The 121,896-nt window shown below is 41.2% G+C and overlaps 1 protein-coding gene, 1 long non-coding RNA gene and 1 other non-coding gene across 7 annotated transcripts; 2 read left to right on the forward strand and 1 right to left on the reverse strand.

The window, feature by feature from the left end:
• Positions 1–39,818: 39,818 nt before the first annotated feature.
• LOC143670746 (uncharacterized) lies at positions 39,819–44,330 on the reverse strand. 3 transcript variants are annotated; one of them, XR_013169447.1, is made up of 3 exons: positions 44,274–44,330; positions 42,109–42,244; positions 39,819–40,229 (listed from the first exon to the last, which is right to left on the reverse strand). It is a non-coding gene; the product is annotated as an uncharacterized LOC143670746 (long non-coding RNA). The 3 variants fall into 3 exon arrangements; XR_013169446.1 differs by lacking the exon at positions 44,274–44,330 and adding an exon at positions 43,274–43,440; XR_013169448.1 differs by lacking the exons at positions 39,819–40,229; positions 44,274–44,330 and adding exons at positions 41,214–41,420; positions 43,274–43,440.
• TRNAD-GUC (transfer RNA aspartic acid (anticodon GUC)) lies at positions 41,710–41,780 on the forward strand. The gene has a single exon. It is a non-coding gene; the product is annotated as a tRNA-Asp (tRNA).
• On the forward strand, positions 44,245–116,356 carry SEPTIN6 (septin 6). 3 transcript variants are annotated; one of them, XM_077145697.1, is made up of 11 exons: positions 44,245–44,681; positions 60,230–60,344; positions 67,904–68,099; positions 83,309–83,495; positions 87,100–87,261; positions 93,831–93,927; positions 98,862–99,030; positions 101,976–102,108; positions 107,274–107,464; positions 109,625–109,669; positions 113,144–115,276. In XM_077145697.1, exons 1-10 carry the CDS (start codon positions 44,652–44,654, stop codon positions 109,626–109,628), a joined length of 1,284 nt encoding a protein of 427 aa, XP_077001812.1. In that variant the 5' UTR covers positions 44,245–44,651; the 3' UTR covers positions 109,629–109,669; positions 113,144–115,276. The 3 variants fall into 3 exon arrangements, with proteins under 3 accessions (XP_077001812.1, XP_077001810.1, XP_077001809.1); XM_077145695.1 differs by lacking the exons at positions 109,625–109,669; positions 113,144–115,276 and adding an exon at positions 115,326–116,356; XM_077145694.1 differs by lacking the exon at positions 109,625–109,669 and having other exon boundaries at positions 113,144–115,275.
• Positions 116,357–121,896: the final 5,540 nt, after the last annotated feature.

A 121,896-nucleotide genomic window follows, 5' to 3' on the forward strand; every position in this document is an offset into this window, starting at 1 on the left:
TATGGAATTGCAGGTCTTTGTTCCCAAATCTAGTCTCCACGTGTTTAGGTTGTTTAACTGAACTCACAGGACAGGTTAAATGAGACTTTATGCTATAGAAAATTTAACTTATGAACAAAAATAAACTTCCCTTCCTTTGGTCTCATACAGTAGGTGAAGTTCTAAAATTAGGCAATGTCTTCCTTTATCTTGTATTCTGGTTTACCTTAGTCCCAAGCAGATTGGCTTCATTTTTATCTCTGATTGAAGGCTGATCTCTTTTTCGGCTTCTTTAATAGTTGGTGTTTGTAGGAATGCCTACTTTCAGAGCTGCAGATCTTCAACTCTGAGTCTTAGGTGTCACACAGGTACCCAAAGTTTCAGGTAAATACCAAGTTTATATAGTCGGGCTTTTTTTTTTATTATATCAATTACTGTATGTTGCAGTTCCAAAATTTCTGTTTAGTTCCTTTCTATAATTTCCATCTCTTTTGTTCAGACAATGTTTTCCTTTAGTTTTTTGTATGTAGATTCCTTTAGTTCATTGAACATTGGCAGACTGAATTTAAAGTCTTTGACTAATACTTTCAATGTATGAAATTTCTCAGGGATAGTTTCTGGCAAATTCTTTTTCCTGTGAATGGTCTGCATGTTCCTGTTTCTTTTTGTGTTTTATAATATTTTGTTGAGAACTAGACATTCTGAGAATTGTGTTGCTATAATTCTGGGAATCTAGTTCCCTTACTCCTCTGGCATAGCTAAGGTTTTTGGTGTGTGTGTGGTTTTTTTTTTTTAGTTTTTTTGAGGGTTGGGGTCATCAATTGGTGACTTTTCAAAACTATCTTTGCCCCGTGTTAGTTCACAAGCTGCTGGAATGCAGTATATCAGAAATGGAAGGACTTTTAAAAAGGAAAATTTATTAAGTTAAAAGTTTACAGTTCTAAGGTTGTGAAAATGTCCAAATTAAGGCATCCAGGAAAGACACCTTGGTTCAAGAATGCTGATAATGTTCAGGATTTCTCTCTCAGCTGGAAAGGCACATGCTGACATCTGCTAGCTTTGTCCTCTCATTTCATAAGGCTTCCCTGGGTGTGTTTCCTTCTTCATTGTCAAAGTTCTCCAGCTCTGTGGGCTCTGTTGGTTCTCATGGCTCTAAAGCTTTTTCCAAAATGTTTCTTTCTTAAAAGACTCCAGTAAGCAACCCCAACTTGAACGGGTGGAGACACATCTCCATGGAAACCATTTAATCAAAAGTTACCACCCACAATTGGGTGGGTCATATCTCTATGGAAACAATGAAAAAGATACCACTCAGCAATATTGAATGAGGATTAAAGGACATGGCTTTTCTGGGGTACATAATAGCTTCAAAGCAACACTGCCACCAAATGGGGAATGGAAAGACAAAAGAAGGAAAATGAGGTACTGCCTCTCTAAGACCCCTCTGCTGATTTTGCCTAACGGGAGGTGGCACAATGACGTCCATCAGAGCTCATCTCCAAGTGATCTGAAGTAGCTCAGAAAAATCAGTCATCACAAGCAAATTCACTGCCCTTTCCCTCTCTACTTGGGACACGACTCCCAGGGGTGTAAACCTTCCTGGCGATGTGGGACAGAAATCCTAGAATGAGGGGGATTCAGCATCAAGGGATTGAGAAAACCTTCTTGACCAAAAGGGGGAAGAGCAAAATCAGACAAAATAAAGTGTCAATGTCTGAGAGATTTCAAACACAGTCGAGAGGTTATCCTGGAGGTTATTCTTATGCATTATACAGATATCACCTTTTTAGTTAAGGTGTAATGGAGAGGCTGGAGGGAACTGCCTGAAAATGTAGAGCTGTGTTCCAGTAGCCATGTTTCTTGAAGACGATTGTATAATGATAGAGCTTTCGCAATGTGACTTGTGATTGTGAAAACCTTGTGTCTGATGCTCCTTTAATTTACCTTATGGATGGATGAGTAAAACATATGGATTAAAAATAAATAAATAATAGGGGGAACAAATGTTAAAATAAATTTAGTAGATTGAAATGCTAGTGATCGATGAAAGGGAGGGGCAAGGGGTATGGTATATATGGGTTTTTTCCTTTTTATTTCTTTTTCTGAATTGATGCAAATGTTCTAAGAAATTATCATGATAATGATATACAACTATATGATGATATTGTGAGTTATTGATTATATACCAAGAATAGAATGAGCATATGGTAAGAATGTTCACGTTTGTATGTTGGTATGTTTAAAAAATTTTTTTTAATTAAAAAAAATCGGTTATCAGTGATCAGAGAACACTCCCCATATTTTGGAGAATTAGGTTCTTACAACACACCCTGGCACCAGCAAGCTACACCTGGAATCCAGGCTGTAGTCCCAATTACTGCCTGCCACATGGTTGGGATATGCAGGATGGTAGCTGCTGTACAGAAAGTGAAATTCGTTTGTATTTACTACAATTTACCAACCTTTTCTTCCAGCTCTTCCCTGGATGCTGTGTAGTGTTCTACTTGACTCCAGTGTTTCAACATAGTTGATTTAGACAGTTCCTGCCAGTTTAATAATTGTTTTGGTGGAGGAACTGATTCCTGGAGCTTCCTACTCCGCCATATTCCCATAAGTTCCTATCTGAAACATTTTTGAATGTGGCCCTCAGAGTACATTTTTCATTATGGCCCACTACACACACATAAAACATTATAATAAAAGCATCAAAATGCTATTCATCTTTACTTCTTATAATATTCTCTGATATCTCCTATTCTACTTTTTTCTATTTTGTTAAAAAGAAAATGCTTTCTTTCAAAAACCACTAATGGGTTACAACTTACAGTTTGCCGAACACTGAACTGGGACTCTATGGTTGCAGGTAAAAGAAACAGAAGTTAGTTTAAGTAAAAAGTGTGTTTTTATGTATGAGGGTTGTTTTGGTTTGCTAAATTTGCCAAAATGCAATATACCAGAAATGGGTTAGCGTTTATAATGGGGATTTATTAACTAACAAGCTTACAGTTCTGTGGCCATTAAAATATTCAAATCGAGGTAACAACAGGAAATGTTTTCTCCCTGAAAACCTGCTACCAGTGATCCTCTGTTACATGGCACAACACATGGTGATATCTGTTGGTCTCTGTCTTCTTTCCTGAGTTTTTTGCTTCCAGCTTCTGACTTCTGTGGTTTCCTTTCTGTTTCTGTGAGTTCTCTGTTTTCTTTCTCCTTCTCTCTCAGATTCTCTGGCTTTTCTTTCTAAGTTTTTCTTATAAAGGACTCCAGTAAGAGGATTAAGAGCCACCTGAATGAAGTGGATTGCATCTTAACTTAAACTAAGATCCTACTCACCAAAAGATCCTAGTTAAAATAAGATCACCCACAGGAATGGATTAAATTTAAGAACATGATCTTTTCTGGGGTACAAACAACTTCAAAGAATTGCAGTGATAGATAGGTCATAATAGTGGTTACCTTTGTGGGAGATTGACAGGAAGGGGAAAGGTAATTTTCCCATATTAATTAATTATGGTGATTAAATGTAGAAATATGAGAATGATTTTGCGTGAGAGACTACAAATGAATGTCAACATTGCAAGGTGTTGAAAATGGAGTTTAACAGCCTTCCAGGGTGCTAAAAATGTCCTACCTCATGAATTGAGTAAATATATATATAATTGGATATAAAAAAGATGTAAAGTTGTATATGGAAGCTTCACTGAGATACATATATATGATGCATATTTTGAAAAATGCTATTGGAATGTCCCATGGAATTCAAGGGCAGGAATTTATTTGGACTTCAGAATGTAACTAGAACCAGTTGGGTGAGAGTAAGTCATACACAAACAAGGATGGTCCAGGGTAATGGGAACAAACAATCTTGGGGTGGATACTTGGGGCAGTAGGTGTGTCAGGCTGTTTAAAAGGCAGGTTATTCAGGGCAGGCAGTTTATCATTACAGTGGAGACAATATATCAGGCTATCATTGCTTGCTGTCTTTCAACATTAAAGCCCTTTGCTCTGGTTCCATGATCACTAAGCAACCTTCTGATTAAAATGTGGCCCCCCACATAGATCTACCTACAGGGAGATAAATGACTGGCTAGCCAGCATGAGTAATCCTTCTCTCTCGTCCTTTGTTTCTCACTGTAATGAGAGTTTAGAAATGAAATCTCTTTTATTATGTTTTCTCATTATAAATGTAACATATGTTAATTACAGAAACTTCAGACAAGCAAAATGTGATCGTTACAAGTACCCATAATCCTACAACTCAGAACAACTGCTTTCATGATTATTTCAGATCCTTTATATATATATCAATAACAATACTCATATCCTCACAAACGCATATTTACTTTTTTATTCTTTCTTTTTTATTTAAAACTTCTTCAATTACCTAAGTGATACATGAATGCATTTTCAAAAATTTTCAAAATCATTATATAATTATGTATACTAAAAATGTGAAAGACCCTAGAAGCAACTCAGAGTAGATAGCTTCATACTTACCCTTACAATTTTTTGTGTATTTTAGATGTATATATATTGCATACTACTAAAATAGAAAACCTAGGATCTTACCATCATAGATTTTAGTGAGTGCCTTTTATTAAAGATTCTATTATGAATGTTATCATGTCTACAGAAACAACTTACAATAATCAATAAAATCAATGGACTCCTAGCTAGGCTGACAAAAAAAAAGAGAGAAAGGATGCAAATAAATAAATTCAAAAATATAAGAGAGGACATAAACATTTACCCCTCAGAAATAAAGGAGATAATGAGAGGATACTATGAGTAACCATATGTTAATAAACTAGACAATCTAGATGAAATAGACAGCTACCTAGAAAGGCATGAACAGTCCACATTAACTGGAGAAGAAATAGACGACCTCACAAACCAATCACAAGTAAAGAAATTGAATCAGTCATCAAGAAACACCCCAAAAAGAAAAGTCCAGGACCAGATGGATGCACATGTGAATTCTACCAAGTATTCAAGAAATAATTAGTACCAATCTTGTTCAAACTCTTCAAAAAAAATTGGAGAGGAGGGAAAGTTACCCATCTTATTCTATGAAGCCAACATCAACTTAATAACAAAGCCAGACAAAACATACTACAAGAAAAGAAAGTTACAGACCAATTTCTTTAATGAATATACATGCAAAGATCCTCAACAAAATACTTGCAAATTGAATCCAGCAGCAGATTAAAAGAATTTATGCATTATGACTGAGTGGGATTTATTTCAGATATTCAAGGCTGGTACAACACAAGAAAATCAATTAATGTAATACACCGTATCAATAAGTCAAAGCAGAAAAACCACATGATCAAATGTAGAAAAGGTATTTGACAAAATTCAACATCCTTTCTTGATGAAAACACTTCAAAGGGTAGGAATAGAAGGGAACTTCCTCAACATGATAAAGGGACTATATGAAAAAAGCCATAGTTAACATCGTCCTCAATGGGGAAAGATGGAAAGCTTTCCCTTTAAGATGAGGAACAAAACAAAGATGCCTTCTGTCACCATTTTTATTCAACATTGTGCATGAAGTTCTAGCTAGAGTAATTAGGCAAGAAAAAGAAATAAAAAGCTTCCAAATTAGAAAGGAAGAAGTAAAACTTTCATTGTTTGCAGATGGCATGATACCATGTGATGAAAATCCCCAAAATTCTACAGTAAAGCTACTAGAGCTAATAAATGAGTACAGCAAAGTGGCAGGATACAAGATCAACAGCCAAAAATCAGTAGTTTTATCTTTTATCTGAGGAGGAAATTAAGAAAAAAATTCCATTTACAATAGCAATGAAAAGAATAAAATATTTAGGAATAAATTCAACCTAGGCCATAAAAGACCTATACACAGAAAACTACAAGAAATTGCTAAAAGAAATCATGGAAGACCTAAATAGATGGAAGGGCATACTGTGACCATGGATCAGAAGACTAAATATAGTTAAGATGTTAATTCTACCCAAATTGATTTATAGATTCAATGCAATACAATTAAAATTCCAACAACTTAATTTGCAGAAATAGAAAAACCAATAACCAAATTTATTTGGAAGGGTAGGTGCCCTGAATAGGTAAAAATATCTTGAGAAAGAAAAACAAAGTGGGAGGTCTCACACTACTTGACTTTAAAGCATATTACAAAGCTACAGTGGTCAAAACAGCATGGTATGGCATGCAGATAGATGTACTGACAATGGAATTGAATTGAGTGTTCAGAAATAGACCCTCTCATCTATGGACAATTGATCTTTGATGAGGTGTTCAAACCAACCCAATGGGGACAGAGCAGCCACTACAATATATAGTGTTTGGGGAACTAGATATCCATATGAAAAAAGATGAAAGAAGATCCATATCTCACACCCTATACAAAAATTAACTGAAAATGGATCAACAACTTAAACATTAGCGTTAAGACCATCAAACTTCTAGAAGAAAATGTAGGTAAATATCTTATAAATCTGGTAGTAAGAGGTGGTTTCCTAGACCTTACACCCAAAGTGTGAGCAATGAAAAAGAAGTAGAAAAATGGGATCTCCTCAAAATTAAACACTTTTGTGCATGAAATAACCATCAAAAAAGTAGAAAGGCAGCCTACTCAATGGGAGACAATATGTGGAAATCACATGTCAGATAAGTATTTAATATCCAGAATATATAAAGAGATTCTACAACTCAACAACAAAAAGACAAACAACTCAATTTAAAAAATGGGCAAAAGACATGAGTGGACACTTTTGAGAAGAGGAAATAGAAATGACTAAAAGGCACAGGAAAAGATGCTCAATTTCACTGGCTATTAGGGAAATGCAAATCAAAACTACCACAAGATATCATCTCACACCCACTAGAATGGCCATTATCAAAAATACAGAAAACAACAAGTACTGGAAAGGATGTGGAGAAAGAGATACACTTACCCTCTATTGGTGGGAATGTAAAATGGTGCAATTGCTCTTGAAGACATTTTGGTGGTTCCACAGGAAGTTAAGTATAGAATTGCCATATGATCCAGTAATCTCATTAATAGGTATATATTCAGAGGAACTGAAGGCAAGGACACAAACAGACATTTGCATATTGATGTTTGTAGCAGCATTACTTATGATTGCCAAGAGATGGAAATAGCCCAAATATCCATCAACAGAGGAGTGGCTAAACAAACTGTGGTATATATAAATGATGGAATATTATACAGCTGTAAGACAGAATAAGATCATGAAATATGTAACAACATAGATGAAACTTGAGGGCATTATGCAGAGTGAAATTAGCTAGAAACAAAAGGATTAACACAGTGTGGTCTTCCTAATATGAAAAAAACTTTACTAAATCAGTTTTTGTTTTTTTTTTTTGGCATGGGTGAACTAACTTTAATGAGTGATATTTGAGGGTTAAAGTTAAGAACACAGGTTATCAAGAGATAGAGAGAGCAGAGATCGGGCATTTGGTTCTGAAGGAGATTGTGCAACAGGACTGATTGTAAGGACTCAGAAATGGATAACACAATATTACCTAAAATGGTAGCACAATATTATAAGTACACTGAATGAAGCTGAATGTGAGTATGGTTGGGGGAGAAGGACTGGGGGCAAGTATGAAACCAGAAGAAAAGATAGACGATTAAGACTGAGATGGTGTAATTTAGGAATGCCTAGAGTGGACATCGATGGTGATTAAATGTAGAAATATGAGAATGACTTTGCATGAGAGACTACAAATGAATGTCAACATCACAAGGTGTTGAAAATGGGATGGTATACAGAAAAAAGTACAATCAATGCAAGCTAGCATCTATAGTAAACAATAACACTGTAATGTGATTCCACAGAATGTAACAAAGGCATTATGACAAAACTAAATGTCAACAAGCAGGGGATATGGGGAAGGGGAATTGATTCTTTGTGGAAGAAAAGGAAATGTCTTCATATAGATTATGGTGGTGAAGGCATGGCAATTTACTTAGGTTGAACTGTATGATGTGTGAATAAAATTGTTTAAAAATGAATAAAGAAGGAAGTGTTAGAGAAAAGGCAGAGAAAGAGATGTACCTATTCACTGTTGGTGGGGAAGCTGAGAGAGGCAGCCCCTTTGATGGTATTCTAGTTTGCTAGCTGCTGGAATGCAACACACCAGAAACAGATTGGCTTTTAATAAAAGAGAATTTATTTTGTTAAAAACGGTGTAGTTATTTAGAGGAAAGGCAGCTAATTTTCAACTGAGGTTCTTTCTTATGTGGGAGGGCACAGGGTGATCTCTGCTGGCCTTCTCTCCAGGCCTCTGGGTTCCAACAACTTTCCCCAGGGTGATTCCTTTCTGCATTTCCAAAGGCCTGGGCTGAGCTGCGAGTGCTGAGATGAGGTATGCCAAGCTGCTTGGCCTGTGCTACATTGTACTTTCTCATTAAACACCAGCCGATTAAGTCAAACATCATTCATTGCAGCAGGCATGCCTCCTAACCTACTGCAGATGTAATGAGCAACAGATGAGGTTCACATACCGTTGGCTCAAGTCCACAGGCAACAGAACTAGGTGCCTTCACCTGGCCCAGTTGACAACTGATTCTAACTACCAGAGATGGTCAATGTGGTGATTCCACAAGAAGCTAGGGGTGGGGTTTCAGGATCATATGCCATATACTAGGTATATACCTGGAGGAACTGAGTGTGGGGGCATGAATGGACATTTGCACACTGGTGTTTCTGGTGGCAGTGTTCGCAGTCCACAATGGTTGGAGGTAGCTTAACAGTACACCGACTGAAGAATGGAAGCGGGAACTGTGATATTTACATACAATGGACTACTGAGTGGCTGCAAAAGAGAATGAAGTTGTGAAGCTTGCAACTACCTGAATGAAACTTGAGGACAGTAAATGGAATGAAATGTCGAAAACAAAAAGACAAATATCATCATGCTTTACTCATATGGACTAACTATAATATCCAGACTCAGATAATTGAAGTCAAGAACATGGGTTATCAGGTTGGGGCCTATTGTAAAGGTTTTTAGATTGTAAATTATTATAGCAGTGACATCTATTCAGGAGCTGTAGCTGTTATTTCTAAGTTCTGAGATACAGAGCTATTTGTGTATAACTGGTTCATTCCTTGAAACCTCTGGTATTTATGTTTATGTGACACCTAAGACTCAGAGTTAGAGCTCTGAAGCTATGAAAGTCAGCATTACCCCATTCAGCAACTATTAAAAACGTCGAAAAAGTGATCAGACTTTGACTAGTTATATGAATGAAGGTGATCTGGATAGGACTAAGATAAATCAGGTTACAGGATAAAGGATGATATATCCATATTTAAAAACTTCAACTTCTGTGTGAGATCAAAGGGAGAGATGTTTATTTGGTGGAAAATTTATATTTTGGGTAGCACATTGTCTAATTTAACTTGTATGGTCAGTTTATTCAAACACCATAATTTCATGAAATCATGAGTGGGATGTGAGATCTTGTTGGATGGTACAGGTTAGAGTATCTCCCCGATAAATCCTGGAGTAATTCAGGCAGAGAATAAAAAAGTATTGCAGGTCCCCTTGGGGGACTGGGGAGGAAGGAGGAAATATTCTGCTTCCCCATCTGGGGAATTCCTGATATTCTCACAAGCAGTGGAGACAACCAATTCAATCTGCTGGGCCCTCATTCTTGGGGTTCACCCCTGTGAAGCTATTCCTGCAAAGGATAAGCTAAGCCTACTTATAATTATGCCTAAGAGTCACCCCCAGAGACCCTCTTTTGTTGCTCAGATGTGGCTTCTCTCTCTAAGTCAACTCAGCAGGTGAACTCACTGTCCTCCCTCCTATGTGGGACATGACTCTCAGGGGTGTAAATCTCCCTGGCAATGTGGGACAGAAGACCTGGGATGAGTTGGGACCTTACATCAAGGGATTGAGAAAACATTCTTGACCAAAAGGGTGAAGAGAGAAGTGAGAAAAAATAAAGTTGCAGTGGCTGAGAGATTTCAAACAGAGTTGAGAGGTTATCCTGGGGGTTATTCTTATGCATTATATAGATATCCCTTTTTAGTATATGGTATATTGGAGTGGCTGGAGGGATGTACCTGAATCTGTTGAACTGTGTTCTGGTAGCCTTGATTCTTGAAGATGATTGTATAATGATATAGCTTTCACGGTGTGACCATGTGATTGTGAAAAAAAAACAACCTACATTATGATTTTTAAAGACATCCCTATATTCCGTTGTATGAAAACACCATCATTTATTTGACTAATATCCTATTTTTTGGTATTTTAGTTTGTCCCCAACCTTCTCTTATTACAGACAATGCTTCAATAAACATCTTCCTATGTATACCTTTATGCACATGAATGATCATTTCCTTGGAATACATTTTCATGGGTAGAATTGTGGGGTCAAATAGTGTAACATTTTCAGAGCCAATAGCCTCCACAAAGATGTGTCAATCTAAACCCCCACCACTCAAAGTATGAGGGTCCTCATTTTCCCCAACCTTTGCCCATGCTGGGTATTTTCAATCTTTTAAATCTTTTCCAATCTGATGAGCATAATAGGATAGAGGTTTGTTCCTTTCATTAGCATATAAAATTGTTCCTGAAATTTATTCATTTATTTAACAAATATAATTCAGGACCTACTATGTGCCAAACACTGTATTAGACACCAGAGATTCAATGGGGAACAAAAACAGCCACAGTCTTTGATCTTATGGGGTTTACAGTCTAATGGAAGAGTCAGCCATTAATCAAATGATCACACAGATTAATCAAATGATCACACAAATAAAGGCAAAATTCAACTGTGATCAGGGTGATAAAGAAGTACAAAGAGGTGAATAAAATAAGGGTACTTGGAATATCAAGGAAGGTTTCTCTGAGGAAGTGATGATCAAGGTGATAACTGAAAGAGCTAGAGTTAACAGGTGAAGTGAGGAAGGAAACAATTCGCAGAAGAAAGAGCATTTACATGGCCCTGTGGTAAGAGGGAGCATTGTGATGCACGTGAAAGCAGTCCAGTGTACTCAGCGAACAGAGAAAGAGGGAGACTGGAGAGGTAGGCAGGGGCCAAACAGTAGGGACTGGTGTAGTGGGTTAAAGTGTTTGGGTCTTTATCCTAAGAGCAAAGGGAAATCATTGAAGAGTATAAGTCAGCAGTATGGCACGATCGGATATGTAGTGTAAAAGATCACTATGGCTCCAGTGTGAGTAGATTGGAAAGGAGCATGAGTGGATGCAGCCAGACCATCCAAGAAGGTAGCAGTTGAGATGTGGGATGATGGTGGCTTGGATCAGTGTGGCAATGTTGTAAATGGAGAGCAATGCACAGGTTGTATCAAGACAGATACTATGGAACCAGGAATCAAGTAACCAATGAGTTGTCACTAAGTCTTGAGCTGTCTCCATCCAGAATCTCTCTTGAATCTATTTCATAAACCCTGTTCCAACTCAGGTCTCATCCTCTAATGCCTGAACCGTGCATCAATCACTTCTGTGTTCTCCTTGCCTCCGGTCTCACTACTTCCAGATTGTTTTCAACATCCGTTACCACAGAGATTTTTTCAAATAAAATCTTTATTAAGATATAACTTATATTTACCATATAATTCATCCATTTAAAGAGTATAATTCAATGTTTTTCAGTATATTTATAGAGCTGTGCAATCATCACCACTGTTAAATTTTAGAACATTTTTATCACCTCAAAAAGAGAATCCAAATGAGACACTTCAGGGTTCTTCCTCCAACAGAAGCTTTGAACAACTATCAAGAATGGGCATCCCCCCTATGTGGGACATGACTCCCAGGGGTATAAATCTCCCTGGCAATGTAGTACATGACTCCCACCCGGGGATGAGCTGGGACCCAGCATCATGCGAATGAGAAAGCCTTCTTGACCAAAAGGTGGAAGACAAAAATGAGATAACATGAAGTTTCAATGGCTGAGAGATTTCAAGCAGAGTGAAGAGTTATCCTGGAGGTTATTTTTATGCATTATACAGATATCCTTTTTTAGTTTATGGTGTATTGGAGTGGCTGGAGGGAAGTACCTGAAACTGTTGAGCTGTGTTCCAGTAGCCTTGATTCTTTTTTTCTTGTTACTTTTTAAAATTTTTCATTTATTAAACATACCAACATACAAACACAAACATTCTTACCATATGAGCATTCCATTCTAGATATATAATCAGTAATTCACAATATCATCATACAGTTATATATTTATTATTGCGATCATTTATTAGAACATTTACATCAATTCAGAAAAAGAAAACAGAAAAAAATTCATACATACCGTACCACTTACCCCTCCTTTTCATTGATCACTAGCATTTCAATTTACTCAGTTTATTTTAACATTTGTTCCCCTTATTATTTATTTATTTTTAATCCATATGTTTTACTTGCCTGTCAATAAGGTATGGACAGATGAGTTTAAAATATATATGGATAATAAATAAATAAATAAAGGGGGAGTATAAGGGGTAAAATAAATTGGGTAGATGGAAATACTGGCTGTCAATGAGAAGCAGGAGAAAGAGGTATGGTATGTATGAGGGGTTTTTTTTTATCTTTTTATTTATTTTTCTGGAGTGATGCAAATGTTCTAAAAAAACATCATGTTGATGAATACACAACTATGTGTATTGTGAGCCCCTGCTTGTATATCAGGTATGGAATGTTCGTATGATAAGATTTATCAATAAAATTTTTTTTTTAAAAGAATGGGCCAAAACATCTTTCTAAAAGCTTGAGAAAATGATTAAAGATTACAGTACCAGGGTGAGTGCTGAATCTAGAAAAAGTCCACTTAAAAGAGGTAGAGTCTTGGGCAGGCCATGGTGGCTCAGCAGGCAGAGTTCTTGCCTGCTGTGCCAGAGACCCGGTTCAACTCCCGGTGCCTGCCTGTGCAAAAAAAAAAAAAAAGAGGTAGCATCTCAATAATACTTGGGTGATACAGGAACACTGCATTTTCTACGTGATTTTTTTCCCCATAAACCTACAACTTCTGCAATAAAAATAATTTTAAAGAAAGTGGTAAATTCTCATGGTGCTCTGGCTGGCTCCTTCCCTATTCCCTTATATGTTTGTTTGCAAGCTGCCAAAATGTGATATACCAGAACAGAAATGGCTTTTTAAAGGGGGAATTTAATACATTACAAGTTTACAGTTCTTAGGAAGTGAAAATGTCCAGATTAAGGCACCAACAAGAGGGCACCTTCACTCAAGAAAGGCCCATGGGTAAGGAACACCTCTGTCACGGTAGTCACATGGCTGGCATCTGTTGGTCCCTTGCTCCTGGGCTCCATTGCTTCCAGCCTCAGTTCCTGTGGGGGTTCCTCACTTTACTTCTCTGGGGCTGGCTTTCATCTCTTGGTTTCCCGTGGCTCTCTCCAGGTTCTGGCTTGCTTAGCATCTCATGGCGACATCTGCTGGGCTCCAAGCATCTTTGTCAGCTCTCTCTCTTTCTGTTGGCAATGTCATTTCTGTAGGGTCTGTTTTGAAGTTTCTGTTGGCTCTCTGTCAGTTCTCAGGCTTCTGTCATTTCTGACTCTCTCCAAAATGTTTCTTCTTTTAAGGGACTCCAGTAAACTAATCGAGACCCACCTGGAATGGGTGAAGTCACATCTCCATCTAATCAAAAGGTCACACCCACAATTGGGCTCACCACATCTCCATGGAGATAGTCCAATCAAAAGTGTCCAACCTACAGTATTGAATCAGGATTAAAGGAAACAGCTGCTCCCACAAGACTGGATCAGGATTAAAACATGGCTTTTCTAGGGTACATAACAGAGTCAAATCAGCACATCTTACCAGCTTAGCAGGAAGCTGGCCTATGTTCCCAGTGTATGTCCCAGATCCTGGTTCTGGAGGGAGCAGAGTAACCTTCATGCACATACTGGGAGCATTTATATCTGGCCCAATCTGTCTGGTGGTAGCCAAAGGAGCTCACCATCCTGGAAATTTCCCTGCATATAGAAAGAGCATGGGAAAGCTGTCAAATTCTGTTGCCTAGGTCAAGGGATTGCTGGGTATAGGACATATAGTGCAGTGCCCAGGATCTTGTGGAAACTATTTCCTGGGGAAGAGAGGACTTTCACATTCTTGTAAATGTGGAATTCCCAGGGCTACACACCCATGTCCAAGGCAAGGGGCAGGTGCACAAAGGATCTGGGAGGCCGCTTCACCTTGGCCTAGAGCTATTCTCCAAACTCATTGTATGGATAATTCTTGAAGGGGAGGCCTTGCACAAGTCAATCTGCAAAGACCGGGAAAGGAGTTTCTTTTTTGGTTTGTTTTTGTTTTTTGTTTCTTTTTGCTAGCTCCTGGCCTTCAAGGAGAGCTGGCCTTCAAGGAAAACACTAGTTGGATGCAAGCATAAAGAATAAGAGACCTCAAAGTCTCAATTCCAATAATAACACACTAAAATATCAAAATATCCAGGTTTCAACAAAAGATTACAAAACAGGAAATAATGGCCCAGGCAAGGGAGAAGATGAAAACATTAGAAATCATCAATGAGGAAGATCAGACATGGGGCATTCCAGAAAAAGACTTTTTTAAAAAAATGATCCTAACTATGCTCAAAGAACCAAAGAAAAACATTGCCAAAGAATTAAAGAAAATCAGAATGAGAGATGAAAACAAAGAGACTAACAATAGAGAGTTAGAAATTATGAAAAGGTACTGAATAAACAGAGCTGAAGACCACAGCAATAGAATTCTAAAATTCCCTCGAGAGATTTAACAACAGATTGGAGCTTGCAGATTAAAGAATCAGTGAACTTGAAGACAATTGAAATCATCCACCCTGAGGAGCAGAAAGAGGAAAAAGTGAACAGAACCTGAGAAACCTCTGGGACACCACCAAATGCACCAATATATACATTGTGGGAGACCCAGAAGGAGAAAAATGAGAGAAATTCAAAGAGAATTTCAAAGAAATATTGTTGAAATCTTCCCAAATTGAAAAAAAAAATACACATCTGAGATGCTCAATGAACTTCAAGCAAGATAAATCCAAATAGACCCATACTGTGCCATGTTTACAAACTATCAAACGTCAAATATAAAAAGTGAATTCTGAAAGCTGCAAGAGAGAAGCAACATGTCACAAACAAGGGATCCTCAATAAGATTAAGTGCTGATTTCTCCTCAGAAGCCACATAGGCCAGAAAACAGTTGGAAAACATATTTAAAGTGCTGAAAGCAAATTTTTCCACCCAAGAATTCTGCATCCGACAAAACAGTCTTTCAAAAAGGAATTAAGACTTTCTCAGATAAACAAAAACTGAGGGACTTTGTCACAGACCCTATATGAAATGCTAAAGGGGGTTCTGCAGGTTGAAAGGAAAAGACACTAGACAATTGACTGAAGCCAATAAAGAAATAAAGATCTCCAGTAATGATGCAGGTAAATATAAATACCAGGACCATTGTAGTTTTGGTTTGTAACTCCACTTTTTACTTCGTACAGGATCTAAAAGGCAAATGCATAAAGTATAATAAATCAGTGGTTTGGGACTCATAATGGAAAATATGTGATTTGTGACAAGAACTACATAAAGATGGGGAACAGAGGGATATAGGTATGCTACTGAAGTTGTTAATTGATATCAAAGCACATAAAATTGTTACAAATTTAAGATATTCAATTTAAGATCCAAAGTAACCACAAAGAAAATATCAGAGAATATGCAAATTCACAGCGACAGAAATTAGAGTACAGGTTGCCAGGGTTGGGGGATAGGGGTAATGAAAAATTAATGGAAAAAATATATAGGGTTTCTGTTTGGCATGAAGAGAAAGTTATATTAAAGGATGGTGGAGAGGGTACTGCAACATTGTAAATGTGATTAATCCCACTGAATGGTATGTTCGTGAGGGGTTGCGATGGAAAGCTTTATGCTGTATATTCGTTTCCACGATTTAAAAAGAGAAAGAGGACCTGAAGAGACAATGACAATTAAATGCAATATATGATACTGGATGGGATCTAAGAATAGAGGAGAAAAGTCTCCAAAGAGCATTACTGGGATGTAAGAACAAATTGAAATATGAAATGTAAGCTTTATACCAATGTGAAATTCCTTGAGCTTGATAATTGCACTTAAGATGATTACATAAGTGAATATCCTTATTTGTAGAGAATGTACATGGACGTATTATGTGTTTAGGGAGTACGATGAGTGCAACCTGCTCTCAAATGTTCAGAAAATAAGTAAAGAGATACATGATAGTCAGAATGATAAGGCAAAGGTGACAAAATGTTAAAATTGGTGAGGCTAGATACCTGGGGAGGGGAAGGGGTATGTTGAAGTTCTCGGTGTGAAGTTTCTTTTACTTTTGCAATTGTCCTGTAAGTTTAAAATTATTTCAAAATAAAGTAAAAACAAATCCCCATACTTATTAGCAGTCACTCTCCATTTCTTTCTACCCTACCCACCACGCCTGCTCTAGGCAACTGCTAATATACTTTCTGTTTCTATAGATTTCGTTATTCTGGAGAATTCATATAAATGAAATCATACAATAAGTGATGTTTTGTTACAGACTTCCTTCACTTAGCATCATAATTTTCAAGATTTATTCATGTTATAGCATATACATTCTCTTTTATGGCCTAATAATATTCCATTATATGGATATATTACATTTTATTTACAGTCATTGGCTGATGGATATTTGGGTTGCTTCCACTTTTTGGCTGAATAATGCTGCTGTGAGCATTGGTGTACAAATATCTGTCCGAATCTGTGCTTTCAATTGTTTTGAGTATATACCTAGAAGTGGGATTGTCAAATCATATGGTAACTCGGTGTTTAACTTTTTGAGTAATTGCCAAGTTGTTTCCCAAAGCGGCTATACAGTTTTACATTCCCACCACCAATGTATGAAGGTTCCAATTTTCCACATTCTTGCCATGACTTATCTGTCTTTTTTATTATAACCATCCTAGTAGGTGTGAAGTGGTATCTCATTTTTATTTTTATTTACATTTTCCTGGTGGCTAATAGTATTATGGTTTTGATTTGCATTTTCCTGATGGCGAATAATATTGAGCATCTTTTCATAAGCTTATTGGCCATTTGTATATCTTCTTTGGAGAAATGTCCTTCAAGATCCTTTGCTCTATTTTAAAAAAGTATTTTATTTTGGTAGCATACATACATCGTAACATTTCCCATTTTTCTTTGCCTAATTTTAGTTGAGTTATCTGTCATTTTAGTAACGATTTGTAAGAGTTTTAAATATATTTTAGGTATGAGCCATATATATATGGTTTGCAAGTACTTTCTCCCATTCTTTTTAAGTCTGCTTACTTTCTCTAAGAGGTGGGACACCAGTTGAAAATCAGGATGGGGATGTGGAGTGGGGAGGAGATCATGAGTTTGTTCTTGGATATGTTGAGTTTGATTTTCTTTTGAAATATCCAAGTGGAGATGCCAGACAGTTGTATACATAAGGCGAGGGTTCTGAGAAGGGGTTTGGGCTGGTGATGTAGATATGTACTATATTGAATATTGGTCTCAACAGCAATTTTGAACAGCTAATGCAGAAATGCATTTCAGGTGGCCTTCACTGTAGTAAGTTTTTCTTTTTTCTTTTTGCATGGGCAGGCACCAGGAATCGAACCCGGGTCTCTAGCATGGCAAGCGAGAACTCTGCCAGTTGAGCCATCATGGCCTGCCCTGTAGTGAGTTTTGAGAAATAAAATTGAAGGCATAGTATTAGAAGTAAAACTCCATGAAGATGATTCTGCAAGGGTGGCCAAATATACAGGTTCTCAGTTTAACTTGATTGCAGACTAGAACCTAAAGCCTCAGTGAGTGAATAGACTGGATATCCCTTATCCGAGGTGTATAACATTAAGCCTGCAGACCCAATGCTGCCTGCTTGACTTGGGAAAGGGGGACAGGTTGTTTATGCCTGCTTGAGATTTTTGGAAAAATAACTAACTTAATTTACTAAATACCTAATATTTGCAGCACTCATTATATGCCAGTAGTGTTCTAAGTATTTTGCAAATGTTGACATATTTAATCTTAATAACAAATCTACAACATAGGCAATATTATTTTCCTTATCTGGATTCTACAGGAAAAGAAACGAGGCACAAAGGTGAGGTATTTTGCCTAGACTCACATAGCTGACAGGAAGAATAGATGAGATTTAAACCCAGGAGGGCTGGCTCCAGAGTCCATGATTTTTTAAGAAAGTATTTTTATTGACAAAACAAAACAATGTACAAATATGAACATTTATGACATATGAACATTCCATACTTGGTGTACAATCAATGGCTCACAATATCATCACATAGTAGTATATTCATCACCATGATTATTTCTTAGAACATTTGCATCAGTCCAGAAAAAGAAATAAAAAAAAAAACAGAAAAACTCATCTACACCATACCCCTTACCCCTCCCTCTCATTGACCACTAGTATTTCCATCTACCCAACATATTTTAATCTTTGCTCCCCCTATTTTTTTTCCTATACCCCTTACTACTCCCTCTCATTAATCACTAGTATTTCAATCTACTCAACTTATTTTAACATTTGTTCCACCATTATTTATTTATTTTTTATCCATATTTTCTATTCATCTGTCCATACAGTAGATAAAAGGAGCATCAGCACAAGGTTGTTTTTTTTATTTTTATTTTTATTGACAAAACAAAACAACATACAAACATGAACATTCATAACATATGAACATTCAATACTTGGAGGCACAAGGTTTTCACAATCACACAATGAAAGCTATATCATTATACAATCATCTTCAAGCAACATGACTACTGGAACATAGCTCTACAGTTTCAGGCACTCACTTTCCTCAAGTCACTCTAACACACCTTAAACGAAAAAAGGGATATCTATATAATGCATGAAAATAACCTGGATAACCTCTCAACTCTGAAATCTATCAGCTACTGACACTTTATTTTGTCTCATTTCCTTCTTGCCTCATTTGGTCGAGAAGGTTTTCTCAATCCCTTGATGCTGAGTCCAAGCTCATTCTAGGATTTCTGTCCCACGTTGCCAGGGAGATTTACACCCTTGGAATTCATAGCCCATGTAGAGAAGGGGAGGCAGTGAGTTTGCTTGCCTTGTTGGCTGAGAGAGAGAGAGAGACCACATCTGAGCAACAAAAGAGGTTCTCTGGGGTGACTCTTAGGCTTAATAAATAGACTTAGCTTATCCTTTGTGGGGATAAGTTGCATATGAACAAACCCCAAGATTGAGGGTTCGGCCTATTGATTTGGTTGTCCCCACTGCTTTTGAGAATATCAGGAATTCTTCAAATGGGGAAGTTGAATTTTCCTCCTTTCTTGCCATTTCCCCAAGGAGACTTTGCAAATACTTCTTTATTCACTGTTCAAATCAGAATCCAAGATTTTTGACAACAACTTCCATGAATTAGTGGGTTGTAAGCAGCTAATAGTAGGACTTTGAAAGTTCTAAACATGAAAAAGTTCACTTGCTACACATGGGACATCTGCATTGAAAGGCAAACAAGTTTTCAACAATGTGTTAAGCCAAGGGAAATTTGGTGGGTCCTAATGCCTCAGGAGACTCTATGCCATGAAATTTACAAATCAGGTTCCTCACATGATGTGATGGAGATATCAATGAAAATTATGATTTTTTTCTGTGCTCATGCCTTTAACCATGACCAGCTTATGAGCTATTTGGAAGAAATTGATGCCAAGAATGGTGATTGAGCTGCCATCTCTAATCAAGGATGTTTTAGAATAAAAGAATCCCAAAATCTAATTTGTTAGATCTCAGTGATTGACAAGATTGTATTTTTTCATGAATGTGACAAGACATCTGAACACATTGAACTGGAAACTGCAAGGGACAAACAAAAGCTCTGCTGATTTGTTTGAGGCAATGCAGATCCCAAGTGAACATATGGATTGGGCAGAGGTGACTGGAAACCATTCCTTTTCCACTACTGGGATGTCCTGAGTTCAATGCATTTATAGATTTTGAAGAATGCTGGACTATATTTGGTGGAAAATACATCAAAATTGTGTGAAAGTTCCCTTCCCTAGGTGTGGCAGCAGGGGTGCAGATAAGAATTTGAACCACTGGTTCTTGACAGCCCAGGAGTAGAGAGGGAATCTCTCATCTGAGGCTGGACATGCAAGGCCAGGAATCTGCAAGCCAAAAATATCACAGCAATAACAGTGGGGCAGGGGTACTTCTTGGCTGACTGTCCTGCCTTTCATGTAGCAGGCTCGGTATGGTGCAGAGGCCCCAGCTGAGTTTAAGGCACAGTGATTTGATGGTTAGAGGAGGTTTATAGATTTTTTAAATATATATAATATTAAAATATTAGTCACATACCACACAATTCACCTGCTTCATAAGTTTTAATGAATGTGAATAGTGGTTTATTGCCATAAAAAAAACAAACTACAAAAAGACATTTTCATGATTGTCTTGGGTGTACAGAGCATAGGTTGCCATTTGTTTATTTATACTGTCTGTACTAAATTATCAAACACTACCAAAGTGCGTCCACATTCAACTCAGTGAACTGTGTATCCCAAGAAGCACATCATTGCTAGAATTTTGCAGGTGAACACTATCCCAACCTCTTAGGCTGGATGGCCAAGCTCTAGATAAGGTTAGGGTCTTCCTGATGCAGCTGAAAGTGTGTTCTTTTTATTAAAACTGCCAAATGGAAGTTCACATCAGAAGTCTATCCCTTGAGTCAGCGAGACAAGCCCAGACTGAACAGCATCTGATGCCCCGGCTAATTTTGCTACATATAGTGCTCTATTCTTATTATTGAAGCTATCAAAATTGATCAATGGCCAACAATTGGTCTGTAAACAGTGCATTTGAGTAAGTTGATTCAATTTTTTGGATGCTGTTCTAGTTTGATAACTGCTGGAATGCAATATACCAGAAACTCAATGGCTTTCAAAAAGGGAAATTTAGTGAGTTGCAAGCTTACAGTTCTAAGGTCAACAAAATGTCCCAATTAAAGCAAGGCTATAGAAATGTCCAATCTAAGGCATCCATGGAAATACCTTGATTAAAGAAGTCCGATGAAGTTCAGGGTTTCTCTCTCAAGTGGAAAGGCACATGGCAAACAAGGTCAAGGTTTCTCTCCCGGCTGGAAGGGCACATGGCGAACATGGCATCATCTGCTACCTTCTCCTCCAGCTCCCTGGGAGGCATTTTCATTCTTCATCTCCAAAGTCGCTGTCTGGTGGACTCTCTGCTTCGTGGTTCTATGGCATTCTCTGTTGTGGCTTTCTCGTGGTTCTGTTGCTTTTCTCTGCTCTCTCTGAATCTCTCTTTTTATAGGATTCCAGTAAAGTAATCAAGACCTACTTAGAATGGGTGGAGACACATCTCCACCTAATCCAGTTTAACAACCACTCTTGCTTAAAATCATCCAGAGAGATAATCTAATTAAAGTTTTAAACGTACAGTATTGAATAGGGATTAGAAGAAACGGCTGCCTTTACAAAATGGGATTAGGATTAAAACATGGCTTTCTTGGTACATACATCCTTTCACACCAGCACAGATGCTTTTATATTACTGTTCCCACAATCCATATTTGTTGAGTAGCCCACAAGCCATATTTCAGCATTATTTCAATTTATACATTCTACACATATCTGAAGACTTAGTAGTGTAACCTACAATAGAAAAAATGTAGGCACACTGCCTGAAACAAACTTTTCTAAAATTTCAGTTCTCTTGGCTAGATTTGTGGCCAGAACTACATGGAAGACCATTTAAAACTATAATCTCTGACAAGGGCTGAGAAAGCATTCTTAGAGACCATTTTATACTCATTGGTTACTGAAGACCAATTCATTTATTCTGGAAACTAACAGGAAAGGTGGCTGGTAGATATCTTATTATGATGGTTGAGTCATCTGAGTAAGACCTCTGAATAAGACCTCTTACGGAGGTGAGTCATGAAGCTACTTGCGGTAAAGCCCAGATCTTCCTCAGGAAGCAGCTTCAGCTTTGTCAACATGTCAAAAAGAGCTCCATTGAGTACCCAAGTTCCACAATGTGGAGCATGGTCATAGAAAAACCTCAATATTATTCCAGCACTGCAAAAAACGACATAGGACTCCTTCAAGGAATTGGGGTAGGGAAAACCAAGTGAAAGCAAGCTTAGATGAAGGGTGTTTGTCTTGTCTGGTAAACTCCTATCTGCATTTGAGGCAAGGGCGTTTCTGCCTGCCTTCCTTTAGAGGTCTCTTCAAAGTCCCCATGCCCCAAATCTCTTCCTGGAGAAGGAGCTAAGGTTCTTAGTTCTGGAACTTATCCCCACCTATATATCCATGTTCACCCTCAGTTTTTGACTCAAGATTAAGCTAAATGGACTTACACCATAGGAATCCATCCCTGCCCCTTTGAAAAGCCACTGATATTTCTCTACACATTTCTGGTCATTAGTATTTTACTCTTAGATTTCAAATTGATAATTTCTTTTATCTATTTCACCAAGTCAACTCCTACTGCCATTTAGACCTCAGTTTAGCTATTGTCACATTTGGAAGGCCTAACTTGATTACCTGAGTCTGAATTAGGTACTCATACTCGAGGCTTCCAGAACATTCCATTCTTATTTTTGTCACTCTAGTCTGTATGTCTTTCTCTCCCCCTCACCCAGATTGTAAGTTCCATAACAGCACTTGTTCACAGCTGTATCCTCAAAGTCATGTATTGTGGCCAATGCATAGAAGGTGCTCCATTAACCTTTAGTGAATAAATGAAAAAGTGAATTCATTCTACCAGCTTGACCTGCCCCTTTAAACTGTGACTGTATCCTTGACTTTGTCCCTCAGCTGGGACCAACTCTATGGAAAGTATGATTTTAAGCAACACGAATTCCCCATGAGTCTGTTTGGTTGAAATAGCTGTAAGTCAATATGCCCCAAGGTAACTAAACCTATTTTATAAAGTAAATTAATATTGACCAGTTAAATTATAGAAAATGCAATATACCAGAAACTCAATGGCTTTCAAAAAGGGAAATTTAGTGAGTTGCAAGCTTACAGTTCTAAGGTCAACAAAATGTCCCAATTAAAGCAAGGCTATAGAAATGTCCAATCTAAGGCATCCATGGAAATACCTTGATTAAAGAAGTCAATGGTTACAATTTTATCTTAATTAAAGTGGAATCTTTACTTCTAGTAGGAACAAAATTATCTTTGGCTGTGCTTCTTGGCAGGTGATAATAAAACCATGTCACCAGCATACTGAAGGTTCCTGAATGCCTATTTGTCATAGCAGGGAGAACATTTTTCCAAGTGATTGAAAAACAGATTCAAATCATTGAAGCAAAACTGTAAGAGGAAGAAGACAGGCTCTTTGCAAGTGCTTTTGTTCTATTATGATATCTGAAATAATTAGGTGAAAAGATGAGGTTAGGGGTCATACTTGGCCTCCACACAACTTCATAGGACAGTAGTACCTTGATGAATTTACTAAGAAATTTACTAAGGAAGGCCCTTAGTATGTTCTTCACCTTTGCAATTTAAAATACTTCAGCCTCATAGAAGCTAATCCATGCTAGCTGGATTCACATTAATCAAAAAAGAATGCCAATTTAATAATTTGTGATGAAAAAGCAGAGCACAAAGGGTAAAAACCATAATGGAAATATTGATATATTTGACTTTATAAATATTTTAAACTTCTATACACAAAAATCCACCATAGGAAGTGAGGCAAGGTGGAAGCAGAGTGAAGAGTGGAAATTAGTAGGTAGGGTTTAACAAATGAATATGATTGCTGAATCATTATATTGATATTTCTTTTAGTCTCCACTATCTTATAGCAGCTAGAAATAAAAACCTAAAATTGTGGAATTGTAACCCTTACCAAACTCTGAAATATGTTCTACAACTAATTGTTGCAATGTCCTTTGAAATTGCTCTTTTCTATATATGTTATTTTTCATAAAAAAGAAAAAAAAAACTCTTCTAGCTTCCAGTGTTTGGGAGCAACAAGAAGGGAAAATGTGAAATAGTGGAATGCTAACCCAAAACAAACTCTGAAATCTGTTCTCTAACTACTTGTTGAAGTGTACTTTGAAAATCACTGCTTTTTCTTTCTTTTCTTTGTGTACATATTACATTTAACAATAAAAATGTTTAAAAATGTTAACAGATTGTACTGGCAAAGTCCCATGAGGGATAGGGAAAAAATTATGAAACTATTAAACTTTACCACTGGGGGAACCCTGGATACTGTGCCAAACATTGAAGACACTAAAATCAATAGGCCAAGCCCTTGATCTTGAGACTTGCTCTTGTGAAGCCTATGTATGTAGCAGAGAAGCTTAGCCTACCTATAGATAAACCTGAGAATCACCTCCAGAGGACCTATATTGTTGCTGAGATGTGGCCTTTCTCTCTCTAAGTACAACTCTGCAAGTGAAACCGTTACCCTCCCACCTACATGGGGCATGATATCCAGGGATGAAAGTCTCCCTGGCAGTGTGGAAGATGACTCCAAGGACTGAGTCTGGCCCTGGCATAGTGAGATCAACAGTGCCATCCTGACCAAAAGTGGGGAAAGAAGTGTAACAAATAAGGTATCAGTGGCTGAGAGAGTTCAAATAGAGCCGAGAGGCTACTCTGGAGGTCACTCTTATACGTGCTTCAGTTAGACATTGCTACCTAACATAACTTGCTAATCCCCAGTCAAAACCATTCCTGCCAATCCTAAAGAATACGTAGGGCATTATATAAGATTCTACAAATGTTCCACTCACTAAGATAACTTTCGAGAAACCTGCAACCTCCAGATGAGTCCCTGGGCCAGATAAGTCCTGAAATGCAGAGGGGCTAGCCTCTCCAGAACATCAACTAATTCCATCCCCCTATTCCATATTATTGACAGCCCCTTCCAACATGAAAAAGTTAGAATGGGCATAGCCCAAATACACCTAAACACTCATACTCTCATACTCAATTATTAAACATGATCTTCTCTGTATAACTCCACCATCACCTTTGATCTTTCTCCCACTGTTTAGGGGTATTTGGGTTATGCCCATTCTAACTTTTTCATGTTGGAAGGGGCTGTCAATAATATGGAATAGGGGGATGGCACAGTATCCGGGGTTCCCCCAGTGGTAAAGTTCATGTTGGAAGGGGCTGTCAGTAATATGGGATAGGGAGATGGAACTAGCTGATGTTTTGGAGAGCCAGAGCCCTCTAGGTTTCAGGGCTTATCTGGTCCAGGGACCCAACTGGACGTTGTAGGTTTCTGAAAAGTCAAACAATGCACTCGTTTTTAAAAAAATTTATTTATTTATTAATTTAAAAATTTAACAAACGAACTAAAACATTAACATGTGATCATTCTGTTCTACATATATAATCAGTAATTCACAATATCATCACTTAGTTGCATATTCATCATTTCTTAGAACATATGCATCAATTCAGAAAAAGAAATTAAAAAGACAACAGAAAAAGAAATAAAACGAAAACAGAAAAGAAGAATATACATACCATACCCCTTACCCCTCACTTTCATTGATCACTAGCATTTCAAACTAAATGTATTTTAACATTTGTTCCCCCTATTATTTATTTTTATTCCATATGTTCTACTCATCTGTTGACAAGGTAGATAAAAGGAGCATCAGACACAAGGTTTTCGCAATCACACAGTCACATTGTGAAAGCTATTCATTATTCAATCATCCTCAAGAAACATGGCTTCTGGAACACAGTTCTACACTTTCAGGCAGTTCCCTCCAGCCTCTCCATTACATCTTGAATAAGAAGGTGATATCTACTTAATGCATAAGAATAACCTCCAGGATAACCTCTCGACTCTGTTTGGAATCTCTCAGCCATTAACACTTTGTCTCATTTCATTCTTCCTCCTTTTGGTCGAGAACATTTTCTCAATCCCTTGATGCTGAGTCTCAGCTCATTCTAGGGTTTTTCTCAATCCCTTGATGCTAGGATTCTAGGATTTCTGTCCCACGTGGCCAGGAAGGTCCACACCCCTGGGAGTCATGTCCCACGTAGACAGGGGGAGGGTGGTGAGTTTGCTTGTTGTGTTGGCTGGAGAGAGAGGCCACATCTGAGCAACAAAAGAGGCTCTCTTGGGGGTGAATCTTAGGCCTAAATTTTTTAATCTTTATTTATTAATTAAAAAAATTAACAACAAACAAAAACACCAACATATCATTCCATTCTACATATATAATCAGTAATTCTTAATATCATCACATACCTGCATATTCATCATTTCTTAGAACATTTGCATCGAGTAGGCCTAAATTTTAAGTAAACTCGATCTATCCTTTGTGGGGTTAAGTTTCATATGAACAAACCCCAAGACTGGGGGCTCTGCCTATAGCTTTGGTTGTCCACACTGTTTGTGAGAATATCAAGAATTCAACTTGGGGAACCTGAATTTCTCCCCATTCTCACCATTCCCTGAAGGGGACTTTGCATATACTTTTCCACTCACTGATCAAATCACACTGGGATTCATTGGGGCATTACTCTGGACAAACCAACAAAATCTCATGTCCTACCTGAGATTCCAAGTACTTATGGTGTTCAATCAAGCTATCTACATAAGTTATATTAAGAAATGCACTAGTCAAGATATAAATTTTTAAACAATACACTCTTAAGTAATCAGTGGGTCAAAGAAGAAATTGCTAGAGAAATAAGTAAATATCTGGAGACAAATGAATATGAAAATACAATGTATCAGAATTTATGGGATGCAGCAAAGGCAGTTCCGAGAGGAAAATTTATTGCCTTAAATGTCTATATTAAAAAAAAAAAGAAAGAAAGAGTGAAAATCGAGGACTTAACCACTCACCTGAGGGGGCTAGAGAAAGAAAAGCAAACCAACCCTAAAGCACAAACAAGACAAGAAATAACAAAGATTAAAGCAGAAATAAACAAACTGGAGAACAAAAAACAATAGAAAGTACCCACAAAACCAGAAGTTAGTTCTTGAGAAACTCAATAAAATTGATGGACTCCTAGATAGACTGGCAAAGAAAAAAAGAAAGAGAATGCAAATAAACCAAATAAGAAATTAGAGAGGAGTTGTTATCATGGATCCTAAAGAAATTTAAAATATCATAAGAGGATGCACGGGTGGTTCAGTAGTGGAATGCTTGCCTTCTATGCAGGAGACATGGGTTTGATTCCCAGACCATGCACCCCCCAATATATATATATATATATCATAAGAAGATACTATGAACAACTCTAAGCCAAAAAACTAGACAATGTGGATGAAGTGAATAATTCCTAGAAACACACAAAGTACCTACACTGACTTGAGAGGAAATAGAAGATCTCTACAAACCAATTACAAGTAAAGAGATTTAACCAGTCATCAAAAATCTTCCTACAAAGAAAAGCCCAGAGCCAAATGGCTTCACAGTGGAATTTTATCAAACATTCCAAAAAGAAGTAATACAAATTTAGCTCAAAGTCTTCCAAAAAATTGGTGAAAGAGGAATACTACAGAACTCATTTTATGAAACTAACATCACTCTAATATCAAATTGGATAAAGATGCTACAAGAAAGGAAATACCAAATTGGATAAAGACGCTACAAGAAAGGAAATACCAAATTGGATAAAGACGCTACAAGAAAGAAAAGCTATCGACCAAATTCCCTAATGAACATAGAGGCAAAAATTCTCAAGAAAATACTAGCAAATCAAATCCAATGATACAGTAAAAGAATTATACATAACAACCAAGTGAGGTTTATACCAGGAATGCAAGGGTGGTTCAATATGAGAAAATCAATCAATGTAATACAGCACATCAATAAATCAAAAGAAAAATCCCATGACCATATCAACTGATGCTGAAAAAGCATTCAACAAAATTCAGCACGCTTTTCTGATAAAGCCACTTCAAAAGGTAGGAATCAAAGGAAACTTCCTCGATATCATAAAAGGCATATATGAAAAACCCGTAGTCAGCATCAAACTCAATGGTGAGAGTCTGAAGTTTTTCCTCCAGAGCAGCTAGTAAATAGCCAGAAACAGTACAGAATAACTGCTAGGGGAACATCAGTGACCACACACCAGGCTGGACCAGGTGGAATGGCTGAGATCCTACACAGAACTCTAAGTCCCCCAAGTTGTGGAAACCAGTGCCCGTCCCCCATGGGCACAGCACGCTGGTTCCCTGAGGGGAAAAGAAACACTTTATTAGCAGAAAGGGCTTAGCTAAATCAAACTCCAATCGCGGAATTAATGAAGAAATTCTTAACTGTTCACCCATCTCTAGCTTCTATGTATCTCTAAGTCCCCTACATTGTGTATTATAAGCCTCCAATTTTACCTTTACTATGTTCATAAAAGTGGAGTCATACAGTATCTATTCTTTTGTGTCTGGCTTATTTCACTCAGCATTATGTCCTCAAGTAATTCACTTGTCTGTTGATGGACATTTGGATTGTTTACATCTTTTGGCAATTGTGAAAAATGCTGCTATGAACATTGGTGTGCAAATTGTCTGTTTGTGTCACTGCTTTCAGCTCTTCTGGGTTTATACTGAGTAGTGGTATTGCAAAGTCATAGGGCAACTCAATATTTAGTTTTCTGATGAACTGCCAAACTGTCTTCCATAGTGGCTGTACCATTGTACATTGCCACCATCAGTGCATAAGTGTCCCAATTTCTCCACATCTGCTCCAATATTTGTAGTTTCCTGTTTGTTTAATAGCAGTCATTCTTATAGGTGTAAAGTGGTATCTCATTGTAGTCTTGATCTGCATTTTCCTTACAGCTAATGAAAATAAGCATTTCTTCATGTGCTTTTTAGCCATCTGTATTTGCTTTTCAGAAAAATACCTATTCATATCTTTAGCCCATTTTATAACTGAGTTGTTCTTTTGTTGGTGAGTTGTATGATTTCTCTATGTATACAGGAAATCAAACCTTTATCTGATGTGTGATTTCCAAATATTTTCTCCCAATGAGTTGGCTGCCTCTTCACCTTTTTTGACAAAGTCTTTTGAGACACAAAAGCATTTAATTTTGAGGAGTTTCCATTTACCTATTGTGGTAGGTTGATTCAGGTGTCGACTTGGCCAGATGAAGGTGCCAAATGACAGAATAGATTCAGTCTATTGCTGTGGACATGAGCCAATGGCATGTGAACCTCATCTGTTGCTGATTACATCTGCAGTCAGCTAGGAGGCGTGCCTGCTGCAATGAATGATGTTTGATTTAATTGCCTGGTGCTTAAATGAGAGCACAATGTAGCACAGCCCAAGCAGCTCAGCATACCTCATCTCAGCACTCGCAGCTCAGCGCAGGCCTTTGGAGATGCGGAAAAGAATCACCCTGGGGAAAGTTGTTGGAACCCAGAGGATTGGAGCGAGGGCCAGCAGAGATCACCCTGTGCCTTCCCACATAAGAAAGAACCTCAGTTGAAAGTTAGCTGCCTTTCCTCTGAAGAACTATACATTAACTAAATAAATCCCCTTTTATTAAAAGCCAATCCATCTCTGGTGTGTTGCATTCCAGCAGCTAGCAAACTAGAACACCTTTTTCTTTTGTTGCTTGTGCTTTAGATGTAAAGTTTAGGAAGCTACCTCTTATTACTGGGTCTTGAAGATGTTTCCCTACATTTTCTTCTAGCAGCCTTATGATAATGGTTCTTATATTTAGGTGTTTGATCCACTTTGAGTTAATTTTTGTATAGGGTATAAGGTAAGGGTCCTCTTTCATTCTTTTGGCTATTGATATCCAGTACTCCCATACCCATTTATTGAAAAGATTATTTTGTCCCAGTTCAGCAGATTTGGGACCTTGTTGAAGATGACTTGACCATAGATTTGGTGGTCTATTTCTATGCTCTTTATTTGATTCTATTGGACAATACTTCTATCTTTGTACCAGTACCATGCTGTTTTGACCACTGTGGCTTTATAATAAGTTTTAAATCAGGGAGTGTTAATCCTGCCACTTCATTCTTCTTTTTTAGGATGCTTTTAGCTATTTGGGGTCTCTTTCCCTTCCAGATAAATTTGGTAACTAGCTTTTCCAAGTCTTCAACATAGGTTGTTGGAATTTTTATTGGTACTACATTGAATCTGTAGCTCAGTTTGGGTAGAATTGACATCTTAGCTAAATTTAATCTTCCTATCCATGAGCAGGGAGTGTCTTTCCACCTATTTAGCTCTTTGATTTCTGTTAGCAATGTTATGCAGTTTTCTGTGTACAAGTTCTTTACATCCTTAGTTAAGTTCATTCCTAGATACCTGATGCTTTTAGTTGCTATTTTGAATGGAATTTTTTTCCTTAATCGACTCCTCAGTTAGGTCATTGCTTGCGTATAGAAACATTACTGATTTTTGCACATTAATTTTATATCCTGCCATCTTGCTGAATTTATTAGCTCAAGTAACTTTTTTTGTAGATTTCTCAGGATTTTCCAAGTATGGTATCATAGCATCTTCAAATAATGAAAGTTTTACTTCTTCCTTTCCAATTTGGTGCCTTTTATTTCTTTTTCCTGACTGATTGGTCTAGCTAGAACTTCTAATAGTGGTGATAGAGGGCATATGGGCTGGTTTGAAAGGATGTATGTACCCTAGAAAAGCCGTGTTTTAATCCTAATCCCACTTTGGAAAGGAATAATAATTTCCCCATTTGCAGATGATAGTAACCAATATATAGAAAATGCTGAAAATCAGCTACAATGCTACAAAATGAATACAGCAAAGTGGAGGGCTACAAATCAACAGCAAAAATAAGAAATGTCTCCATACCCCAGTGTGCTGGTTTGAATCTGTTGTGGACCCCAGAAGAGCCATGTCCTTTTTGTTGTTTAAAATTTTTTATTATTGTAGGCTTACAGAAAAATCATGCATAAATACAGAGTTCTCATATACCACCTATTATTTTATTATAAACACCTTGCATTGATGTTGTACATTTGTTACAATTGATGAAAGAACATTTTTATAATTGCACTATTAACTAGTCTGTGGTTTACATTAAGGGCCACTGTATTGTAAAGCTCTGTGATTTTTTTTTAGCAATCATTTTGTTTTTTTATTTTTTAAACTTTTTTATTGTATAGTGTAACATATATACAAAGCAAAGAAAGAAAAAAGCAATAGTTTTCAAAGCACTCTCCAAAAAGTGATTACAGGGTTTGTGCATAAGAAACTTAACCCTGCAAAGGATAGACTAAGCCTAATTTTAAGTAGCCTAATTTAATTACCTAAAATTAGGCCTAACAGTCACCCCCAAGAGAACCTCTTCTGTTGCCCAGATGTGGCCTCTCTCTCCAGCCAACACAACAAGCAAACTCACTGCCCTCCCCCTCTCTATGTGGGACATGACTCCCAGGGTCTGGATCTTCCTGGCAACGTGGGACAGAGATCCTGGAATGAGCTGAGACTCAGCATCAAGGGATTGAGAAAACCTTCTTGACCAAAAGGGGGAAGAGCAAAATGAGACCAAATAAAGTGTCAATGTCTGAGAGATTCCAAACAGAGTTGAGAGGTTATCCTGGAGGTTATTCTTAGGCATTATACTATTATCACCTTTTTAGCTAAGTTATAATAGAGAGGCTGGAGGGAAGTGCCTGAAAATGTAGAGCTGTGCTCCAGTAGCCATGTTTCTGAAAGATGATTGTATAATGATATAGCTGTTGCAATGTGACTGTGTGATTGTGAAAACCTTGTGTCTGATGCTCCTTTAATCTACCTTATGGACAGATGAGTAAAACATATGGATTAAAAATAAATAAATAATAGGGGGAACAAATGTTAAAATAAATTTAGTAGATTGAAATGCTAGTGATCAATGAAAGGGTGGGGTAAGGGATATGGTATGTATTAATTTATTTCTGTTTTCTTTTTATTTCTTTTTCTGAATTGATGCAAATGTTCTAAGAAATGTTCATGATGATGAATATACAACTATGTGATGATATTGTGAGTTATTGATTATATAACAAGAATGGAATGATAATATGGTAAGAATGTTTGTGTCTGTATGTGGTTATGTTTCATAAATTAAAAAAAGTGAAGTGCTAAAATAGTTTAACATATTACCTAAAAAAGTGTTTAAGAAATATTACAATAAAAATAAAACAAACATACAAACAAAAAAGTAGTTACAAGATGGATCCCAGAGTTTGTCATGGGCTACCATACAATCCTCTCATATTTTTCCTTCTAGTTACTCCAAAATGTAGGAGGCTAAAGGGCTTAAATACGTTTTTATCATCACAATAGACTTTCTTTTTCCTTCTTTTTTTTTGTGAGCAATAACATATATATATAAAATATATATATATAAAAAGCTATAAGTTTCCAAGCATAGCACCACAATTAGTTGTAGAACATATTTCAGACTTTGACATGGGTTACAATTTCATAATTTTAAGATTTTATTTCTAGTTGCTCTAAAATACTGGAGACTAAAAGAGATATCATGCAGGCTATGGTGACTCAGCAAGCAGAGTTTTCACCTACCATGCCAGAGACCTGTGTTTGATTCCCAGTGCCTGCCCATGTTAAAAAAAAAAAAAAAGTAAATAAGAAAGATATCAATTAAATGATTCAGCATTCATATTCATTTGTTAAGTCCTACCTTCTATGTATAATTCCACCATCACCTTTGATCTTTCCATACCTCTCATTGGGCTATGTTTGTTTGGGCTATGGCAATTCTCAATTTTTGATATTGGAAGGGTCTGTCACTAATATGGGGTAGGGAGATGGAACTATCTGATGTTCTGGAGAGCTTGGGCTAAGTTTCAGGACTTATCCGGACCAGGGACCCATCTGGAGGTTGTAGGTTTCTGGAAAATTACTCTAGTGCCTGGAACCCTGTGGAATCTTATATATTGCCCTAGGTGTTCTTTAGGATTGGCTGGAATGTTCCTGATTGGGTGTTGGCAGGTTATGATAGGTAGCAAGGTCTACCTGAAGCTTGTGTAAGAGCAACCTGCAGAGTAGCCTGTCAACTTTATTTGAACTCATTCTGCCACTGATACTTTATTAATTATACTTCTTTTCCCCCATTTGGTCAGCATGTAATTGTTGATCCCACAGTGCCAGGTCTGGATTTATCCCTGGGAGTCCTCTTCCACATTGCCAGGGAGATTTTCACCCCTGGATGTCATGTCCCACGTAGTGGGGAGGAAAGACATGTCCTTTAATACTCATTCAAATTTGCTGGCTGGGAGCTTTTTTTAAATTTTTTTATTAATAAAACCAATCAACATACAAAATGAACATTTTTTCACCACATAGTTGTATATTCATTATCATGATCATTCCTTAGAACATTTGCATCAGTTCAGAAAAAGAAATAAAAAGAAAACAAACAAAATTCATACATACCATACCTCTTACCCCTCCCATTCATTGATCACTAGCATTTCAATCTACTAAATTTATTTTGACATTTGTTCCCCCATTATTTATTTATTGTTAATCCATATGTTTTACTCATCTGTTCATAAGGTAGATAAAAGAAGCATCAGACACAAGGTTTTCACAATCACACAGTCACGTTGCAAAAGCTATATCATTATATAATCATCTTCAAGAAACATAGCTACTGGAACACAGCTCTACATTTTCAGGCAGTTCCCTCCAGCCTCTCTGTTATGCCTTAACTAAAAGGGTGATATCTATTTAATGTGTAAGAATAACCTCCAGGATAACCTCTCGACTCTAAGGGAGCTTTTTGATTGTTCCCATGGAGATATGACTCACCCGATTGTGGGTATAAATTAACTTTTGATTAGAAGATGTGACTCCACCCATTCCAGGTGGGTCTTGATTGGCTTACTGGAATCTTTTAAAAGAAGAAACAATTTGGAGAGAATCCTTTTTAGAGTCATGAGAACTGCAGAGTCCACCAACCAGAGACCTTTAGAGATGCAGAAGGAAAATGCCCCTGGGGGTGTTTTCATGAAACAAGTAGCTTGGAGAGAAAGCTAGCAGACGTTGCCACATTCACCACATGTCTTTCCAGTTGAGAGAGAAATCTTGAATGTCATTGGCCTTCTTGAACCAAGATATCTTTCCCTGGATGCCTTAGATTGTACATTTCTATAGCCTTGCTTTAATTTGGACATTTTCACAGCCTTAGAACATGTAAACTTGCAATTTAATAAATTCCCCTTTTTAAAAGCCATTCTGTTTCTGGTACATTGCATTCCAGTAGCATGCAAACTAGAACAGATTTTGGTACTGGAGAAGTGGGGTGCTGCTGCGGTTTGCAAATACCAAACATGATGGAACAGCTTTTTAAATGGATAAGGGGAAGATTTTGGAACCCACTGCCTTCCTCCACTATGTGGGAAATGACTCCCAAGGATGTGAATGAGAAAGACTTCTTGACCAAAAGGCGGAAGAGAGAAATGAGACAAAATAAAGTTTCAGTGGCTGAGAGATTTCAAATAGAGTCGGGGAGGGGGTGGCATATTTTAATTCATTATATAGAATACCCTTGTTAGTTTATGGTGTATTGGAGTGGCTAGAGGAAAGTACCTGAAACTGTTGAACTGTTCCAGTAGCCTTGATTCTTTCAAAGTGTGACTGTGTGATTGTGAAAACCTTGTGTTTGATGCTTTTATCCAGGGTATGGACAGATGAGTTTTTTTTAAAAAGGGTAAAACTTAAATAAATAATAGGGGAAGATAAAGAGCAAAAATTGGGTAGATTGAAATGCTGTGAGTCAATGAGAGGGAGGGGTAAGGGGTATGGGATGTACGAGTTTTTTTTCCTTTTTATTTGTTTTTCTGGAGTGATGCAAATGTTCTAAAAATGATCATGGTGAAGAACACACAATTATGTGATGATATTGTGAACTGTTGATTATATAGTATGGTTGGACAGCTTGTGTGTGGATATTTCTCAATATTTTTTAAAATATGCTTATTTTAAAAAATAAGCAAAGGTTTTTCCTTTTCATTTCTTTTTCTGGAGTGGTGCAAATGTTCTAAAAAATGATCATGGTAATGAATATGCAACTAGGTGATTATATTGTGAAGCATCATTAGTACACCATGTATAGAATGTATGTGTGTGAAGATTTCACAATTTAAAGAAAAGTAGGCAAAGGACATGTACAGTAAATTCACAAAAGAGAAAATACAGTTGGCCCATAAATGTGAAAATCTCAATCCTTCTTTATTTTTTCGGTGGTATGCTTGCTTGCAAGGATTGAGAATTCACATCAATAGTTTTTAATCAGCCATGATGAGAGTATTTACACCACAAGAATCAGCAAATATTGCATATCAGGGTTGTTATATTTTTCTTGGAGAGGTAGTGGTTAAACATTTACCAGGACAACATTGTGCATATTCAATAGCTACTTCTCACCTCTGTCCTTTCCAACTACATTTAAACATTCTCAAGTATCTCATCCTTAAAGAACATGCAACCCCTACATCCGTCTCCAGCTACTTTACCATTTCTGTCTTTTCCTTCACAAACTTTTAAAAATTGAGAATACTTTCTGGATCCAATCCATTTACTCATTTCAAAATCATTCTTCAGTACACTTCAGCTGTTTTCTGCCACCACCACTCTGCTGAAACAGCTCTTGCTAAGTTCAATGACATCCAGAACCCTAAATTCTATGGAAGGTTTACACTTACCTTCCCCCAACCTCTTGGCAGTATTCAGTTGGCCATTACTTTCTTCTTGAAATCCTCTTGTCCTTGGGTTTCGGTGACACACGATTCTGTTTTTATCTCCAACCTTCCTAGTTGTTCCTTTTCAGTTCACTTTTCAGGTTCTTCCTCCCATTTTTCATCTCCAAATGTTGGTGTTTTTGAGGAATCATCCTCTCTTCTCTTCCTTTCTCTTTCCTTCGATAACTTTCCCTTCCCTCCCCTCCTCCTAGGTAATTTCATCCATTCCCATGGGTTTAATACCTCTTTTACACTAATGACTTCTAGATTTATATTTCCAGCCTTGGCCTCTCATCTGAGCTCCAACTACCTACTTGACAGCTTCACCTTTAATGTATCAGAAGCATCTCAAGCTCAATATATCACAAACTGGAGCCAAGGGCTTTCTCCCTCTTTCTCAAATTGGAGGTTCTCCAGGGTTCCCCACCTCATTAAAATGCACCACCACATCAGCCAGAAACCTAGGCACCATCTTGACACCTCTGTCTTTCTCATCCCCACATCACCCTGTCTGGGTTCTCTTTACCTTTTAAATATCTCCAAAATAATTTCTCTTCCCAACACCCTAATACAAACCTCTATGATGTCTCACCTGGACCAATGCAATATCCTCCTAATTGGTCTTCCTGCCTCCACTCTTTCTTCCTGTCAGTCTGCTCTTCACACCAAAGCCAAGTGAACCTTCTGAAATATGAATCTGATTACGTCACACTGATTTAAGACACTGCTATCTTAAAACCCTCAGTGGCTCCCCATTGCTCTTAGGATAAAACAACACACTCCTACAATAGCCTAGGGTCCTGCATGATCTTGCTTTGCCCACTCCTGCAGCCTCATTTCATGCCATTTCTGCTCCCCCTATACTTCAGCCTTTTTTCTTTTTCTCGGAGACTTCATGCATAGTCTTCCCTTGCCCATTCTTCCTTTACCTTGCTGACTCCTACTTAATCTTCAAATCTCAATTGAAGTATCACTTCTTTCATGAAGCCTCCTATACTAACAGGCTAAACTAAGTCAGGTCTGCTGTCACTTTCATTAAAGGCTCTCAGAGCACTGTAAATACCTGCTTCATTGTTTTGTTTAAAGCAAGTTTACTGAGATAAATTGCATCACTGCTTTCATTACAGTGGTGTTTTTACATTTATGTGTGTGATTATTCGATTGTTATCTGTCATCTCTACTCGACTGTAAGCTCCACGAAGGCAGGAACCAAGTTTGTTTTTGCTCACCATTAATCTTCAGCACCTAGTTCAAGGCTTGATACACAGTAGGTACTCAATCAATGTTAGTTAGATTAATGAATCACTGAGTGACCTCTGTTTATAGGAGATACATAAAATTACGCCAGCTAGTACTTTTCCTTTTGTCACGGCTTCCAGAAAGCTAAAAATTATATTTAAAGCTTAATCACACCAATTAGATCAACCCAACAGAAATAGCATATTTGAATTCTCTTTTTCTTTGATCCTGATGTTCTATTGCTAGCTTGTTAATCCATAACGTCTGTTTTGGAATGAGATGGATGTGTGCATGTGTGCGTGTGTGTGTGCAGAAAGATAAATTGATAAATGCAAAGTGTTGAGAGATTAATTCAAAACAGAGACCTCATCTTAGTCAATCAATGACTAATGATGGTGATGGTGAAGCCAGCGTCTCAGTAAAGTGCCATTACCATCTTTTTCCATTCTTTGTGTCTTCTTGTTTCAATCTTCTCACAGTCTTTGTGATGTGTCTGTGGAGGATTGCAAGACCACTGGGTAGAGATCTTATTTTTCTAGATTCTACACCATGTTTATGGGCTGTTGATGAATCCCACACAACCCACAGAACTCAATGCCCCTTTTAAACCTTTTTTCTTGTGAAAAAAAAGAGAAAGCATGAAGATACATTAAAATCAACATATTTAAATCAAACACTCACGTAATCATCATCAAAAATAGAACATTGGCATTTGTTGTGTATGCCACATGTTGGATACTGCCTTATGGTATATTTGGTATTTGCCTTTTGACTTTTAGTGTATATATATATCTAGTCTCCCCAGTCAGACAATAAGTTAAGAATGGAAACTGTATCTTATATTTCTTTATTCCTCTCACAGTGCCTAGTGTAGTGCACCTAGTAGGAGCACAACACATTTATAGGAATGCACATTTTAGATGAACTCTATGACCCTGGGGGGGGACTGCCGAAGATGAATTTTGGCAAGTAAAAGTTATTAAGGGAAATACAAAATTGTATTATTTGTCTAAATCAGTGTGTACAAACCAGGGTTTAAAAATGACTAGTGGGCGGGCCACGGTGGCTCAGCAGACAAGAATGCTCACCTGCCATGCCAGAGGACCCAGGTTCGATTCCCGGTGCCTGCCCATGTAAAAATAAATAACTAAATAAAATAAAATAAAAATGACTAGTATATTATGACGTGGATGGTAAGCTCAGCCTTGCTTTGAATTTTGGCTTTCTCCCAATGTGTAAAGCCAGCCTAGGAGTAGCCTGACTAGTCTTCTTGTCTCTAATCTTGTTCACATTCAATTAGTTCTTCATGTGCCTCAGAATCACTTGGAGAGCATGTGTGCCAGTTTGAATCTGTGGTGGACCCCAGAAAAGCCATGTCCCTTAATCTTCATTCAATATTGCTGGGTTGGAGCTTTTTGATTATCCATGGAGATGTGACCCACCCAGCTGTGGGTGGTAATTTTGAATAGATGGTTTCCATGGAGCTATGTCTCCACCTATTCAAGATGGGGTTGTTTACTGGAGCTCTTTAAGAGGGAACCGTTTTGGAAAGAGCCACGAGAGCCCAAACAGCCAGAGACCTTTGGAGATGAAAAAGGAAAACGACCCCGAGGGTGCTTCATGAAGCAAGAAGCCTGGAGAGAAAGCTAGCAGATGTCACCATGTTCGACATGTGCCTTTCCAGTTGAGAGAGAAAAACTCTGAACGTCATCGGCCTTCTTGAATCAAGGTATCTTTTCCCAGATGCCTTAGATTGGACATTTCTATAGCCTTGCTTTAATTTGGACATTTTCACAGCCTTAGACCCGTATACTTGCAACACAATAAATTTGTTTCTGATATATTGCATTCCAGCAGCTTACAAACTAGAACAGCATGTTACACACTCCTATTTCTTTTCCCATATAGTGATGCTGATGTGGCAGGTCAGAGATGGGGTCTACGCCTCTGCATCTGTAAGAAGCACTAGAGAGATTCGGAGGCAGCTGATTCAGGTACCACCCACTAAGAAATATGGCTTCAAAGGCTCTTTACTCCCTACAGGTTGGAACTTTAGCATCCTTAGCATGGCACACAAGGCCCTTAATGTGGCGGCCCCTTTTAATGCTGATTCTATTTCTTCTGTGCCATTCCACTCCCATGTAACTGTCACCATAATTTCTTGCCTGAATTTCTACAACAGTGTCCTAACTCTTTAAAGTCTTAATTGCTTTAATCTTCCTCTGATCCAGTCCCTTCTCCAAGCTGGAGCCAGGGTGACCTTTCTAAATTGCAAATATGTTCATGTCACTCCCCAAGCTCAAAGCCCTTCAGCAGCTCTTCACAATTGGAGGGACAGTTTCTCCAACTGGTTCAGGCTACACAGCAGCTGGATGTCATGGTGTGCATTCTAGAATGACATGAAGTAATTGATATATTAAACCACACCATATGAAATAAAAGCAGAACACTTTTGCTAGCAGAAAATATGGCTACATTATGGGTGTGCAATATAAAATCATAGCTGCAAGCACAGATGTCCATGAAAAAATAAACTGTTGAATTAAGCATGCACAGTCCTGGGACTGTCTACTTAATATTCATTTGCTCTACTTGTTTATTTATTTTGTTGCTTGCTATCAGATAAGCAGGGGCATCTGTCAAATATTTAGGAAAGATTTATGATTTAAAAACTTAAAATAGAGAAATTGTTACATATTAACTGATTTTGTTTAAAATGGGAAAATACTGTGGTTTTTCCATTTTAGAAGCAGAACTCATCTGTCCACCTCAAGGGACATCACCAGACAGGATGTTCCATAAGGACAGGCACCGTGCCGGGCACAGTTCCAGGCACTAAGTAGGCACTGTCCCTGAAACACAGATTGAGATCTTCTACGTTGGGGCATAAAGTCTAAGCTCCTTGGCATGGCCAAGGCAACCCTTCCATATCTCACCCCATCTTATCTCCTAGCCTCATTTGCAGCTACTGTTTGTTATCCCTATCACTTGCTCCAGCCATGCTGAGGACTTTGAATTGTCTGTGCTTTTACACATGCGGTTCTCGCTACTGCCCCCACCCCCAATGACTGATTTACAGATAAAAGACTACACATTCTTCAAGACCAAATTCAAATGACCCTTCTTTGAGGTGTCTTCCCTATCCCTCTGAGTTTCAACCTCTCCAAGGCCTTGCTCCTTTTGAGTAGGAGCAACATTACTGATTGTGGAATGGTCTGGCTGGTGGTCTGGGAGCTTCCTGCAATTGCAGTTGGAGTTCTTGTCATCCATTCTCTCTTGGGTCTCTGGAACTTAGCACAGGAGGTGACCTGCAACAGAAGCTGAGTGAATGTTTGTGGAATGAATAAGTGAAATTGCGAAGGAAGCAAAGCTTATATTTAGAAAACTTCAGACTCCCTACTGGAGTCCTCTTTACTCCTTTTTTGGTACCCTTTCCCCAACTGTAGACACTCCATACCCTTACACTGCCCATCATAGAAATTCACCAGGTTCTGCCATTAATGGCAATAGGCCAGGCTTCAAACTTTTCCTTCCCTATCCTAGCACACCTTACCCATCCTGTGTCCTATGCCACCCGATCTAGAATTTCAGATGAACCTGTGGTTCTCAAACTTTAGTCTGCATCAGAATTCCCTGGAGGTTTGTTAAAACAGCTTGCTGGGGCCCGAGAATTTGCATTGCTAATAACTTCCCAGGTGATGCTGCTGGACAAAAGACCATGTTTTGAGGACCACTGTAATAAACTAATGTAAAACCAGGAGCAGCAGGTAATATGCATAAAGGAATCACTAGTTCATTGTGACTCAGCCCCTTAACCCAGCCTCTGATGCTGTCAGCACGGTCTGGATTTGGTTGATTCCAGATCATCTTTCCTCTGCTTCAGTTTTTCCTCCTCCTCCAACTTTCTGGTCTTACTTTTCATATTGTTCTCCATCTTAGACCAACTCTACTGTCCTCTTTCTCCTTTCATAAAGCCACCGTTTCCAGACAAAGCCATTTCCTGAGTTCTTAGCCCCATTTCATTACCCTCTTCCCCTCCTTGCCCCACCCCCTCTCTGCCCTCTCCTTCCAGTCTTCCTCCTTCTCCTCTCTCCCTCCGCCCCCACAGCAGATTGACCTTTCAAAAGCCTGGCTCCAATTAGGGTTCACTCCTATCTAGCAGAAATAGCCATTTCCCCTCCCTGTGGAGTCTGGTTCCACAAACAACACATTGGCATGCTAATGACAGTCACCTGCTGGCCCAGGAAGTTGCTGCTTACTCCAGCTTCCTTAAGGACAATGAAAATGCCATACTTACATGCTCACATTCATTTATTCACTCAGCAAACATTGATTGACAACTGCCACACACTGTGCTGTGCTCAAGAAGCCCCATGGAAGACAGAACATATGCGTTCATGACAGTGCCCGAGAGTCCACAATGCCTCTTCATGGCGGGAATCTTTTGGTCCCACTCATCGATGGGGACAGAGCCACAAAGAAGAAATCCTCTTTCCTGTCTTGAAATGAACGTGATAATTCACACCTCTCAGTTATTGGCCCATTGCTTTGAGTGAGTTGAAGTATGTAAAGCCTGGAGCCCAGAGAGCTAAAGCCTACCTACGCACTACATACATGGGTACACATCTATGAAAGCACACACATGCTGGCACACACATTGACATGTGCTGAAATATACACACTGGTGCACACACCAACACACAATACTGGAACACACACCTTTACATATATACTATTACGCATACAGTACGAACATACACCAAAAATACACACTGAGGTGGCTGGGGCGCAAGGGTAGTTCAGTAGTAGAATTCTCGCCTGTCATGCAGGAGACCTGGGTTCGATTCCCAGTCCCTGCACTTCCCAAAAAGCAAACAAACAAGTAAAAATACACACGGACACACACATTGATAGGTACAAACATAGACACACACTCTACAAACACCAACACACACACACTGGTAGACAGACACACACTGACAAATAAAAATACATACCAGTAATCACATACCATACCCACACTGACACATACGAATGCACAGGCACTCATTCAACTCCGATCCACACACTGACTCATTAACCCACTAAACCCCGAGACCTGGGAGGCCCAGGCGCCAGGAGGGTTTGTAGCCACAGGCTGTAGGTCTTGGAGGGACCAAAGGACTGCAGGAGATTTGAAGTACTCACTTGGTGCCAGGCTGTGATGTCCAGCGTGCGGGTGGAAAAGGCCTCCCCGAGGTCTTGGGGTGTGCTGGGGGCTAACTGGCCGAGTGGGGGGCACACTGGCCAGGCATCAAGGATTACATGCTGAGGTGTCCTGGTCCTGGGGCCAGAATGTAAGAAGCTTTGGTCACTGGGGAGCACGAAGGCGGGAGGGGAAGTACTGCCCTCCTGGTTCCGCCTCGGCCCTCCCCCCAGCTTTGGGTCGCAGCTCTCAGCTCAACCTTCCAAATGAACCGCCCAAACCCGGTGTCTAGATTGAGCTAGTGTACACCACGTACACTACACCCCAGCCTTTGCCCACCGTGCAAGAGGCCAGCTACCCCTCACTCCCTGCCCCCATCCGGTCGGGACCCAAGTCTTCCAGAGGTTCTTCAAACACAGTTCTGCTCCCCAAGTGTTGCTGTCACCTCATTCAAGAACCCACGCCACCCCCAGGCCCTGCCCCAGAGCCCCCTTTGGGCCTGGCAGGTTCCAGCCATTCCTCTTCCCTCACGTCGCCATTTGCCCTGAGGGCCTGCACTGTCTGTCACACAGAATTCTTCTGCACTGGTTCCTGAGTGTGCCAGCGCTTCTCTTTGGGCCCCTCCTGAGTCTCCAGCCTGATGATGGATATCCATTGGACATTACTGTCACTACTGCTACTTCCCTTACTGTCTCTTCTCTTTTCTGTCCTCCTCCCTCCCACCCCCACATCTGAATTCTCTTCCCTCCTGTTCAATTCTATTCAAGAAACACTCGTTATTGGGTGCCTCCTGGATGCCAGGCCCAGAGCCGAATACTGGGGATGCATTTTGCAGAGTCCTTGTTCTCCAGGCAGACACTGTATAAAAGGAACTCCCTGACAGAGTGTGAGAAGCACTGGCTTGGTAGGTGGAATCAAATGCCAGGAAAGAGCTTCTCATTGACACCCCATTTCGTTGCCTCCCTTCCTTCTCCAGAGGCCCCGGCCCTTTTCTCTTCCTGGTTTCAGCTTTTCTTTCCTCCCTTCCACCTCCCCGTAGGCCTGCTCGAGCCTTGGACCATGAGGGTCACCTCCCGCTCCCTATCTGACTCCCACCCACCCAGCGGACACGGATTCCCATCACAGGCACGGATCCTCCCAAGACCAGGGAATCTGCCCCCCCCTTACCCCGCCTGCCCTCCCTTTTGAGGATCTGAGTGGTGTCCCGCCTGCTCTGGCCTCGGGCGCGCCAAATTTGCCAGGGTTCGCCAGTCACAGGGAGCCAGCAAGGGGCCACTCCCGGGAGAGAAGGCAGGGCGCCAGGGCTGGAGAAGTGTGGAGGGCAAGAGAGAGGATCGGCGGTTGTCCAGGAGGAAAAGGATAGCAGGCAGGCACCGTGCCAGCTTTTCAGAGTTTCTCCTCTCCCTGCACGGCCCGCCGCCTTGTACCGGGCTGACCGACGGTTAAGGGGAAATCAGGGGGCGGGATAAAGAGACTTGGAGGCCCCTTTGGTTAACCTGTTCCCCCGCCCCCCAATCTCGCTTGCTGGAGCAGGGGTCTTTCATCCCCTGCCCCTCCTTTGAGACCCCTGCCGCCGACCCGGCACTAGGTAGGATAGGTCCCGGGAGCCTCCACTGCCTACGCTGAACGTCCAGGGCTTGGTGGGGGAGAGAAGGCGTTGGGTCAGTCAGTATTAAGGACCCAACGGTAGTGAGAGCCCGGTTTCTCGAAATTACCGCCCACAGCACCCAAGGCTCGGAATCCCCAAGGCTGAAGAGGTGTCTCAGGACTCCTGGCCTCAGACTCCGCCTGTCACAGTTCAGCTGCGCGGCAGCAGTGCGGCTTCCCCTAACGGTCCCCTTTCTAAGCTCTGCTGTGGAAACGGCAGGTGCCGCAGCCCCCCACCCCCTCGGGCCTCGTTCGCGCTCTGGGGCCCTGGAGAGGCGGGAGAAAGCAGCGGGACTCCAGAGGTGGGAGCTGGTATCCAAACACCCCGAGATCTCGGTGGGGGGGGGCGCGGGGGGCGGGGAGGAGGGAGAGGAAGATTGCAGAGCTCGGCCGCCGCGCTGAGCGCGGGAGGGGGGAGGGGCGGGGCGGGGCGGGGGCTCCCTCCTAGCTCCCGGGGTCTGGGGGGACTCGGGGATGTAAGGCGAGAGCTGGGGTCAATTGGGCTGAGGACGGGACGTACCACGGAGCCCAGTGGCGGGGGGTGGGGGCAAGGGACGTGGTCACCGAGGGGAGCCCCCGCCCCCCTTCTCAAAGGCCTATGGCTGGGGCTGCAGGGAGAACTGGGGCTAGGCTTGCCCTAGGGGGAGGAGGCGCGTTAAATCCGCCCCCTCCCCATAACCCTCCTTCTGAGGGGGTAGATGATAGAGGGGAGGTTGGGGTTGGAGCAGCAGTCAGGGGGCCCCTCCCTCTCTCTCTCTCTCTCACACACACACCCCCACTGGACTTGGTCGCGCCCGAAGTGTAACACTTTCTCTTTGTCGGAGGAGCACCCGCTGTTTCCTGTGCTGTAGCTCGGGTTGCTGCGGCGGCCGTGGCAGCCCTGGCGGACGCAGGAGCGATGGCAGCGACCGATATAGCTCGCCAGGTGGTGAGTGCTGGGCTTGGGTGCCAGCGCCCAGTCTGGGGGTCTGGGCAAGGCGGAGGGGACCCGGCTACCGCCAACGCCGCTGGGGGGAGGGCAGTGGGCAGCATCCAGGAGCCGAGGCACAGCGAGACTTTTGTTCCTAGGGTCAGCGGCTCGGTCCCCCAGCCTGTCCCTGAGAACGGCGGTGGTAGGCGGGTGGGGAAGGCGGCGGCGGGACGGGGATGGGGGTGGGGGAGTTGGCAAAGGTTGCGAGCCAGCGACTGGACTTGCGTTGCCCTAATAGCTGCAGTAGGCGCCACCCGCCTCTAGCTGCAGCTGCCGCCCGGCTTCTGGGGCGTTGCGGAATGAATGGCCGCACGGACCGCCAAGCCCTCCGGGTCCATGGCACCTTGGCCTTGTTTCCTCAGACCGTCCCGCCACTCCTCTGAGCAAGGCTGCCCGCCCGGACCCAGGCCTCCTCAGGGAGGGGGACACTCGGCTGGGGTTAGCTTGGGCCAGGAGGGGTGAGTGGTGTGGGGGGCGGGGAAGTGACTGGCTGGGGTAGGATTTCTCCATATGCATTACATATGTGACTGCGTCTGTGTGCTTGTATCTGTGTGTGCACGCGCGCGCTCTCGCGCGTTCCCGGGCGGGCGGTGGTGCCTGGGTTCTGTCTGTGACCCTAGACGAGTCTGCCTGTTTCTCTGAGTGTGCATATGTGTGTTCACCTCCAGGGTGTGTGTCCGTGTGTCCGGACGCCTCTCTTTGTGCTGGTGCTGTGTGCCTCTGGGTCCTGTTTGTGCATCTCTGTGAGGTGCAGTTTGCTGGCCTGTAGGTGACTGACTGCGTATTTTGGCATGTTTCTGAGCACCCGACCCAGGTTTTGCGGGCCTTCTGGGGGCCTGTCTCCAGTGCGTGTTAAGTGTATCTGGGCTTGTGTGCCAAAACCTGTGGAGCTGGCTTCCTTCCATGGGGACGCAGGAAAATAACTGCGAGACGTGCAAAAGCGGTTCCGACTGTTTTTGTTAGCAATCGACTCTGGGAAAAAGACGTCTTCATTTATAGAACTGAAGTTTTCCAAGCCGGAATGTGAAGAGAAGTCATTGAAGTAACTGAGGCTCCATGGTTGTTTTTTTAGACCAGAAGTTTGGTTGCAAAGGAAAGGGATGATTGCATTTGGGAGAAGAGGTTCCAATTCATCCACGTTGCCTGGGATTTTAAGAATTAAAACAATTAATCCAGAATTACCAGCACACTGAGGTGAGGGAGGAGAGTGAGACAGAGATAAGTCAAATTCTATGACACCAGATACTACCTGATGAAAATCTTTGAACCACAAAATTTTTTTAAAACCTTGTGGCTGGCTTATGTAGGGAAATAGTCCATGCAATACACTTCTGGCATACATAAATATATATTTCCACAGCCTCTAGGTAATTGCAGTCATTGAAATTGATTTGTTTTCAAAACGTGAATCCAAAATTGGGTAGTATTTTCTCTATAGGATATGTATGAATTTATTCCACCCTCTTACCCTGGTTTAGAAGGGCAGGATTATTTCTTTAGAACCTCCCCATCCCAGGGAACCCTCAGCTCAGAGCTCTTTATTCAGTCCTGATGTGGAAGGTCCAGGAGTAGATAGGAGACAATGCTCTTTTTTTTTTTAAATACGATTTTACAGAGATATATTCCCATACCAAACAAACCATCCAAAGTACACAATCACTGGCTCAATAGTATTATCACATAGTTTTGCATACATCCCATGATCAATATTAGAACATTTTCATTACTCCAGAAAATAAATAAAAATAGAAAATAAAACCCCAATCCTCCCACTCTTCTTATCCCCGCCCATTATTGACTCATAATCTTGGTATGGAACATTTGTTTTTGTTGATGAAAGGATATTAAAATATTACTGTTAACCATAGTCCATAGTTGGCACTAGGTACATTTCCCCCTACTATTAACTCAGTGTAATAGTGTAGTACATTTGTTCTAGTTCATGAAACAACTTCTTTTCTATTTGTACAGTTAATTACACACATTGTCCACCACAGGATTCACTGCGTTACACATTCCGAAGACATAATGCTCTTTAATAATGGAATTTGAGAGAATTTTCCCCCCTTCCTTCCAAGGTTGGCACTGAAATATTTGTATGTAGTACTTTAGTGTTTTAAGGCATCCAAGAGTGCTTTTTCTGCTCCTAGTTACCTGCATTTTAGAGATGGCATAGCTTAAGCAGAGGAATTAGTCTCTTAGATCACATTTGCTCCATCCTTAGTGACCAAAATTGACACGAATGATTTTTCTTGTCCACGAATGAATTTGCATCGACCAGTCTGTACTCTCTCGCCAGGTCCTCTTCCTTGGAGTGAATTGTAGGGCAGATATTGCATAGGGGAACATTCCAGAAGGCTGTGTTTCACCTTAGGTACAACTCAGGCAATCTGGATATCCCCTTTGTTCTGCAGATTTGGGGAGTGGGGATTAGGGCCATATGGTTTGCTTTTCATGGTTCCAGGCTGGTCTGGCTGGACTTGCCTTATTGTATGATAAAGTATATAATTGTATGCCAGATTTTGAAGATGAAAAAGCAGCCCAAGCACTTGAGACCTTGTTATTGTGATAAGTGGGTTTCTGGGAAAACTGACGTCACTCTCCATGCCTTCCTCCTTCAGCCAGTGAAGCTCTTGTTTATGTGTCATTTGTCTCTGCTTTCCTCTGTTTCTGCAAGAAGTTGTAATTCAGCAGGGAAAGATGGAATTGTCTCAAGAAACCTTGGATGGCTGTTTCCTGCTTGATTCTTTCAAGGAACACGTATCTAGGGTTGGAGAAGAGAAGACCAGAGTATAAACCTAAATGTGCCCAGTTTTGGAGTCCTTTTTAATGAATTCTGAAACGTACTGCCATGCAGCCAAGTAGTGCCCTGGGTTGGCCTGGGGCAATAGCCCTGGTGTAAGGTGTAACTGCTTACCAGCTGGAAGAGGAGTGCTGCTGCATTCTCATCTTGCTATTAGATGGCAGTTATCCTTTGACTCCCCTAGAAGCTCCCTACCACCTCACACACTAAAAGTAATATTATTCTCCAAAGCAAGGAAAACAAGACATTTTTTTCAAAATAAAAAGTCGGGGGAAATTACAGTGCCTCCCAAGTACACATGGAGTTTGCAGTGTAGTGGTAGAGGCAGACACAAATCACCATGTAATTATAATTGTGATAAGTCCTACAAAAGAGAATTACTGCCTGCTATGAGAACTCATTACAAGGGGACCTAATCCAGCAGTGGATGGGGCGCGCTGGGTGTCAGGAAAGGCTTCCTGAGGACTTCTAATAGGAAAGGGATACGTATGAATGTGGGTGGGACCTCACTTCTACTACTGGGCTGGGAACATTTCATTTGCTAATTCACCACTTTTATTTTCATTCATTCCTTCAACATATATTTACTGGGCACTGACTCTGCCAGGCCCTGTGCCAGGTGTTGGGGATATGGCGGTGGCCAAGGCATACAGGAACTCTGTCCTCTCAGAGCTTCCAGATGAGAGGCAGGAATGAGCCCTATTTCCTCTTCCCATCCTAAATCCTGATAATGTGATTCCTAGCAGTGTTCTTATTACTGAATCTGCATTACAGAGGAACAGTTTTATCTGTGTAGTATAATGAGATTTTGATCTGCAGTCTTGTGCATAGCATTTACTTTGTGAAGCTCTGCTGTACATTTTCTATTAATTGCTGGCTTTGTTACCCAGTGTGGCCCCTCCCTTTGCATGGTATCAGGGAGCAAACTCGTTGCATTAACCTGAGCAAAACTAAATAGGAAGATAAACCCCCTGGAAAGAGGCGTTCCAAAACGAAATAGGACTGATTTCTGGACTTTCCTGGGTTTCCAGAGTCTCAGAGCTATAGTTCAATATTAGCATGAACAATTGAGAGGGGCTTTCAGTTGCATGTACATTAAAACCACAGAGAAAGAGAGAGACCGTGGATAAATGTAACGTGTTTCTTTGAACTATCTCAAAATGCTTCCAACTGTATGATTTCATTTCCCCCAGCAGCTTCCTGGACAAGTATTATTTTTCTCCTCATTTTATGGGTGCAGGGAGACCAAGTGACTTAGTCCAAAATGTTATTGCTGGTCAGTGGATGAAATAATGAAATGCCTACCAGATAACACAGATTCATTATTTAAAACAAAAACAACTCTGACCTTTTCATGGTGTATTTCTAAGAAATAAAAATCCTGCCATGCTCTCTCTTCCCCCTCTTCTCACTGCACTCCCCCATCCCAGCACACTCATAGGGGTCAGAGAAGAGTTAACTTGGGTGCTTTGGGACTCTCTGATGTTAAAAAGATTCTCAGTTTAGAGCCTCGGGAGAAGATGGCGGCTTAGTAAGACGCGCGGGTCTTAGATCCTCCTCCAGAAAAGCAACTAAAGAAACAGAAACAATACGAAACAGCTCCCGGAGTCACGACAGAGACCAAAAAAGACAGCGTACCCCATTCTGGAACGGCTGAACGGGTAGGGAGAATCCACTGCTGTGAGATACCCGAGGGGTGCACGTTTTCCCGGCTGGGGTGGCTGGCGTCTGGGGTCCCCTCCACGCACGTGGCTCCCCGGTCTGACTGGGAACATTGGATAGCGGGGCCCTCCCGTCACGCTTGGCGTCTCGGGCCAGCTGGGCAATTTGGACCAGCACCCCCCAAGCCACGGCCAGCGACCCCCGCCTCCACGCGCGGTTTCCCGGGCCGACTGCCCCGCAGACAAACGACTGCCACGAGCGCCACCTACTGGGCAGGAAAAGAAAAACAGAGCCCAGAGATTCCACAGAAAAACCTTTCAACCAGCTGGGTCCCACACCCAGGGAGATCTGATCAAATGCCCAGACACCAGCAGAAAATAATGGATGACGCTCGGAAAATTGAAGATATGGCCCAATCAAAGGAACAAACCAATAGTTCAAATGAGATACAGGAGCTGAGACAACTAATGCTGAATATACGAACAGAAATGGAAAAACTCTTCAAAAACCAAATCAATAAATTGAGGGAGGACATGAAGAAGATATGGGCTGAACAAAAAGAAGAAATAGAAAATCTGAAAAAACAAATCACAGAACTTGTGGGAGTGAAGGACAAAGAAGAAAAAATGGAAAAAACAATGGATACCTACAATGGTAGATCTAAAGAGACAGAAGCTACAATTAGTGAACTGGAGGATGGAACAACTGAATTCCAAAAAGAAACAGAAACTATAGGGAAAAGAATGGAAAAACTTGAGCAGGGAATCAGGGAACTGAATGACAATATGAAGCGCACAAATATACGTGTTGTGGGTGTCCCAGAAGGAGAAGAGAAGGGAAAAGGAGGAGAAAAACTAATGGAAGAAATTATCACTGAAAATTTCCCAACTCTTATGAAAGACCTAAATATACAGATCCAAGAAGTGCAGCGCACCCCAAAGAGAATAGACCCAAATAGGCGTTCTCCAAGACATTTACTAGTTAGAATGTCAGAGGTCAAAGAGAAAGAGAGGATCTTGAAAGCAGCAAGAGAAAAACAATCTGTCACATACAAGGGAAACCCAATAAGACTATGTGTAGATTTCTCAGCAGAAACCATGGAAGCTAGAAGACAGTGGGATGATATATTTAAATCACTAAAAGAGAAAAACTGCCAACCAAGACTCCTATATCCAGCAAAATTGTCCTTCAAAAATGAAGGAGAAATTAAAACATTTATAGACAAAAAGTCACTGAGAGAATTTGTGACCAAGAGACCAGCTCTGCAAGAAATACTAAAGGGAGCACTAGAGTCAGATACGAAAAGACAGAAGAGAGAGGTATGGAGTAAAGTGTAGAAAGAAGGAAAATCAGATATGATATATATAATACAAAAGCCAAAATGGTAGAGGAAAATATTATCCAAACAGTAATAACACTAAAAGTTAATGGACTGAATTTCCCAATCAAAAGACATAGAATGGCAGAATGGATTACGACCCAGCAATACCACTGCTAGGTATCTACTCAAAGGACTTAAGGGCAAAGACACAGACGGACATTTGCACACCAGTGTTTATAGCAGCATTATCTACAACTTCAAAGAGATGGAAATAGCCAAAATGCCCATCAACAGACGAGTGGCTAAACAAACTGTGGCGTATACCTACGATGGAATATTATGCAGCTTTAAGACAGACTAAACTTATGAAGCATGTAATAACATAGATGGACCTAGAGAACATTATGCTGAGTGAGTCTAGCCAAAAACTAAAGGACAAATACTGTATGGTCCCACTGATGTGAACCGACATTCGAGAATCAGCTTGGACTATATCATTGGTAACAGAGACCAGCAGGAGTTAGAAACAGGGTAAGATAATGGGTAATTGGAGCTGAAGGGATACAGACTGTGCAACAGGACTAGATACAAAAACTCAAAAATGGACAGCACAATAATACCTAAGTGTAATGTAACTAGGTTGGAACACTGAATGAAGCTGCACCTGAAATATGGTTTTTTGTTTGTTTGTTTGTGTGTTTGTATCTTTTGTTTTTGTTTTTTTCTTTTTCCTTTTTATATATATATATATTATTAGTATTATTATTTTAATTCTCTTCTCTATATTAACATTCTATATCTTTTTCTGCTGTTTTGCTAGTTCTTTTCCTAAATCGATGCAAATGTACTAAGAAATGATGATCATACATCTATGTGATGATACTAAGAATTACTGAGTGCATGTGTAGAATGGAATGATTTCTAAATGTTGTGTTAATTTCTTTTCTTTTTTTGATTAATAAAAAAATTAAAAAAAAAAAAAAAAAAAAAACTTAGCCTCAAAAAAAAAAAAAAAAAAAAAAAAAAAAAAAAAAAAAAAAAAAAAAAAAAGATTCTCAGTTTAAATTCAAGATAGCATAGTCATGGGTTGTGTGGGTTTTCTTTTTTTTCCCCCATATTGCTTTAAATAAAAATCTTGGAGCCACCAGCCATGTAATGATGGATTATTTTAAGTAACAACTGGAGTGGGGGTGCAGAATAAATTAGAAACACAGACCCTTCCTCCTCAGATTGGCAGGAGGAGGGTTCTACTGTCAGGATTTGAAACTGTGGGTTTCTCTGTCACCTGCGCAGAGGAAGGAGGCCACATGCTCAGGAGGGTGAGAAATAATGTTATAATATTGTTTAGTGTCTTCTCATTAGAGCCAGCCATCTACTGAATAATGCAGCGTGCTCTCAGCCGGCCCTGGAGTTGGGTCGTCCGTTCTGCTCACTTAACGGGAACTGGGGGAAAGATTTGCAGGCCCGCTCAGGGACAGGACTCCAGGCTCAGGTTTCTCCTGCCCGGGCCCTTTCTGACCCTTAAGGACGGCCCTTGGGTAACAAGAGCAGAACTCTGCTTTCACAGTCCTGATGAGGTGTGAGGTGGTGTTCAGTTTCCTTCCATAGCTGAGGCCCCCAGCTCTGAACACTGACCCTGAGGCAGGAGCTGTTTTTTTTCAGATCCCCGTTAAACAGGACCAGATGGAAACAGAGGTAAATTCGGGCTCCCCAGAGGGCAGTTGGGCATTCACCCAGAGGCCTCTGGGTAAATTTCCTTTTTCTTTTTTTTTTTTTTTTTAACAGACTGGAGATAACAATGACCAGAACACCTAGGATACTCTGTTTAAATAGCCTGGATTGAGGGGAATATATTTTGCTTTCCGGGAAAGTTAACTCACTCTGATCAGGGATCATCCTTAACGGAGGTGGAGATGATTTACATAGAATCTGGCTTGTTGGGTAAGGAGGGGCTTGTTAGCCCTGGTGCTCTTGAGCAGAGCCAAGATCTCTGGCTCAGGCTGAGGCTTGGGGCAGAGTCAGAAAAGGGGGAATAATAGGAGGGAAAAGTGGGAGAGTGAATGGAGAGAAGGCACAGGAGACCCTCATAACATTCATTGTCTCCCATGAGCGAGAGCTACCTTGGCGAGGTAGTATTCCTTGATGCTTCTCCCTTCAACTCGAGTCAAGGCAAGCTTAATGTGCCAGAATTTTAGCAGCGTAAAGAAATATATCTGCCACTTGAATCAGCTTTTCCATTGGAGAATGGAAGTCTGCTTGCCAGGGGCCTGGGTACCACTCTCTGCCACTAAATTACTGTGTGACATGGGACCAGTCACTTGCTCTCTCTGAGTCTCTGTGTTTCCCCTATTATAAGATGAGTGGGTTGCATTCGGTGATCCTTAAGGGCATTTCCAGCTCTAACATTGTACTGTTCTTATGTTTCCTTGTTCTTCAGTCTAATTTCTTTTAAGTCCTTTCCTGCTTCCGCTTCCGAGTGAGGTGGCAGCACTTAACTCCACCCCTTCCTTGTTTACACTGCGTGAGAACAGAGTTGTACAGAAGGCAAGTCTATGCTTTTAGCTCAGCGGGGTGTCTGTAAGTGGAATAGAAACAATCCTTCATATATTGCCTGTCCATGTAGGTATGAATAGCCAGTGGGTTCCTGTAAAGGTACCTGACAGCTGAATTTTTGTCTACCCTTTTAAATGCACTAAGACAGTTGGCTACTTAATGGAACCCTGCTGTGAAATCTTTTACAGAATGAAAGGACACTCTGGAATTTTATCTTGTGTATCAAAATCCAGACTTTCATCTGTTGAATCGGGCCTACTAAAAATGGGCCTACTCCCTATACGGTAAAGATGGTTTCCTTTGTGCTTTCTTACAGTTCCCTGAGCTGCTCCCCCACTGAAGCCCATTTTTGAGGGCCCTTGTGAGGTGGCATCAGCTTTTACAGGCTTTGCTTCTCCTTGGAAAGGACCCCTGATTTCTCTCTCAGTATAGGACACTGCAACTAGTCTCAGTTCCTTCTCAGCCTGGCTTAAGCAGCATGAGGAAAATTCTGATATTTGCTGTGCTTGGCTCATTGGAGGGTTTTTCTTCTTAAACGTTTTTTATTGTGAAATATAACATATATACAAAAAAGCAAAAATTTCAAAGTATATGTTAACAAATAGTTGTAGAATAAATTTCAAAGTTTCATAAGGGTTACAGTTCCACAATTTCAGGTATTTCCTTCTAGCTGGTCTAAGACACTGGAGACTAAAAGAAATATCAGTATAGTGATTAAACAATCATATTCGTTTGTTATATCCTAACTTCTCTGTATATAACTCCTCCTTCCCCTTTGATGCTTCTCCCAATATTTAGGGGTATTTGAGGTATGCCCATTCTAACTTTTTCATGTCGGAAAGGGGTGTCAATAATATGGGATAGGGGGATAGAACTAGTTGATGTTCTTGGAGAAATGGGAGGGATTTTCTTTTTAACCTTTGAGAACTTATCAGTGCTTTTGTGGTTCTTATGACTGATATAATAACAGCAGCATCCACTCCCTTTACAACATTGAAGGCAGTAGATGAGCCTATTAGCCACCTCATTGTTTCATTAAGACTTTTTGCTACATGTGTTAGGACATACAATTTGACTTCTGGTTCATATGACTCTGTATAATAATGTCATACTATAATAGGGTTTTATTGTGTTCTTGGTAAAATAGATGTTTTCTATACAATGAAACCAAATACTTGAAAGCTGAATACTCTGATTAACCGAATTTTCTGGTTATTTGTGTGTAAAAGCCCTTTTTTTGTTGTTGCAGTTGAAGATTTTTTCCAAAATAGCTGAGGCTACTTTACTGTTTAGGAAAGAATCATCATAGAATCTTAAAAAAAAAATAGCATTCTTTTTTGGTAATAAAAGTAATATGTTGTTGTTGGTGTGCTTTGAAATTCATTGCCTTTTGTTTATATGTTGTTTTTCACAATAAAAAAGTAATATATGCCTATTGTAGAAAAAGTGAGAAACACAGAAAAGCAACGTCATCTTCAACCCCCAAAGTAACCACTGTCATCATTCTGATGCATTTTCTTTCAATCTTTTCAAAATACATATATACTTTTTCCCGATCATTGGGATGATCCTGTATATACAGGTTTGTTTTCCCTTGACTAACAGTATTTGGTGAGCATTTTCCCATGCATGCATATTCTTAGAAAACATTTTTATCAGCTGCTTAATATTTCATTGTACATCATGGAACCAATTAATTGATTTCGATAGCCCTGAAAGTTTGCAGAGTTTATCTAGAGCTCAGTCTTCGGGGCTTGGAAGGGAGATGAGGAGAGGGAAGGTATGAGAGATTGGACCCACCGGTTGGTGACTGATGAGGCTGCTGAGAAGAATCCTATTTGAGTGCGGCTGTCCTTCCTAGCATTTGGCTGCAAAAGGCCAGGGGAGGAAGTTTGGCATAAGGTCAGTCATGGGTACTGAGTTCCATACATTTTGCTTGGGTGCTGTCCTTCAGAGTAACAGCTACCAACTTAACCACCCTAGTTTTAGACAGAGGTGGGAAATTTGCAATTGATAAATGTCCCCTCAGTTCCCCAGAGGCTTCAAATACCGCTTGCTTACTAAATTACGAAGATTGGAAGAGGGGCGGGGGATGGAGGGGGAATGGGGGGGAACAGGGGTTGCTTACTTGGGTGCATGTGGAACTCTTTATTTTTGGAATAACAGCAATGGGAGAAAGATGCGCAGCTGGACCCGCCATAACTTGTTCTTCATAACGTGAACCTTACGAATATTCAATTAAAAAATGAAATTGTTGTGTCCTCAGAGGAGGAGGCGGAAGAGAAAGAGAGCAGTGTTTCTGCCTGTGGTATGAAATGTGGTATAACGTATTTCAAAACCACAGGTGACTGCAGATGAGGAGAAAACAGGAAATGTAATTGGGGAGGGGAGTGGTGGCTCTCCCAATTCTCAGGAACACTCTTCATTTTGCCTTCCTTTTAGCCCCTCTCAGACTCTCTGCATCCTAATTACCCTGCTGCAAAGCCAAGTGAGAACTCTTCTTATATTAAAAATGTTTTGAAATTACACAGGTAATATGTGTATACATTCATGCTGCAAAAGAATCAAATAATATAGAAACATACTGACTACCCTCTGACTAAGCCTCTATTTTCATTCCCTTATCCTGAGGCAGCCACATTTCTTGGTTTGACGATGTCTTTTCAGTTCCCTTTCTATGCTCTCATATACATTTATGTGCAAATGCATATATATAGGTGTTTTTTGTATATGTGTGCTTATGGTGTGCATACTCATTGTGCTGGTTTGAAAGGAAGTATGCCCCCTAGAAGAGCCATGTTTTAATCAAAATATCGTTTCATAAAGGTAGAATAATCTCTATTCAATACTATTTGTTTGAAACTGTAATCAGATCATCTCCCTGGATGATGTGATTTAGTCATGAGTGGTTGTTAAACTGGATTAAGGGACAACATGTATCCACCCATTTGGGTGGGTCTTGATTGGTTTATTGGAGTCCTATAAAAGAGGAAATATTTTGGAGAATGGGAGATTCAGAGAGAGCAGAGCAGAATGACATAGTCATGAGAAGCTGAAGTCCATCAGCCAGCGACCTTTGGAGATGAAAAAAGAAAATGCCTCCCGGGGAACTTCATGAAACAGGAAGCCAGGAGACAAAGCTAGCAGATGATGCCATGTTCGCCAGGTGCCCTTCCAGCTGAGAGAGAAGCCCTGACTGTGTTTGCCGTGTGCCTTCTCACTTGAGGGAGAAACCCTGAACTTCATTGGCCTTCTTGAACCAAGGTATCTTACCCTGGATGGATCCCTTTGATCGGACATTTCTATAGACTTGTTTTTAATTGGGACATTTTCTTGGCCTTAGAACTGTGAACTAGTAACTCATTAAATTCCCCTTGTTAAAAGCCATTCCGTCTCTGGTATATTGCATTCTGGCAGCTAGCAAACTAGAACACTCATGTATAACTTCATTTTTCTACAATATAGTTTGTCTTGGAGATATTCACATCAGTACCTATAGACCTACTGCGTTCTTCTTACTTGCTACAGAATATTCCAGAATATGCATGTACCATAATTTAGTTAAATATTTTCCTGTTACTGGATATTTAGGTTGTTTCTAGTTTTTTAAGATTGTAAACAATGCTGTAATGACTTTCCTTGTACATAACTCTTCATACAGGAATGTAAGTTTCTGTAGAATAGATTCCTAGAGAAGGTGCAGTTCAAAATTTTGGTAGGTGTGTCCTTTCTAGCATTTCAGTTCAAGGCTTGAACACCACTTGGCACTCAAAATGGCACCTTGAAGTTTTAGTGTTAGACATGCTGGGCCAGGTTGTCAATTCCATCTCCTCTTATGCCCATTGTAGCCCAGGGAACATCCAATTAACTATAATCAAGGTAATCAGGATCTCCCTCAGGCCACTTTAAGGAGAAAGTAGAAGATAATATACCGGAGCGAGGGAGGAGGAAAAAAACTTCCATGGGCTGTCCTGGCCTTAGTGTACATTCAGCCCAATGTCCTGTCCTTTTTACCTTTACGTCTTTAGCTCTGAACAATGGGGACTGATAATACATAATGATGACCTTGACATCTTATAAGATTCATCAAAGCAAGAATGAGTGGTGCCTCGCTAGACAGGATTACGTAAAGCAAGAACCATACAAAGACATTTTTGAAGTTTCTCAGCTACCAGGGTAGAGATAACAAGTTTGCTGCTTAAATCTTGGTTAGCAAGTAAAGCCCATTTACCAGAACCTATGTCTCCCAGGCCCCAAATACTTCAGTGACTTTAAGTGTATTGGACACCAGTCTGAGAGGAGCTAAAAGGAAGCTGGTATCAGGTAACAGATACCAAAGAAATAGGGATTCTAGAAGTCACCAATGACCTTCACTAAATCCAAATCGACAGCTGTTTCTCTGTAATTCTTCTCCACTCCTCCCTTGGCCTTGGCGAGAGAAGACTATTGGTCTTCTCCTACTTTTTTTTTTTTTTTATCATGTTGCCCTCTTCACAGAATCCACTTCATCTTGCCATTCCTTACTTATGGGCATTTCCTATAGTCAGTTTCTTTTTTTTTGGTGGTGGGGGGGCGTGGTCAAGTAATCAAACCCGGGTGTCCTGCATGGAAGGTAAGCATTCTACCACTGAACCACCCGTGCACCATTATACTCAGTCTTTAGTTCTTCTCTCCTTGTACTGTCTCTTGGAGAATGCATCCAGTTTCATACCTTTCACTTCTAAATTTTTATCTCAGTATTGAATTTTCTCTGTGCCCACAACCCCATATTGCTAACTACTTCCTGGATAGCTTCTACTCTTGGGTATCTTACCATAAATTCGAAGCTACCTTATTTTCCTCAATATACAAAATGCTTTTAAAAATCCAGAAGAAAAAGACAAACACCCATTTATAGAAATGGGCAAAGACATGAATAGGTAACTCACAAATACACAAGGCACATATATAGTTGAACAATGAAAAACAACTTTGATAGCAGTATACTTAATTACTCAAGAAAACATCCACATTCTACTAAGTGTAAATTCAGATTATAAGAAGGAATATAGGGCCGGCAACGGTTGCTTATTGGCAGAGTTCTCATCTGCCATGCCAGAGACCTGGGTTTGATTCCTGCAGCCTGCCCACGTAAAAAGAAAAAAAAAAAGAGCCCAATGGACATTCTTACACAGTAGGCATCAGAAATTGGGATGGACTCAGAGTTGAGTTTTTCTGAGTCATATTTTGTCACCCTCGGCTGCTTCTTCCTTTCTCCAAATTCAGCACCATGAAACTTCCAGTGCCCCAAAGCCTGTGGTACAAGTGCCAAAAAGGAGAGGAAAGGGGATTTTCAAACTAAAGACAGGGAGGGCAGTGGGGAGGGCACCACATCTTATTCTTAAAATTTACTTCATGGTCAAAAACATACAACGTCAAGTGCCTCTCAGGTGGAAAATAATATTCCTCAATATGCTTTCATAAAAAGGAGGGGAAACAGGGGCAAGGGAGTGGGAGGGGACAGAGCAAAGCCCTGTATGACCTGAGCCACTCGTGAAGTTCAACTGTCTTCAGGTGCCCCAGAGGGGCACAGAGTAGTCCAACCCTGACTGAATGATGACCTATCGGTCTTCTCTGAGGAATGCTCCGCTGGGAGGATGTGGGGTGAGAGGTATGAGGGTAATGAACTTGCCAGATGGCAGTCATCGGCCCTAGGCCTGTCATTCCTGGAGGATCTAGTGATGCCAGTGGGAGTGGGATCTCAAACTGGGTGAAGGGGCTATTTTGGAACCAGTTCTGATAATGTTGGCTGCTGAGGTGCTCCCTTGCCATCCCGGCCCCAGCCCTTTCAGCTTCACAGTATACCCCTGCTTTGGACCTAGTCTAAACGCAGGTCTAGCACAGCATAATGATTGCCTATTACCACAGCCTGGGATCTTGGCGCAGACCTCCTGGCACTAACCAGGCCCTTCTCGGATTGACCTTGGCACCTTTCTGGTAACGGAAATCTTGATACTGCCCCACCCAACAGAAACTCTGACTCCTTACATAGCCCACCTTTCTTGTCTAGCTCCTCTCTTTCCAGCTTCCCTTCTCCTCTCTCCTCTCCCCTCCCCTGTGATGGTTGACAGTTGGCATATTTCTGGAGTACATGCAGGCCCCTTTTGTCCTTGCCCCTGACTCCCTGGAAGCCTGCCCTAGTTTGAAGCTCTCTCTGTTATGTAAAACCATTAATGAACAAAGCTCTTTGCTTTCCAGGGCTGGGAGTGGTTTGGCTGACCCCTATGGAACCTGGGGAAGCATGGAGGCAACTCCCTCTAGTTAGAGGGAGCCATGAGCATCCCATGACATTAAGTGTCAGTTCAGGGGTTTGAGTGGGAGGATAACTTCACAGTGCAACAATAACAGCAGCTCCTGTGGGCTGAATGCTTACTATATACTAGGCACTGTGCTAAGTGCTTGAGGAGCATTATCCCATATAATCCTCACACCAGTCCTATGAGGTTGTAACTGCTATTTCCCAATTTTATAGATGGGGAAACTTGAAGTAATGTCACACAGCCAGAAGGTGGAGATGGTGGGACTTTAACTTAGGTCTGCTCTTAACTTCTGCACTGTGCTACCTTTGTAGATATCCAAAATGTCTTAGAGAGAAGATTAATTGCTTTCTAAAGTCTCTTTGTAATAGTTTCTGAACACTTAATGTTGTACCAGGCATTATGTTGAGCTCATTATATATATTAACACGTTCAGGTCTCCCAATCACCCCTAAGAAAGGTAGTAATGTTGTCTCATATGATAGACCTGGAAAGAGGCTGAGTCTCAGAGAGGTTCTCCTGCTTGTGATTATGTCAAGATTTAACCCAAGTCTGTGAGTCGCTGCTGCCTGCGTCTCATCCCCTGACTCTACTCTCCCTCCCCTTATGAGCCCCCTCTGGAGTTTGCTGTGTCTGGAACTATGGTGATGCTCATTATTGAGTCTAGAGAATATCTGTACCCAAGATGCATGATCTCCAAACTGATGGGCTAATTTGCTTTAGAGTGGGGAGTAGCTGAGGGAGGAGATGACACATTTTGCCTGGGTGGGTGTTACTTCCTAGGACGGGAGAACATCTGGATGGAAAAGCAAGACCCAGATTGCTTTTAAGCACATTTTTATGTTCTCCCCTCCCTCCCCTTCCAAATCAGGGTGAAGGTTGCCGAACTGTCCCTTTGGCTGGACACGTGGGGTTTGACAGCTTGCCTGACCAGCTGGTGAATAAGTCAGTCAGCCAGGGCTTCTGCTTCAACATCCTGTGCGTGGGTGAGTATTTCCATAGCAGGAAATTCTATTACAGAATATAGATCCTTAATGGCTGGATGTGGCTTTGCAGGTAATTATATTAAATAGTGTGTCATTCTGATCTATTTGCAAAAGTGCCCCCCCTTCTTTTATCCTTCTGCTTGTTTAATAAATGGCCAGCCATAGTTAATATTTTGCCCTGGCTGGATCAGAATGATGGGCTATAACTTGAGGGAAACTGAGCTGTATGAGACCCAGTGGAAATTTTGTGAGGGAGCTGGCTGGCTCAGCTACTGTCGTCAAGTCCGTCTTGACTGCAGAAAACAAGATCCAGAGTGGAATTAGGAGGGAGGTAATGGCCAAGAGAAGATGCCTGCCCACCAGCTATGGGCAGTGGGTTAGGTCCATCTGTTTCCTCTACAGCCCTGCTATACTTGGTACAGTTTAAACTTAAGTATAGGGACTGTACAACTGTGTGCAAAGTTCTTTTATTCCCCTTAAGTATATCTCTCCCCGGGCACTTAGTCTCAAGTGTGGGAACTACGTCTTAGTCACCTCTATGTCCCTAGTGCTAATCACAGCACACAAAGAGTTCAGTCATGCTTTATGTGAAATGAATGAAAGCATTAACCCCTCATTGTTCATCTCAAATGCTTTCCCATAGGAGCTCTTTGGTCCTTACTAGGACTCTGTTAAATGAGCAGAGTGAGCATCATTTGTATGGTCATGGGGAAGAGAAGGAGACCCAGAGACTTGTGAAGGATAAGGCAGGCAACCCAAGGCAACACAGAATAAGTGTGGCAGAGGACCCAGCGCTTTGGAAACTGTCAAGCAGCAAGCCAGCAAATATGAGATTCTTCTTAAGAATCTCTCCTTAGACTTTCAGAATCCCAAATTTGCTAACACAATCATAGCATATAACTTTCACCATATAGTGCAGTAAAGCTTACCTGCAAATTTTCAGTGACCCCCTTCTGAACCTTAATGATTGCCTAACTACCATAATAAAGTCAGTTTTCACACTGGTTGAAGCACTTCAATACTTTTGCTAATTGCCTTTTCTTATTTCTGTATAGAACATACAAGGCACTCATTCACGTTGTAGATCTGAACCACCACTGACATGGATATTTTGCTCCTTAATGTAAAATTTTGTTTTCTCACTAAGGTCATTCATTTTCTCTAAGGTTATTATTATTTTCTCCTCTCCTATACCCCTAGCACTCTTTTCCAGGTCATTTTCTGTAGGAGAATGACTGCACACTCAAGGTCAACTAAAAAACAACAAAGCCATTCCTAAATATGGATAGTGGACAGTCAGCTAGGCTCACTTACTAGCTAAATGACTCACTCCTACTACATCAGCATTGGAACTTGTGAGATGAAAATAACTGCTTCACAGAATTACACATCATGTACCCTAAGTCCAGTCCTAGGCTCTTAAATATTCCACCTCTACTCGTGGTTATAATTAGGTGCTCTTAGGATTGAGATACAAAATAAATATAAGTTGTGGTAATCAATGTCAAGATCAACCGATCTTAACACTGCTAAATCTGTTTAACTCACAAGATTTCTAATGTTCATGTGATAGCCAACTTATTTCACATAATATTTGATTGCCACAGAATTCCAGCACAAACATGTTGGTTTCCCTTGGCATTCCTCCCAGAGCTCTATATGACCTGTACTGAAGTTGAGGAGATAAGAAGTGAAATGACAGGCCCAACTTAAGCAACATTTCACGCAAGTAAAATTGGGTGGGCTATTAAAGCTTTAGGAGGGAGGCTGCTTAAATCAGAATGGCTCTCTGAGAGTGGAAGTGTACAGTAATTTGACAGGTAGATCACAGGCGACCTTGGGAGCTTAGAGGAAGGGACAGCCATGCTCAAGGAAAAGTAGGTGGGTGAAATAGCAACTCCCTGTCCTCTAGTACCCATCTAAGCATTATACAGCCACAGGTGCTTCAGAGTATACCTACTGGGGTGGAATTGCTGAACTGCCCAGAGCAGACAATCCAAGTGGAATGGGGTAGAAAGGAGGTCTTCTCACCCCCAAGAAGTTGCACCATCTTATTTTCCCCAATTGTCACGTTTTAAGTCATGGCTGTCCTAGTAGCTCCCTTCTTAGACTTATAGGTGCAGCCATCAAATAGAACAGTCTGGACTGGGTTGATTTCTTTCCTCATCTCTGGTCCAAAAAGCCTAAAAATCATGCATCCTGCTCTCTTGCTGTGCTTGCAAACCTGTCATTGCTCAGAGAACCCACAATTTGGGCCAAGGTCATGGGTGGCTTGGGGTGGCTATCCGGCTGCAATCTCAGCCCAGCCATGAAGCTGGATCCTGACACTGATTTGGCAAGGGGTTGATAGCTTGGCTGCTGAAGTGATCTTTTCCCTTGACGAATTTTTAGTGCCCATACTTTCATGCCTACCGCCCGTGCATTACTATCAGATTTATTCCCTTAATGATTGATATGAAAAGATTCTGTTTAGGCACAGGATATATTTCCCCAAAGGTACTTTTTGATAGGGCATTTTGAGAGTAAAATTATGGTAGAACTAACTTTGATTATTAACAGAGACCTAGGATATTTTTGTCACCTTATTGTTTACTTTGGTGCTGGGCTGCTATTTGTCTGCCCAAGCCCAGCACAGTGAGAATCCTATGTGTAAGTGCACAAGCTTATGCTCATGTGCATGTTGACATTGAGACAGAGGGAGAATTTTGATGAATCCAGAGCCAACTTTATATGTAAGAGTACCAATAAATGGTATATATCTTATAATTATTACTATTAGGTTTTAGAGGGCTAGACATATGGACATAAGCATATTATGACTCCTCTCCAACAGATAATCTAGATTTGACAATAATTACTGAGAGATGAGGTTCCCTCCACCATAAACAATATATTAATCCTTTAGCTTTGGAAATTTTAAGGATCTTATGATCCTAGATCTACCCTAGGAGGCCTCATAGGAACCACTGGAACTAGCAGGGCAAATGATCTGGGGCTTGTTCCTTTCCATTGCTGAAAAAGTGCCCCAAAGAGATTCATCCCTCTGAATGTGCCAGCAACAATAATGCCTGTGAGGAGCACAGAGGGTCATAATGATAATATTTACTTTAAAGCTGCTCAAGATTCCAGGCTCAACTGGGCTTCGGTGAACTTGGAAAAAAACACACACAATAGAAGCAGGATTGAGGTTCATTATAGGAGGAGGGGAAAGGACAGCTAGTAGTCTGTCAAGGTCAGAGGTCAGTGGTTTCTGTCTTGGGGAAAGAGGCTGCTTGCAATGGTATGCTGGTCAGTGGTTAACAACTGGTTCTCAGGAAAAAATAGCCATGGTTTGTAGCATTGGCCAGTTTCCATGGTGTAATTCCTCCCACTGTAGCTGATTTTAGGTTACTGACACAATGTCACTGAATGTGAACTTGGAAGAGATGCATGAACCAGTATGAGCTGGCTCCAGCGCACCATTGGCTGCCAGCTTTCTGCAAGATCAGGAAAGAGAAGAGGGTGAAGTCACAGAGCCAGGCATGACCTTGTCCCTGTCCATAGATAACCTTAGCCAACTAGAGTTCTGGGAGTGTTTCCTTTTGGACACTTTCCTGTTGCACTAAGAGATTTCTCTTGGTTATTCTAACATTCAGAGCTGGAAGAGACTTTAGTTGTACATGACCATGAGTTCCATGAGAACAGGGATCATGTCTGTCTTGTTCATTGTTGTATCCTCGACACCTGTAACAGTGTCTGACTCCCATTAGAGGCTTTATAAGTATTGGTTGAGTGACTGAATGAACAGCCATATCATCCCTATGGAAAGCACTAGAACATATTGTTAAAATGTGTTTAACACATGGGCTCCAGTATCAGATTGCCTGGATCCAAATGCTGGCTCTGCCGGTCAGTGGTTTGTGGCTTTGGACCAGTTACTTGCTCTTCATTTGATAGGTGAGGAAGGTAAGGTGCAGAGAGACTGAGCATCCAACCGAAGTTCTCATAGCTGGCAAATGGCTTGGTTAACCCATCTGTAAATTGAGGAAAAGGCTTGTGGGAAATGAAGAGGAAAATGCCTGTAAAGTATTTACAGCAATTCCTGGCACATAGTAAGTGCTCCATAAATGACAACTATTTTTATTATTACTCCATCCTTCTTATTTTATGGAAAGTGTGGGGCCCAGAGAGGGGATAGGCCTTGGCTCAGGTCGTACAGTAACTTAGTGATAACCTGGCTAGGACTCTTCATTTCATTACCTGCAAGGACTTAATTGTACAAGGTGCCAGAGGATGCAAATAGTGATAGCAAACAAGGAAAGGGCTGACCTTTTCTTTAGTACAGTGGTTTTTAACCCAGGTTGACATCCAACTATCCCAGGGAGTAGAGGTTGAGAAAGCATATTTCATATTGTGTGCTTTAAATTCAAAATATTGAGGGGGTGTGAGGGTAGTTCAGTAGTAGAATTCTTGCCTGCCATGTGGGAGACCCAGGTTCGATTCCCAGTCCACGCACTTCCCAAACAACAAACAAACCAACAAAAATTCAACAAATGGTGCTGCAATAATGGGATACTAACTAGCATGGAAAAATGAATGAAATGTGACCCTGCTATACAGCATACAAAAAAAAAAATTCAAATTATTGAAAAGCCTGTTGTTTTCCGAATGCTATCTACATTAAATAAAGTGAGAAGAAATCCTCTTGGCTAGTGGAACACGAGTTAAAAAGGGTTAAGAAACTCTACTGCCCACCATAAAGAGCTCTAGGAGATCTGGGGAGGAAGAGAGAAAGAGAGAAATTGACCCCTTGAGACTCCTCAGGTTTCCTGTGAATCTAATTGCTATGTCCCCACCTTCCTGCAGGGGCTTGGAATCTGCTAATCTGATCTCAGGCTGTGGTTTGGGCCACATGTGGGTCCTTCCCCCTGCCCCAACCATACTGGGCCCAGGGCAGCTGTAGGAGTGCTCAGCATCCTAGGCTGAGGCTGGGTCTGTGCCAGCCACTGAGGAGGAGCCCTCCCTGCCCTCCCCACCCCCCTTCTTCCAGGCCTCTACGCTGATAGAAAACTGCAACCAGAGCACTCTATAGCCAGAGGCCAGAGGACATGCTCCCTGGATTTTCTGCCCTCTTCTAACCTTGCATTTATCATGGCTACCTAGACACCCGCGGGTTCTTTTCTTCCAGACATTAATCATTGGGCACCTAATTTCCACACTCCCTTTGGGCTGGCAGGCATCTGCATGGTCATTTTCCCTGCTGCTCCTCCCTGCCCTGCCCTGCCCAGCCCAGCCCAGCCCTGCCTGGCCCCCGGCCTCCATTTCTCCAGCTGTGCAAACAGGGTGAGTCCCTCACTCAGTAGTACAGCTTCTGAGATCTTCTGTGTGAACCTCATGTCAAGCACTTTGGGGAGTAAAGGAAGATGCCTCATCCCCTGCTTTCTGAGAGCTCCTAAGATCAAGGGACCAGGGAATCAGTTCTGGGTGCTGGGGAACCAGGGCCCACACTCTCAAGTAGCTGCAGGCATTCACCAGAGGAGTTCAAGGAGTAGATGGAGGAGGGGAGGGTGCAGTGGGTAGGGATGCACATGGAAAATTCTTTAGGCATATACAAAAACAGGCTAGCACCCAGAGGGGAGGCAAGTTAAGAAGAGGGAACCACCCTTGTGTTCCCACCTCAGAGGAGCTGACCTCATTTACCCAGTGGAGCTGCATACACATACCCTTTGCGTGGAGTATGGGGAGGTGGGGAGTGGGGGTGAAGAGGGGTCAGAGGGGAGGGTGATAGAATGTTCTGCTGCTTGACCAAGTCTGCCACCACCCCATTATAAAGGGCCCACCTCACCAAATTTTTCTGGGGATCCAGATACTTCCTGTTCCTTCAGGGAAGAAAGGGGCCTCTTCTTGGAGAGTCTTTGCTGCTAATGGGTATAGCAGATCCTGGCTGGAAACCTGATCTGTGAGAGGAATCATTTCCCTGCACTCTGGCAGTCGACCACTTGGCTGTGAAATTGGACTGGGGGCCAGGTAGCCAGTCTGAATTGAATATTCTCCTTGTTCCCTCTCTCTCTCCACCCACAGAAATCTTTTCATCATGGATAGATATTTTTACAAGCACCTCCTGCTCATGATTCGGGATAAAAGAGTGGTGGGAGATGCAAAGCTAGATACACCCAGAGCACCTTGCAAACATATGCTGTCAGTTATAAAGGGGGATTTGCCAGGGTCTGCCCAAAACAAACCCAGTCCCTACTGTAAAGGCAGGCCAATTCTCATACCTCACAGGCTGGGGAAGGGGGAAAGAGCGAAGAGGGGATATGATAGCAGAATAGAAAGGTAGCCTTTGTATTCAAAGGGCAGTCCAGGGTAATTAACTCCTAAATCTGGTATTCCTGGTATTCCTGAATCACTTGGAATAGGGTAGGAGGCCAAATACAGTCTGGATACATGGAGATTGCAAGAAGCTTGTGCCCAGCCCAGCTCATGGCCTCATTTCAGATTCTTGCCTAGCTTGAACTTGTGACTTCTTGTAATGTCCCTTTTCTCTAAAGATTTCTTAGCTCCTGGAAGTGGCTTGTCGTCCTTCGTTCTCCCAGGAATTCCACCCCCCCCCCCCGCAACAAATCCTTCGCCAGCAATCCACAGCCCTTTCCCCATTCGCCTCCCTAGTGTGCAATTCAGGACTTGAAATTCCAATGGTTTAATTTATTAGCATCCAGCTGCCTGTTAGTTAAGCAAACAAATGGCTGGTTTGTTTGAAATTCAAGGTAAAGAATAATTTGTGGCGCACAACTTTCCCTGCCCAGGAGCAAAAAAAATGGTCTCACTGAAAGCTCAATGGGATGGGAAGAGAGGAGCCAAGGGTCTACACAGTCTTTCCTCTGGGATAAACTTTGGGGGATCTGGCAGGGAGGAGGGGGATAGCTATTTGACAAAGGACCACTGTCCTTTTGCTTTTAAATTTAAAATAGCCTTTTGATTTTTTTAAATGTAAAAAGTCTTTTTAGTCTAGAAACGTATTGGGCTATTTGTCCCAGAGCTAATTGATAGCCAAGCCATGCCAATAGCTTTTTGAGTTTGATTATGAAGCATATACATGTTCCTTGTAGAAAATTTGGAAAATGCAGAAATATAGCATAAAGAGGGAAATGAAAATCTCACATAATCCCATACCCAGAGATGACCATTGATAAGAGTGTATTATATTTCCTTCAAGTCTTTTTCTAGGCATAACTATATTGCTCCCTCACTGCCTATGACAGTTTTTTTTTTCTGATTATGAAAGCAATGCGTAGTCTTGGTAAAATTTTCAAATAGCACAAAAGTGTATGAGGAATACCAGGGAAATTACCACAATTCCACTCTCCTGCGATAACTCCTGCTAATAAGCTGGTGCAGTTCCTTTCAGCTTTGTTTTTACTTAACTGAGATCATACAGTACTTACCATTCTCTATGCTTTTCACTTAGTAGTTTGTCTTGCACATTTTCCTGTGTCAATAAATATGCACCCGAGACATGATTAGTAATGTCTGCATAGTCATTGTATGGCTGAACCATAATGTATCCTTTTGCTTTACAGGAGAGACAGGTCTGGGCAAGTCAACCCTCATGGACACTCTGTTCAACACCAAGTTTGAGGGGGAGCCAGCCACCCACACGCAACCAGGTGTCCAGCTCCGGTCTAATACCTATGACCTCCAAGAGAGCAATGTGGGGCTAAAGCTCACAATTGTTAGCACTGTGGGCTTTGGGGATCAGATCAATAAGGAAGACAGGTAAGGAAGGCGGTGTGGTGGGAGGGCTAGTGGTGAGCCACAGGGAAGGGCTTACCATGGGGATCTTGGAGAGACCACAGATGTCAGGGTTCTGCCTGTTCCTCTTCTCAGAATGGCATGGACAGACAGCAGTTACCTCACAAGCACTGCCCCCACCAAGGGCCCCTGTCTACAGCAACTGTTCTGCTCTACACGCTTTGCCAAAAGAAGGGCGTCTTTCAAGGATACAAGGGTGGGCTCTCAATTTCAATTCAGGAGGTGTTAATTGAGCTCCTACCTTGTGCCAGGTACTGCCATACTCTAGTCATTGAATCTAAAAATGAATGACTTAGTCTGCTCTGGAGGCACTCACAGGGAAGAATGATTTTAAGCAAATAATTCCTTACCTTGTGATATGTTCTGTGAAGGACGAGTTACAATGTGAACACAAAGGAGTGTTCAGTCAATTCAAAGGAGAGAACAGTCAATTCATATGGGGAAGACAGGGAAGCCTTCACAGAGGAGATGACACCTGAGCTGGCTCTTAAAGGATGAACTATTTTGCCAGACAGACAAGGTGAGAGAGGGAAGGGCATTCCAAGCAGAGATAGCTGCTTGTACAAAAGCAAAGAGTTTTGAAAGATTATGGTATCTTGTAAGGAACTGTAGTTTGCTCTTTTGGGCGAGACTAGAGGAGGCATTACTGTGAAGCTAATGAAACAAGCTTAGGGCCTTACTTGCACAGTCCCCTTCCAAGGCCCTGTAACTAATTTTTACTCGCAATATATTATTCTTCTTGGAGGACCTTTCAAAATTGTGTAAACCCAAAGCCCCAAGAAACCTGTATCTGCCTCTGGGCTAGAACTTGGAGTGAGCTAAGAGGAAAATAGGGGGAGATGAGCCCACAGAAGTAATCAGGAGCCAGATCCTGGAAAGCTTTTTATAATGTGCTAACATGGAGCTGTTGGAAGATTTAAGAAATAGAATGATGTGATCTGATTGGCCTTTGAGAAAGGTATTTTGGAATAATATGGAAATAGTCTGGAAGAGGAGGGAGACTGGTTAGGGGACTATTGGACCAATTATCTTGAGGAAAGCTATAAAATTGGTGCTGAGATAGGGAAGAGGAGTCAGATTTGATAAATATTGAGTAGACAGAATCAGTAGGACTTGGGAGGGACTTGGTGTGCGGCTGTGAAGGCAAAAGAAGAATCTAGAATGAGGCCCATATTTCTGTTCAGAGAGTGGACAACTGGTGGTGGCATTCAGTAAAAGATGTAATAGAAGCAGATTTTTAAATGATGAGCAGTGTTTGGGACATGTTGAATTTGAGCTGTTTGTGGAAAGATCTAGATATGTGATGATCTTCAGTGGTAAACAGTTGAATATAGAGTTTGGAGGTCAGAAAAATGTCTGGGCAAGAAATAGAGATTTGGCTTCTCAGAGTATAGGTGATATATTCCAACCGTAGAAGCATGTGAGGTCGCCCAGGGATCAGAATAGAGTGAGAATAACTCTGGGTTAAATACAAAAAGCCTTGGGATGCTAAGTAAACAGATGGAGGAAAAGATACCCTGAAAAGAGACTGAACAGGAATAATCCGAGAGGAGAAGGAGAACCAGGAGAGACTGCTGGGATTTGTGAATGTGGTACAAAGTGACTCAGAGATGAGGATGTGATAAGGGGTAGGGTCAGGGATGAGTTGGGGGTCAAACACCATCTGGTAGTCACACGACATTTAATGAGGAGTCAGTCACATGGTTATCACTCATGCTCATGTCAGAGGGGATATTCATCATTCTGAGCAAGGTGTCTGCTCATCTTTGAGGATTCTCTTGCTTCTTAGATGATCTGTATCTCAAGTTCTCTTGTTTCACCCTTAGAGTTATACCATTCATACTCATTTTCTTACAATGAATAAATATATTTAGCTTTTAAATAATTGTACTGAATGAATTCTGTTTTCCATTTGGATTCCAGAAGAAGAACCCCTTTGCTTTTTTTATAGGCTTACTTATTGTGTTACCCTTGTTTGGTTTAGAATAAACTAGACCCTGGGGAGAGAGGAAGTTTGCACCATGATATAACTGCTTGTTCTCAGCTGCAGATTGCTCAGGAAATCCTCAATCACATTTCTCACAGTTCTTTCAGTAGCATATATTCAACATATCTAACATTGGAAAATGTCTTAATGATGATGTGGCTGGGAGGACTGAACTGATACAGCTTCTTAGAGGCTTATCTACTTACACTGTATATTTAAAATATCCTTATTGATTTCCCTGATTATAAATGTGATGCATACTCATGAAAAAAAGTACAGACTCAATTAGAATGAAAGCCTTGCTGAAATTGGGCTGGGAAGCAGGGGTGGAGTAATCTCCAGGGGTCTGTAATAAAAAGCAGTGTTTTCTACATGCTGACAGGGCCATTTGACATAGGCATGCCAGTATATCCACACTGAAACAGGACATCAGAGTGCCCTGCTTTACCCAGGGAGCTTGTCTATACTGAAAAGAACAGTGACTAAGGCCAGATCCTGGGGAAATCCACTGCTTGAAAGATGCTGGAGAAGAAGACACTCAAGAAGGAGCCTGAGAAGGACAGGCTGGTGAGGGGAGTGCTTAGGAATTTAGACTTTAGTCTCAGACCTGGGTTCAAATCCCATCTTGCCATTATTAGCCCAGCGGCCCTGGGAAAGAAACTTAAGTTTCCTGTGCCTAGTTTTCTCAGCTATAAAGTGGGGATGATGACAAAAATAATACCTATCTTAGAGGGTTATTTTGAGACATACTTGACATGTATAGTACCTGAAATGCTTGGAGTGATGCCTGGCACAGACTAACTTCCAAATAAATGGAAGATATTTGTATGACCACTATTTTTTTGGTAGAAGAATAAACAGAGAATTGTATCATGTAGTATAAGGGAGGGAATGATAAATGGTGGTCAGAAAGATAAGAAGCAAAAAAATTACCACTGGGGTTGGCAGCATTAAGCTGAACATTAAGCATAATATTAAAGTAATTTCATGGGAATAGTAGGTAGAGGCTAGATTGCTATCATGGCTAAAGTAAAGAGATAGGAGGTAAGGAAGTAAAGGTATCACAATAACAAAAGGTGTAAAAGAATGGAAAAGTGAAACCAGGATCAGATTCATGTTTATATGGAAACTTAGCATATGTAAATCAGCAGAGAAAGAATGGTCTATTTAAGAAATGATGCTAGGAAAATTGGCCATACATTTAGGAAGAAAAATAATGACACAAACAATATTCACAAAAATAAGTTTTAGTTGGGTTAAAAGCAAATTATAAAAATATAAAGAGAAAGTTTAGGAGAATAATTTAATAACCTTGGAGGTAGAGGAGGCTTTTCTTATTATGACAGAAAATCCAAAAGTCATACAGGAAAAGATTTAAATTCATTGAAATAAAATTATACCTTTGGGTATTGAAAGATACCATGAACAAAAGAAAAACAAGCTGCAGATGGGAAGAAAGTATTTGCAACCTATATAGAAGATGAAAGATTTTTCTGAAAAGTAAAAGGAACTTCTGCAATTCAATGGAAAATAAACAGGTAATTGATAGAAGGGGAAATTTAAATGGCCAATCAACATATGAAATGATTCTCAATCAAAACTTCACCAGTGATCTGGGAAATGTAAAATGAAGCAATAAAACATTTATTTTTCAGATATGCAAAAAATAAAAAATGGTATAATATCTACTATCACCAGGTAATTTCATTCATGTCGGTAGAGCGTAAATTGATATGGATTTTTTGAGGACAAATTTGGCACTATCAAAATTTTTAATGTGAAAAATGGACATTAAAAAGTGCTTAAAATAATAACTGCCATTTAATCTTCCATCACAGTTTATGGCCCAATGTGACACCTGCTCCATCCTGTCTACTGAATATTTTTCCATCCCATCTCATGTTTGCTTTAAACTTGCAGTTACTATCTTTCACATTCCACTGCAGTAAACATTGGAACATTTCTGCCTTAAATTATGTCCAAAATGATCAAGTTTTACTTCTGATGTTAGGGAGAAGAATTAGATCTTAAGGAATTAGTTTATCATTCCATTTCCATATATGAAATAATGTATTCATCAATAAAAATAAGAAAATATGGGGTTTTTACTAAATTAAAAATTCATTTCAATTAGTTCAATCACATTTCATAATTTCTAGGTAAAATATAGAAATAAACTTGAGATATTTATTTGGCCTACCTAATTATCTAAATATTTAGCAAGGTACACAAGCAAAATAATCCAGTTTATCATTAAATCTGATCTTATGACATGAAATGCAAATATAAAATTTCTCATGCTAGAGTATGAAAATTTTGGTGGGGGAGTGCCCATTGGTATGTTCACAAGTGTTATTGTTGCTTGGATTAATAGCCACAAAAGAGAATGCCATGAGATATTGAATAAAAACTGAGCTCATTCAAAATGCAAATACCTTATAACTCAGCAGTTCCGCTTCAGGTATACAGCCTAGAGCAACAAGTGCACATACTGATGAAGAAGCATAGAGAAAGGATGTTTCCTGCACCATTGATTATCAAGTAAAACATTTTTAACCATCTAAATTTCTATCAATAGAGGACTTAAATGAACCATGGTACAATCTTACCACAAAATTGTATTTGGCAGGTAAAAAGAATGAGGTAGATCTCGATGTACTCACATGGATAGATCTCTAGGACATGTTGTTAGGTGAAAAAAGGAAATTTAGATTGATACATAGATCTTGATTCCGTTTGTATGAATCCATGCCCCCTCCCAATCAAACAGCAAACATTTCTCTCTTTTTATGTATGTCAACGCATAATAAAATGTCTGGAAGGATAGTTGACGCCCTGAAAATGGTGATTGCCTCTGAGGAGAGGAGAATATATACATGTATTGCTTGCATAATTACAAATAAATTAAAAGGAATGAAGTTTTGAAGAAAAGCAGATAAAATGAGTGTAGACTGTTCATTTAAGAAGCTTGTCTGAGCTGAGAAAATGAAGACAGTATCTAGAGGGAGACAGTGGGATCAGGCATGACTTGACATGATGATGAGGGCTTGAACAGGAACAGAAGCTGCGGGGATGAGCAGAAGCTGCAAGGATGAGAGAAAGAATCCATAAGATTCAGTAACCAAATTGATTTGGAAAGTTTTGTTGAGTATATAAAATATTAAATGTCTACTGTGTGCAGGGAACATCATGAGGTGGCAGGGAAACTAAGAAATAAGGCACAGTCTCTACTTACAGAGCTCACAGCTTAGTGGAGGGGACAAATAAGTATGCAAATTCTGCATAATGTGGTAAGCACAGTAGCAGATATATGTAATAGGAGACTGTGGGAACTGGAAGTGTAGCCATTGGCCAAGCTTTGTCCTGGAAATATATTGTGGAGATTGCTGAGAGAGGAGAGCAGGTGATCAGAAAAGTCTGAGCTAAGTCTTAAAAGTCTTGGAGGATGAATACAAGTTAGCCAACTTGTATATAATGAGTACTCAATACATAGGTGTGGAATGAATGAATGAATGAATGAGTGAATGAAATATACACTGGTGGATGGAAGAGGTGTCAAATTACTTGTTGTCACTCTGTTGTTAACTTTCAGCATTATTCTAGTAGACCTGACCTTATGGTGTCTGGATTTTGGTGCCTGAGAGAGTTGTGTTTGAGTACAGTCTCTATGACCAGGCCTTGTGGGTTTCCAGTGGGGAAGCCTCTGATGGCTGGGTTTGCAAAGAGGGCTGGCATGAGGGAGAGGAAGGAGACTAGATTGACTTCCACTTGTCTAGGAAGTGTGATAGGAAAACGGTGATGAATGGGGCTATAGAGGTTGGTGAAACTACCCAGAGATAATGTGTATGTAAATCATAGAATGACTAGGGTTTCTAGCACATGCAGTAGCATGGGGTAAAAAAGGCCACTGGGGGAAGATGAGCCATTGGGGGCAGGAGAGAAGCACAGAGTGGTAGATGGAACTTTTATTATTTTTATTATATTTTGGCTACCATGCTAAACACCGAGGATTCAAAGACAAATAAGACAAAGATGACTCAGGCACACACTTAGAATTAGTCTAAACCATATCCTGTGGGTTGCTTGGCTAGTTTAACTGGTCCATGCCCATCTTCAGAGACCCTGAGAGCCAGAGTGGTGGAAAGATAGGGGCAGGAAGGGAAAAAGAGATTCAGAAAGAAAAAAGCTAAAAGCACACTCCTTATTTTCTCCTTTGACCCTCTTTGGAGAGCAGGAAAATGAAGTAAAAAATTATGAAATGGAGAAACAGTGCCATTATTGGAAAATCCAAGTCAGCCAATCATTCAAATAGTAATTAGATAGGCCTAAGGGGTGTAACTCACCCGCCCCATACACACACACACTCCTAATTCTTCAGTAACCTTCTAAGGCTTTTTGCAACCAAGAAATTCTTTGATGCTATTACCCTTCAGAACGATTTTTGCTCAGTAGGATGAAAGGACTGTATTTTTAGATTTTTCTCTGGGGCTCCAGCCATACACTGCACCCGGATCTCTCCTCTGTACGCAGCTCTCAGAACCTAAGATTCTGTGATTCTTTTTTTTTAAGTGCCATTTTCCCCTTCTCTACTAGGGGATCTTTCAAAAAGGTTCAGGTTGGGGGCAGCTGCAAGTGGGAGGCATTGGTTGGGCCCAGCTTCTCCTTTGATCAAATTCCCTTCTGGGAATCTGGAAACTCAGTGCCCAAGGCCTAAATAACAAACATCTAGCCCAAAGGACAGAAGCCCCTCAGATCAAGAGGCAGCAGTTAGACAGGGAAATTAGAACAGAGGCAGAGCTGAGTGAAGCTGACCTACTTAGAGCAGAAGGTGGCTGTAGGGGCAGCAGGATGGCTGGGGAGGAGAAGTGAAGCACTGAGAGAGGGGAGCAGTCCAGAGGAGCCCAGGACAGGGAAGAGCTGAGGGCTCACTATTGTTTAAGAAGCCCTGGCAGTGTTGAATTTAAGCCCCATGGTAACTACAAAGAAAATACTGGAGAATATGCAAGCTCATAGAGACAGAAAGCAGAACACATGTTACCGGAGACATGGAGACACATGTGGGCGTGGAAGGTGGGGGTGGGGATGGGGAGTTTAATGAATAATGGGTGTAGGGTTTCTGTAGGGAGATAGGAAAGTTTTACTTAATGGATGGTGGTAAGGGTAAAACACCATGGTGACTGTAATTTGAGTGGTATGCTTGGAAGCGGTTGAGATGGGCAGTTTATGCAGTCTTTATTTATGTCCTCAGTTAAAAAAGAGAGAAAGCAATTAAAGAGACAATAACAGTTAAATGCAGTATGTGATTATGTGATCCTAGACAAGATCTAACAAGGACTAGGGATGGGGTTGCCATAGGATCTTGCAACCCTGTTGCTAGGTATATACCTGGAGGAACTGAGAGTAGAAACACGAGTGGACATTTGCACACTAGTGTTTATGGAGGTGGCTCAAGGGTACAATGACTGAGGAATGGAAGGGGGAACTGTGCAGTTTACCTACAATGGACTACTGAGTGGCTGCAAGATGAAATGAAGTTGTGAGGCATGCAACCAGATGAATGAACCTTAAGGACTGTATGTTGAATGAAATGTCAGAAACAAAAGGACAAATATTGTCATGCCTCACTCATATGTACTAACTATAATATACAAACTCAGTGAATTGAAGTTGAAAACATGGGTTATCAAGTTGGAACCTACTGTAAATGTTTTTAGATTGCAAGCTCTTACAGCAGTCACATATATTCAGGAGTTGTAACTGATATTTCTAAAATCTGAGATGCTGAGCTATTTGTATATAACCTGGGCGTTCCCTGAAACTTTGAGTATTTTGTGACACCGGAGATTCAGAGTTAGAGCACTGAATCTATGAAAGTCAAAATTACACACTTCAGCAACTGTTTAAAATGCTGAAAAAGTAATCAGACTTCATCTAGAGATATGAATGAAGCTGATCTGGATAGGTCTAAGTTAAATCAGAATACTGGGTAAAGGATAATATGGCCCATATTTCCAAACAGACCTCTGTGCAAGACCAAAGGGAGAGAGATTTATTTGGTGCAAAATTTAGATTTTGGGTAGCACATTGTCTAATTTAACTTGTATGGTCAATTTACTTGAAAAAGGTGTGAGATCTTGTTGGCTGATGCAGGTTAATGTGATGCCCTGATATATCCCAGAGTAATTTCGGCAGAGAATAAAAGAATATTTGCAAAGTCCCCTGCGAGACTGGGGAGAAGGGAGGAAGTATTCAACTTCCCCATCTGGGGAATTCCTGATATTTTCGCAAGCAATGGGGACAGCTAATGCAATAGGCTGAGCCTTCAATCTTGGGGCTCACCCCAGTGAAGTTTATTCCCACAAAAGAGAAGCTAAGCCTGCTAATAATTATGCCTAAGAGTCACTCCCCAGAGAACCTCTTTTGTGGCTTAGATATGGCCTCTCTCTCTAAGCCAACATGGCAGGTGAACTCACTGCCCTCCCACTACATGGGACCTGATTCCCTGGGATGACTCGGGACCCAGCATCAGTGGGATTGAGAAAGCCTTCTTGACTAAAAGGGGAAAGAGAGAAATGAGACAAAATAAAGTGTCAGTGGCTGAGAGATTTCACAGTTGAGAGTTTATCCTGGAGGTTATTCTTATGCATTATATAGATATCCCTTTTTAGTTTGTGGTGCATTGGAGTGGGTGGAGGAAAGTAACTGAAACTGCAGAGCTGTGTTCCAGTAGCCCTGATTCTTGAATAAAACTGTAGAACAATATAGCTTTTACAATGTGACTGTGTGATTGTGAAAAGCCTGTGTCTGATGCTTTTTAAATAAGGGTTATAGACAGATGGTTAAAAAAAAAAGGAGAAAAAATAAATAATTTTGGGGGCGATAAAGGGTGAAAACTGGGTAGATTGAAATACTGTGGTTCAATGAGAGGGAGGGGTAAGGGGTATGGGATGTATGAGTTCTTTTTTTTTCTTCTTATTTGTTTTTCTGGAGTGGTGCAAATGTTCTAAAAGTGATCATGGTGAAGAATACACAACTATGATGATATTGTGAGCCATTGATTATATAATATGGTTGGGCAGTACATGTGTGGATATTTCTCAATAAAAATATTTTTAAAAGATCTAATAAGGAGGGAGAAAAGTTTCAAAGGAACATTTTAGGGACATGGAATTTGGAATATAAACTGAAAGCTTTATATCAATGTCAAATGTCTTGAATTTGATAACTGTATTTAAGGTGATTACATAAGTGAATGTCCTTGTTCTTAGGAAATGGACGTGACAGTATTAAGTGCTCAAGGAGCATGACATGTACAACTTACACTCAAATGTTCAGAAAATGGACTCATAAAATAGATAAATGGATGGATGGATAGATAGGTATAAAGAGAATAATACAGCAAATGTGGCAAAATGTTCAAATTGGAGGATCTGAGTATCTGGTGGAATGGAGGAATGTTGGAGTTCTCTGTAGGGAGTTTTTATTATTTTTGCAACTGTACGTCTGAAATTATTTGAAAATAAAAAATATATATTTTAAACATTTTAAAAAGTCAGCTTTTGATTCATGAATTTTCCAAGAAAAGAGTTAAAAAGGTCCTTTCCTGCAAGTAACTCAGCTTGGTAAATGAATACGAATTCTAGCAATAATAATTTATGGGCACTACTGGCACCATTACCGTTTAATAAGCAAATGTAATGCTAGCTCAAGACATTTCTTTTCCCAAGATGACCCAGAGTTTAGGAAACTATATAAATACATTCAGAAGTTCAATAGTAAGTATTTCTTTTTTTTTTTTTACAAAATTTAAAGACATTTTTATTTACAATTAGTAACATAATATTTTTTCTTTATTTTATAATTTTTTATTAATTAAAAAAATTACAAGAAATGCAAACATCCTTAATATATGCTCATTCTGCTCTACATATATAATCAGTAATTCACAATATCATCACATAGTTACATATTCATCATCATGATCATTTCTTAGAACATTTGCATCAATTCAGAAAGAGAAATAAAAAGACAACAGAAAAAGAAAAAAAGAATTTTACATGCCATACCCCTTACCCCTCCCTTTCATTGATCACTAGCAGTTCAAACTGAATTTATTTTAACATTTGTTACCCCTATTATTTATTTTTATTCCATATGTTCTACTCATCTGTTGACAAGATAGATAAAAGGAGCATCAGACACAAGGTTTTCACAATCACACAGTGACATTGTGAAAGCTATATAATGATATACAATCATCAAGAAACATGGCTACTGGAACACAGCTCCACATTTTCAGGCAGTTCCCTCCAGCCTCTCTATTACATCTTGGATAACAAGGTGATATCTACTTAATGTGTAAGAATAACCTCCAGGATAACCTCTCGACTCTGTTTGGAATCTCTCAGCCATTAACACTTTGTCTCATTTCACTCTTCCCCCTTTTGATCGAGAAGGTTTTCTCAATCCCTCGATGCTGGGTCTCAGCTCATTCAGGAGTGTTTCTCAATCCCTTGATGCTGAGTCTCAACTCATTCTAGGTTTTCTGTCCCACGTTGCCAGGAAGGTCCACACCCCTGGGAGTCATGTCCCATGTAGACAAGGGGAGAGTGGTGAGTTTGCTTGTTGTATTGGCTGGAGAGAGAGGCCATATCTGAGCAACAAAAGAGGTTCTTTTGGGGATGACTCATAGGCCTAATTTTAAGTAGGCTTGACCTATCCTTTGTGGGGTTAAGTTTCATGTGAACAAAACCCAAGAATGGGGGCTCAGCCTGTAGCTTTGGTTGTCTGCACTGCTTGTGAGAATATCAATAATTCAACTTGGGGAGGTTGAATTTTCCCCCGTTCTCACCATTCCCCAAAGGGGACTTTGCAAATACTTTTCAATTTGCTGATCAAATCATGCTGGGATTCATCAGGACATCACTCTGGACAAACCAATAAAATCTAATGTCCTACCCAAGGTTCCATGTACTTATGTTGTTCAACCAACTATCTACATAAGTTATATTAGGAGATGCACTAGTCAAAATATAAATTTTGTACCAAATAGACATTTTTTTATTTAGTCTCACACATTAGTTGAAATTATAAAATATTAATTACCATCTATTTTCAGCACCCTGCAGTGATGACGTTCCTTTGTTCTTCCTCATGCAAAAACATTTTAAAGTTTGTACATTTAGTCATTATCATTATACACTCTAGGCATTCCTTGATTATACCATCTCAATCTTTATCGTCTATCTTTCTTTGTGAGTTCATTTATGCCCCCAGCCCTCCTCCCTCTATCATTCTCACATTCAGCTTCATTCAGTGTTTTAACATAATTGTATTACAGTTAGGTAGTGTTGTGTTGTCCATTTCTGAGTTTTTATATTCAGTCCTGTTGCACAATCTGTATCCCTTCAGCTCCAGTTACCCAATATCTTACCCTAATTCTATGTCCTGATGGTCTCTGTTACCAAGGAAATATTCTCAGTTTATTCCTTAATGTCAGTTCATATCAGTGAGACCATACAGTATTTGTCCTTTTGTTTTTGGCTAATCACACTCAGCATAATGTCCTTAAGGTCCATCCATGTTGTTACATACTTCATAACTTTATTCTGTCTTACAGCTGCATAATATCCCATCGTATGTATATGCCACAGTTTGTTTAGCCACCTGTCCGTTGATGGACATTTTGGCTGTTTCCATCTCTTGGTAATTGTAAATAATGCTGCTATAAACATTGGTGTGCAAACGTCCATTTGTGTCCTTGCTCTCATGTCCTTTGAGTAGAGACAGTATATAGATGGGTCTTGTTTTTAATCCATTCTGCCAGTCTATGTCTTTTGATTGGTGAGTTTAATCCATTAACATTTAGTGTTAATACTGCATGGGTAGTACTTTCTTCTACCATTTTGCCTTTTGGATTTTATCTGTCATATCTAATTTTCCTTCTTTTTACCTTTACTCATAGTCTTCCTTTCTACCCTCTTTCCACACCTCTCTCTTCTGTCTTCATATCTGTCTCTAGTGCTCCCTTTAGTATTTCTTGCAGAGCTGGTCTCTTGGTCACAAATTCTCTCAGTGATTTTTTGTCTGAAAATGTTTTAATTTTTCCCTCATTTTTGAAGGACAGTTTTGCTGGATATAGAATTCTTGGTTGGCAGTTTTTCTCTTTTAATAATTTAAATATATTATCCCACTGTCTTCTTGCCTCCATGGTTTCTGCTGAGAAATCTACACATAGTGTTATTGGGCTCCCCTTGTATGTGATGGATTGCTCTTCTCTTGCTGCTTTCAAGATTCTCTCTTTCTCTTTGACCTCTGACATTGTGATTCATAAGTGTCTTGGAGTACGTCTATTTGGATCTATTCTCTTTGGGGTATGCTGCACTTCTTGGATCTGTAATTTTAGGTCTTTCATAATAGTTAGGAAATTTTCAGTGATAATTTCCTCCATTAGTGTTTCTCCTTTTCCCTTCTCTTCTCCTTCTGGGACACCCACAACACGTATATTCGTGTGCCTCATATTCTCTTTCAGTTCCCTGAGTTCCTGCTCATATTTTTCCATTTTTTCCCTATATTTTCTTTTTCTTGCCAGATTTCAGATGTTCCATCCTCCAGTTCAAAAATCCTATGTTCTGTCTCTCAAAATCTACCGTTGTAGCTTTCCATTGTTTTTTTCATCTCTTCTAACATGCCTTTCATTACCATAAGTTCTGTGATTTGTTTTTTCAGATCTTCAATTTCTTCTTTTTGTTCATTCCTTGCCTTCTTTATATCCTCCCTCAATTTGTTGATTTGGTTTTTGATAAGGTTTTCCATGTCTGTTCGTATATTCTGAATTAAATGTTTCAGCTCCTGTATCTCATTTGAATTGTTGGTTTGTTCCTTTCCTGGGCCATATCTTCAATTTTCCTAGTGTGATTTGTTATTTTTTTCTGGCGTTTACGCATTTAATTACCTTAAGTAGTTTATTCTGGAGATTGCTTGCACTTCTTTTACCTAGGATTTTCTTGCTGGATGAATTTGTTGTCTATCTGTTCTTTGACATTCCGTTCAGCGTTTTCTGGACCTCTAGCTTAGGTTTTGTTTAACAGAGGAGAATTTTTCAGTTCTTGTTTTCTTGTTTCTTGCCCTGCTTGTGTGCTGCCTTTCCCCCCCACATACTTAGGAGGGTCTACTTAGATATTATAGACCCCAGCTGGATTTTCCCAGACCAAACTGGCCTCCTATCAGGAAGAAAGAGTCACCTGCATCGGTTTTCCCCGAGGGTGAGACCCAGCAGGTTGAAAGACTTTCCTGTGAAGTCTCTGGATTCTGTTTTTCTTATCCTGCCCAGTATGTGGTGCTTGTCTGCCTGCAGGTCCCACCAGCATGAGATGATGCGGTACCTTTAACTTTGGCTGGGAGCGTGGTGGAGACCGAGGAGAGGTTGTAGGCTGGTTTTAATTGTTTCAAATTACCAAGCCCTGGTGTCTGAATTCCTTGAGAGAGGGATTCCACCAGAGTTGGGGTTCACCCCTCCCCTGGGGAAGGTGCTGGGGCAAAAATGAGCGACCTCTGCTTTGACCAGGTTCACCTGAGCTGGGGACCTATTTTTAGTTGTCAGAATTTGTTAATTAATTCCACAATTGGTGTTTGGTTGGGCTTAGCTCCTGCTGCTGGTAAAGTCTCTTTCCTTTCCCCTCTGGGAAGCGGCCTGTGGGGGAGGGGCGCCAGCCACCGCGGCTTGGAGAACTCACGGTTCTGGGGGAGCTCACAGCAGATCCAGCTGGTCCGGATTGGGGTACACTGTGTGTCCAGTCACTGAAGTGGGTCTTTATTCATCATCGTGATCATTTTGAGAACATTTGCATCACTCCAGAAAAAGAAATAAAAAGAAAAACTCATACATACCATACCCCTTACCCCTCCCTCTCATTGACCACTAGTACTTCCATCTACCCAGCTTATTTTACTCTTTATCCCCCCTCATTATTTATTTATCATCCATGTTTTTTTACTCATCTGTCCATACTCTGGATAAAAGGAGCATCAAGCACAAGGTTTTCACAATCATACAGTCATGTTGAAAAAGTTATATCATTATAAAATCATCTTCAAGAACCTAGGCTGCTGGAACACAGCTCAACAGTTTTAGGTACTTCCCTCCAGCCACTCCAACACACCATAAACTAAAAAAGGCTATCTATATAATGCATAAGAATAACCTCTAGGATAACCTGTCGACTCTGTTTGGAATCTCTCAGCCACTGACACTTTATTTTGTCTCATTTCTCTCTTCCCCTTTTTGGTCAAGAAGACTTTTTCAATCCTTTGATGTCGGGTCCCAGCTCATCCTAGGATTTCTGTCCCACGTTGCAAGGAAGGTTCACATGCCTGGGAGTCATGTCCCACGTAGGGGAAGGGCAATGAATTCACCTGCCAAGTTGGCTTAGAGAGAGAGGAGACGACTTTAAAGTCACAACTTGGAGGAAAAATTGGAAAACATTAAGAACCGGATGGGATGCTCTCCTAAACCCAGCAGGAATGAGAAAAACCCAGATTCTCCAGTAGGGGGTTAAGGAGAGGTCTTGACCACCACTGTATCCTTAGCTCCCATACCAGGCATTATGGAGAAGAGTTGAGAAACAAAGATGTGGGCCCAGCCTGGAGGAGTTTATCTTCCAACAAGGAGACAGGGAAATCAGAGCATCCACAGACACCAGCAGTGAGCTCTGCCCCATGTTAGGGTACTGTGGGGGTAGGGAAGTGACCTTCACAGTCTCTGTCCTTCAGAAGGATACTGTGTATTTTGAGAGAATCCTAATCCTTGTAAAGGAACAGTAAGCAATCCATTGCCATATTTCTTTATGTTCCTGCATCATAGAAGGGATTTCTGGAGTAGTTGGGGAAGACTGCATGGAGGAAGGGAATTAAACTGAGCCCTGAGATCTGGCAGAGCAAGATTGGGATGAGGAGACAGAAATGGGCATTCCAGAGTGAAGATACACAGGCAGGCATAAGTTTGGCTTGCATGGGGGACCGAGTTGGTGGCCACCCTAACGAGATTGGAGGCCCACTGAGGAGAAACAGAAATGCAGCTGCATGGGGGAGAACCTGATTACAGAGGGCATTTTAGGCTTTTCAAAAGGACAGTATCATAAAGCAGGTTTGTGAAGCAGTTCAGCCATTTCCCTGCTCTCCCTCTCAGCTACAAGCCCATCGTGGAATTCATCGACACCCAATTTGAGGCCTATCTGCAGGAGGAGCTGAAGATCCGCCGAGTGCTGCACACCTACCACGACTCCCGCATCCACGCCTGCTTGTATTTCATTGCCCCCACGGGTCATTCCCTGAAGTCTCTGGACCTGGTGACAATGAAAAAGCTGGACAGCAAGGTATGGAGTTAGGGGCAGGGGCACATGTGACAAGCTAGACAAGCTAGATTCATGGTGATTCTGGGCAAAGTAGATACCACATTCTAAGGGAGGTTTTGTGGCATTCACAACTTCTCCATCATTCCTTGCCCTGCTTCGAGTTGATGCTGCTGATTCAGCTCCTGCAGCATATGCCTTGTCATCTGTTTGGCCGTCCCTGGGGATGGGTTTGCCCTGAGTAATTGGGATCTTTCTGCCCTGATTCCAATTGGGAATAAGAATGTATGCAACCAAGAAGGCTGTCTGGGTCCAGGGGTACAGGCTATGGCAGTGGCAAGGTGTTTTAGTTTTCTTTGTCTAAATATTAATTGACTTGTACTAGAATCAAACATACAGACTTGACTTTGAAAGTTATTATTTTTATTAGCGATAATGATTGTTATAATGGCAGCTGACATTTGTTAAATCCTCGATATATGCCTCCACTGTGCTAAGTACTTCATGGAATCTCATTGAATCCTCCAAAACAACCCTGTGAGGTAAGCACTATTGTTAATCCCATTTTACAGAAGAGAAAACCGGGGCTCTGAGAGGTTAAGTGGCTTGCCTATGGTCATGTAATGGAGGTGCTACTAGCAGAGCCTCTATTCGAACTCAGATCTGTCACACCATATTGTATTGCCCCTGCACCACAGAGAGATGGCTGTGGGGCTCAGGCATGTCCTGTTTTAAATGAAACAAAAAAATGTAAATTCCACACCATGTATAAATTAGACAGTGATTCTTCTTGTTAAAGGATTGTTGGCTATACAAAAGAACTGGACCTTTAAAAAGCCTAATTACAAGTATGCAAACATTTTCCCCTAACATTTAGTATGCGTCCAGGTACTGTGATATTGGCATTCGTTCATTTCATCCTCCCAACAATCCAGTATGGTATATATTATTATTATTCCCATTTTGCATATGGTAAAACTGAGGCCCAGAGAGGTCAAGTAGCTTGTACAAAGTCAGACAACTTTTAGTGAGTCTGGGATTCAGACCTCAGTTCTCTCTAACTCTAAGGTACTTTAATTTATCAAAAAAATTAATGTATATACCACTATTTAGTGGTACAATCACTATAAAACTGCATTTCAACTATTACAAAACTAAGAGCAGCTTTTCACTTTTCACATCCATGAGTTCACTGTCCGTGTGAAATAGGCTGTTCCTGAAATGTTGTCATGCTGTGCGTGTCCTGTATAGGGCAGCATTGAGCCATGGGGATGGTGGCCTGGTTTAATAAAGGTGGTTTAATAAGCCACCTTTGACATATATTTATGATGTGCAGATGGGGACTCAGTAAAAAGCGATAGGAGAATTAGCTCTGCTGGCTTTTCCACCTTGGCAAGGGCTTTTGTCCTCCAATGCCACCCCAGAGAAGATTTCAGGACAGATGCTTCCAAGGTCCAGACTTTCCTTGATCTCCTCCCTGAAGTTTGGTGTGACATCAGCCTGTAGAGGCACTCCTGAGCCAAAATATGAAGGAAGCAGAGTTTGCTGCAGAAACAACTATGCTCCCCATGTAGCCTGAGTTTGGGTTTGCTCTGTCTCAAAAAGGTGCACTGCGTGCTTCTTTACTTTCTGGCAGTAAAAGCCTTGTCCCCTCTTGGAGAGATTTCAATGATCAGGGTTCAAGGGGTGGAACTTTGGAGCAGCACAAGCCCTTTTTCCTGCACTCTGAAATTGGGCATTTATATCTGCTTTCTTTACCCAGAAATTAACTATGAGTTTCAGGCAGTGTCACTCTTTTTGTATAATCTCAGATGAGACTGGTAACTGAGAGGGTCTTCTTTACCCAATTGAGCTGGTTCATCAGTGTCTGTTGCCAGAAGGAGAGCCAGGCGTGTACCCTCCCTGAGCTCTGCCACTGCTCCCCTTACCTGCATTCTCCCATGTGGGTCCATATAGTAAAACTGAAGAGACCAGCTGGGACTGGATGGGCTGGGACAGTTGACAATTAGCAAGGAGCAGCCACCTCTCCCTGGGTCAACTGCAGGTTCTCAGCTATCATCTTTCTGCTTTGTATTACTCAAGTAGTGATCTTTTTTTATTATTTATTTTTTATTGCTATATACTACAATTCATATACCATGTAATCATTCAAAGTGTACAATCAGTGGTTCACAATATCATCATAAAGCTGCATTTATTATCACAATTCACTTTTTTGTGTGAAAAAATAACATATATACAAAAAAAGCAGTACATTTCAAAGCACATCATAACAATTAGTTGTAGAAGAGATTTCAGAGTTTGATATGGGTTACAATTCCATAATTTTATGTTTTTACTTCTAGCTGCTTTAAGATACTGGAGACTAAAAGAAATATCAATATAACGATTCAGCAATCATATACCTTCTCTGTATAACTCTATCATCACCTTTGATCTTTCTCCCACTCTTTAGGGGTATTTGGGCTATGCCCATTCTAACTTTTTCATGTTGGAAGGGGCTGTCAATAATATAGGATGGGGTATGGAACTGGCTGATGTTCTATAGAGGCTGGGCCCTCTGCATTTCAGGACTTATCTGGTCCAGGGACCCATCTGGAGGTTATGGGTTTCTAGAAAGTTACCTTATTGCATGGAACCTTTGTAGAACTTTATGTATTGCCCTAGGTGTTCTTTAGGATTGTCTGGAATAGTTTTGGTTGGGGTTTGGGAGGTTATGATAGGTAGCAAGGTCTAACTGAAACTTGCCTAAGAGCAACCACCAGAGTGGCCTCTTGACTCTATTTGAACTCTCTCAGCCATTGATATTTTATATTCCCCCTTTGGTCAGGATGGAATTGTTGATCTTATGGTGCCCAGGCCAGACTTATCCCTGAGAATCATCTCCCACACTGCCAGGGAGACTTTTCACCTCTGGATGTCATGTCCCATGTAGAGGGGAGGGCAATGATTTCATCAGGTAGAAATCTTGATAATCTCGCTATATTGCTTCAATTTGAATCTGAGCTGGTAGAGAGCATCGTGGTTAAGATGAGTTTAGGAATCAGGATAAAGGTGGATTTGAATCCCAGTTCTACTTACTTGCTCTGTAGCTTTGCTACAGTTACTAAACCTCTCTATGCTTCAATTTCTCCTGGTAAAATAGTGGAAATAATACTTCCTGGAGGGTGGTTATCATCAAGATTAATTGCATTAATCCATGTAAAGTACTTAGTTCAGCACCCAGCATATTAAAAGCACTCAGTTTTGGGGGTGCAAGTGTAGCTCAGTGGTAGATTTCTCACCTGCCATGTGGGAGACCTGGGTTCAATTCCTGATCCATACACTCCGCAAAAAACAAACAAGCAAAATAAACAGAAAAACCAACAAGCAAACAAAAATTCAACAAATGGTTCTGCAATAACAGGATACTCACATGGAAAAATAATGAAATGTGACCCCTCCATACAGCATACGCACACACACAAAAAAACCCACTCAGTTTTGACTATTATTTGGTTATGGAGGTGGCCCAGTCCTAGATCATTGGGTTGAGCCATTCCCCTGGCAACTGGTAGAAGTCCTAGGTCATGCTGCTATCAGTTGCAGGTTACCAATAATGATCCCACTTTGCTCTTCCTTTCCCTAGGTGAACATCATCCCCATCATTGCCAAATCAGATGCCATTTCGAAGAGTGAGCTGACAAAGTTCAAAATAAAAATCACCAGCGAGCTTGTCAGTAATGGGGTCCAGATCTACCAATTCCCTACAGATGATGAATCAGTGGCAGAGATCAATGGAACTATGAATGTGAGTGGGAGCACCAAGGTTCAACTTTTTGACAGTTTGTTCACTATTATTATTATTATTATTATTTACAAAATAGTAGTTAAATATCTTCACCATCCATCTTGTGTGTTGTCAACTCTTGATTATCTGAGAGTCTCAGGTATCTATAAGAGAGAATCCAGAATCAAAACTGCTCCTGTCTTCTATCTGTGGCTGCATCCAAGCCTCAGCAATGCGGAGATTAATAGCAAGAGACTAAGCGAAAGGCAAAGGCAGACTCCGGGAACAGTCTGGAGCAGGGAATTCAGAGCTTTCCTTCCACTCACCTCTTTGATATTGCTCTGGTGTAGGCCAGGCAGCCCCCATGGGACTGCTGGAAAGGCCAAAAGACTTTGTGACCAGAATTGATGTAGCAGAAGAATGAAAGACTGAAAAAGTTGGCTGGCTTCAGGGACTCAGGGATAATTTGTACTCAGATAATCAAGCTCTCTCCCCCTGGGAGGAAAAATGATAAATAGCGTCCAAATTTGCTGGTGACTAGAGAGATGCTATTTTTAAACTTCAGGGTTATGCTTTGCTTTATAAAGTGTGAATGAATTTTAAAAAACAAACCAACTTGCCATCTTTCCTCTCCTCCCCTCTCCCCCCTACTAGAGGAATGAGTAATGAAGAAGGCAGAGAGTCAGACATCTCCTCATGCTTCTTTACAATGTGTTGATGCTGTTGCTGTGAAATCTTCAATGTTGTGATTTCAAGGAGACAGCTAATAGCTTTCAGAGAGCCTCTGCTTTGGGAACAGATTTCTTTTTCTCTATTGAGAGGCATCAGTTTTTCCTAATGACATAATGCCTGGGTATAGCCAAACACAGGAAAACCTTGTAATAAAAGCCATTTTTAGAAAACTTTCCTGCTGCTGCTGCCCTCTAAATTATCATTATAGCATTAGCTGCCACCTCCTATGAACTGGCCAACAAATTAGCATAGCAGGGCAGCAAGTCATTGCTTTACCTGACTTCCAGCCCATCAGTTCACCCCAGATATGTTTGTTATTTGAAGTCCATCATCATCTTTGTCAAATCTAGCCCAAGGGTCAGCTTACGTTTATTGTAGTGGGTGGAGTCATACCCTCTTTGACCAGTCATGGGTATTAAAAAAGCAAAAATAAAGAAAAGATTAACGTTTATCCTCTTAAGCACTGGAGTTGGGGGTTGTTGGAAACCAGGCTTTGTTATAATGAAAAAGCCTGAAAGAAGGGGCCACAGTGGCTCAGTGGCAGAGTTCTTGCCTGCCATGCCGGAGACCTGGGTTCGCTTCCCGGTGCCTGTCCATGTAGTAAACAAACAAACAAACAAACAAAAAACCTGGAAGAGGACCTAGCTTACAGAAAAATGGAATCCTGGAGAAAAGTATTGTCCAGGTGTCACTGGCAGTGATGTCTGAGAATGCCCGGTCACCTCAGAACAGCACACCGCATAGATACCTTCTAAACTCTGAGTCTCTAAGTCACCAAAAAGCTTTCAGGCTTATGGTTTGCTTTTCTAAGACTAAATAGGAACTGAGAGAGTTCTCAACAATCTCAATATAGCATTCAAAGCTACATCCTATTACATTGTAGATTCAATGTGACAATGATCCTGCACCCTGATCTCAGTTCAGCTCTGGCTTGCTGCTTGAGCCTAAGGCAGGCTCAACTTGAAAGTTGAAAACTTCCCCTGCTATGAAGCAGCACTTCTCAAACGAAGTTATTTTGGTGGACTTGTGTAGCCTGATAGGCAGTAAAGGGGATATGGGTCCTTTTGACCCATAATAGTCCAAAGTTTGCCAGTGTTTCCTTTTGAAAAAAGAAATTCAAATGGATTTGCGGTTAACCCTATATTAATACCAGTCACTATTCACTCCCTTGCATTCTCCCTTGCTTCTGTGAGTGGGAAAGAGAAGCCTTACTGTTTGTGTGCCTGGAATTGGGCATGCCCATGGGAGTGGGTCATAAATGGGAATGGTAGGTGTTGTGATGGGGGAAGGGGTGGGGTGTAGCTGCCACAGAGTATGCAAATAGGATTGCTTAGCCCACCTGCCACTGGCACAACTGTGTTGAAAATTCCCCGGAGCCTTCAAATGAGCCATGGTGTATGAAGCTGCTTGGGTGGTAGGAAGAATGGGTGTTGACCTTTCAATTCTGGATTTGACTCCAGCCCCATAGCCTCAGCCACTCCCACCAGTTGTCATGAGAATTAAGATTGGAAGAAGTGGAAGAAGCCTCTGCCCAAGTGCAGAAGACTATACAGCCACCCTACCACTCACCTTAGGGATTCTCATGGCAGGAAATGAGTCAGTGCCTCCCCCTTGGCTTACAGGTGGCTCTGAAAAGACCTTATTTCAGATTCAGTGGGCAAGAGAAGCGAGTTTGAGGTCTTGTTGCATGTTGCTTTCAACCCAGGTTCTGATATCTCTTGAGGTGGGAGGCTTTAATATTAAAAATTGCTATGTTGTTTAATTTTAATATTATCCCTTGACTGGCTTAAATCATGGTCAAGGACCAAGGAACAGGGCCCAGGTACTCGATTTAGCTCAGTTCGTTGGCCACCTGTGAGGTCTTGGGTTTGGCCCCCACAAAGGCAAGTTCATTCGCATTTGGGCCTAACAAGAGCACAGTGGGTGACCAATGGGGCCATTGTGAAACCCACAGACACAAGCCCAATCCTTCTGAGTCACCAATGGAATTTCCATACTTTGCATATGCTTTGATGGGAACCACCAGGGGTTGACTTGGGAGACAAGCAGGTGATGTTCTTGCTCAGTTACCTGAAATGTGGGGCAGACATAACAGGCAGCATAACTGAGAAATACTCTTCACCCTCGAGGAAGCCAAGCCGAATCTGGATAGCATCATCAGATGAGGAGTCAATGGTCCTTAGAGTTTCTATGTCACCAGGCTAAGAAGAACAAACATCTTCGCACCTCAAAAGAATACTGCATGTGGTAGAACCAGAACAAAATAAGTTTTACCAATTGGATCCTCAAGCACTTTAAAGTATACCAAGAGGAATTTGTGATAGATGTAAGATTGTAAGATTGTAAAGGTCGTGTGTCAGGGAACAGACTCCCAAGGGGAGGCTTGAGACTATGTCTTGGAATTTTCTGAGACTGGGAGAGTCTGACATCTGGGGACATCTCATCAGGGGTGTCCAGGGTGAGAGTTGCCCAGATTTCCCCTTAGAAGCCTGTCTGTGTTTCAGCAGCAACACTGACTTACATCTGTCAGAGTCTCCCCTGTGGGCCCACACATCCAAAGTTTCCTGCAGGGTCCTGAGAAAGAAGAGGAAGGCCTGGCCTCAGATTTCGATTCTGTCAGTAGGACCTGTGGTTGAGGAGTTTATCCTCTGCCTGCTCTGCTCTATTCCATTCTGGTTATCACAGCCATCTCTCTCTCATGAGCACTGCGAAAGAGAGCCAGAGCCAGGACCCTGTGATTTCCTGCCCTTCATGGTGAGCTGACTTCCAGCAGATGTCATTTAGCCAGGAGGCAGTGCGCAGTCACAGTGTCCTCATTGCTCCCTTGGAAAATCTGGGCGTTAGGGACCTGGGAACTCATTTAATCTCTCTGTACCCCAATTTCCCTGTTTTACAAATGAAGTTTATAATGAGTTCCCTTTAAGGTTGTTGTGAGAATGAAGTCTGACAAAGGAGCACTCGGAAATGATATCCTTGCATACATTTATCAGAACAGATTTTGATACCAGTTGTAAAGGAGTGTGCCGTGGGAAGTTTTAGGTACCCTGGAAAGCCGGTTTGGTCGGGGGCTGTGTTTTGGAGCAGGGAGGGAGATAATGGGAATAAAATGGCAGCAGTTTGCAGAGGAGGGGAAGCAAGTGACCCTGTCGTCCTAATTGTCAGTATGTCTTGGTGATAAAAATAACAGGCCTATGGGGATACTGACATTATCATGCCCTTATTCTCTTCTTGGGAATTTTCCCCCTTGCTTCTGGAGTGGAGAGATATCTCCCACTTCATATTACTTCCTCCTCCATCCCTTTCAGCTGTGAGCTAAGGTTAAGAGAGGACGATACCACGTGTTGTCTTTTTCTCACCTCCTCAGTCTAGCACTCTGTAATCACTGCCCACCTGGCTCTTTTGTGTCACGTAGCCAAGGCTTTGGGATGTCTGCAGGAGGGGCGTGGATTTGAGAAAGTGTTAGGGAGTGAATTTGAGGCTCCCTATATATCTTAGATCCCTGAATGGGAGTGAATCATGGCCAGGTGACACCCCCCGCCAACACCCCAACAAGATTTGCTGGCAAAGGTCGGAGATGCTCAGGCCCTCAGGCAGTATTTTCTGCAATTCAGAGTTCCCTTAACACTCTGTGTTGCATGTCCAATTACCCTCTTGATCATTCTCCAACTAGGACTGATGAAACATTTTCCACCTCACCACCCCCCTCCATGCTCATCTTCCATATCCACAACCTCCTCTTTCCCTCTTTCCTGTGTTCCCACTTCAGATATAGTAGGGAAAGTGGGAGGAGGCAGGGGAAGGAGTGCCTGAGATGATAATCTGAGAGCATTGAGAGGATGAAGGAAGAACAGTTTCAGCTGGATAGCCAGACGCCTTGGGAGATTAGTGGATGCCCTGGAGCTGAGCTCCTGATTAAATTCTGTGTTTTTCCATTCTGAAGAACATTCTTGGGGTGGGGGCAGCACTAAAATAAAATTGAGAGCAAGAATTGGCTGTGAGATCAGCATGTAGGTTAAATAAACCAAAAAATAAACAAACGCCAGATTTCCTGGGGGGTTCCCACAATCGAACTGTATTTTATAATCTGGGCTTGCACAACTACTTCACCTCACAGTGTACTGGGGTCTAAATCTGTCTGTTGCTCAAACCCCTAAACGGAATTGGCAACCCAGCAAGGTGTAGTTTTTGAAGTTAGAGAGACCTGGGTTCCACACTCAACTCTACCGCTTACTACTGGGTACCTGCTGGCAATTCAGCCATTCTGGGCCTCAATTTCCTCATCTATAAAATGGGGATAATATGAGTACCTATCTTGCAGCACTGTTGTAAGGATTCACAGAGATAATGCAATGAAATGCAGCTGGTAGGAGTTTAATAAATGGTTGCTGCTGCTAATATTATTTTTACAGCTACTAACACTGTTAACCACCTTTGCTTCTACCTACTGTGTGTGAAGCCTTCTCTGACTTCCCACAAAGTTGGTTGCTCCCTGCTCTGTTTCTTTAGCCCTTGAGTCTCTGTTTATAATCCCAGTTATGCTGTATTATAATTGTTGGCTTGCCTTACTCCCCCGATAAAGTGCACCCTCCAGGAGCAGGCTCTGTGCTTTTTCAACTTTATATTCCCAATGTCTAGCACATAGCAGGATCTCAGTAAATATTGTAGAATGGATGATGAGTAAATGTGCCAAAATATCTGAGCTCAAGGCCTATTTTTCCAAGCAGGCTAAGAAAACTTGTTCCAGGGGCCTTTTCAGCTGTGTAAAGGTCTATGTAAAGCCATTTTGGGTAAAACCCCAGCCAGAATCACCTGGTTAGTAAACTATATTTATTCAGCGGTTCCATGTGGCCAGTAGTGACTAAGCACTTATAACCTGGCCAGCTCCCTATGAAACGAAGCTCTGTGAGCATTTCCCAAGCCCGCACTAACCAGTTGGGGGGCAACTTCCTCTTCTCTGATACACACAGCCTTGGTGTCCGCTGGGCCTAGTTCCTCAGTTTCCCCTGTAAGCATCATGCTCATACCTATTGCTTGTATTTTCCTTCCTCTCTATCCTTCCTGTGGCCCTGCCACTGCCATCCAAGGAATACTTATTAAGTACCAACTATATGCAGTGTACCAAGTCATGCATTTGAGCCCTTGATCACATACTGTCTTATATGATTTCGGGTCTGTATTTCCAGCCTTCCCAACAAGACTGTAAGCTTTGAGAGGGTGAGGAAATGTTTCTTCTACTTCTTTTGTCTTCTTACAGCCCCTAAAACAGGACCCAGCACAGGAATGAGTTTATGGGTAAATATTTGTTGACTCAACTTCGAGGTTCAAGGGCTAAGTCTGAGATCTTGCTCCAGGGGAGGTAGAAACAAGGACAGTACAGCTCAGTCATAAGTGTGGTTTTCATACATAAGTATTCTAGGGGCTTTCAGACTCCAAGGGAGGCAGGATGACCAGTGTTCCTTGTCCCCTCAGGTCTCCTTTATCCCCTCTATCCATGCAATAACCCCCCTTCCACCCACCCTCCCTTCCAAAGACTCTTTACCTCAGCAATATGAATAGTGACTAGCTAACAATCTTTCTGTGTTTTTGCTTATTTATTCTGCTTATTCTCTCTCTGTTCCTTATGCATTCGGCTACATCACTGCTATCTTTCTATTGTGAATTTCTGAACAGCAGAAGCCTAGACAGGACCTCTTATCCCCACACAGCTTGGCAGCTTACTAAATGCCTCTTGATGATGATGAGAGTGAGGGACATCGCAGTGTGAGGGCCTGGAGCCCCTGAGACGAGCAGCCTTGTATTGTGGAGAGCTCAGGGCCTTTCCTTTGAAGCTCTGAGCTTCTGTTTGTCTTCTGTTTCAGGCCCATCTGCCATTTGCTGTCATTGGCAGCACAGAAGAACTGAAGATAGGCAACAAGATGATGAAGGCGCGGCAGTATCCTTGGGGCACAGTGCAGGGTGAGTGAGTCTCCCGGAGAGGGGCTGCACTCGGGGAGCCCCCTCTGTCTATGTCTTTGGGGTCACTAGCAGGCAGACTCTGGCTTCATACATGGATTCTCAGTGCAAGCTCCCATGGTTGTATTATTCCTTTTTTTTTTAATGGTTTTATTCACATACCATATAATCCATCCAAAGTGTACAATCGATGGCTTTTGGTATAATCACAGAGTTATGCATTCATCACCACAATCAATTTGAGAACATTCTCATTCCTCTGAAAAAAACAATCCCATACCCCCCCTGTTATTGATCCCCTAGCTTTGGTGTGGTACATTTGTTACTGTTGATGAAAGAATATTAGAATATTACTGTAAACTCTAGTCCATAGCTTTCAATAAGTGCATTTTCCCCATCTGCTACTCTATTATTAACACGTTTTGTAATAGTATTGTACATTTGTTCTAGTTCATGAAAGGACATTCTTATATTTTTTCATTAATCACAGTCATCATCAACAACAGGTTTTGCCGTGTTATATGGTCTTGTGTTTTATCCTCTGGCTTTCATTCTAGTGACATACACGACCCTAAACTTACCCTTTCAACCACACTTACACTCAGTATTGTTAATTACACTTACAGTATTTGCTACCATCACCTCTATCTATCCATCTGAACATTTATAATCAACCTTATTCAACATTTTGTACACTTTAAGCATCATCTCCCATGCTCTGCCCTCTTTCTATCTCCTGGTAACCTATACTTCTAGATTTTAACTCCCAGAGTCTGCTTATTATAATTAGTTCATATCACTGAGACCATATGATATTTGTCCTTTTGTATCTGGCTTATTTCACTCAACGTAATATTCTCAAGGTTCATACACATTGTTGCATGCATCAAGATTTCATTCATTCTTATAGCTGTATAATATTCCATCATATGTATATAGCACAGTTTTTTTATCCACTCATCATTGATGGGCACTTGGGCTGGTCCCATCTATTGGCAACCATGAATAATACCACTATAAATACAAGTGCGCAAATATCAATGCACATTCCTGTGAGAAAGCATTCTTAAAAAAAAAAAAGAATGTATTGGGAACAAGGTAACAAGAAATGCGCAAGAAAACATGTATACTTATCCAGGTGCAGCAGGAGCTATGTGGAAGAATGTTCACAGCAGCATTGTTCATAATAGCAAATAATTAGAAACAACCCAAATATTCATTAAGAATAGAAGGGATAGAGAAGGTGGGGTAAGGGGTATGGTATGCATGAGTTTTTTCTTTTTTCTTTTTTATTTCTTTTTCTGGAGTGTTGTGTATGTTCAAGAAAATGATCATGGTGATGAATGTGCACCTGTGTGATGATATTGTGAGCCATTGATTGTGCACCATGTATGGAATGTATGTATGTTAAGAATGTGTGTATGTTAAATTTTAGCGATAAAAATATTTTTTTAAATAAAAAAAGAATAGATGGGATAAATATGATGTATTCATAAAGCAGGATATTATATAGCAGTGAAAGTGAATGAATTGTGGTTGCAGCTACCTGAGTGAGTCTCAGAAACATGATGAGGAGCTAAAGATATCACAGCAGAACCATACTCTACGATTCCATTGATATGAATTCCCAAAGCCGGGAAAACTAAACAAGATGTATATTTTTAGGGATTCATACATAATTGGTAAACTAAAAAGAAAAACAAGGGAATGATGAACCTAAAAGTCAGGATAGTGGTTATGTCTCTGGGAAAGGAAGGAGAATAAGATTGAGAAGGTACAAATGAGTTTCTAAGGTGCTGGCAATGTTTTATATCTTAACCTGCATTGTGGATACATGGGTATTATTTTTTTAATTGTTTAAATTGCAGATACACATTTCATGCACTCTTTTTTTAAAAAAATATTTTTGTTGAGAAATCTTCACACACGTACAATCCATCCATCGTATGTAATTGATGGCCCACAGTATCATCACATAGTTGTATATTCTTTACCATGATCATTTTCAGAGCATTTACATCACTCCAGAAAAAGAAATAAAAAGAAAAACTCATATATCCCATATCCCTTACCCCTCCCTCTCATTGACCACTAGTATCTCCATCTCCCCAATTTATTTTACCCCTTATTCCCCCATTATTTATTTATTTCCTTATTTTTTTACTCATCTGTCAATACCCCAGATAAAAGGAGTGTCAGCCACAAGGTTTTCACAATCACATGGTCACATTGTAAAAGCTATATAGTTATACAGCTGTCAAGAATTGGGGCTACTGGAACACAGTTCAACAGTTTCAGGTACTTCCCTGTAGTCACTCCAATACACCATATATTAAAAAGGGATATCTATATAATGCATAAAAGTAACCTCTAGGATTACCTAGACTATGTTAGAAAACTCTCAGCCACTGAAGCTTTTATTTCATCTCATTTCTCTCTTCCCATTTTGGTCAAGAAGTCTTTCTCATTCCCATGAGGCTGGGTCCTGGCTCATCCTGGGAGTCTTGTCCCACATTGCCAGGAAAATTTACATGTCGGAGAGTCATGTCCCATGTGGAGGTGAGGGTAGTGAGTTTACCTGCCCAGTTGGCTTGGAGAGAGAGGCCATATGTAAGCAAAAAAAAGAGGTTCTCTGGGGGTTACTCTTAGGCATAATCATAAGTAGACTTAGCTTCTTCCTTGCAAGAATAAGTTTCATCAGGGCGAAACCCAAGATTAAGGGCTCAGCCCATTGAGCTGGTTCTCCCCACTGTTTGCAAGATTCATGCACTCTTGTATGTGTGATTGCTTCACAACGTAAAAACAATCAGACATAGTCTATCTATATAAGTTCCTTTCATGGTCTGCCTGACACATGTTCAATGGCCTTCAGGGCTAGTCAATTCAGTGGATGAAATAAGGCCTTGGACACTGCCATGAGTAGAAGATGTCTCTGGTCCTTTGATTCTACAGCTATAAGCTGGGCCACTGATTAAGAGGGGCAGCATGTTTGAGAGTGTGGTTGGTTCAGTGTTAATGCATCCCGGCTGCTAAGCCAACAACTGAGAGTGGATGGTGAGTTGTCCATATCACGTACGAAGGCTGGCATGTTCTAGCTCATAACCAGAGAGCCTACTGACAATAACTGGATCTTGCAGAGTTAGGGCAAGACTGATTACTAGAGTGATGCTAAGTTTAATTTTCTCCTGCTGGGCACTGAAGATGCCATCCCAGGGACATTTCCAAATGGTTTTTGAACCAGAAATCCAACCATAGCAATGACTTTATGGTCTAACTGATGGGAACCTGAGGTAAAGTGAGGAGATGCCAGCAGATAGGTGATTCCAATGACTTTCTCCAACTTGGACTACCCCACACTTAACCAAAAATGATGTTTTTGAAAGTTTTTCCCATAAGTCTGAATTCATTTTTCTGTTTGAGAGACGAAGGAGTTGTATATTGACTAAACAACTACAGGGGCCTAGGAGTTCACTCATTCTGACTGACCACCAGTGATCATGGTCCAGAGATGAAAGGGGAGGTGGTATATGATGGCCCTGAGAAGTTGCTTTACCAATCCAATTTTTAATACTAGCTTATGTTCTGTGACAGTGGGGACCTTTATCTCACAGGCAATGGGTTTTAAGAAGGGGGATTATGTGAACTGATTTGGGCTTTGAAAAGATAAGTCTGCTGCACATATACCCAAACCCTGTCATTCCAGACTCCCTCCAGGCCCCCACTACCCTGTCCCAGACACTGTAAGACAGAATCTGGAGTGACCATGCTTGTTCATCATCTCAGACACCACTGTCCCTACATGGTCAGGGCCAACACCAACATTCCAGCACATCAAAGCCACACTTATAGATACCTTTACAGCTCATGACTTTATGTTCCAACGAGAAATCAACTTTGCAATGATTTAGTCCACGTCTGTCATTCTTGGGCATTGCCACAAATCCAGACCTTTGTCATACTTTCTTGAGGAGGGACTTGTTCACCCTGGTTGGAAAGTGGGGTCCACTTTCTCCTGGTCACCATTGATGCTGCCAGGTCATTACTCACCCTCTAAAAAAGGACCTCATTTGAAGCTTCTGCCATTCACACTTGTGGTCCACATCCCTCCTTGTCACTGTCATCTGTTGATACCCTAGTTCTCCCTTACTCTTCAGAGACTTTGGCACCTGGTCATGGCCATGTCTCTCCCCTAGTCCCTACTTCCTAGATTGCCTGGGTTTGAGTCCCAACTCTGCAGCTTAATAACTATGAAACCTTGCCTAGCCTCTATGAGAATATGGAAGGGCAACTCTCTTATCTGCCTGATCCATTCCTGTTCTTTCTTCAAGAGTCATCTTAGGGGTTGTTTCTTCAGTGAAGGCTTTACTCTCTCAGGAAATCTGAGTCCCCTGCCCCCCTTATTTGGCTTTCATTGCACCTTGGCTATACCTCCATTTTTGTAACTTTTGCATTGTATTATATTTGTCTATTTGCATCTATTCTTCCACTAAACCATAAACCCCAGAGGGCAAGACTCCGTGACCTCATTTCTGAATTCCCAATGCCTTGTACAGTGTTAGAAACAGAGATTCAACAATATGTATTGGCTGGGTGTGCATTTGCCATCTTCGTCTGCCAGGTACACATTTCTGCAAGGATTCTGACTGGTGGATTTGGGTCGAGGTGCTGTTGAATGTCTTCTTAGATATCTTCATGTGATTACGGTTTCCATTACTGACCTTTGGGTAACTTTTCCTTTGCATCTTCAGTAGAGAAGCAAATTAGGAAGTAAATATAGAACTGTATACAGTTCTATATATTCATATAGCTATATATAGACATATATCTATATATCTAACTGTGATTAGGTTAGACATTGCGCCTCTCATTTTGTTCATTCCTGCTTCTGCCGGCCTTCCTTTCAACATACTTTCAATACCTCAACCCCTGCTATGCAGTTGAAAACGAGGCGCACTGCGACTTTGTGAAGCTGCGGGAGATGCTGATTCGGGTCAACATGGAGGATCTGCGGGAGCAGACCCACACCCGGCACTATGAGCTGTACCGCCGCTGTAAGCTGGAGGAGATGGGCTTCAAGGACACCGACCCAGACAGCAAGCCCTTCAGGTACCTCTCCCGCCAAGCCTGGCCCAGCTCGGCTCAGCCCAACCAGCTGGCATTGAAGCCTGGTCCTGGAGAATTCCCAGGGGAGGCGAGATGTGGGTGCCCAAGTCTTAGAGGAGCGGGGCTAACTCCCGGGTTAGTTCCACTTGTCCATTCTCGATCTGCCTCTGTGTGCCTGCCAGGGAGAGCAGTGGCTGGCAGACCCTGAAAGCAGAATGGTTGCCCTGCTTCTGAGAGCAAGGAGAGGGTGGAGGGGCAGAGAATCAGCCAGGCTGAGGGGCTCACTGCTACAGTGCACATGTGGCTGGTAGTTTGCTGGTTGCCCTCCACCCCACTTTCTTCATCAGGCCCCTGCTGCTCTGTCAGGATTCTATCTCCCCCTCTTTTTTTTTTTTTTTTTTTTTTTTACCCTCCTTCCCATTATCAAAACCAGATAGCATCAGGTGGAGGTCACTGTACACTCATTGATGAACTACCTTTAGTGTTTAGTGTACGTTCAAGATTAGGTTTTGTTTTGATCACGTTAATAATCATGGGCATAAAGCTCACATCAGAATCTAAGATTCTTCCCAAGAAGAGGCAGGTTTTTTTTTAAAGCAGTTCATTATGTTTATAGTTTTGGAACAACATGCCAAGTGTAACTGTTTGATCTGTCTGTGGGATGTAAGACATAAGCCCCACATTCTAAATTCCATGTGGTGCCCTTTGTCGTAGAAGGAAAGGCTTGGTCTCCTTTCAGGAAATGTCAGGCATGGATAAATAAGTGAAATGTTTGCAGGGCTCAGAAGGCTTTCAAATGGCCTCTAAAATCCAGCAGTACCTGTTCATGGTGCAAATCTGGCCTTGGGGCAAACCATAGCCCATCCTTTGGGGATGCCTAGGGATCAAGAGGGAGAGATTCACTTCCCTGATTGGACAGTCAGGGAAAGGGGCCACTGGAGTTTCAGAGAGTGGAGGAAGGTTTTCCTGTCTCTATCTGCTGGGAGCTCCCTGATCTTTTTCTCTCTAGCAGCTTTATTTTCATCTGTAAAGGAAACTGTATACATCGTCCTGTTCAAGACTAATCCCTCTACCTGTTTATTTAGTCCCCTCCCTTCTCCTCTGCTCCATACTGAATACCTCTCTCTTTCCCATACCTTTACTCTCTTCAGTCCTTCTCTGCTGGTTCCTTTGATATTGTGGATAAACTTCCTCATCCTAAAGAAGCTCTCCCTTAACCCTGCTCTTCCTCTCCAGCCTCTGCCCTATCAAGACCTTTGGGTCTGACTGGAAGGAGAGAGTTGTTCTGTATTTTCTGTCTCCACTTCCTCATCTCTCATTCACCCCTCAACCCAGTGCAGTCTAGCTTCTGCCCCCATCACTCTCCACTGAAATGCCTCCCTCCAAGGTCAGCAATTGCAGACACATAGCCAAATTCAGTGTGCCCTTTGGGTCCCATCTTATTTGAGCTCAATGCAACATTTGATACTATCCCCCACTGCTGCTTTCGTGAAATATTCTCTGTCTTTGGATTTTTATAATACTGGCCTGGCTGGTTCTCTCTCTCTCTCTCTTCAACTACTCCTTCTCAGCTTCTTTTTGCAGGCTCATTTTCTTCAGCTTATTCCTTTCCATGTTAGTACTCCCAGAATTCTTTCCTAGGGCCTCTGCTCTGTTTCACTTTCTATTCTCTTTGTGGCTTGGTCTTTCTATTCTCATAGACTTAATTACCACCTAGAAGGACATGACTCTCAAGCTGAAGTCTTGCTTTTGAGCCTTAAGCCCAGTGATCTAACTGCATATTGGACGCTTCCACTCAGATATCCCATAGATACCTGGAACTCAACCAGTTGGAAATTTTGTTCATCTTCTTCCCTCTTAAACTTATTTCTTCTCCAGTGCCCCCCTATCATAGTTCATAGTCCCTTCATCTACCTGTTTATCCAAACCAAAAGCCCAGGAATCATCTTGGACTCCTCCCAAACCCTAAGAGCTCTGATTCCTTACTGCTCCTCAAATTTATTTAACCCTATCTCTGCATTCTCTACAAGCCCTTAGCATTAAGATCCTGTCATTTCTTTCTTGGACTGTTGAAAAGTCTGTCCTGCACATGATAGCAAGAGGTGATCCTTCTAATCTGCAAACCAGATTAAATTAGTTTCCCTACTTAAAACCCTGCAGTGGATAAGTGTCCGATTCTTTCATATGACATCTACCACCTGTTCTCTCCTGCTGGACTCATCTTCCACTTCTCTGCAGCCCACATGATATTCTCAACTGTGTTGAATGGCTCCCCAACTATGCTGTTCTCTCTACACATGTGCCTTTAAACAACATACCCTCTTTGGAGTACAGTTCCTCCTCTTCTTCACCATGCTAACTCCTATTTCTTGGAAAAGAAACCCAGGCCAGAGGCAGGGGAATGTGGCCCAGGCATCTCCCACTGCACCATGAGTTCCTTAATGACTGGCACTATATCTTTTGGCTCTGGACCACCAGCACAGTGTCAATTCTTACTGTCTAGCACACGGTGGAGTCTCAGCAAGTGTTTGCTGAAATAATTAATGTGGTCAGTTCCAGAGCCAGGACCTGGCAACATCTAGGTCCTTCAGAATGGAAGGACCCAGATGAAGAGACAGGAGACCTAGCTTCTGGTCCCAGCTCTGCCTCTCACTAATTGTATGATCTTGAGCAAGTCACTTCACCTCAGTTTCCCTATCTGTAAAATGAGGGTCTAGAACCCAATGTTCTCAGTCACTCCCCATTCCAAATGCCTCTCCAATTGCCCGCCCCCTCCAGCAACCCTGTGATCATGCGTCAGATGCCAAGCTAGCTGCCCACAGTTCTGTGGTTCTGTTTTAACACCTTTCCCAGAATTAGGGCAGGGAGGATGGAGGAACAGTGGGGGCAATTTTCACCAAATAGGGGCCATTCTGAAGGCAGGAGAATTAACCTAATCATGTTCGCAGTTTACAGGAGACATACGAAGCCAAAAGGAATGAGTTTCTAGGGGAGCTCCAGAAAAAAGAAGAGGAGATGAGGCAGATGTTTGTCCAAAGAGTGAAAGAGAAAGAAGCGGAGCTCAAAGAGGCAGAGAAAGAGGTAAATGCGCAGCTGAGTGCAAAGAAGAAGGGAAAGGAGGCTGAATTTGTAGCTGCTGGGGAAGAATGGGCCTGGTATCTATAGTCCTGCTTTGGCAGGCATGGTGTGGGCTCTGAGATTTGTGTCTCACCCGCTCATCCCTCAAGTATGGGATGTTTTCTTATTCTGTGTTATTTAATTCTCTAAAGCTGTGCTGCCCCATGTGGTAGCCATTAACCAACTGTGGCTATTTAAATTTATTAAGTTAACTAAAATTAAATAGGGAATTTTAAAATTCGTTCTTCAGTTGCATTAGCTGCATTTCAAATGCTCAGTCCTCATGTAACTAGTGGCTGCTATATTGCACAACACAGATACAGAACGTTTTCATCATTGTAGAAAGTTCTGTTGGACAGCACTGCTAAATAATCCAGTCCTGATATCCCCCTTTGAAGTTAGATGCAGGCTGTTCTTATCCCTCTTTTGGGGAGTTCTGAGCTCAGTAGGGAGAGTTGATCACTTTCTTGGCTGTCCTGACCCATCCTAAAAAGAGGTCCTGGGAAGTCCTGGACGGATACCTTGCTAAAACCTAAAACTAACATATGGGGCACGTCCTTGTTCATTTGGCTACTCTATTCCATTTCCTTTTGGAGTTAAAGAAGCACATCTGCTATACAACACAGAAACCCTATTGTAGATGATGAACTATAGTTAACAGTACAAATGTAAGATTGTTCTTTCATAGATTATAACGAATGTATAATACTAATGCAAGGTGTTAATAATAGGGTGGTACATGGGAAAAAACTATACCTAATATAAATTATGGATGATAGATAATAGTACAACTTTAATAATCATTCATCAATTGTAACAAAAGTAACTACTGTTAAAAAAAAGTACAATTATGAAAAAGTGCTGCCATCAATTATAACAAATGTTCTGTACCAATGTATGGTTTGGAGGTGGTGCAGTATATGGGAATCCTGTATTTTATGCTTGATTGTTTTGCAATCTCACAACTTCTGTAATTAAAAAAAAAAACTCACTAGAGCTGTGGAGGTATTTCTTCAAAAAAATCTTTGTTCTTAGAGATGTTGTGGGTTTACAAAACAATCATGCATAAAATATAGGATCTAGTAAATTTTTGAACTAAGATTCGATGGCCTTATCTGGAGTTTTCACTACTTAAGCCACGCTGAATTGGTACAGCTAGTTCTCTAACTGGCTGTCTTGCTTCCAAAGTCTTCCCTACCAAACCCTGCACAGCTGCCAGATTAATTGGCCTAAAGTCCAGTTTTAGTCATGTCAGCAATTGTGTCACCTCTCTGGACGTCAAAACCCTCACCCGTAAAGGAAGGAGGCACTTAATTACTTCCCAAGTCACTTCCACCTTTAAGGTGCTGTGACTCCCAAGGCTTATCACCAAAGCCTGTAGCAAGAGTATGGATTTTATTTTGGTTTCACTTTCAAAAAGAAAAATGTCACCCAGTGCTTTTAGGAGGAGAGATGCGGGAAATCAAAGACAAATAAATAAAAGACGAACAAAAGCCAGGTGAAAACAACTGATAGGCAGTGCTTCCCCCGGTTCACCCCAAGTGACTGGTAAAAGCTGGTTTATACGGCAAATGCCTTCATCCACCACACTTAGTAAGGGACAGTCCCAGTACCAGAACCTGGAGAACTGACCTCATTCATGGTGTGCTGCAAGTGCCACACAATCCTAAATTCTTTCTTGAGTTCTCAGAAGAAAGTGAGATGATGCTTGGTCTGCTCTGACTCTTTAGTGGAACTTTTTGCATTCTGGTTTGTTACTGCCTGTACCTCTTGCTCTCTGATCCACAATTGCCTGTCAGGATATTCTTAGGAAAAAATAATTTGAGAAACTGTGAGTTTACCAAAAAATCATACATAAAATACAGGATTCCCATATACCACCCTGTTATTAACACCTTGCATTGGTATGGTATATTTGTTACAATTGGTGAAAGCACATTTTTATAATTGTGCTATTAACTACAGATCATGGTTTAACTTAGGAGTCACCACTTGTATAGTGCAGTTTGATGCATTTCAAAAAAATAATCCTATTATCATATATACAATATGGCATTTACTGTTTTAACCACATTCAGATATATATATATATATATATATATATATATATATATATATATATATTTTTTTTTTTTTTTTTTTTTTTAACATGGGCAGGCACCGGGAATCGAACCCTGGTCCTCTGGCACGGCAGGCAAGCATTCTTGCCTGCTGAGCCACCATGGCCCGCCCTTAGATATATATTTAAGTGCTGTTAATTATGTTCACAATGTTGTGCTACCATCACCACCATCAATTAGTGAAATATTTCCATCGTTCCAAATAGGAGCGCTGTACATTTTTTAAAAGAAAATAAAAGTAGAAAGTAAAAAGAACGCATAAACATCCCATATCCCCTATTACTTATTTATTTATTTAGTCTTTTTGTTCTTATTCATCTGTCCTTAACACTGGATAAAGGGAGTGTCGGTCACAAGGTTTTCACATTTAGACCTTAAAAGCTCTACAGTTATAGAATCATCCTTAAGAATCAAGGCATTGGATTACAGTTCAACAGTTTCAGGGATTTCCCTCTAGCTACTCCAATACACCAAAAACTGAAAAGGGATATCTATATAATGCATAAGAATAACCTCCAGGATAACCTCTTGACTCTGTTTGAAATCTCTCCACCACTGAAACTTTATTTTGTCTCATTTCTCTCTTCCCCCTTTTGGTCAAGAAGGCTTTCTCTTTCCCTTGATGCTGGGTCCCAGCTCATCCTGGGAGTCATGTTCCACATTGCCCGGGAAACTTATACCCCTGGGAGTCATGTCCCATGTAGAGTTGGAGGGCAGTTAGTTCACCTGCCAGATTGGCTTAGAGAGAGAGGCCACATCTGAACAACAAAAGAGGTTCTCTGGGGGTGACCCTTAGGCATAATGATAAGTAGGCTTAGCTTCTCCTCGTAGGAGTAAGTTTCATAAGGGCAAGCCCCAAGATCAAGGGCCTGGCCCATCAAATTGTGCCTGCCAGGATATTCTTACTCTTCTGAGTTCCTGGTTCTGTTCAGGGACAGTTAAGCCTCCCCTTGGTAAAGGTTGATGCCTCTGCCATTGATTTTATGAAACCCTGTCTTTTTAATTTTTTATTTTGAAATAATTTCAAACTTACAGGATAATTGCAAAATTAATACAAACCTCGTACAGAGAACTCCAACAAACCCCCTCCCCAGATACCCAGATCCACCAATTTTAACATTTTGCTACATTTGCTGTGTTGTTCTGTCTATTTATCTATCTATCTATCTACCATCTATCTATCTTCTAAATATTTGAGAGTAGTTTGTGCATATCATGCTCCTTGGACATGTAATACAGCCAGGTACATTTCATACAAACAAGGATATTCACTTATGAACCTTAAGTACAGTTATCAAGTTCAAGAAATTTAACATTGACGTGAAGATTACAGTCTCTCTATAAAATTCTTTTATCTCCTTCCATATCCAGGCCAAGTAGTTTCTTTGACCAACTTTGACATTGGTGAAGGTTTCCCTGTGATCCATGGTGATCCCCCCAGATTGCAAGGGATAAGAAAAGGCAAGGGGGCCCTTTCCTATTGGGAGGTCCCATTATACAATCCTTTATAATGATTGGGTTTGCCACTTCCTAACTGTTTGACCTTGGGCAAATTCCTTAACTCCTCTCATCCTCTTGTTTCCTCATAAAATGGAGATGGTAACAGAACCTACTTCATAAGATTGTTGTAACAATTAAATGAATTAGTGCCTATAAAGCGCTTGTAAAAGTCAGTACCTGATCTACCATAAGCCCTCAGACAATGCTGGATTATAATAATTGATATTACCATTAACCATGTGTGGTAGCAATGGAGGCTCTTTTTTTAACTTTTTTTTATTGTACAGTATAGCATATATATGAAATAAAGAAATAAAAAAGCAATAGTTTTCAAAGCACTCTTCATCAAGTGGTTATAGGACAGGTCCCACAGATTGTCATGGGCTACCATACCATCATCTCATATATTTCCTTCTAGCTGTTCCAGAATATAGGAGGCTAGAGGGCTTAAATACTTTTTTATCATCACAATCAAATTTTTTTTCCTTCTCTTTTTGGTGAACAATAACATATATAAAAGAAAGCAATAAATTTCAAAGCACAGCACCACAGTTAGTTGTAGAACATATTTCAGAGTTCAACATGGGTTATAAATCCACAATTTTAGGTTTTTACTTCTAGCTGCCCTAAAATACTGGAGGCTAAAAGAGATATCAATTTAATGATTCAGCATTCGTATTCGTTTGTTAAGTCCTATCTTCTATGTATAATTCCACCATCACCTTTGATATTTCCATCCCTCTCTTTGGGGTTGTTTAGTCTGTGGCAATTCTAAATTTTTTATATTGGAAGGGTCTGCCACTAATATGGGGTAGGGAGATGGAACTATCTGGTGTTCTGGAGAGGCTGGGCTAGGTTTCAGGACTTATCTGGACCAGGGACCCATCTGAAAGTTGTAGGTTTCTGGGAAATTACTATAGTGCATGGAGTCCTTGTGGAATCTTATATATTGCCCTAGGTGTTCTTTAGGATTGGCTGGAATAGTCCTGCTTGGGGGTTGGCAGGTTATGATAGGTAGCAATATCTAACTGAAGCTTGCATAAGAGCAACCTCCAGAGCAGCCTTTCAGCTCTACTTGACCTCTCTCTGCCACTGATTCTTTATTTGTTACACTTCTTTTCCCCCCTTTTGGTCAGGATGGAATCGTTCATCCCAAGGTTACCAGGTCTGGATTCATTCCTGGGAGTCGTCTCCCACGTTGCCAGGGAGACTTTCACCCCTGGATGTCATGTTAATGGAGACTCTTTTCAAACAAAATGTTTCATTAAGCAAATTGCTGGTTCCCTGACTATATTCAGTACCAGAGACTGAGGTAAAATGGAGGAGAGCGCTATCCAGGGCATAGTGCCCTTTGGCGCCTTCTTGGTAGTTCCTGGCAGAAATGTCTTCCAAAGTCTCAGGGTCTGGCAGGGTTGCAACCCTGCCAGTCCCTACTCATCCTGGGCTTGGCTGGGCTGTGGGCTGCTCATTGGGGATATTCTCCCCAAACTCCATGTGCTTCCCTGTCAGCTGCATGAGAAGTTTGACCGTCTGAAGAAACTACACCAGGATGAAAAGAAGAAGCTGGAGGACAAGAAGAAATCCCTGGATGATGAAGTGAACGCTTTCAAACAGAGAAAGACAGCGGCAGAGCTGCTCCAGTCCCAGGGGTCCCAGGCTGGAGGGTCACAGACTCTGAAAAGAGACAAAGAAAAGAAAAAGTAAGTGGTAGACCAGACTAGATGATGGCTTCTTTCTTCTCCTGCTCAATCCCCTAAAGGCAGGAGGCTGAGGAGGCTGAGGGCCACGGACAAGAGGTGAGCTGTGGACTGCTAGTCTAGTTTCAGGACCTATAACTGGTCTTAGCGTACCCAGGGGCCCTTGGGATTCCCTGAGGGTGGGGGAGAGGTGGGGCCCCAGAGGCCTAGCCCTTCTGTTAGGGTCTTCTTAGGAAAGCTCTGAAAACTCAAGGTAGAAGATAGATAGGGGGACGGAGAGGAAAAGCAAGAGAAATGAGAGAGTAGCAGAAGTGTGGAGACAGTGAGACCTTCAGAGTTAGAAGAACAAAAAGAAGGGCAGGCAGAGGGTAGTGGATGAAAGAGAGAAGTTTTAGTAGAAACCCCTGGTCACCCTCTGTATCTCCTGAAGAGGTTAGAGCTGATCTGGCTTACAGACCTCCTTGAACTGGGGTTGTTCATCTCTCCATGCCCTTGGTCCAACCCTCACCGTACCTTGATTCTCCCTAGCTGCAGCCAAGAGAGCATAACTGTGACTACTGGAGGCCAAGGTGCAGTCCTGATTTCCCACCACTTTGACATTCCTTCCTCCTAGCTGCTTACTGAGAACTTGGTGGGGAGGCTCAGATCTAGTATATTCCATACATCCCATCCTCAATTTGGGGAATTATTTTACTATCAACCCATATCTCCTGATAATTGGTAAGGCAGGAGAGCATGGGCTCCTGGTTACCAGTGGGGCAATAATCCTGACCTGGTCTTTGCCTGCTGGAGTTACTCTTTCCTCATCCCTGAACCAGAGAAAAGAAAGGCAATTCTGATAGAACCTGTATAGCACCAAGAAAATTTCCTCTGGTCCCCTTGTGCTTTTTAGTTGTTTATGCAATGTGACTTGAGGAGCCCCTAGATGGAGTGTTTAACAAGTTCTTACTAAGGGGCTTGAGGGTTTGAAAGATGTCCATGGTCATTGCCTTCTATTTTCAGATACTTGTTCCTGGATTTAGTTATCCATTATTCAGTAGAAGGGAGAAACATCTTCCTCTCCTTTCCAGGCATGAAGTAAAGTATTCCTTATCACTTAGGAATACAACAGTGACTTTGGTACAATAGTAAAATATCTTGTATTTGAAGGCACTTGGTTTTGCAGTCCAATTACTCTTTATTAAAAGACATAATATGAACATTTTCACCAGTTAGTCCAGAGATTTTTATTATTGAATCATAACACTGTTATGTCAAATTCATTGACTAACGTTTTTGGTGTTATCTGGTGGATAAAGTTCAACAAGCCAAAAAAGTATCTTGGGATACACTTTACATTAAATTATCTGTCATAATGTATAATTATACCAGCAGGAATGGATTCCTATTTTTAAGATGAGAAAAATCTAAATTTGTCTTCCAGCTCTAACCTGCTGCCTTTATAGCCCTGTGGTATTTGTGAACTCAGTCCCTGGGGCAGTTTCACAGACTGCTTGCAGGAATTAGTAGATTAGTTTGTTCTGACCCCAATGACACTTAAACTATAAATATTCCCTATTCAGATGTTCAGTGGAAGTTCCTCACAGACCTCCAAGCTTTCCCCTAGTTGCCTCACAGTGACTGGCACCCAGGCAGAAGACCCTATGTTGGGAGACACCTCTCTCTCCAGTCTCCCAGAATATTTTGGGTTGATGGCAGTGCTCATTTCAAAGTCTTTGAGGTGGCTGAAAACCTTGCTGGCATGTGACACTTCACATCAGCAACAAGGGCCTAACAAAATAGACGCCACTCTCTCTTTTCCAGATGTATAAGTGGTCCTAGCTCTGGGCTTCTTACATAATTCTATGAACAATTGATTAACTTCTGGAAGACCTACTATTAGACTTGTGCCACTCTGCCCCCACAGTGAAGGTGATGGTGGTGGGTTTGGGGGTTAGAAGTGGTGGTAGTAGTATTTCTTCTTGAGAGATGGTCGTTGGATCTAAGAGTCACATATTCAGAATTTCCTTTGGTTGCCCTTAAAGAGACTACGTAAAAGTATCTCTCCCCATTCCTCCTGATCCTCTGCTTTGATCTTTGATTCCTCATTGTTTGTGTCAGCTCATGATAATTTGGTTTCTCCTCATGCTCACTCCATCTTCATCAGCTCTTACTGTTTTACAGTTAACTCTGCTGTTTGCTGCATGCTGCATGAGACCCAGGGTCCTGGTAAGCTTTATTAACTCTAAATAGAACTGGCGGTAGCTTCTAGAACACAATTTCCTAAACCTCACCCCCACCCTATACACGTATCTAATCGTAAAACAAGCTGCTTCACTGGTACAGTTGGTTTCCTCTTTCAACTTACAACATTTTGAGAAGTAAGCGCGTGTGGTTTGCCGTGTACGTGTGGAAAGCCTGCCTGCCTGATTAAATGGGGGGGCAGCTTTCAGACTTATGCTGCTAGAACAGCTGGGTGGCATAGGTAGAACCTGTGATCAAGATTTGAGGTTTCGATTTTGGCAATTTTTTTTTCGTAAAGAGCCCCTGCCAAGCCTTAATTGTTACTTCTAAAATGAACTAAACGATAGCGATGAGGGAAATTGTTGGGTTCACCAACCATGCCTCACAATGGCACAGTCATTGACCCCCACGTTTGGGAATGTTCGGAAGCGAAATTTGCTTCTCTGTTTCCCTCTGGTGGCTGTTTCTTATGTTAAACGTTCAGGTTCTCAAACTTCTTTTGCCTATGCACCCCACCCCACCCCAAAAAAGCAGAAGGAAATGAAGCAATCTCAAGTATTATAGAGAATTCCTTACATTTACTTACAAGTACCAGGCTCATTAAAACCTTTGGTAAAGAGGTAAGCAGATGCCTTTGGGAGGAAGGATTCCTGGGGGCTACATGTTGTGTCTATAGCAGTCCTTGGCAGCATGTAGCTTATAGGGAGACTGAAAGCAACAATTAAGTACCTTCTAGTACCCTACAAAGACTCCGGTCATGGATGGGGAAGGTATAAATATTTTTAACTTAACATAATTAGGTTTATTATGATTTTTTAAACTTTACCATGGAAACTTTCAAATATGCATAAAAGAACACAGGTTAGTACAATGAAGTCCCATGTACCCACAACCCAGCCCCTAAATAACTGTCAATATGGCCAGTTCTGTTTCATTTATTACCCCAATCTGCTGAATTATTATAAAGCAAAATGCATAGCATTTCATCTGTAAATACTTTACTTTGTATTTCTTTTTTAAAAAATAACCGCAATGCCAAAATTAACATTTTCTTAATGTCATAAAATTTCTGGTCTGAATTCAGAATTCCCCAGTTGTCTCATCAGTGTCTTTTTAGCTTGTTCAGATCAGGAAATAGAAAATATTGGGAAGACTTCTCCCCCATCATTAATGTAGTTTCTGATTTTAGTGGAGAAAGTGCCTGCTCTTGGTTTTTTAGACTGCTGTTCCCCCTAGGAAATAGATAAAGAATAAAAGAAGAGGTGAACATTCGTATAGTGTTTTAATGCTTCTCAGAGTGTTTTTCTGTATGATATCTCATGTGGGAGTTGTGGATGTATTAATTTTGGGAAAGTATGAGTACTTTTAACTATCCCCCCCTAATATCTAATAGTCTTTATTTAATGGGATTAACATATTCTTCAGCTAATAAACAGGGGCTTAGGTACACAGCCATGGGGTTCTCAGGGACACTGTGGTATGATGAAAAGAGTATTGATTAAACAACCTAAAGGCTTTGACCCTGACTGTGACTCCAACTTTCTTTGTGTCCATGGGCAAGTTAGTTAACTTCTGTGTTTCTCAGTTTTCTCATATGTTAAGTGGGGATCGATACTACTTGCCCTATGTGTATCACAAGGATGAAATTTAAATGGGATAAAACCCAAAGGGCTACGTGAACACAAACCATGATGTGTTTCCATAGTTCAGATTTTCAGGGAACTGTGGTTTGGACCCTAGGGCAGAGCCCAACCATCATCTCCAGACACTTCTCAAACAGGTCTTCCCCCCAGGGTACCAGTTAGCTGACTAGGAAGATAGCAGACTAGGAAGTCAGAGCTGACCACTGCACGGTCTACCTGACATGAAATTTTAACCTGCTTTCCCTATGGGACAAGTGGCTGAGAACCTGGCACTAGACTCAGTGGCCTGATGCACTCTGAAAATTTGCCGAAGGTATTTCTGCAAAAGGGGTCTGGGTGGGGAAGGAATGGATTCATCAGGACCTAGTAATTAAGACGAGAGAAAAAGTTTCTGTGGTTGTTGATAAAGATTCTGCTAGCTTATCCCATTACTACTGCCACTCAAGGGTATGTGCAGGTGTACGAAAGAGGACACATGTTCTCAGGAACCAATACAATAAGACCATCTAACATAGCTGTGTTCTAATTTATCCGTTAGTTATCATGACTTAAACAGTTTCCTTCTGACCTTTTTATTTTATTTTATTTGTTTTTTGTACATTAATCCATCCATTCATTAACCCAACTTTTCTTTTCATTTTCAGTTTGGGCCTCCCTTTCTCTAATTTCCCCTTAACATATCTGGAGTGGGGGGAAAGGCATGCAATCCATGCCCTCTCCTCTCTTCCTGCCAAGGTTTATAGAAGTCTGAGAGTCTGATGATGCTGCCTGGTTTCTGGCCAAGAAGCCAGCAGTCACACAGCTTGGAGATGCATCCTGATCCAAGTCCCCCCTCCCAGCACCCCTAGCTGCCATCTCCACCCCCACATCTTTGCTGGTCTGTTACACATTAAGGAATCCCCTCTGCTACTATTCACCACCAGCTTCCCTCTTGGAACTCTGATTGCTGCTTGCTTTCCCAAGGTATTTGTATCCACCATGGCTGGGTAAGCACTGGTCAGAACAGCTTTCCCCCTTGTCTCCTGCATCCTGGTCCCTGGTGTTCACCCCCACCCCCACCCCCACCCCCACCCCCATCCCCTGGTACCTTTGTCTTCTGGCCTCTCTGCCCAGCCCTTTCTAATTTGATCCACTCAAAGTGATTGCACTCAAATTTTGTTAAAAATCCAGGACAAATTTATTTACATGAAGCTCTTCCCCTAAACACAACTTCTAGAGAAAATAGCATACGTTTCTCCTCTCTGTAACTCTGGATACCCAATAGATGCCAAAGGGAGAATAGATCTGAATATTATTACTGGCCTAGTGTCTTGAATTACAGACCTATCAAATTTCTGAGGTGTTTTGGCATCTCCTCTGTCATTTCCCCTAGGTGTCCTCCACATTATCCCAATAAGATAGGGCTAATAGCAGGTATAATAATCTCATTTCATAAACAAACAAACTGAAGTGTCAAAGAATCAATATTTTTGAGTTTGCTCTGATGAGTCTTCTAGTCTCTATTTCTTTGGTGAGTGCGATGATGATTTTTAATATACATTTTGCACTTAGCTAGAGAGAAGAAAAGAGACATTCTGCATTGGAAGATCCTTAACTTTTTAATCTCCAGTCTAAGAATTTGATATTTTAAAAATATTACAGCCCTAATTTTCATAATGGGTCTTATCCAACAGTGGCTTTGCAAGCCTCTTTGAAGTAAAGAGTCTTTCATTGTCACTTTGCTGTGGGGTTGTTTGACCAGTGACAGAATGAGAGCTGGAGGTGATCTGGCAATGATCTGTGGCTAATACGCCGTCTCTCTGCCCTTCCTTTACAGTAACCCATGGCTGTGTACTGAATAGTATTCCCCGCTACAGCTGGACTGGACTCCATTTAGCCTTTTTTCCAAGGTTCCGAGGTTCCTATGTTAACTGACAGCTTTCCTTGGGTGCCAGGCAGCCGCCCCCACCCCACCTCCACCATGTACTATCACTTCAAGCCCCCACCGCCTTTTTCGGAGTTTGACAACTTGTTCCTGCTTCCCAGGCCCTTGGGCATTGACAATGTCCATCTTATTCTTTTTAATGTTTTTTTTTTTTAGTTTTTTTTTTTAACTACTTCTTTCAAAACACAAAATTAAACAAGGCTATGCCAAATTTTCGGGCCTTTCTGAAGTGTTGAGAATTTGCAGGAGGGTGTGTGTGAGTTCTCTCTTCAATAACAGGTAGCCAAAAATAAGCAAAAGGTAAAGAAATTGAAAAGCAAATGTTTGCACACACTTTCTCTTTTCTTGTTGGTAGAACAGAGTGCAGCGTTGACATGTTTTTTTTTTTTTTTTTTTTTTTTTGGTGAGTTTGGAAAGATACTCTCATCAGTTAGTGGCAAGCAGCAGGTATGAAGGTGATGCTGCCAGAGCATAAACTAGCATCTGGGGAAAATCCAAGACACAGTGAAGTGAGAGACCCTATACTTGGAGGAAAGAAGCTCAGAGAGATGCTGAGTTAGGGATGTGAGGTCTCCTTGGGAAAGCATCTTAATTGCAGCTTTGCTGTTTTTACATCCAGTTCCAAAGCTTCTTCCACAGGATCTCAAAGTTAACAAACCAAGTGATCTCCATCCCCAGGGTAATTATTTGCATTTCAAATATGAGACCCTCCCCCTATATTAGCATTTGTTTACAGATTAACTGGGGGTTGAGGAGCTCTGAGTACCTTAAAAGAGTTAGAGCCCAACAACCTTTGAGATACCTTCAGAGACTAAGCTAAAGCAGGAGTTTTGTATTAAGGGAGGAAGTTTGGGTCAGTAGTACAGATATGATCTGCTTTTTTTTTCCATAAGAGGAAGTTGAGGCCTGGAGAAATGAAGAAACTTGCTCCAGGTCCCACTGCTATTCCCGGGCAGAAGCCAGACTAAAATTCCATGTCTCTTGACTCCCAAACCATTTCACAAAGCAGTTCAGTCCGTTCATATATGTTTCTGGAGATAAGGTCTTTTGATGTTGGGAGAAACAGAATAGCCAGTATTAATTGGCCCTTCAGGGTTTTCTTCACCTTCAGTCCGTTCATATATGTTTCTGGAGATAAGGTCTTTTGATGTTGGGAGAAACAGAATAGTCAGTATTAATTGGCCCTTCAGGGTTTTCTTCACCTCCTACAGAAAAGCATCAGAGGATGGTGTAGGTGGGGTGGAGGGCAAGCCGAAGATTCCAGGCTAGGTCCCTAACTGAGTGCTTCTGCTGATAGGAATCACCCGGGCCATCTGTTAATGCCTCAGCTTTCCTGGAACTTTAACCTGTGCCCTGGGGGATGCTTGTAATCAGGGAAGTTTGATACACAAAACTCTGATTTGTGAGTGACAACCAGGCCTTTAGAAAGTCAATTCAGGCTATTCAAAGAATGAAAGTGCTTACTTTATTGGATCGCTTTTCTCATTGTAGACAGAAAGGTTTTTTCCTCCTACAATGAAAAGATTTTTTAAGTAGTACGATAGTTACTTTTTTTTTTCTTCTTTTAATACTCTAAGTACTCTGATGACTTCTGGGGAAACAAAACCAGTCATTAGAAATGGTCTGGGCTTTTATTTTTTTTCCATCCTGTAATGGAATGACTTTCCTGAAAAGACACCCCCATGCCCACCCCCCACACACATACACTCCTCATTTCTCTTAAGCCAAGAAGTTTGCTTGCCCCTAGCAATGGTGCAAATCATTTTGTTGGTGTTTTTTTGTTTTTGTAGTTGTTGTTCGTTTGTTTTAATCATTTGGCATTTACATGTGGCTGTTAATATGTGCTTGTTTTTAATTAAAACAAGAAGCTTTAAACCAGTGTGTGGTGTTCTTAAAACCTTCTCCGCGGATTTCCCGGTGGTGACGGCCCATCAGTGCCCCCATTTCTAACCTGTCTTCTTGAAGGATAATCTGTGCTACCTCACACTGCCCACTCCCCTTCCCTGTCTTACTCGGATATCCTTACTCTTTGGCTAATTTCATGTTTTCTTTCTCTTTCTCTCTTCCTCTCCAGCTTTTTTTAATCTTGTCTTCAGCAGCTGCACTAAGTCTAAAGGAGAAGACTGCCATTATAGAAGAGTTAGGGTTCCATTCTGCCTCAAACCAGAAATCAACCAATTCCTCCTCCCCTCAGATTGCATACACACACACACACACAGAAAAAAACAACAACCACACAGTCAACAAGTGTCCCTGTGTCCAGGCAAGAAGCTCTCTTCTGACTTACATGGTATTTTAAATGGAAGTATCTTATCCTAATCTAACAAGGCAGGAAAAGGACCATCAGAGCTGGAGAATGGACCAAATGTAACCTCAGAGAGACAACTAAAGGAAGATTTACCCAAGTGTAAGTGACTGGGGCAGGAGACCCCACCTGTGGGTGTGGAAGCACTGTTCACAAGCTTTTGTTTGAGTTTTATGTGTTTCTCTGTCAACAACCCAATTCTCCATTTCAATGGGTTGACTGTCTACAGCCACTATTAAACATTTCTGAATATGGAAGAGAAAGCCAAGTGACATTTGTATCTTCTTCAGCATTCACAGATCTGCAGAACCCAGCAAGTGGGAAAGATGGACCCACTTATCTAACACTCAGGTAGAAAAGGGAGAGACAAGAGGGGGTTAAGCTTAGTAAGAGCCAAATTACCCCATTCACTGTTCCAAGGCCATTGGGGATTTTGAGAGAGGTCTCTGCTCAACCTGGGATCTGGAGGGAGAGCGTTAATGTTGATATGACATCTGCCTTGACTTCATTGGTTGAACTTGCATCAAAATACCATGTGAGTGTGCTCATCCCCATGTATCCCTATCACTGTCCATTCCCGCTGTCCAGTGTCTCTTCAGAGAGCCTCTTTGCATGTTTCCCAGAATCTGTGTTTGTTTTTCCTTTCTTCGCCTTTGTTCTTTTTGCTCAAAGGTGTGACCAGTCACTACCCCTCTGGGACCTTCATTCGACAGAAAAAACATCCCAGAACCAGCACTGTTTAGCTCAATACCTTTCTAATATCCATGTCAATTTTCAATAAAATTCAAAGAAATGCTAAATGGCTGTGTGATTTGATCCTAAATCATTATGTGATGCGGCCCGCCATGGTTTGTCTTAGGAGGAGTGGGTGGCTACCTCCTAAGCAGGTGATTCCAGGGCTCAGGGAGGCACCAACAGCCTATGAAATTTTATAGGTGGGTTGCTGTGGCCCTGCCCTTTCCTACAGCAGGGTCTGAAATTCCCACGGGGTGGGGTGTGGGTGGGTAGGATGCCCTCTACTTTTCCTTCCCTTGGCATGGACATAACTGATCAGTTGGGCTATCACCTAGGAAGAAGTTGAGTGTCGGTTCCTGCAGAATGACAGGTGAGTTTTAATTCCAGAAGGAAAAGGACTAGCTCTGCACTGTCTTCTTATTTAAACCCGTGCTTTGAACATCCCAAGATGCCACGGATATGACCGTTCTTTATGACCCAAAAATCATAGCAAGTATTTTGTGTCCTGGGCCCACTGGGAAGGGAAGCCCCCTGGCTCCCCTAAGCATTAGAGTGGACGAGAGGGAGAGTGGTTAGTTTTGCTGTTTCTGTGTGAGTGTGCGTGGTGGTTTGGGCCTTTTCCCTATTTCTTTGCACTTTCCACTTCTCACTTTATAGTGACTGCTTGAGCTAGGAAACAAGGTTTCCTCCCATAGGAGGTATAGGAAGAGAAAGCTGTGTCAATTCTTAAAAATTCTCTAGTGGCTCCCATTCCAATTCCTTTCTGATCTCACCTATCACCCGAATAGCTTCTACTCAAGACTGTGAAGTTGACCTGAATGTCTCCTTTGTTTTTACCAATGGCTTCCTTCCCCCTACTCACTTTCCCAGAATATCCTTCAAGTTCCACTTGCTAGGATGCTATTGGGGTGGGGTGGGGGTGGGCAGTGGCTACCTTGGAAACATCAGCTGGCTACAGTGGTTAGTTTTCATAATTCTAGTTATGGTCGAGGTGGGATTTCCTTTCCTCAACTTCCTTTCCCTATTTACCAGATGCTGAAGACAGAACCTTATCTTTTCTGTATGAGGACCAGAGGAGACATTGGCCTGCCTTTGCGCATCTTGCACACTAGGGGGCTAATTGCTGTAACATCACAGAGCAGAAACAGGCACTGGGAAGTTGTGGAAAAATACAGGCTCTGAAGCCAGCAAGACTTGCTAGCTATGTGCAATGGGGCCTGTTATGTTAACAACTTCTCTGTAAGAGTAGAATATCAGTAATATCAGAATATCAGATCCTACAATATCTTGTAGGATCATTGTGAAGGCACAGGAGCTGATGTGAATTAAAAGCCTGAGCGTTCCTTAAACAGTAGCCCTTATTAATGTGGAGTTTCCCCTTTAGCAGAAGTAGACACCTCTAAGGCACTATTGACATTTAGGACAAGATAATTCTTTGTGCTTTCCTGTGCCTTGCAGAATGTTTTAGGAGCATCTTTAGCCCCTAACCATTAGATGTCAGTGGCACTCTTCTTCACCCCTACCCTACTCCCTGCTGTGACAGCCAAAAATCTCCAGACATTGACAAGTGTCCCCTGGAGGAAAAAAAAAATGTCCCATGTTGAGAACCATTGTTCTAGACCAGGGCTCAGCAAACTTTCTGTAAAGAGTCAGCTGGTAAATATTTCAGGCTTAGTAGGCCTCACAGTCTCTGCAACTGCTGTAGGGGTGCAAAAGCAGCCATAGATAATGTGCAAAAGGATGAGCATAGCTGTGCTTTCACAAAACCTTATTTCTTGTCACTGAAATTTGAATTTCATATAGTTTTCACATGTCCTAAAATATACTTCTTTGATTTTTCTCATCAATTAAAAAACGTAAAATATTCTAAGCATGAGGGTCATACAAATACAAGTGATGGGACCCGATTTGGCATGTGGTCATGGTTTGCCAACCCAGCTTCTAATGCTTCTTAGTGCTTATTTATGCATCATTAAGCCTAAAGGTGTTAGAAGCTCCTGGCTTCTCAAAAGAAATCAGACATAGTTGAAGTCCTAATGCAAGGTAGTGGGGAAAATGGGATTTGATTTATTAAAATCTGCATACGGTTTGCTAGAGCTTTGGAGGTGGGGGTGGGAGGCTGCTGTGGTACTAGAGCCTGCTCCTGGGGTGGGGAGTGGCTGAGCTGGTGAGAATGCCAACTGCTCCTAGAAAGAGAAGCAGGCTTCTAAAAAGCCCAAGCAACCTGGGCACTGAGGCGAAACAGTATCCTCTCCTGTCTGAGTGAAATTTGGGGCATCAGTTAACACCTTAAAGTGGCACCCTTGGAATACAAATAGGACACCATTCAAGCTTCTCTACCCATCCATCCGTCCATCACTTACTGTTTGAGTCACAGGGGATTTCAAGAAAAGTAAACCATGATCCTAGCCCTCTAAGCAGGGAGGCACTCTAACTTTCATAAATTAAAATGAGAACATTTTCATCAGCCCCTACAAGTAACATGAGTCCTAGGAATTGTGCATGCTGTCCCTGCTGGATTCGTTGTCCCTGCCTCTTGGGACCCCATAGTCAAATGGGGAGATAGGCAAGAAAGCAGTATTGCCATACAGTGATCAGGTTTTCTTGCTTTTTAAAGGAAGAACTGCACTCCCTTTGTGGCCCCACTGTAGTTCTCAGGACATGTGTCTGTCGGAGTCTCTAACTTTACTATGCTGTTTGGTGTCTATGTCTGCTCTTTAAGAGCAGGGGCTCTGTGATATTTGTCATTATATTTATGATGTAGAGCTGATACATAGTAGCCACCCAGTGACTGTGGAGTGAAGAGTGAATGAATGAATGAGTCATGTGCAAGGCACAGTGGTAGCACAGAGGAGGGAGCCATCACTTCTATTTTTAGTGAGAATGAGGAAGGTGGCTTCAAGGAGGCTTTAAGGGGAGGCGGCATTGAATCTGAATCTGGAAGGATGGCTAGAGGTTTACCAGGTAGACAAGGGACTTGTTTGATTAACTCATTAGTGTTAACTCATTTACTCTTCATAATATCTTCGTATGAGATAGGTGTTTTATTAGATATTCCCTCCATTGTATTTTTATTTCAATATTTTTATTGTAAAAATTTAACATACAAACATTCTTGACATACAAACCTTCCATACATAGTGTACAATCAATGGCTCACAATATCATCACATAGTTGTGTATTAATCTGATATTTTTTGTGATAATTTTTTGAACAATTGCATCACTCCTGCAAAAGAAAGAAAAAAGACAAAACTCATACATCCCATACCCCTTACCCCTCCCTCTCATTGACCACTAGTATTTCAATCTACTCGATTTATTTTATTCTTTGTTCCCCATATTATTTATTTTTTTCCATATTTTTTACTCATCTGTCCATTCCCTAGATAAAAGGAGCATCAGACACAAAGTCTTCACAATCACACAGTCACATTGTAAACATTATATCTTCACACAATAGTCTTCAAGAAACAAGGCTACTGGAACACAGCTTTACAGTTTCAGGTACTTCCCTCTAGCCACTCCAATACACCATTAACTGAAAAGGGATATCTATATAATACGAAAGAATAACCTCCATGATAACCTCTCAACTCTGTTTGAAATCTCTCAGCCATTACTTTATTTTTTCTCATTTCTTTCTTCCCCCTTTTGGTCAAGAAGTTTTTCTCAATCCCTTGATGCTGGGCGCCAGCTCATCCTGGGATTTCTGTCCCACGTTGCCAGGGAGATTTACACCCCTGGGAGTCATGTCCCACGTGGAGGGGAGGGCAGTGGGTTCACTTGTCATGTTGGCTGAGAGAGAGGCCACATCTGAGCAACAAAAGAGGTTCTCTGGGGGTGACTTTTAGACCTAATTCTAGGTATGCTTAGCCTATTCTTTGCAGGAATAAGTTTCATAGGGGCAACCCCCAAGATTGGGGGCTCAGCCTATTGATTTTGTTGTCCCCACTGTTTGAGAGAGTATCAGAAATACTCCAAATGGGGAAGTTGAATCTTTCCCCCTTTCTCCCCATTCCCTGAAGGGGACCCTGCAAATACTTCTAACTGGACACATAACAAAAAGTGATCAAGCTGTAGCTAGATTGATCTTCCTTACCAATGTAGGGAGCTATTGTGGTTTTCAAACATTTAATTTTAAAATTCTATTACAAGTTACAAGAACAGTACAAAGTATACCCATATACTCTTGACCCAGATTCAACAATTGTTAACATTCTCTCCCATTTGCCTTATTATTTGCCACCCCTACTATTCCAGTCTGTATTTCCTAACAATAAGGTTATTCTCTTACATAACCACAGATAGTTATCAACATCAGGAAACTTAACATTGTTACAATACTCTAATCTTTTGAATAATAACTTTTAGAACATTTTTGTCTTGCATTATAGGATCCGGCCTATTATCACATATCGCATCCTCTCTCTTTAGTCTCCTTTAACCTGGAACATCCTTTGTTTTTTATGAGATTGATATTTTTGAAGTCCAATTTTTAAAATAGAATGTTCTTATTTTAGGTCAAGGGTTTTTCGATTTCTCACTTTATAACCACTGGTTGTTGTTGTTGTTTTCCTTCCTTACTACTAATAAGCAGTCTGTGGGGAGAGGTCCATGTAAATATCTTACTCCTTATCAAAATATCTCCCCTAAATTCATAATGCTTGCCTGAACCAATCTGCAAAATAATGACTTTCCAACACCAGCATACCCTCCACATTCACCAGTCAGCACAAGATATTCTACTATAAACAAAGGCCTTCTCCTTTATCACATTTATTTATTTAGTCTACTTAGCATCAGTGTGGACTTATGGATTCCTGTTTTTTTTTTGCCCAATGGTTTGTAACTCATTACTGTCCTTAATTATTTTGTTGCTCAAATTATCCCAGATTTGGCCAGTGGAAGTTCCTAGCTATTGTTTTTAATCCATTAGTTAACATTCCTCAAGAGCATATTGTGTGCAGAATACTCTGGCCAAGAACTTTTGATTATCTCATTTCTGGGTTAGTTTATGGGAGTAACAGTTAGCCAGGATCCAGGTTTCCCTGCTTTCTTCATTCATTGACTTCCCCGTAGGAAAAAGCAGGGAAAGAAGCTAGAGCAGTCAGGTGTTTGTGTGTGTGTGTGTTTACAGTGTAAAGGCAGTGGCAGGATCTGGTATCAGAGAGGACAAAGATGATGGAGGGAAGGAGAATGGATGATTATAGGTTTCTGGATTGTTTTAAGATTGCAATGACTGCCTTTATCATCACCCTCCTCCTATACCTCACTTCAACCATCATTTGGATGATCTACTTCTGCTTAGGGGTTTCAGTTCCTGCTCACTAAGAAACCATCTTGGCTTGTGAGAAAGAGATGGGCTGAGATAGGTTGGCTGAGCCCCAAGCCCCTCCCCCCTCCTTTTTTTACCAGAAGGATTATCATGGAAAGAAGGTCATGGAGATTCATGCAGATTTTTGTTTTGATTTCTTTGTTAGAGATGAAACTGCTTATTCCAAAGTGGGAATTACAAATGGAACAAGTTATGGCTGTTCCAGAGCAGATGGCCTCTTACAACAGTGTCATTGCCTTCCACCTTGTAATCCAAATTAATAAGTCA

This window comes from Tamandua tetradactyla, chromosome X (genome assembly GCF_023851605.1).
Source record: "Tamandua tetradactyla isolate mTamTet1 chromosome X, mTamTet1.pri, whole genome shotgun sequence".
Classification (NCBI taxonomy): Eukaryota; Metazoa; Chordata; class Mammalia; order Pilosa; family Myrmecophagidae; genus Tamandua; species Tamandua tetradactyla.

Coding starts and splice junctions, on each gene's coding strand:
- SEPTIN6 (XM_077145694.1), top strand. CDS start 44,652: ATGGCAGCGACCGATATAGCTCGCCAGGTG. Junction 83,496..87,099: donor TGAAAAAGCTGGACAGCAAG/GTATGGAGTTAG, acceptor TCCTTTCCCTAG/GTGAACATCATCCCCATCAT. Junction 93,928..98,861: donor TCCTTGGGGCACAGTGCAGG/GTGAGTGAGTCT, acceptor CCTGCTATGCAG/TTGAAAACGAGGCGCACTGC.